The 112,431-nt window shown below is 49.3% G+C and overlaps 3 protein-coding genes across 8 annotated transcripts; all 3 read right to left on the reverse strand.

The window, feature by feature from the left end:
* Positions 1-1,911: 1,911 nt before the first annotated feature.
* On the reverse strand, positions 1,912-15,040 carry CYC1 (cytochrome c1). 2 transcript variants are annotated; one of them, XM_072151050.1, is made up of 7 exons: positions 15,019-15,040; positions 13,432-13,622; positions 13,076-13,202; positions 12,842-12,999; positions 12,483-12,643; positions 2,454-2,554; positions 1,912-2,342 (listed from the first exon to the last, which is right to left on the reverse strand). In XM_072151050.1, exons 2-7 carry the CDS (start codon positions 13,614-13,616, stop codon positions 2,238-2,240), a joined length of 837 nt encoding a protein of 278 aa, XP_072007151.1. In that variant the 5' UTR covers positions 13,617-13,622; positions 15,019-15,040; the 3' UTR covers positions 1,912-2,237. The 2 variants fall into 2 exon arrangements, with proteins under 2 accessions (XP_072007151.1, XP_072007150.1); XM_072151049.1 differs by lacking the exon at positions 15,019-15,040 and adding an exon at positions 14,851-15,009.
* Positions 15,041-21,916: 6,876 nt separating this feature from the next.
* LOC140132370 (cytochrome P450 2C20-like) lies at positions 21,917-82,305 on the reverse strand. Of its 5 annotated transcripts, none has more exons than XM_072151054.1 (10): positions 82,219-82,305; positions 47,865-48,046; positions 31,293-31,455; positions 30,550-30,690; positions 29,138-29,298; positions 28,294-28,467; positions 27,916-28,057; positions 26,795-26,982; positions 24,507-24,648; positions 21,917-22,720 (listed from the first exon to the last, which is right to left on the reverse strand). In XM_072151054.1, exons 2-10 carry the CDS (start codon positions 48,039-48,041, stop codon positions 22,527-22,529), a joined length of 1,482 nt encoding a protein of 493 aa, XP_072007155.1. In that variant the 5' UTR covers positions 48,042-48,046; positions 82,219-82,305; the 3' UTR covers positions 21,917-22,526. The 5 variants fall into 5 exon arrangements, with proteins under 5 accessions (XP_072007155.1, XP_072007156.1, XP_072007154.1 ...); XM_072151055.1 differs by lacking the exon at positions 82,219-82,305 and adding an exon at positions 58,043-58,199 and having other exon boundaries at positions 47,865-48,043; XM_072151053.1 differs by lacking the exon at positions 82,219-82,305 and adding an exon at positions 58,043-58,199.
* On the reverse strand, positions 80,566-110,647 carry LOC140132369 (uncharacterized). Its single transcript, XM_072151051.1, has 20 exons — positions 109,453-110,647; positions 108,789-108,846; positions 108,297-108,419; positions 107,666-107,806; positions 107,411-107,536; positions 107,089-107,211; positions 106,868-106,990; positions 105,863-105,985; positions 105,609-105,731; positions 105,252-105,374; positions 103,248-103,373; positions 102,941-103,069; positions 102,755-102,847; positions 99,733-99,828; positions 97,754-97,849; positions 85,521-85,616; positions 85,315-85,416; positions 83,106-83,211; positions 82,477-82,593; positions 80,566-82,159 (listed from the first exon to the last, which is right to left on the reverse strand). The coding sequence occupies exons 1-20, from the start codon at positions 109,723-109,725 to the stop codon at positions 82,081-82,083; spliced, it is 2,376 nt and encodes a 791-aa protein (XP_072007152.1). The 5' UTR covers positions 109,726-110,647; the 3' UTR covers positions 80,566-82,080.
* Between the last annotated feature and the right edge of the window lie 1,784 nt (positions 110,648-112,431).

A 112,431-nucleotide genomic window follows, 5' to 3' on the forward strand; every position in this document is an offset into this window, starting at 1 on the left:
TCCTGACACCTTTCTATCATAGCCAGCAGTGGTCAGGGGTCAGCATGGGTGCTCTGACCCCTCTGTGACTACACCCCCCATACACAGCGAGCTGCCATGTCCTGTGTGTCCTGACACCTTTTTATCATAGCCAGCAGTGGTCAGGGGTCAGCATGGGCGCTCTGACCCCTCTGACTACACCCCCATACACAGCGAGCTGCCATGTCCTGTGCCCTGACACCTTTCTATCATAGCCAGCAGTGGTCAGGGGTCAGCATGGGTGCTCTGACCCCCTCTGTGACTACACCCCCCATACACAGCGAGCTGCCATGTCCTGTGTGTCCTGACACCTTTCTATCCTAGCCAGCAGTGGTCAGGGGTCAGCATGGGCGCTCTGACCTCTCTGTGACTACACCCCCCATACACAGCGAGCTGCCATGTCCTGTGTGTCCTGACACCTTTCTATCATAGCCAGCAGTGGTCAGGGGTCAGCATGGGCGCTCTGACCTCTCTGTGACTACACCCCCCATACACAGCGAGCTGCCATGTCCTGTGTGACCTGACACCTTTCTATCATAGCCAGCAGTGGTCAGGGGTCAGCATGGGCGCTCTGACCCCTCTGTGACTACACCCCCCATACACAGCGAGCTGCCATGTCCTGTGTGTCCTGACACCTTTCTATCATAGCCAGCAGTGGTCAGGGGTCAGCATGGGCGTTCTGACCCCTCTGTGACTACACCCCCCATACACAGCGAGCTGCCATGTCCTGTGTGTCCTGACACCTTTCTATCATAGCCAGCAGTGGTCAGGGGTCAGCATGGGCGCTCTGACCTGTCTGTGACTACACCCCCTATACACAGTGAGCTGCCATGTCCTGTGTGTCCTGACACCTTTCTATCATAGCCAGCAGTGGTCAGCATGGGTGCTCTGCCCCCTCTGTGACTACACCCCCCATACACAGCGAGCTGCCATGTCCTGTGTCCTGACACCTTTCTATCATAGCCAGCAGTGGTTAGGGGTCAGCATGGGCGCTCTGACCCCTCTGTGACTACACCCCCCATACACAGCGAGCTGCCATGTCCTGTGTGTCCTGACACCTTTCTATCATAGCCAGCAGTGGTCAGGGGTCAGCATGGGTGCTCTGCCCCCTCTGTGACTACACCCCCCATACACAGCGAGCTGCCATGTCCTGTGTCCTGACACCTTTCTATCATAGCCAGCAGTGGTCAGGGGTCAGCATGGGTGCTCTGACCCCTCTGTGACTACACCCCCCATACACAGCGAGCTGCCATGTCCTGTGTCCTGACACCTTTCTATCATAGCCAGCAGTGGTCAGGGGTCAGCATGGGGGCTCTGACCTCTCTGTGACTACACCCCCATACACAGCGAGCTGCCATGTCCTGTGTCCTGACACCATTCTATCATAGCCAGCAGTGGTCAGGGGTCAGCATGGGCGCTCTGACCTCTCTGTGACTACACCCCCCATACACAGCGAGCTGCCATGTCCTGTGTGTCCTGACACCTTTCTATCATAGCCAGCAGTGGTCAGGGGTCAGCATGGGTGCTCTGACCCCTCTGTGACTACACCCCCCATACACAGCGAGCTGCCATGTCCTGTGTGTCCTGACACCTTTCTATCATAGCCAGCAGTGGTCAGGGGTCAGCATGGGGGCTCTGACCTCTCTGTGACTACACCCCCATACACAGGGAGCTGCCATGTTCTTTGTGTTCTGACACCTTTCCTGACAGACATAGATTTCCCCCTCCACACCAGTTTTCCTGTAGATAACTGTGTGTTGTGGTGCTGGCAGGGACAGGTGGAGCTGCGATAGCTTGGCCCACCAGATGCTCCACTGGTGGGGGGATGATTGCTGCAGCCAGTTGTCTCTCAGTCCTGGGAGTAACTTGAGATAAATGACCATCCACCCTCCATCAGTTTTAAAATATTTTTTTTTATTTAATTTATTAGCCTCCCCAGGAAGGGATGATAATGGACACCGAGTGTTTTTGTGATTCTCCCACAGTTCTGTCTCCTCTCAGATGGACGATACTGATTGACAAGCAAAAAGTAACCAAAAAATAATAAAGGAGCAAAATCCTGTGAGGACAGGAGCTCAAAAATATTACAATGGAGTTTTCTGTCCGAGTGCAGGCTCCAACGTCAGGAGGCAGAAGAGGGACTGATAGTGTGATCCAGATCTCACCGCAGAGGCCGCCAACATAGAGGAGGGGGGTCCGACACACGTACAATCATCCGCTTACTTTGGTGGTTTGTAGACCATCTTCCTGGACTTGAGCACAGTCCACCGGTGTCTCTTCATGTAGTAGAGAACAGCGGCGATAAAGGACGACATCAAGACAATCTGCAGACAGAGGGGAAGTCAGAGCAAAGCAATGAGCCAAGTCCTAGAGATGTGTAACTGCAGACACTATAATAATCCTATACCCCATCACTGAATTACTTGACAACTTACTTTAAGGCCCATGCGCTTGCGGTCATCGTGCTCCGGCTCGGAGGCCCACCGCAAGAACGTGCAGACATCTTTAGCTACTTGGGACATTGTAGCTGGGGTCCCTGGAGACAATAAAGTCCAGTTACTGCTTGTATACAGGACAAACTAAAAACTTTGCTTAATACTTCACATTATAGCTACTATTATATTGCAGAGCCGCACTCAATATTCTGTTGTACTGATCTAGAGTTACATCCGGATTTAAACTTGTGAAGTATTATAAATGCAGCTCTGGAGTATAATTATACTTCACAAGTGTAAATCCGGATGTAACTCAGGATCAGTACAGGATAAGTAATGTCATGTATGTACACAGTGACTGCACCAGCAGCAGAATAGTGAGTGCAGCTCTGGGGTATAATACAGGATGTAACTCAGGATCAGTACAGGATAAGTAATGTCATGTATGTACACAGTGACTGCACCAGCAGCAGAATAGTGAGTGCAGCTCTGGAGTATAATACAGGATGTAACTCAGGATCAGTACAGGATAAGTAATGTCATGTATGTACACAGTGACTGCACCAGCAGCAGAATAGTGAGTGCAGCTCTGGGGTAAAATACAGGATGTAACTCAGGATCAGTACAGGATAAGTAATGTCATGTATGTACACAGTGACTGCACCAGCAGCAGAATAGTGAGTGCATCTCTGGGGTATAATACAGGATGTAACTCAGGATCAGTACAGGATAAGTAATGTCATGTATGTACACAGTGACTGCACCAGCAGCAGAATAGTGAGTGCAGCTCTGGGGTAAAATACAGGATGTAACTCAGGATCAGTACAGGATAAGTAATGTCATGTATGTACACAGTGACTGCACCAGCAGCAGAATAGTGAGTGCATCTCTGGGGTATAATACAGGATGTAACTCAGGATCAGTACAGGATAAGTAATGTCATGTATGTACACAGTGACTGCACCAGCAGCAGAATAGTGAGTGCAGCTCTGGAGTATAATACAGGATGTAACTCAGGATCAGTACAGGATAAGTAATGTCATGTATGTACACAGTGACTGCACCAGCAGCAGAATAGTGAGTGCAGCTCTGGGGTAAAATACAGGATGTAACTCAGGATCAGTACAGGATAAGTAATGTCATGTATGTACACAGTGACTGCACCAGCAGCAGAATAGTGAGTGCAGCTCTGGGGTAAAATACAGGATGTAACTCAGGATCAGTACAGGATAAGTAATGTCATGTATGTACACAGTGACTGCACCAGCAGCAGAATAGTGAGTGCAGCTCTGGAGTATAATACAGGATGTAACTCAGGATCAGTACAGGATAAGTAATGTCATGTATGTACACAGTGACTGCACCAGCAGCAGAATAGTGAGTGCAGCTCTGGGGTAAAATACAGGATGTAACTCAGGATCAGTACAGGATAAGTAATGTCATGTATGTACACAGTGACTGCACCAGCAGCAGAATAGTGAGTGCAGCTCTGGGGTAAAATACAGGATGTAACTCAGGATCAGTACAGGATAAGTAATGTCATGTATGTACACAGTGACTGCACCAGCAGCAGAATAGTGAGTGCAGCTCTGGAGTATAATACAGGATGTAACTCAGGATCAGTACCGGATAAGTAATGTCATGTATGTACACAGTGACTGCACCAGCAGCAGAATAGTGAGTGCAGCTCTGGGGTATAATACAGGATGTAACTCAGGATCAGTACAGGATAAGTAATGTCATGTATGTACACAGTGACTGCACCAGCAGCAGATAGTGAGTGCATCTCTGGAGCTCGTTACATCGTTAGCTGTCTGTTGCTGTGAGAGGCTGTGTGCTGCTGCTGCTCTGAGCTCCAGGAATAATCCACCTCCACCTGGGGCCTGCTCTCTCCCTTCCCAGGGAGGGGGTGGGTTTCCAGGCATGAGCCAGAGCGGCAAGCCCCAGGCTCCTGCTTCCCGGGCCAGGCCGGTGGGGGGCAGGGGTAGCCAGGAACCGGCCGGCGCTATGGAGGACTCAGGGGTGAGACGTTCCACCAGGAGTCGTAGTAATACTGCTCCTGCTCCCCCTGGGTCCAGTGTAAAGAGGCAAACCCAGAAGCCGGACGTCCATGATGGTGCGGGTGAGAGCGGTCCTTCCGGGGCTGGAGCTATGAAGCGGAGTGCTCACAGAGGTAAGGCTGACCATGCGGGGGGAGGCTGGGCGGTGCAGGGGCCCCGGGAGTCTTTGTCCACCTATGCCTCCCGGGTCCAGAGCCACCTCTGTGAGTACGAAGAGGCGACTAAGACCATCAGGAGGCTCCGGGAGGAGCTGCGTTGTGCCCGCGCCAGGGCGAACACGGCGCAAAAGAAGCGCAAAATAGAAATTAATGGAGAAATTAACCACCTGAAGGCAGAGATTGCTAAGCTTGATAAAAGAAAAACTTTTATATTAGATAACAGCGGTCCGTTTAAAGAAAAACTTGTTAATGACGATAGATTTGCTCAAATGGCTGATACCAGAGAGCAAAGGCTGAAGGGGTTGCAGCCTGTGAGCCAGGTGGAGGAGGAGGATGATGATGATGATAACGAGCAGCAGTTCCCACCTGGCGGCCTGCAGGAAGATCAGCAGGCCTCGTGCAGTGGGCCCCCTGCAGGACAGCCAGCAGTAACACCTCGCTCGGGGGAGGACAGTGACACCGGCAGCCAGGGAGGGGCACTCATGGCAGAGATCCGGCTGCTCGAGTCCCCAGTGCACATGGAAAACTTTTCTTTTGGTGATGAACTCCCAGAGGAAGCCGCTGGGGGGAGCAGCCGGAGGAAGAGTAAGAAGACCAGGCCAAAGCAGCAAGAAGAGGTACGTTTCATCTTTACCCCCCTCCCTGTAAACCCCCCCGGGCAAAGCGCAGGGTCAGCTCACTGTGCAAGCCCTGCTACCCAAACCCCCCCGAGTTCTGCTGTGGACCCGGTGCAAAGGTGCAGGGAGATTACAGGTGTGACATCTGATGTGGCGATGGGCTCCGTCTCTGTTTGTGGTAACAGCGGGGGAGCAGGGGAGGCATCGGCCGCAAGGCCGGACAGTCAGGGCGGCTCGGATGTGGCGATAACATCAAAATCCAGTGCTGTGGTGCGTCCCCCGGTGGGAGGGGGGGATAGCCCAGCACTGGTGGCAGCTTCCGGTGCCTCTTCATGCTGTTGCCGCTGATCACTTGGTTATGGAGCGGCGGCAGTGTGGAGGGGTCGCTGAGGCTGAGGGCTCCGAACCTCCCAAACAAAAAGTATTATTTTGTGTCGGTGTTGGGGATAATGCACATTCTGTGGAGACTGGAGATCAGCGGCGCCTCACGCCGGCTAAAGAGCAGCGGCGAATGTTACCAAGCAACAGAAAAAGTAAAATAACATCTGCTACCGATGATGCGGAGGGCACAAGTGTGACAAGAGTTGTGGTCCCCTTTGGGCGATGCTCTGCGGGGGGACCCCCGTCCCTTGTGCCCGAAGATGCGGAGGTGGTCATGTCCCCTAATGTTGTTGCTGGTCCAGCCAGTGTGAATGGTGTCAGTAATGTTGTGGTGGATAATGTGAATGGTGTGAGTGGTGCAGAACCGTTACCAGTTATGGGAGTGAGTGATGGAGTGACTGGTGGTGTGGTTGGCGCGGCTGAGGTGGGTAGTGTTAATGAGGTGGGTGCAGGGGTTGGTCCGGTTGCTCCCCCAGTGGCGGCCCCTATTAAGAGCTATGCCAGTGTCGCTGCTGGGGGAAGTAGGGTTACGTCATCCTCGTCTCTGGGCTCTGGGGACGGCTTTTTGCAACGGCGCCTCCTGCAGGCCTTACAGAAGGGAGAAAGGACGATCAATGTAGCGGGGAAGGAGGTTGATTTGTCATTTTGGATAGAGAGGCACGGCCTGTCTGCCTTCCGAGAGCAAAGAGGCAGGGAGACATCATGGTCGCTCCCGACAACCGGGCCGGGTGCTAACCGTAGGAATGTGGTCCGTCTTCGGTGGCGTGGCAGTGATGTGTGTCCCCCTCGGGCACGGGTAGTTGAGCTGCTGCTGAAGATGGACTTCAAGGCGGCTGACATCTTTGCCTTGATCCATCCCTATGGTACATCTGAGTTTGATATCAGCTTTGTTCGGCCGGAGGGGCTTGAGCCCTTCTGGTCCAACTATGAGCTGAGATACAACGAGCCCGAGTGGCGGGACTTTGCTGTGCAAGCAGTGTCCCGCCAGAGCGAACTCAAGAAAGTGACCGTTCTTACCCGTAACGAATCACTATCTTGCTTTGACATCATGACCTGGATAAATCGTTATGGAGAGGTGCTAGGATTACTGGAAAAAAATCGTGACGAGTTTGGTATCTGGTCAGGGGCCTGGACCTTCATGGTGAAGTTGAGGCGTTCAGGTAACTCAGTCGCCCACATCCCTTCATCAGCCTTCCTGGGGAGGGATCGGATCCTGATCTTCTACCGGGGGCAGCCTAAGCTGTGTCACAGGTGTGGCGACCCCACACATTTCAGCGCAAACTGCACCGTGCAGAAGTGTGCGTTGTGTGGGGGTGTCGGCCATCTCGCTGCATCCTGTACAGGGCAGATTAGGTGTAACCTGTGTGGTGACCTCGGTCACCCGTACAGTCGTTGTCCTCTTTCCTTCGCTAATGCGGGCTCAGCCTCAGCGGATGAAAGCCATGAGGCTGAATCTGCTGGGGAGGGGACTAGCAGAGACGGAGGAATGGAGGGGCCAGGGAAGAAAGACAGGAAAAAGACGCCTGCCCAGCTAAGGCGTCTAGAGAAGCGTCAACAGGAGAGAGAGCGGGGGGAGTCTCGGGCTGCTGGGACGACCTCTGGCGCTGTCCTGGAGATCACACCTGTCGCTGAGGCCCCAGGGGATGATGTACTGGATGAGGAGGTCAGGAGGATCGAGAGAGAGGAAGGTGCCACGTCCTCAGACTCCTCCCATTATGAGAGTATGGACGAGGATAATAGGGCGTGGCTAGAGGAAAAGCGTAAGCGTGGCGCCAAAAAGAAGAAAAAGGGTAAAAAGAAGGGAGGTGTAAGATCTTCTCCCTCCCTGACTAAGGTACCCAAGGAAGGTGCAACCAACCCCCCGCTGGTCGAACTTTCAAATCGATTCTTGGCCCTGGATGGAGCCTCTCCTGCCGATGGAGGGGCTGAGGGTGAAGGGCCAGAGGTGGCGGAGCCTGCAGGAGGTGCCGAGTCTCCCCCTGGGGAGTCAGGGTCCTCAGGAGGGGAGACTGGCCCAGAGTCTGGAGACGAGGATGAGGGGGCAGGTCCTGGATCTGCCCCTGAAGCATCAGAGGTGCGGGAGATGGACACCACAATATGTCTAAAAAGGGGGTGTTCATTTCCCGAGGGTGGTGGTAAGATGGGTAAAAAGAAAGCCGTCTAACTCAATCACTCATGATGGCGGCACCCACTCCGTTGACGCTGGCGTCCATTAATGTCGCCAGCATTAAGTCTGATGCGGCTAGATTTGCGGCCTTTGATTTTCTCGGCCGTGTTGAAGCCGACATTTTATTTTTGCAGGAGACCAGGCTGCCAGATTTGGCGGCCGTGTTTAAAGCTAAGAGGGAATGGAGACACAGGCCTTCCTATTGGTCTCTTGCGGCCGAGCCGTATAGCGGAGTGGCGGTCCTTTTTACCGCACCGGTAGAATGCCGACGAGTTGTTGAGTTGGAAATGGGGAGGTGCCTGATCCTGGATATCCTCATGAAGGGACAAGAACTTCGCCTAATTAACATCTATGGTCCCCAGTCCAAGTGGGACAGGAAGTGTCTCTTTATGAGGATCAAGCCCTACCTTTTTACAAGTCAGCAGGTGGTCTTTGGAGGGGACTTCAATGCTGTCACGAGGTCCCAGGATAGGGGAGGTTCCAGAGACAAGCTGACTTATGATAGCGTCGCTCTTAATAGCATAGCCAGTGAGGCTCGCCTGGTGGATGTCCACATCCGGCACACCCCAGGTCACACGGGGTTCACCTATTATAGGGGTAGCTGCAGGTCTAGAATAGACAGGTTTTATTTAAAGGAGGAAGCCATTTCTTCAGCAGTGTCCGTTGTTGAGGTGGAGTTCTCCGACCACTGTCTAATTTTGTTTTCTCTGAATGTTACAGAGACCCCCCGGATGGGAAGAGGCTACTGGAAGCTCAATTAGTCTCTCCTGGAAGAAGCGGAGATCAGACAATCCTTTGAGGACTTTCTTCAGAGCCAGGTACCATTGCTGGGCCTTTGTAGCAGTAAGTCAGAGTGGTGGGAGATGCTCAAGAAAAGGGTGGCGAGATTCTTCCGCCAGCTCTCGAGCCTCAGGAGCCTGGACAGGTACCGCCTGTATCAGGGCCTGAGGAGGAAACTCCAGCATCTCGTCTCGACTAGAGGTAGTCGTGAGGACATCTCCAGAGTGAAATCCTTGCTGAAGAGGTGTCAGTACGATAGACACGCATCTTTGGTTTTTGAGAGGGATTACGGGAAATACCGCTCGCCCGACCCTTACAGAAACTGCAAGATGTCAGTGAATGGTAAAGTTGTCACAGGACTGGTTGACAGTACGGGATCCCTGAAAACGTCCAGATCAGGGATTCTGGAGGTCGTCAGATCCTTCTACTCGCACCTCTTGGGCAGGAAGGATCTAGATCGGGATGTGATGTCGGCTTTCCTGGCTGAAACTGTCCCTGAGCCAGGAGTAGACCCCTCTCTTGATGTTTTGACAGAGATGATCAGGGAAGAGGAAGTCAGCCGGGCGATTGAAGGGCTCGCCCTCAAGAAATCTCCAGGCCCGGATGGCTTAACATCTGAGTTTTATAAGACCTTTAAGGACGCCTTGGTTCCCCTCTTGACTGAGGTATTCAATGAGTGTCTTTCCTCGGGCGCTCTGCCGAAGTCAATGAGGAGGTCTGCCCTGATCATCCTGTCAAAGGGTAAGGACCGATCTCGTATTGAGAACTGGCGTCCCATAGCGCTTCTCAATACGGACAGAAAGGTTTTGGCAAAGGTGCTGTTTAATCGGCTGGTGCAGTTTGCGCCCCGGCTCCTTTCGGGGACCCAGCACTGCTCTGTTCCAGGCCGCAGTACATTTAGTGCTGTGCTTTGTGTTCGGGAGGCAGTGGAGCAGGGCAGGGCTGGTAACTGGAAGGGGTACTTGCTGTCCTTGGATCAGGCAAAAGCGTTTGATCGGGTTAACCACGAGTACCTCTGGTCTGTCCTTCTGAGGTATGGCCTGCCGGGGGAGTTTGTCAATTGGCTAAAGGTTTTGTACGCAGGGGCAAACAGTTTCCCGCTTGTGAACGGTTGGATTGGCCGCTCTTTTGAGGTCGGGTCTGGTGTTCGCCAGGGTTGTCCTCTGAGCCCACTACTGTATGTGTTCGCGATCGACCCATTCCTTAGGAGGGTTGATCGTGGGCCGTTGGTGGGAGTCGGGATGGATCGGGCAGCACCGGAAGCCACTCTGAGGGTGGTAGCGTATGCTGATGATGTCACCGTTTTCGTGTCCTCGGGAGGGGAGGCGCAATGGGTGATGTCAGAGGTTGACCGCTACTCAGAGGCTTCTGGGTCCAAGATCAACCGGGATAAGTGTGAGAGTCTCTGGCTGGGAGAGGGAGGTCCAGGCTTTGATCTCCCGGACACTCTGCCAAAGTTCTAGGCATCGAATTTGGCCAGGGGGATTACCCCATGCAAAACTGGGATGGCAGGCTTAAGATCGCCGCCCAGAAGGTGGACCAGTGGAAGGGTTGGTCTTTGACCCTCAGAGAAAGGGTTAACCTGATTAAAACTTACCTGCTTCCGTTACTGATTTATCTGGGCAGTGTGTGCATGTTGCCAGAACCCCTCTGGACTCGGGTCTACAGTCTGTTCTTCCAGCTGTTATGGGGGAATAGGCTGAACCTTATCAAGAGGGAGGTTACTTACCGCACGAGGAGACAAGGAGGGTTGTGTATGGTCAACCCTGTGGTGTTCCTAGTGAATAGCTTTCTTAAGATCAATGTAGCAAACCTCTGGAAAGAGAGGGCTCCTCCGTGGGTATACTCCTGCAGGGGATGGTTTCGGCCTTTCTTCCAGGAATGGGAGACAGGAGGACAAGTGAAGGATCTTCGTACACCACATGGGCATCTTCCGGCTTACGCTACCCCGGTTCTGAAGCTGATTCGCCGGTGGGGTCTGGGAATGTGGGAGATCAGGACCATGTCGAGGAAAGTCCTTGACAAGAGGGTTCTGTTGACCCATTTCCAGAAGCCTCTGGCCCTCAGGGATTGCCCAAGTCGGGATCTTGGGGTGGGTTTGAGTTTATTGAATTCCATCAGGATCCCCTTGAAGTTTTGGGACGTGACTTGGCGCTGCTTCCATGGAAAGCTGTGTGTGAGGGACAATCTGAAGTGTAGGAGCTCTGAGGAAAGGGGTTGTCCCCGGGAGGAGTGCGGTGGTCTGCTGGAGAGCATGGACCACTTCCTGCTTCAGTGCCCCTTTAACACAGAGGTGTACAACCGGGTGGGCGCTTCCATCCACTGGCCCGGGTTGGCCGGTCTCTCCTATGCGGAGTGGGCCTATGGAGCATTCAGAGGCCTGGGTGGCCGGGACCGCTGCACGTTATTCTTAGTCAGTCTAGTGGTCAGGTACCACACGTGGAACGCACGGTGCTTAGTTTCGACGCAGCGTAAAATCCTCCCGGTGGATGAGGTGGTTAGGAACATTCTGGGTGACCTGGCGAAGGTGCGCTCTCTGGAGTATGAGAGGCTGGGCACGGGGAGGGCCTCTCTCCTTTGGAGGGGGTTCTCCTTTAGTGTCCCTTAGTCTGTCATCTCCGCTCCTGGTGTTGGGCTGATGCTGCACTGTAGATTTTTGTTTTGTATCTGAGCATGTAGTGATGTAGGTGCTTGCAGGCGCCGAACCTGGGCTTTATGTGGTTTTGATTGATGTTGTTGAGATTTTATTTGTATTCTGTTTTCTTTATGTTATGTTGTAATTACTGTATATATTGTATATATTGTATATAGTGGGGTTTGGGACATAGTGTTAGGTTGGGAGGGGGGTGATGGTGGTGGGATTTACGAACTGACCTTGGGCACTGGTCTGGACTACTTAACGCAAACTTTGGACGTTAGACCAGTGTCTGGGGGGGAAGGGGAGGGTGCGGGCGAGGGATTTAGTTTAGTGTAGTGTTGTGTGTATTATGTATTATATATTTAAAAAAAAAAAAAAAATGGGTGTGGGATGTGATCTGTGTGGGGTGGTTTGTTATTAGAGGGTGTGGGGTGGGTTTATGTATATTTATAGTCATTTATGTTTTATTTGTGGGTGGGGCTTGTCTTATTGTTTATTGGTTTGGTTTAGGTTGTGATAATCGGTTGGGTGGGGGTTGTGGTATTTGGTGTTCATTCATTTCGGTGTATTTTCGGTGTATTTTAAGTTATTGTTTTTACTAGGGGTGAATGTGGCTGGACCAGCAAGTAAGATATTGTATATATTGTATGTTATGTTTTGTTTGTATTGTTATGTTTTTTACTTTTATATAAAATAAAAGATCTACAGGATGTAACTCAGGATCAGTACAGGATAAGTAATGTCATGTATGTACACAGTGACTGCACCAGCAGCAGAATAGTGAGTGCAGCTCTGGGGTATAATACAGGATGTAACTCAGGATCAGTACAGGATAAGTAATGTCATGTATGTACACAGTGACTGCACCAGCAGCAGAATAGTGAGTGCAGCTCTGGGGTATAATACAGGATGTAACTCAGGATCAGTACAGGATAAGTAATGTCATGTATGTACACAGTGACTGCACCAGAAGCAGAATAGTGAGTGCAGCTCTGGAGTATAATACAGGATGTAACTCAGGATCAGTACAGGATAAGTAAATGTCATGTATGTACACAGTGACTGCACCAGCAGCAGAATAGTGAGTGCAGCTCTGGAGTATAATACAGGATGTAACTCAGGATCAGTACAGGATAAGTAATGTCATGTATGTACACAGTGACTGCACCAGCAGCAGAATAGTGAGTCCAGCTCTCGAGTACAATACAGCATAAGTAATGACACCTACCATCACTGTACTCCAGAACCTCATCATAGATGGGAGGTGCCATAGCAATGGCCTGTCCCAGGAAGTATGGGTTGAAGTAGAGCCCTTCCCTCATGGTGACACCAGCTGGAGGGTCACAGTATCCAGTGAGCAGAGAAAAGATGTAATCCTCACCGCCATGCCTGAAAACAAATAAGGTCAGAAAAGCCAATTACTGCATCGCCCCTTAACATGAAGAAGAGCTCCGCACTCTGCTTCAGTGATGATCTATGGGTGAATAATTGAGCAATATCTTGTATCCGGAGCTGCTCCCCGTCATACAATACAAAGGATAAGGTATACGGGGTGTGACACATGACTAGGAGCTAGGGGTGCAGTACCTGGCATTGGCGATGTAGCTGAGGTCAGGGGGCAGAGCGCCGTTATTGGATGCTCTAGCTGCTTCTGGGTTGGGATACGGCTTTGGGAAGTGATCGGACAGCTTTCCGGGACGGGTGAACATCTCTCCGTTGTCATCTGGTCCATCCAGAATCTCAAACTGCAGGATAATTGAGTCAATAGAGAGGCTCATGTGCATTCAATGAATCAGACACTAGGGCTGGAGGGCCACTTACCTCCTCAGCGAGGGCCTTGGCTTCAGCCTCTGTGTGAGAAACACCCACCAGGTTCCTGAAGGCGATGTAATCCATACTGTGACAGGCGGCGCACACCTGCTTATACACCTCATAGCCGCGGCGGACACTGCAAGGGCAAGAAGGGCAATATATCACAACATGACATCGTCTGATCCCTGTACAGGTCACAGGGTGCAGAGGGGGCTCTGAGGGGTCCATAGTACCAGGCACATACATTAGACATGTCTTAGAACCACCTCATGGCTCTCTATAGTCAGCATTACTGAGATTCTGGTGCAGATGTTACATGACACACTGTGACGAGAGGCAGCTGTGCTCCAGCTGCAGGGCATTACCTGGCGTGATCCAGTGAGGAGAGGAAGCCGCCGTGGCTCCAGGGGTAGCTCGGAGCGTGAAGTTCTAGCTCAGTGGCTTTAACGGAATTGTGGAGAGCGAAAACCAACCCGGCTCCTCCGGCAGCGATGACCCCGATGGTGGAAAGCGCCAACCTCCTGCCCCGAGACAGAGAGGAGAACGACATGTTGGCCTGAAATGAGCAAAACAAAAGGTTAAACTAAAGAAAAAAAAAATCTAATTTCCTTCTACAATTTGCTGGGTCCTGGAGTCGAGAGCCGAGCACTGAAAATACTGGTTGTACGGTTCAAGAATCAGGGAGCTCAGGATGAACAGAATTACAGCCGACTGCAGGAGTACGGGAACTATGAGTGATGAGATGACCCTGGGACCACAGCCAGAGGTAATGCCGGTCGCTGGATGGGGGCACTTATCACGTCTCCCAAAAAATAAAGCTGAAGTCCTCTATAATCACATTAGATTTAGACAGTAACACCCCATTTCCCCATGAATTATACCCCATTACGACACTCAGCCGCAGATGGTCTCATTCTATAAACAATGACACTCCGGTGACAGAACGAGGGTCCGCAGCCCCCGCTGGAAACCGGGGATCCATCAGGAGGATGAAAAGATCCAGCGCCACCATTTATTAAAAAGCACCTAATAATAACATCTCCAGCGCGGAGCTGTGGTTACTACACGATACGTGGAATACGGACCACGAGGCGCCGTGTGATGTCACCGCTATACATCGCGCACTGCAGAGCGTTACACCCTCACACAGCTCCCAGCATGCCCTGGTGGGGTGCAGCGCCCCCCTCCTGACCATCCTGTGCATAAACGTCTTACATAACTGGGTGCAAAATATAATCTCCAGTGTGAACAGCGTCCTACAACCAGGAGCATCTCCCTGTAGTGTCCACACATCGCCACAGTCTATGGTGGAATCACAGGTCCGGTGATGTGCACCCACAAAACATCCGATATCCCCAAACCCAACATCAACGGAGTCTTCTTTTAAAGTGGACATTGCATTATGTCACAGCATCATGACAGGGGTTCTCATACTGCTCATCCTCTGCTCAGGGTCCTATATCCTGGGGTCCCATGTCCAGTATTTGGGAGAGGGGGGTGCTCTGCTGGCCCCTGTGCTCAGTACCCGGGGGGGCCCCTGCGTTGTTGCCCCAGGGCAAAGCCGCACATTACTAGAAGCAGACGCTGCGGTATTTGCTCCACATCCTCCCGGAGCCGATGACACATCCCCGGAAGCATCCCCGGTCCTCTCCCTGCAGGCCCCGGGCCCGGCCTCCCTCTCTCCCCCGGTGACCTTCATTCTCCTCCGGGTCACCAGCTCCTCTGTGCCCCCCGCCTCCTCCGGCCCCCGGTTTCCATCACACCCCCCTCCCTGTCCCGCTCACCTGAGGAGCCACCGGCCAGGCCGCCCGCCCTCCGAGCAGCTGTCCCGCCCGCAGCGACCTCCGTAGCACTAGACACGCCGCCGCCATCTTTCCCGGCTAGAAGGGAAGTCCCAGCTCAGGGCCCGCCTCTACTGACAGCTATGACGTCACTTCCCGCCACCATCTTACCGCTCCTCATCCGTGGAAGGACACCGTGTTGCGCTGGGTGTAGCAAGGCGGCCACTGCGTCCTTGGCTGTGCGCAGGCGCGGGACGTGCTGCGGGGCAGATGGAGGTGACCTGTGGACTGAAGCGGCTGCTGGTCACGTGATCCTGCTGGGCGGGAAACGCTTCTTTATCCAGCAAATTCCCAAACTCTGAGGAGATTTATTTTCCACATTTTTCCCCCATTTATTTGGCAGATAATAATAATTATTATTAGGTAGTGTCAGTCAGTGTCCTGCTACCATGTGTAACCCCAGACCCTCTGAAACAAGGACAAACTCAGATCAGCAAAATGTGACTGAAAATGTTGGGCTCCTAAGGGGCAGGTCGATCACTTGAATGAATTGTCACATATTTGGGAGAGGGGCTGCCTGGGGCCTGCTTCTTGTTATTTTTATTGCTTCATCCTAATTTTTGCATTTCAGTGGACAGAAGCCTCCAATCTGTCCCACAAAATGCGCCTCACAGTGGGCGGGGCTTGTACAAATTTCCGTAAAAGTGGCGATTGTGATTGTCTCAAAATGTTAATTTTGGGAGACATTTTACAAGTTTTTTTTTTTTTTAACACCGTTCACACATTTATTACATTTATTGTCTTAAGGTTGGTTAAAAAAACATCACTGTCCTCCTCCCAAATGCCTGGTCTTTTTTTTATTTTTCAGGTCTGTATGAGGGCTTGTTTTCTGTGGGACACATTGTACTTCTTGGCGGCACCATAATATACTCTGTGCCATGTACAGGGAAGCAGGAAGAAATTTCCATATGTGGCGGCTACTGATGAAAAAATGAAGTTGCCCCATTTTGGATTTGTTTTCTAGGGCTCTCACTGTGTGATCAAGATTACACCCCCGACTGTGACCAATTGCTGGTGCCATGGCTGATAGGGTCACCCCTTTGGAGGGGTGTTGGGATATATTCACATAGGACAAACACCATTTAGAAAGTTTTGTGTTGTATAACTTTGATACCTTCGTGTATATTGCGGGAGTCAGGGATCGGGGAATATTGAGGCATTGGCAGGGGAGATGAAATAAAAAGTAACATCACTTTCTCCGATCTTCTATTCTAAGGCTACATTCACACTGCGGTATGGGAGACGTATATATGGCCGACGTATGTACGCCGTATATTATGTCCGCCATAGACAGCAATGGGCGCGCGTTGCTGTACGGGATCAGCACCGTTCCGTAGCCGGGGAAAAGATAGGACATGTCCTGTCCTGCCCCGGAATACAGCGCCGTGCGCCATATGTTGCTATGGAGAAGGGCGGGGGTGAGCAGCGCTACTTTACGGCGGGCACATCGTCAGGTGAATGTAGCCTGATACAGGGCTCTAGGTTTGTGGTCGGGGCATTATTGTTGGGGATGTTATAAGAATTCTCCCTGGTGTCCATCTAACACGTCACACAGGCCCGGCGCCAGCACCCGGCCAACCCGTGCAAGTGCCGGGGCCCCGGGGTACTGGAGGGGCCCACTCGGGCCCCCGGATCAATTGTACCAGTGTCGCTATAAGACACTGGTACAATTGATCACCATCCGGATCGATCACTTTTCTGCCTCTATGCTGCGCTGGTCGGGAGCGCAGCATAGAGGCAGAATCTACAACTCACCTGTCCTGGTTCCCACGATGCAGCGCTCCGCAGGGTATGCGACGGCTTTGAAGCCGGCGCACATGATGACGTCATCGGGTCACGTGTGCCGGCTTCAGAGCCCGCGCGTACGGGAGGCCCAGGCCGAAGACAGCTGCAGGCGCTGCTCCGGGGGAACCAGGAAAGGTAAATTTTTTCTTTTCCGGAGGGGAGTCAGGGTGTCCGCGGGGGGCGGGGGGCTTTAGTGTGTCAGCAGGGGGGGTCATTGTGTCCACAGGGGGAGGGGGGGGGTTCAATGTGTCTGGAGGGGGTCATTGTGTCAGCAGGGGGGGTTCAGTGTGTCCGGGTTCAGTGTGTCCGCAGGGGAGGGGGGGGGGTTCAGTGTGTCCGCAGGGGAGGGGGGGGGTTCAGTGTGTCCGCAGGGGAGGGGGGGGGGGATTCAGTGTGTCTGGAGGGGGTCATTGTGTCAGCAGGGGGGGTTCAGTGTGTCCGGGTTCAGTGTGTCCGCAGGGGAGGGGGGGGGGGGGGTTCAGTGTGTCCGCAGGGGAGGGGGGGTTCAGTGTGTCGGGAGGGGAATCAGTGTGTCCCCAGGGTCAGTGTGTCCGCAGGGGAGGGGGGGGTTCAGTGTGTCGGGAGGGGGGGGGGATCAGTGTGTCCCCAGGGTCAGTGTGTCCGCAGGGGGAGGGGGCGCAGTGTGGCCACTGGAGGGCGGTCCAAGGAGGGGCCCACTAAGGCTCTGTCTCCCAGGGGCCCACTAGAACCTGGAGCCGGCCCTGACGTCACAGATACAACAGGCAGAGTCTGGGTGGGGGGTCCAATGACGCCTCCAGAGCTCATTTTAATATTTCTAAAAGCTTTTTTTTGGGGCAAATTACAAGAATAGAACAACATTTGTGGACAGCAGGACAGGAGACCCGCAGGTAAGTGTAACAGATTCTCATTTCCTTTAAATTTGCATGAATTTCTTTCAACACATTCATTACACATTGGGGCAGATTTACTTACGCGATCCCGGGGTGCGTTGTCCTACGTGGATTCGGGTCTGCCACAATTCACTAAAGTCGTTTGTCCAATTTCCTGCAGGTGTCGCTGCTGCGCCGAGGTCAGCCGGAGTTCACCTGGATCGTGACCGGACCGGGTAAGTAAATCTGCCCCATTGTGTTTCATGTTAGTTATAAAATTTAAGTGATGAGTTTTGCTTTTTGTTCTGAAAAAAAATGAAAATTTGGCAAAAGTTTGTAAAAATTCTTCATTTTCCAAGTTTGAAATGTTCTGCTTTCCAGACAGGAAGTAAAACTATCCTAAAAACTTGATAATTAACATTTATGGAATATCTGCTTTATGTTCAGATGATATTTTATGCATCCTCTCCTTTTTCTAGGATGTTATGAGGCGCAGAACTTTTTCTCATTTTCATCAAACTCACCAACACTCACATTTTGAGGGACAACTCAGCTTTCAAGCGACTTTGATAGGTCTGAATAATAGTAACACCCCATAAATTACCCCACTTTAAAAAGTTCACCCCTCAACGTATGTAACACAACTTCTATTAGGTCCATTAACCCTTTAAGTGTTTCACATGGGATAAAACAATATGGACCTGCCATTTAGAAACTTTCCAATTTTTTTGTAAAATACATTCATTTAGGCCAAAACTGACAGTCTCATAATGAATCAAATGATGAAACGCTCTGCAACGTTTGATGCCCAATTCCTCCCGAGTACCGATCCCCCATATGGGGTGGTGACTGCTGTATGGGGGGGCACGGCCGGGCATAGAAGGGAAGCAGCGCCATTCACAGCAGATTTGTATTGTCACAATGTACAGGCTATAAAATATGAGGCTTATTTTTTACGGGATGAGATACAATGTATAGATCGTTCATTTTGGGAGTCTAAAGCTTATTTATAAGATTTTATTAACTATTTCAGGGGGACACAAACAAAATCATCAATTTTTATTTTGGATTTTTAGCATTTTTTTTCCCCCGCTCACCGTAACGTAAAAATAACATTTTATCTTTATCCTCTGGTCACTACGATTACGGTGATACCTCATTTATATAGTTTTTCTTATCTTTGCTAAATTTTACAGAGCAAAACCAATATTGGTGGAAATCACATTATTTTTACTATCGACAACTTTTCAGGGCCATAACTTCAGTATTTTTCTGTTGTCAGATCTGGTTGAGGGCTTATTTTTTGTGAAAAGAATTGTTCTTTTCAGTCGTATCATATTAAAGTGTATTACTTTTTTTTAACACTTTTTAGAACATTTTTTGTGATGGTGTTTGATGAAAAACTGTATATTACGGGAAGTTTGTTGTGTTTTTTTTTTTTACGTCGCTCACTGAGCGGGTTCAATATTGATTTATATTTATTTTACAGTTTAATACGGACGCGGTGATAGCAAATATGTACATTTTTTGTGTTTTACATACTTTGTTTGCATTTTATGTGTAACTGGGGAGATTATGGAACTTTTTATTTATTTATTTAATTATTATTATAAAATGATTTTTCCTTTTTTTTTTTACACTGTTTACATATTCCATACTTGGGCTTGAACAAGCGTTCATCCGATCGTTTTTTCAATGCCTTACACTGCAATACACTGCGTATGCTCAGTTACATACAGCCGGGTCCTGCCAGGAGCTGGAACCCGTCGGGAAGAAGAGCCAGCAGCCAGGGGGCACTCGCCGGACCCCAGGGCTGCAGCAGGGGGGAACGGATCCCCCAGTAAGCTCACCGGGGGGGTCCGATCCATGTGGGACATACAGTTCATACACGAAGCGGTCATGCTTGTAAGGGGTTAAACACCCAGGATCGAGGTTTTCCGATCCTGGGTGTTAGTGCCGGGTCGGGGCTGCGACATCACAGCCCGACACCAGCGAGACTCTGTGCCCCGAAATCTCCTTTTGGCGCACTGCCGTAGAAAGGCGTCGCATCAGAAGAAGTATCCATAATGAACCATACAACAATGGAAGTAATAAAGGTATGCGATCCAGCGGCGCGTTCTCCGACGCTGATTCGGGTTCAGGTTCTGCCGGGATTCACTAAGGTCGTGCACCCGATGTCCACCAGGTGTCGCTGCTGCGCTGAAGTCCGCTGGAGTTCACCTCCTCCGTCTCGGTGTATGTGAGTGCTATTCTTGCGACACTAATTTTTGTTTTTAATTCAGTGTTTTTTCCGAATCCGTTGGGTTTTCCAATGGCCACGCTCCCCGATTTCTGTCACCTGAAAGCCGGCGCCGATGCACCACAATCCGATCGCGTGCGCCAAAATCTTGGGGCAATTCGGCGCAAATTGGAAGTATTCGGGAAACCCGATGGAAAAAAAGCGATTCGGACCCTTAGTAAATGTGCCCATAAGCGTCTAGGGCAATCACATAGCTAATCGAAGGACCTAAAACCCTTCTCCACCCCTGTATCTAAAAGAAACAATGAGAAGCTATGAGACGCAGCTTCCAAAATAAGCGAAGAAATGTCTGTAACTAAGGTTCTGAAACCCCCTGCCCATGATCAGAGACAAAGGACAAGACACACAGAGAAAAACAAGAAGAGAAGGGAAGACGATGTGATAAAGGAAGAACAAAGAAGTAAAAGGTAGGACTTCAAATGTTTAGGGAAAGCCGGGCAGCCGAGCCCCCATACAACCTCCAGAGAATCCTTAACCCCTTCGCTTTTTTCGTTCATTTTTTGCTCCCCACGTTCAAAAATCTATAACTCATGTAATTTTTCCGTGCACAGAGCCGTGTGAGGCTTATATTCTGTGTAACACATTTTACTATTTTACTGATGTTATTTATTATTCCATGTCTTGTACCGGGAAGCTGGAAAAATGCAAACTCCAAATGTGGTGAAATTGTCGAAAAATCTTAACTTGTGACTCAGTTTTTACAACTTTCACTTTGTGTCCCAAATACTAATGATAATCTTTATTTATATAGGACCATCACATTCCATAGCTTTACAGATTCTGGGGAACAGATACAAATATAATATTACATTACATAATAATAACAGTCATAGGAGGGAGGGGCCTGATCACAAGAGCTTACAGTCTATGAGGATGAGGGGTGACACAAGAGCTTACAGTCTATGAGGATGAGGGGATGACACAAGAGCTTACAGTCTATGAGGATGAGAGGGTGACACAAGAGCTTACAGTCTATGAGGATGAGGGGGTGACACAAGAGCTTACAGTCTATGAGGATGAGGGGTTGACACAAGAGCTTACAGTCTATGAGGATGAGGGGGTGACACAAGAGCTTACAGTCTATGAGGATGAGGGGGTGACACAAGAGCTTACAGTCTATGAGGATGAGGGGGACACAAAAGCTTACAGTCTATGAGGATGAGGGAGTGACACAAGAGCTTACAGTCTATGAGGATGAGGGAGTGACACAAGAGCTTACAGTCTATGAGGATGAGGGGGTGACACAAGAGCTTACAGTCTATGAGGATGAGGGGGTGACACAAGAGCTTACAGTCTATGAGGATGAGGGGGACACAAAAGCTTACAGTCTATGAGGATGAGGGAGTGACACAAGAGCTTACAGTCTATGAGGATGAGGGAGTGACACAAGAGCTTACAGTCTATGAGGATGAGGGGGTGACACAAGAGCTTACAGTCTATGAGGGTGGGGGAGGACACAAGAGCTTACAGTCTATGAGGATGAGGGGTTGACACAAGAGCTTACAGCCTATGAGGATGAGGGGGTGACACAAGAGCTTACAGTCTATGAGGATGAGGGGGTGACACAAGAGTTTACAGTCTATGAGGATGAGGGGGTGACACAAGAGCTTACAGTCTATGAGGATGAGGGGGTGACACAAGAGCTTACAGTCTATGAGGATGAGGGGATGACACAAGAGCTTACAGTCTATGAGGATGAGGGGGTGACACAAGAGCTTACAGTCTATGAGGATGAGGGGGTGACACAAGAGCTTACAGTCTATGACGATGAGGGGGTGACACAAGAGCTTACAGTCTATGACGATGAGGGGGTGACACAAGAGCTTACAGTCTATGAGGATGAGGGGGACACAAAAGCTTACAGTCTATGAGGATGAGGGGGTGACACAAGAGCTTACAGTCTATGAGGATGAGGGGATGACACAAGAGCTTACAGTCTATGAGGATGAGGGGATGACACAAGAGCTTACAGTCTATGAGGATGAGGGGGTGACACAAGAGCTTACAGTCTATGAGGATGAGGGGGGACACAAGAGCTTACAGTCTATGAGGATGAGGGGGGACACAAGAGCTTACAGTCTATGAGGATGAGGGGGTGACACAAGAGCTTACAGTCTATGAGGATGAGGGGGTGACACAAGAGCTTACAGTCTATGAGGATGAGGGGGTGACACAAGAGCTTACAGTCTATGAGGATGAGGGGGACACAAAAGCTTACAATCTATTAAAACATATTGATACCTATGAAAATTTGGTACAAAACACAGGCAGGAGAATGGTCCAGGCACAGATCCACGGCCATTCTTTATTGGTAAGTATAAAAACACATGACTGACATGAAGAACAGTGTTATCACCAACGCGTTTCGCCTAAAAAGCCTTTTTCATGGTCATGGTCTTATTCCTGGTAGACCATGAATAAGGCTTTTTATAGTCCTAATAGTATGTATGATGTATGGTGGGGGGCGCCGCAGACCCCAAACCTCATCTACCCTGGATCTCTCCAGTATACAGCTCCCTCCACTCTGATATACACAACATATAGATCCGCTCCCATAGTCACACGTCACCACATTTACGCTGCCATGTCCGTCATCACGTTTTATTTTTCTATCCTCATTTTACTATTTTTAAGATTTTCTCTCTTTTCGTCTTCATCCATGTTGTGTAGCTGGACATCGGAGGTCACTTAGACAAAACGCGAGGTACAGCGCAAATCTGGGCAGATGCAATGAGCTCCGTCTTGTTTAGGTTCAGATATTTCGAGCCCCGACGTTCGGTTCCTTTGGGGAGGGTGAAGGTGAACTTTTGGAGCAGAGCGGAGAAGAGCAGGAAGAGCTCCATGCGGGCCAGGTTCTCTCCAAGACAAACGCGCTTCCCTGGAAGGAGAAGAAGGCGACTACACGTTATAACTGCGACATTGTTATCTACCGGGGATTATCAGAGGAAAACGTAAGCTTCACCTGCAAACTAAGACCCACCTGAATGTCTCCAGATATTTCCAGCTGATATTAAAGGGACTGTCCACTTTATGTTAATATTTTATTATATTTTGGAAATGTTTTTAACCCATTAAGGACGCACCCAGTTTGTACGTAAAGCCTCAGCATTTTTTTTAAATCTGACCAGTGTCTCTTCCCGTGGTAATAACTGTTAACACTTTAACCTTTCCCTGTGATTTTGAGTTTGTTTTATCGTGACACATTGGGGCTTATTTACTAAGGATCCGCGGATCGCACTTTAGTCAGATTTTAGAAATTTTGTGCCGATGGGACAGGTATTTAACTGGGGATTGTGTCTCCGCGATCGGATTTTGGCGCAGCTGCGCTTCTTTCATGCGACAGAAGAGCGGGGGAAGGGCCATCGGACGGTCCGAGTGATTCGGACTGAGCGCAGGATTTAATATTAAAACTGTGTCGCAACCAACGCACTTATAATGCACCAGGAAGAAAGAAGGTGAACTCCGGGGACCTGAGCGGGGAAGCAACACATGCAGGATATCGGGCACACGATCTTAGTGACTCCCCGCACACCGCATTATACACGGACAATGCACTTACATGCACCAGGAAGAAGAAGGTGAACTCCGGGGACCTGAGCGGGGAAGCGACACATGCAGGATATCGGGTGCAGGATCTTAGTGACTCCCCGCACAGCGCATTATACACGGACAATGCACTTACATGCACCAGGAAGAAGAAGGTGAACTCCGGGGACCTGAGCGGGCAAGCGACACATGCAGGATATCAGGCGCAGGATCTTAGTGACTCCCTGCACAGCGCATTATACACAGACAATGCACTTACATGCACCGGAAAGAAGAAGGTGAACTCCAGGGACCTGAGCGGGGAAGCGACACATGCAGGATACTGGGCGCACAATCTTATTGAATCGCACCTGACTGCCTGATCGTCAGATACTCCGGACCTTGTGAACTCAAGCAGCCGGATGAGTAAATGTGCCCCATTATCTTCTCTGGTAATGGAGCAAGGCTAACTAGCAGGACGCCATTACTATCATGCCCAAATACTCCACCAAAAAGCTAAGGCATTAGGCAGGACAATGACCTTTGTAGGAACCTCTGAAAAGTCATCCTAGTGTGTGACATTTCAACGAGAGAAGTTGGATACACACTACAATACCCCCCCCCCCCCCTAGAAATCTTTCTTGCAGTAATGCAGACTGGAGTGTAAGGGGTCATTTATCCCTACTATCTTGCACAGTTTGCTGGCAACAACTCCAAAGGATATTTGTTGGGACTCTAGCTTTGTACAGCCCTAGTTTTCTTTGAAGATTATACAATAAACTATGTTTTTTTTTTTTTTTTCAAATTGTTCTCTCACACGGGCAAGCAAACCTGTACTCTCCTCGTTGGAGTGTAAGCTCCCATGACCCTCCATCTCCTGCCATCTTATGGACTGGAGCAGCGGAGGCATTTCTGAACTAGGGCTGAGGCTTCAGATTTCATGAAAATGGTGCAGAACTTTATGTGAGTATATATTGGTCGGGTTATTATAATATCATGTTATCATATAATATAGGTTATTATAATAGCATGTCCCCGATACATAAAAAATTTACATAAAGTGGCCAGCCCCTTTAAGTAATTACTAAAACTAGAATCCTTTCCTTCCCCTCTATCGGCAGGACATCTCCAGTACTTACCTGCTGAAAAGGGCATGAAGGCCACCCGGGTGCGGAACTGCCCCTCCTCATTCAGGAAATGCCCCGGGTTAAACTCTTCTGGAGTCTCCCACTGAGAGGGGTCTGTAAGGACGGATGATAGGAAGGGGATCACAGGCGTCCCCTAAAAACCCAAAAGGAGAGATGTGTCGGGTTTAGGAGGAATATTCATAATAATGACCTTTATTTATATGGCGACCACACATTGTACTGCGGCTTGCTACAATGTATACAGAGAAATGTATCAGACAGAATTCTAGCTCATAGAATCCTATGTATAATCTGCACATCAGTCATTTATCTCTACAACATCCCTGGGGCTTCCACCTGCCTGTGTGGTGCAATACGATTTTAGATTTTTATAATCCTGGTTTTATTTGTTCTTTTAAAGTGTGAAAACTGTCCCCAAACCCCTGGAGGCACAAGGGTTAAAGGGCTCATAAAGTTTCTTGTGTATAAAGTTCATTGTGCAGTAAAACTTCTGCCGCCAACCATCTGCCTGTGACCTGGATGTATCTTCATGGCTGCATAAAGTCAATGATAACATCCAAACACTTGATGGTTCTGCATCAATCCCCTGCCATAAAGTGAGGATGTGCCGAACAGAGGGGCAGAGCAGATGGTCTTATATAGTGTAGTATCAAAGAAAGGCAATAAACTTATGTTACTTTACAATATAAGACCATGGGAGGCCGCGCAACCTCCCAACTTTTGATGGAGACAAAGAGGGAATTCAATTTTTTACCTGTGCCTCCCCTTCTGCTCCGCCCTGTACTCTAGCCCCAAAAAGTATAATTCCCCATCTCTCCATATCCCCCTCACATTGTGTGCCCCCAGCTCCCTGTCACATTGCAGCCCTTATGATACTGTTCCCCCTTATAGTAAAGCCCCCTCTTATTGTGCCACCCCGGCAGGTCTGGTTACTTACTTTAAATGGTTAAAAATAGACACGGGTCAATCGAGTTCAACCAAGGAAGGGAAGGGATTGGAGGAGGAAGGGATTTAGGGGAAACAATTCCATGTGACATAACCATCAATGTTATTTCGGTGTAAACGGGGAGGAAGGTTTCATGGTACCTGGGGTAAGCCATGCACCAAGCTGTTCCCCACAACCTCATAGGTATCAATGTTCTGCTCAGTCCCCTCCATTCCTGATATATCTCCCTTTAAGAGTTTAGGACAAACATCTTCTTATTCTTATCTCTCCCAATTTATGACATAAAGGGAGTCAGGAGGTCTCCATACACAATAGACAGAACCCACACCCATTCTAGATTCAGTAGGACAGTTCTAGGTGGTGGATGGTAGGTCCTGACCACTGCAATTACCTCAATTTACCACTAGGTGGAGCTCGCTGTAAAGGAATTGTTAGAGTGCGGTCACACAGGGTTTGTATTGAATTCGCCTGGGGGGTATGTGTGTTTCCATCGAAACACATGCGATCGGTAATCAGCACCTAGTGCAAGACACCGCATTCTGGTTATTGATACGATAAGTTTTTTTCTCTGAAATTTTCCTATAGGGGGAATATAAAAAATTAGTTACCCTCCATGCACTTTAATAGGGTTGGTGATCTGTGCCTTTAAGACGGGCTCTCACCCTTCTTCTGTTGCTTACCACATGATGTCCTCCTTTCCAACAAGACGAGGGGTCTCTGTGGCTGCTCCTCCTCCCCTCTAGCTCTTTGTAGAGGCGCTCAAGCTGTCCCTTCCTCCCTTCCTCCCTCTCTCTCTATATTATTGAGTTTTTTTGTTTTCGTGATGTTTTTCCTTTGTATTTTAAAGTTCATTTCAAGTCCCAGCAGGAGGAATGGTGGAAGATGTGAGATGGTGGTTGCTCGGTTGGCTGACTTGCCAGCTGGGAGTCTAGCTGGGAATACAGCATCCAGGGCTCAGAATTGTGTTATAGTATCTCAAGTGGCCGATTTTCTGAATATTATGGGTTAATATATATATAAAAAATATAGCTGTTACCGAATTTTTCACCCACAGGAAGCCTCTGTCATTATTATAAGGTAACTTATACTGTTACTTTACTGATATTTGTGTTATCGGTAATTTATTGGTTTACATAAGGTGTTGTGTTGCCCTCCAGACTTTGTGTGAAAAACATGTCCACCAGCACAATGCTAAAAACCAAGTGTGAATGTGGCCTTAGTTCAGCTTATTGTTTACTGTCCACACTGACACATTGTAGCAATCCTTCAGTTGTATGATCGGGCCCAGGTGTACACAACATTAATCTCTGTGTAATGTAAGGAAATTCTGTACCTTTGGGATTATATAACCCCTGAACTTGATGTCTTCAGTGACTGCGTGGAAAAGTGCGGTTGGTGCCAGGTCCAGAACTCTCTGTATTTCATGGACAACAGCATTTGTGTACGAGAGCTGAGGCTTGTCCGTGATCTCAGGAGGACGCAGAGACTTTGTCACCTCATCAATCTCATGCTGCACTTTGGCTGTGAGACAAGATGAGATCAGGCAGGTGAATAGTGAGTGCAGCTCTGGGGTATAATACAGGATAAGTAATGTCATGTATGTACACAGTGTCTGCACCAGCAGCAGAATAGTGAGTGCAGCTCTGGGGTATAATACAGGATGTAACTCAGGATCAGTACAGGATAAGTAATGTCATGTATGTACACAGTGACTGCACCAGCAGCAGAATAGTGAGTGCAGCTCTGGAGTATAATACAGGATGTAACTCAGGATCAGTACAGGATAAGTAATGTCATGTATGTACACAGTGACTGCACCAGCAGCAGAATAGTGAGTGCAGCTCTGGAGTATAATACAGGATGTAACTCAGGATCAGTACAGGATAAGTAATGTCATGTATGTACACAGTGACTGCACCAGCAGAATAGTGAGTGCAGCTCTGGGGTATAATACAGGATGTAACTCAGGATCAGTACAGGATAAGTAATGTCATGTATGTACACAGTGACTGCACCAGCAGCAGAATAGTGAGTGCAGCTCTGGAGTATAATACAGGATGTAACTCAGGATCAGTACAGGATAAGTAATGTCATGTATGTACACAGTGACTGCACCAGCAGAATAGTGAGTGCAGCTCTGGGGTATAATACAGGATGTAACTCAGGATCAGTACAGGATAAGTAATGTCATGTATGTACACAGTGACTGCACCAGCAGCAGCATAGTGAGTGCAGCTCTGGAGTATAATACAGGATGTAACTCAGGATCAGTACAGGATAAGTAATGTCATGTATGTACACAGTGACTGCACCAGCAGCAGCATAGTGAGTGCAGCTCTGGAGTATAATACAGGATGTAACTCAGGATCAGTACAGGATAAGTAATGTCATGTATGTACACAGTGACTGCACCAGCAGCAGAATAGTGCGTGCAGCTCCGGGGTAGATTCCTACCTTGCACTTCTGGATAATGGGCCATGAACAGGAGGCTGAACTTTAGCGTTGAAGCTGTTGTCTCGGTTCCTGCTGCCAAAAGTCCTACAACGGACATGAGAAGACTGGTGTCACAGAAATCAGGATCTGCCTCATGTTCCACCTGAGGAAAAGCAGAATATTTGGTCAGGGGGGGTCATTATTACACGGCTCATGTCCTCATCATCACTAGGAACAGAACGGGGGGGAACCCTGGGGATGAGATGATGCCCCATAGAATTCAATGGACAATCTCTTGGGGGCATTAAGGAGGACTCGTGGTCCCAGTTATCAGACATCACCCCTTTGGTCCCAGATCACATAGGCTATGACTCTCCTGACCCTCCTGGATCCCATCACCTCCTTTATCTTCAGCAGGTTGTAGTCTATGAAGTCCCGCGGTGACTCCGCATTGAACGTCTCCTTGTGATGCTTTATGTACTTGGTCACAAACTCCTGGAGAAATTCACTTTCTTTAAAGACTTTATTTCTTATGAACGGGACCTTCAGAAAAATCGGGGCAACGTTGCAGAGCTGGAAAGAAGGGGAACAAGGAGACAAGACATTAGGGTGATCTCTATGAATGAAAGACCCAACAGGGAACCTTAAGACCTGGGAGACGGTAAGTAGGGCAAGTCGGGAATCCATTCAGCCTCAATAATGACTTCTCAGCTGGAGTTATTGAGATCTGGGCAGAAATTCCGTTAATAACAAAATTCTTGGTGGTTGTGGTAGATAATGATTAGAGATATAGAGAGCACAGAGCACAGCAGTGTGAGGACACACCCCAAGTGCACTTGGAGAAGCTGCAATCCTGGAATATAAAGCCATGTTTCACAGTCCTGCTGCTACTAACAACATACACAGAGGTCTGACCTCTCCAGGAACAATACATAGCACTGGCTGCAGTCTGTCTGGTCATTTCACTCCTGAAGGTTTAGGTCAGGGAATCAGTTAAAGTGGTTTCCAGTATGAAGATATAGGTAACTTATCTATAGGATATCACCAATACCGATCAATATAACTCAGGCCAGTGCTGAGACTAGAAGTCTCCCGGAGCAGAGCACTGAGCTAGAAGAACTGCTCCGCTGCCTGTATGGTGGCCAGTGCCATGTACTGCACAGTGGGATCACATCTTATTATGTGATACTATTTACAGACCTGCAATGCTTGGAGTTTACTGAAAAATATAATGATAGACAACCGTGCTTAGAGGAGCCACGATCCCTCTGATGTGCCTGGATGTGGACTGGAGGAGCTCCTGCAGCTGCTTGTCCTGGTAGTTGAAGTGTTCTCCAAACAGCACCGAGCTGATGATGTTCCCCACAGCGCTGGCCGTCAACATCACCGGGTTAAAAGGTTTTCCTGCAGAGAGAAAACAATAAGGTTGTAATGTGACCATCAGTCTCTCAATCACGGCCAGTCTCTCAGAGCCACGGCCAGTCCTGAAGACATAACCAGTCTCTGAGCCACCACCAGCTTCCGAGTCATGAACAGTTTCCAAGTCATCACCAGTCTATGAACCACAACTAGTGTCAGAGCCATCTCCAGTCTCTGAGTCACCACTAGTTTCCGAGTCACAAACAGTCTACAAATTACTTCAAGTCTCCAAGTCACCAGATGTCTCCTGTAGAGAGAGAACAATAAAGTTGTAAAGTGCCCACCAGCTTCTAAGTCTCAACTGGTTTCTGAGTCACCTCCAGTCTCCAAGTCACCACCAGTTACGGAGTCATCACCAGTCATAACCAGTCTCTGAAAACAACCAGTCATGGCCAGTCTCTTAGTCACCACCAGTTTCCAAGTCATCACCAGTCATAACCAGTCTCTGAATCACGGCCAGTCTCGGAGACATAACCAGTCTCTGAACCACCACCAGGTTCTGAGTCACAAACAGTTTCCAAACTGTCATCACCAGTCTACGAACCACAACTATTCTCAGAGTCTTCTCCAGTCTCTGAGTCACCACCTGTTTCCGAGTCACCACCAGTCTACTCATTACTTCTAGTCTCCAAGTCACCAGTTGTGTCCTGCAGAGAGAGAACAATAAAGTTGTGAAGTGACCATCAGCTTCTAAGTCGCCTCCAGTCTCCAGGTCACCTCCAGTCTCCAGGTGACCTCCAGTCTCCAGGTCACCTCCAGTCTCCAGGTCACCTCCAGTCTCCAGGTCACCTCCAGTCTCCAGGTCACCTCCAGTCTCCAGGTCACCTCCATTATTCAGGTCACCTCCATTATTCAGGTCACCTCCATTATTCAGGTCACCTCCAGTCTCCAGGTCACCTCCAGTTTCCTAGTTACCACCAGTATCTGAGTTACCACCAGTTTCCAAACTACCACCGGTCTCTGAGTTACCTCTAGTCTCCGAGTCACCACCAATCTATAAGCAAAACTAGTCTCTGAGCCACCCCCAATGTCACCACAAGTGTCCCAGTTACTACCAGTATCCGAGTCACTGCCCGTTTCTGAGTCCACACAAGTCTCAGAGTCACTTTACCTCCTTACGGTCAGATTGTGTCCTAAGGGACTAAATAAAAAAGCTCAGATGACTCATAAAAGGCGCCGGGTTCCTCATGGACTTCCACGGACAGGGAAACCCCTCTTGTTGGAGGTGACACCCACCTTCTGTCTGGGATACAGCCTCGATGAGGTACTTGGACTCTGCCAGGACTCGCGTCTCCATGGTTTTCTTCCCCATTCCAAAATTCCTGAGTGAAGTCATATTGAATCGGCGGATCGAGCGCCATCGTGGTCCATTTATACCTACAGACCAAAGAACATGGAAGTATTAACCATCAGGTACATGATATTAGTTGTGTTTTGGTGGCTCATGTCTCCCTTGATGATTACAAGATTGCTACTCCCAATGCAATGCCGAGAGCACAGAGCACAACAGTGTGAGGATACACCTGGAATAGACTACATTCCTGGAATATAAATTCAAATATCACAGTTCTGCTGCTACTAACAACAAACACAATGGTATGATAACACATCTCTCCAGGGACAATACATAACACTGGCCACAGAGAGTTTGAGGACTCTTTCCACAGATAATGCATACTACTGGTTACACAGAGCACAGCAGTGTGAGGACACTTGGTGAAGCTACAATCCTGGAATATACATCACAGTCCAGCTGCAACTCAAATTTCTGAAAAAGAGTCCTGCAGATTGTGGGATGTCCCAAGTCCTGGTGTGATGTCAGAGCTGTGCCGAGTGCTCCGACTAATCAGATGTCTCTCCTGTATTGGCCCTTGTTGCTCACCCATAGTCTGCAGCTCCATCCCCCTCCTCCCTCTCTGGCACAGTAATATTCTACACTGATACTTTGCACCGAGCTCGTGCACATTGTGTGGTCTCACCGTATCCCTTGGTGGAGTGGTAGAGCACAGGGATGATGGGGCGAGCGCTGAACTGCTCAGCGTGGTTCACCAGGGCGTCTTTCACCGTCTCGTAGCCGCACAGAACGACCACCGGATCTGACATCTTCCAGATGGTGAATATTGAGCCGTATTTCTGGCTGAGCTGGAGAGAAAGGAGACATAAATCACCAACAATAAGAGGAATAAAACTATTGATGGGAAAGACACCTACTCCATAGCTCCATGTCCCTGTAGTGGCCGGAAGTTGTAACCACATCCAATGTACAATTCACTTTCAATAGCGGATCATCAGGAGAACTATAGCGGATCATCAGGAGAACTATAGCGGATCATCAGGAGAACTATAGCGGATCATCAGGAGAACTATAGCGGATCATCAGGAGAACTATAACGGATCATCAGAAGAACTATAGCGGATCATCAGGAGAACTATAACGGATCATCAGGAGATCTATAACGGATCATCAGGAGAACTATAGCGGATCATCAGGAGAACTATAACGGATCATCAGGAGAACTATAGGGGATCATCAGGAGAACTATAACGGATCATCAGAAGAACTATAGCGGATCATCAGGAGAACTATAGCGGATCATCAGGAGATCTATAACAGATCATCAGGAGAACTATAGCGGATCATCAGAAGAACTATAGCGGATCATCAGAAGAACTATAGCGGATCATCAGAAGAACTATAGCGGATCATCAGAAGAACTATAGCGGATCATCAGAAGAACTATAGCGGATCATCAGGAGAACTATAGCGGATCATCAGGAGAACTATAGGGGATCATCAGGAGAACTATAGGGGATCATCAGGAGAACTATAGCGGATCATCAGGAGAACTATAGCGGATCATCAGGAGAACTATAGCGGATCATCAGGAGAACTATAGCGGATCATCAGAAGAACTATAGCGGATCATCAGGAGAACTATAGCGGATCATCAGGAGAACTATAGCGGATCATCAGGAGAACTATAGCGGATCATCAGAAGAACTATAACGGATCATCAGAAGAACTATAGCGGATCATCAGAAGAACTATAGCGGATCACAGGAGAACTATAGCGGATCATCAGGAGAACTATAGCGGATCATCAGGAGAACTATAGCGGATCATCAGGAGAACTATAGCGGATCATCAGAAGAACTATAGCGGATGATCAGAAGAACTATAGCGGATCATCAGAAGAACTATAGCGGATCATCAGGAGAACTATAGCGGATCATCAGGAGAACTATAGCGGATCATCAGAAGAACTATAGCGGATCATCAGGAGAACTAAAGCGGATCATCAGAAGAACTATAGCGGATCATCAGGAGAACTATAGCGGATCATCAGAAGAACTATAGCGGATCATCAGGAGAACTATAGCGGATCATCAGGAGAACTATAGCGGATCATCAGGAGAACTATAGCGGATCATCAGGAGAACTATAATGGATCATCAGAAGAACTATAGGGGATCATCAGGAGAACTATAGCGGATCATCAGAAGAACTATAGCGGATCATCAGAAGAACTATAGCGGATCATCAGGAGAACTATAGCGGATCATCAGAAGAACTATAGCGGATCATCAGAAGAACTATAGCGAATCAGAAGAACTATAGCGGATCATCAGAAGAACTATAGCGGATCATCAGGAGAACTATAGCGGATCACCAGGAGAACTATAGCGGATCATCAGAAGAACTATAGCGGATCATCAGAAGAACTATAGCGGATCATCAGAAGAACTATAGCGGATCATCAGGAGAACTATAGCGGATCACCAGGAGAACTATAGCGGATCATCAGAAGAACTATAGCGGATCATCAGAAGAACTATAGCGGATCATCAGAAGAACTATAGCGGATCATCAGGAGAACTATAGAGGATCATCAGAAGAACTATAGCGGATCATCAGGAGAACTATAACGGATCATCAGGAGATCTATAACGGATCATCAGGAGAACTATAGCGGATCATCAGGAGAACTATAACGGATCATCAGGAGATCTATAACGGATCATCAGGAGAACTATAGCGGATCATCAGGAGAACTATAGAAGATCATCAGAAGAACTATAGCGGATCATCAGGAGAACTATAGCGGATCATCAGGAGAACTATAGCGGATCATCAGAAGAACTATAGCGGATCATCAGAAGAACTATAGCGGATCATCAGAAGAACTATAGCGGATCATCAGGAGAACTATAGCGGATCATCAGGAGAACTATAGCGGATCATCAGGAGAACTATAATGGATCATCAGAAGAACTATAGGGGATCATCAGGAGAACTATAGCGGATCATCAGAAGAACTATAGCGGATCATCAGGAGAACTATAGCGGATCATCAGAAGAACTATAACGGATCATCAGAAGAACTATAGCGGATCATCAGAAGAACTATAGCGGATCACAGGAGAACTATAGCGGATCATCAGAATAACTATAGCGGATCATCAGAAGAACTATAGCGAATCAGAAGAACTATAGCGGATCATCAGAAGAACTATAATGGATCATCAGAAGAACTATAGGGGATCATCAGGAGAACTATAGCGGATCATCAGAAGAACTATAGCGGATCATCAGGAGAACTATAGCGGATCATCAGAAGAACTATAGAGGATCATCAGAAGAACTATAGCGGATCATCAGGAGAACTATAGCGGATCATCAGAAGAACTATAGCGGATCATCAGGAGAACTATAGCGGATCATCAGGAGAACAATAGCGGATCATCAGAAGAACTATAGAGGATCATCAGAAGAACTATAGCGGATCATCAGGAGAACTATAGCGGATCACCAGGAGAACTATAGCGGATCATCAGAAGAACTATAGCGGATCATCAGGAGAACTATAGCGGATCATCAGGAGAACTATAGCGGATCATCAGGAGAACTATAGCGGATCATCAGAAGAACTATAACGGATCATCAGAAGAACTATAGCGGATCATCAGAAGAACTATAGCGGATCACAGGAGAACTATAGCGGATCATCAGAAGAACTATAGCGGATCATCAGAAGAACTATAGCGAATCAGAAGAACTATAGCGGATCATCAGAAGAACTATAATGGATCATCAGAAGAACTATAGGGGATCATCAGGAGAACTATAGCGGATCATCAGAAGAACTATAGCGGATCATCAGGAGAACTATAGCGGATCACCAGGAGAACTATAGCGGATCATCAGAAGAACTATAGCGGATCATCAGAAGAACTATAGCGGATCATCAGAAGAACTATAGCGGATCATCAGGAGAACTATAGCGGATCATCAGAAGAACTATAGAGGATCATCAGAAGAACTATAGCGGATCATCAGGAGAACTATAGCGGATCATCAGAAGAACTATAGCGGATCATCAGGAGAACTATAGCGGATCATCAGGAGAACAATAGCGGATCATCAGAAGAACTATAGAGGATCATCAGAAGAACTATAGCGGATCATCAGGAGAACTATAGCGGATCACCAGGAGAACTATAGCGGATCATCAGAAGAACTATAGCGGATCATCAGAAGAACTATAGCGGATCATCAGGAGAACTATAGCGGATCATCAGGAGAACTATAGCGGATCACAGGAGAACTATAGCGGATCATCAGAAGAACTATAGCGGATCATCAGAAGAACTATAGCGGATCATCAGGAGAACTATAGCGGATCATCAGGAGAACTATAGCGGATCATCAGGGTAACTATAGCGGATCATCAGGAGAACTATAGCGGATCATCAGGAGAATTATAGCGGATCATCAGGGTAACTATAGCGGATCATCAGGAGAACTATAGCGGATCATCAGGAGAACTATAATGGATCATCAGAAGAACTATAGCGGATCATCAGGAGAACTATAGCGGATCATCAGAAGAACTATAGGGGATCATCAGGAGAACTATAGCGGATCATCAGAAGAACTATAGCGGATCATCAGGAGAACTATAGCGGATCATCAGAAGAACTATAGCGGATCATCAGAAGAACTATAGCGGATCATCAGTAGAACTATAGCGGATCATCAGAAGAACTATAGCGGATCATCAGAAGAACTATAGCGGATCATCAGTAGAACTATAGCGGATCATCAGGAGAACTATAGCGGATCATCAGAAGAACTATAGCGGATCATCAGAAGAACTATAGCGGATCATCAGGAGAACTATAGCGGATCATCAGGAGATCTATAACGGATCATCAGGAGAACTATAGCGGATCATCAGAAGAACTATAGCGGATCATCAGAAGAACTATAGCGGATCATCAGGAGAACTATAGCGGATCATCAGGAGAACTATAGCGGATCATCAGAAGAACTATAGCGGATCATCAGAAGAACTATAGCGGATCATCAGGAGAACTATAGCGGATCATCAGAAGAACTATAGCGGATCATCAGGAGAACTATAGCGGATCATCAGAAGAACTATAGCGGATCATCAGAAGAACTATAGCGGATCATCAGGAGAACTATAACGGATCATCAGAAGAACTATAGCGGATCATCAGGAGAACTATAACGGATCATCAGAAGAACTATAGCGGATCATCAGGAGAACTATAACGGATCATCAGGAGAACTATAACGGATCATCAGAAGAACTATAGCGGATCATCAGAAGAACTATAGCGGATCATCAGAAGAACTATAACGGATCATCAGAAGAACTATAGCGGATCATCAGAAGAACTATAGCGGATCATCAGGAGAACTATAACGGATCATCAGGAGAACTATAGCGGATCATCAGAAGAACTTTAGCAGATCACAGGAGAACTATAGCGGATCATCAGGAGAACTATAGCGGATCATCAGGAGAACTATAGCGGATCATCAGGAGAACTATAGCGGATCATCAGGAGAACTATAGCGGATCATCAGAAGAACTATAGCGGATCATCAGCTTATTTTTGCATCTCCATTAGAGATGAGCGAACACTAAAATGCTCGGGTACTCGTTATTCGAGACGAACTTTTCCCGATGCTCGAGTGCTCGTCTCGAATAACGAACCCCATTGAAGTCAATGGGAGACTCGAGCATTTTTCAAGGGGACCAAGGCTCTGCACAGGGAAGCTTGGCCAAACACCTGGGAACCTCAGAAAAGGATGGAAACACCACGGAAATGGACAGGAAACAGCAGGGGCAGCATGCATGGATGCCTCTGAGGCTGCATAATCGCACCATTATGCCAAAATTATGGGCAACAGCATGGCCATGACAGAGTGACAGAATGAGGCTGGATAGCATCTAAAACATCCAATAATTGACCCTGACACTATAGGGGACGGCATGCAGAGGCAGCGGCAGCAGCGGAAGGCTAGAGAGTGTCATGGCGACATACCCTAAATGGACTCAGGCTTCAAACCAATGGGTGGCAGAGAGGAACCAAAGGAGGTGAGCAAGAAGCGCTCAAATAATATCGGTACATGATAAAAGTTTGCCAGTATATTTTGTGGATTACACAGCAGGGTGGCGACAAAGTTAACATGGAAGCCATGAAAACAACCCAAAATTCTGCCTGACACAGCTCGTTTGATAAGGGGACCATGTATGGAGGCAGTGAACTAGTAGTAGATTAAAGGTGCTGCAGTTAAAACTATGTTAGTTGGTTCTTGGCATGGAGCTGGCGCTCCGCTGCCAGGCGAGCTTTCGCCAATCCAAGCCCCTGTCTATAGGCTACTCCCCAAACAGCACTTCTAAGAACCTTTTGTATAAGATCAAGTGTAGTAGCGTTCTTATAAGTTTAGGATATGGCGGGTGAGGGGAATGTAAACAGATGCGCAAGAAGCGCTGAAATAATATCCCTAAATGGTAAAAGTTTGCAAGTATATTTTGGGGATTACACAGCAGGGTGGCGACAAAGTTAACAACTTTGATGTGGAATGCCCTGTAATAGCTCTTGGGCGGTGTGCCTTTTATCGCCTAGGCTCAGCAGTTTCAGCACCGCCTGCTGTCGCTTAGCGACGGCACTGCTGCTGTGCCTAGAGCTACCGACTGATGGCGCCATGCCCACGGATGGTAATTCGGAGGAGGAGGAGGTGGAGGAGGGGTGGGAGGAGGTATAGTAGGCCTTTGAGACCTGGACCGAGGTAGGCCCCACAATTCTCTTCGTCGGCAGTATATGACCAGCCCCAGGGTCAGACTCGGTCCCAGCCTGCACCAAGTTAAGTGTAGTAGCGTTCTTATAAGTTTGGGATATGGCGGGTGAGGGGAATGTAAACAGATGCGCAAGAAGCGCATGATGCGCATGGAGCTGGCGCTCCGCTGCCAGGCGAGCTTTCGCCAATCCAAGCCCCTGTCTCTAGGCTACTCCCCAAACAGCACTTCTAAGAACCTTTTGTATAAGATCAAGTGTAGTAGCGTTCTTATAAGTTTAGGATATGCCGGGTGAGGGGAATGTAAACAGATGCGCAAGAAGCGCTGAAATAATATCCCTAAATGGTAAAAGTTTGCCAGTATATTTTGTGGATAACACAGCAGGGTGGCGACAAAGTTAACAACTTTGATGTGGAATCCATGAAAACAACCCAAATTTCTGCCTGACACACCTCGTTTGATAAAGGGACGATGTATGGAGGCAGCTATATGGACGACTTTTGGAGGTAGCAATGGAGACAACGTGTGGAGGCTGCTATGGAGACAATTTAATTTGGATAGTGCCTGTATGTGGCAGTCCCAAACATTTTTCAAACCAGAGGAGCAGGTAGGTGGCCCTCCAGTAAAATGGGATAGATTGAGTGCCTGTATGTGGCAGTCCCAAAAATGTTTCAAACCAGAGGAGCAGGTAGGTGGCCCTCCAGTAAAATGGAATAGATTGAGTGCCTGTATGTGGCAGTCCCAAAAATTGTTCAAACCAGAGGAGCAGGTAGGTGGCCCTGCAGTAAAATGGAATAGATTGAGTGCCTGTATGTGGCAGTCCCAAAAATTGTTCAAACCAGAGGAGCAGGTAGGTGGCCCTGCAGTAAAATGGAATAGATTGAGTGCCTGTATGTGGCAGTCCCAAAAATGTTTCAAACCAGAGGAGCAGGTAGGTGGCCCTCCAGTAAAATGGAATAGATTGAGTGCCTGTATGTGGCAGTCCCAAAAATTGTTCAAACCAGAGGAGCAGGTAGGTGGCCCTGCAGTAAAATGGAATAGATTGAGTGCCTGTATGTGGCAGTCCCAAAAATTTTTTAAAACAGAGGACCGGGTAGGTGGCCCTCCAGAAAAATGGAATAGATTGAGTGCCTGTATGTGGCAGTCCCAAAAATTGTTTCAAACAGAGGACCGGGTAGGTGGCCCTCCAGAAAAATTAAATGCATGAAGTACTATAGCAAGAGCCAGTGGGCCCTGTCAAAAAATAGCCATTTTCCTCTGCTTTACTGTACAAAGAGGAGGAGAAGGAGGAAAATGAGGAGGAGGAGGAGGAGTGGATCAATTATTCAGGTTGAGCTTCCTTCACCTGGTGGAGATTGGAAATTCTGAGAAATCCAGCCTTTATTCATTTTAATAAGCGTCAGCCTGTCAGCGCTGTCAGTCGACAGGCGCGTACGCTTATCGGTGATGATGCCACCAGCTGCACTGAAAACCCGCTCGGACTAGACGCTAGCGGCAGGGCAGGCAAGAACCTCCAAGGCGTACAGCGCCAGTTCGTGCCACATGTCCAGCTTTGAAACCCAGTAGTTGTAGGGAGCTGTGTGATCATTTAGGACGATGGTATGGTCAGCTACGTACTCCCTCACCATCTTTCTGTAAAGATCAGCCCTACTCTGCCGAGACTGGGGACAGGTGACAGTGTCTTGCTGGGGTGACATAAAGCTGGCAAAAGCCTTGTAAAGCGTACCCTTGCCAGTGCTGGACAAGCTGCCTGCTCGCCTACTCTCCCTCGCTACTTATCCCGCAGAACTACGCCCTCTGCCGCTAGCGCTGTCAGAAGGGAAAAACTGTTTCAGCTTGTGCACCAGGGCCTGCTGGTATTCATGCATTCTCACACTCCTTTCCTCTCCAGGGATGAGAGTGGGAAGATTTTGCTTGTACCGTGGGTCCAGGAGAGTGAACACCCAGTAATCGGTGCTGGAATAAATTCTTTGAACGCGAGGGTCACGGGATAGGCAGCCTAGCATGAAATCTGCCATATGCGCCAGAGTACCAACGCGTAAGAATTCACTCCCCTCACTGGCCTGACTGTCCATTTCCTCCTCCTCCAACTCCTCCAACTCCTCTTCTTCTGCCCATACACGCTGAACAGTGAAGGACTCAACAATGGTCCCCTCTTGTGTCTCGCCAACATTCTCCTCCTCTTCCTCCTCATCCTCCTCCACCTCCACCTCCTCCGATATGCGCTGAGAAACAGACCTCAGGGTGCTTTGGCTATCAACAAGGGAATATTCTTCCCCCGTCTCTTGTGACGAGCGCAAAGCTTCCGACTTCATGCTGACCAGAGAGTTTTTCAACAGGCCAAGCAGCGGGATGGTGAGGCTGATGATGGCGGCATCGCCACTGACCATCTGTGTTGACTCCTCAAAGTTACTCAGCACCTGACAGATATCAGACATCCACGTCCACTCCTCATTGTAGACTTGAGGAAGCTGACTGACCTGACTACCAGTTCTGGTGGAAGTTGACATCTGGCAGTCTACAATCGCTCTGCGCTGCTGGTAAACTCTGGATAACATGGTCAGTGTTGAATTCCACCTCGTGGGCACGTCGCACAACAGTCGGTGAGCGGGCAGTTGGAGGCGGCGCTGCGCTGCCCTGAGAGTGGCAGCATCTGGGCTGGACTTCCTGAAATGCGCACAGATGCGGCGCACCTTCGTGAGCAAATCAGACAGATTGGGGTATGTCTTGAGGAAACGCTGCACTATCAGATTTAACACATGGGCCAGGCATGGCACATGTGTCAGTCTGCCGAGTTGCAGAGCCGCCACCAGGTTACGGCCGTTGTCACACACAACCATTCCCGGCTTGAGGTTCAGCGGTGCCAGCCACAGATCAGTCTGCGCCGTGATGCCCTGTAATAGCTCTTGGGCGGTGTGCCTTTTGTCGCCTAGGCTCAGCAGTTTGAGCACCGCCTGCTGTCGCTTAGCGACGGCACTGCTGCTGTGCCTAGAGCTACCGACTGATGGCGCCGTGCCCACGGATGGTAGTTCGGAGGAGGAGGTGGAGGAGGGGTGGGAGGAGGAGGAGGCATAGTAGGCCTGAAACACCTGGACCGAGGTAGGCCCCGCAATCCTCGGCGTCGGCAGTATATGAGCAGCCCCAGGGTCAGACTCGGTCCCAGCCTCCACCAAGTTAACCCAATGTGCCGTCAGCGATATATAGTGGCCCTGCCCGGCAGCACTCGTCCACGTGTCTGTGGTCAGGTGGACCTTGTCAGAAACGGCGTTGGTCAGGGCACGGATGATGTTGTCTGACACGTGCTGGTGCAGGGCTGGGACGGCACATCGGGAAAAGTAGTGGCGGCTGGGGACCGAATACCGAGGGGCGGCCGCCGCCATGAGGTTGCGAAAGGCCTCGGTCTCTACTAGCCTATAGGGCAGCATCTCCAGGCTAAGCAATCTGGAGATGTGCACATTAAGGGCTTGGGCGTGCGGGTGGGTTGCACTATATTTGCGTTTCCGCTCCAGCGTCTGGGGTATGGAGAGCTGAACGCTGGTGGATGCTGTGGAGGATCGTGGAGGCGACGATGGGGTTTTTGTGCCAGGGTCCTGGGCAGGGGGCTGACTAGCAGCTGACACAGGGGAAGGAGCAGTGGTGTGCACGGCCGGAGGTGAACGGGCTTGTTGCCACTGAGTGGGGTGCTTAGCATTCATATGCCTGCGCATACTGGTGGTAGTTAAGCTAGTAGTGGTGGAACCCCTGCTGAGCCTGGTTTGGCAAATGTTGCACACCACAGTCCGTCGGTCATCCGGTGTTTCCTTAAAGAACCTCCACACTTCTGAAGATCTAGCCCTCGCCGCAAGAGCCCTCACCACGGGAGCTTCACTAGTTGACAGTGGCGCTGATGCACCAGCTCTGGCCCTGCCTCTCCGTCTGGCCCCACCACTGCCTCTTCCAACCTGTTCAGGTCGAGGACTCTCCTCCGTCTCAGAAGCACTGTGTTCACCCGGCCTCTCAACCCAGCTTGGGTCTGTCACCTCATCATCCTCCGATCCCTCAGTCTGCTCCCCCCTCGGACTTCCTGCCCTGACAACAACTTCCCCACTGTCTGACAACCGTGTCTCCTCATCGTCGGACACCTCTTTACACACTTCCACTACGTCAAGAAGGTCATCATCACCCACAGACTGTGACTGGTGGAAAACCTGGGCATCGGAAAATTGCTCAGCAGCAACCGGACAAGTGGTTTGTGACTGTGGGAAGGGTCCAGAAAACAGTTCCTCAGAGTATGCCGGTTCAAATGCCAAATTTTCCTGGGAGGGGGCAGACTGGGGGGGAGGAGGCTGAGGTGCAGGAGCTGGAGGAGTGGGGATTTCGGTGACATGGGTGGACTGCGTGGAAGACTGACTGGTGGTGGACAAATTGCTCGAAGCATTGTCAGCAATCCACGACATCACCTGTTCGCACTGTTCGCACTGGCCTCAACAGTGCTCTACCACGAGTCCCAGTAACTTCAGACATGAACCTAGGGAGTGTAGCTCTGCGGCGTTCCCCTGCTCCCTCATCAGCAGGTGGTGTCTCACCCCGCCCAGGACCACGGCCTCTGACCCCTGCAGTAGTTGGACGCCCACGTCCCCGCCCTCGTCCTCTACCCCTAGCCCTCGGGTTAAACATTTTTAAAATGAGAGTTATAACTTTTTTTTTTTTTTTACTTCTTTTTGTTTTTTTTGGTGTTTTTTTGTGTTTTTTTTTTTTTTTGTGTTTTTTGTTTTTTTTTGAGTTTTTAAAACCAAACAATCCTATCCTATTGCTATGGCTATTTTCTAGCCAAGTATCAAAGGAAGCACACTACTATGCCAGATGAGATGACACTGAGTTATTGCCTAATAGAAATCCAACCCCTACTGAATTTTGCCACTTCGGCCTTTGCTATGGATATGTGTGCCACTAAGAGCTAAACACAACGGTAGCAAGTCCCCCTGCTAATTCCTCACAAAATGGTAAAAGATGCAAATTAAAATAAAAAAAGTAGAACGTTATTGTAGCCCTAAGAAGGGCTGTTGGGTTCTTTGAGAATCACTCCTGCCTAACAGTAAGCTAATAGAACACCCTAACGCTTTCCCTGAGCAGCAGCAGCTCTCTCCCTAGCGGCATCCAGAGACAGAATGATCCGAGCAGCGCGGCCAGCGGCTAGTCTATCCCAGGGTCACCTGATCTGGCCAGCCAACCACTGCTATCGACGTGTAAGGGTACCACGTCATGCTGGGTGGAGTGCAGAGTCTCCTGGCTTGTGATTGGCTCTGTTTCTGGCCGCCAAAAAGCAAAACGGCGGGAGCTGCCATTTTCTCGAGCGGGCGAAGTATTCGTCCGAGTAACGAGCAGTTTCGAGTACCCTAATGCTCGACCGAGCATCAAGCTCGGACGAGCATGTTCGCTCATCTCTAATCTCCATTGCTCAGATCACTCACAGCCAATACATATTGGGGGGGGGGAATTCATTCTGCATTATACAATTATAGATCAATCACACTCCAATTGTAAGTAAAAGTTTCATCACATCTGTTTGCTGTTGGTGAATCAGAGCAATCAGGATTTGGAAACCCGTTTTGCTCTGGTTCTCCCAACTTGCACATAAAGGGGCGTCCCATGCAGAGTCGGACCGTGCACAACATTTATTCCTGCGATTCGCCAGGATTGTGTCACACGCTCTATGGGAAAAGTGCACCAAAAAAAGGTGCTACACACTTCCCGAGCAGCGCAGGAGGCGTCAGATTAATGAAGACCCGGCGCCATTTCTGATGGATCCTCTGCCATCCGGCACTATACACAGGACACTGCACATAGTACTGATGAATGTCCCCCAATGTGTGTTATGTGCTGTGGTGTGGTGACTGATGGTGACTTGTCTGGGTGAAAGGCAAACCCCATAGTTATCAGGTCTTCCCAACACACAAATCAAAGTCCAGACCCACAGAGGCGAAAGCACCAGACCCTTCCTGCAGGCACAATCCCTCCAGCTTTACTGAGGTGAAGACCAGTGTCAGGAGGCTGCCGGTAAAGCTTTACTGTAGACTGATGACATCACACAGTACATGGTCTTATAGTCTAATATAATCTGCCTAAAAGTATTCTCTGCTGGTTCAGGGTCTGCACAGATGTTCCTCATCTCTATTATAGAAAGTGGTACAACAAATCTCACCACCCCCGTTATTCTGAAAGCAATCATTTACTTGTAAAAAATTGTATCTATATTGGATAATACATCAGGCTTTAGTTTTAACTTTTTTTATACATATTTTTACATTTATTTTTTATAGATGTTTATTTTGGAATTTGTTAACATTTTTTTTGTCATTTTCAAAATGTCCAAAAACGGGAATAAAAATATCTTTAAAATATTTAATTTTTTACATTAGAAAGTGCCAGAGCAGATTTGGGCTTTTCTTTGTCTAGGATGAGGCTCAAAGCTGCGGTCAGCGTTATTGGTAATGCGGTTAGGCTGTTATAATCAGAAGACCATGATGATCATACAGGGCCGGTTCTAGACAAAGTGGGGCCCTGGGCAAAACTAAAAGTGGGGCCCCAAAATAAAACTATTTTATGACCAGTCACAGTCAGCAAGAGGCTCCCTTTAGTAAGGTAAAACAAACTGTAATATGGGAGAATTTTATAGGAGATGATAAATGATAGGGAGATTTATGGGCAGCACGGTGGCTCCGTGATTAGCACTACAGCCTTGCAGCGCTGGTCAACATCTGCAAAGATTTTGTATGTTCTCTCTGTGTCTGCGTGGGTTTCCTCCGGGTCCTCCGGTTTCCTCCCACACTCCAAAAAATTTGGGGAGGGGGACCGATATTTTCTGAAAGCAGACACTTGCCCCATTTTCAAAATTGCATCAAAGATTTTATAGACATCGGCGCCTTCATGCAATTTTGATTCAAATTGAAACATTTTATTAAAAATACTTAAAATTTGACTTTGATGGCAAAAAATTTGATCCAAACAGAAAATATTTACCTTCACATGTCCTAAATGTAATACATGGACATTTGTAGAGTTCACAAATGTGCCCTATTGATATGTTCACATAAATAAATCCACATAATATCACTATAAGGGTACATTCACACGCGGTATGCCCGCCGTGCGGGCATACCGCCGTGTGCTGGAGGTGAGGAGGGGGTGACCCCTCCTCCCTCCATAGGAAATAGCGGCACACGGCCGCACATCCGCCGAAAGATAGAGCTTGCTCTATCTTTTTGCGGTGTGCGGCCCGGATCGGTGCCACACATGTGTGGCACCGGATCCCCGCCGTGCCGCTATTGCCGTCTATGGGGACATACATGCGGCCGCAAATTTGCGGCCGCATGTACGGCCCCGCAGACGGCAGTGTGAATGAGCCCTAACTGTAATAACTAGATATCTGCTTTTCAGCTAGACATTTTTAGACAGTCACAACCTGCAAAATATATCAATAAAACAGAATAAAAAGTAAAGGCGCCATAAAACCTATAGAATTTTGAAAGCAGACAACCAGGCGATGCATTTGGCAATTAACATTCAAAATTTCCTCTAAAATATGTACAAATCCAGATACTTATATAAAGAAAATCTACTTTCCTAAACCAGTAAGATGTGAGGAGATCATACAGACCCCAGATGTGTATATTCACCAAAATATGCAGCAAAGGGAACTGCAGAAAATTCACACAGATGTATCACTGTCTGTTCCTTACACAATGGTCCCCCAAATAAATAACTATATATCCATAAACCTCTCTAATGAGATAATAAAAGTCACGTTTAGATGTCGCCAATGTATTATCACAATAACAGAGCCCTCCGTGCTTCATAAGAATGAGAGTGAGAACGTCATAACATCGGTGTAAATAATGGAGGATGATGGGAAATAAAAACTTTATTCTAGGACATGTGTGTGTTTGCTGTTACATATAACTTTATGGACATGTTCTGGTCGCGGTGTAGTCACATTAAGCGAAGAGGATTGAATGTTCATCGTATCAGTCAATTTTCCCAACAAAAAATAACTATCACAAAATAAAAGGGAATAAGAGAGAATGGGCCACATTTATCACTTTTGTGCGCATAGGTGTAGTAGTTGTGCCTAAATTCTGGTGCACTGTTTTCCAGAATTATCACAAGCTACAACCATCTGTGATAAGGTAATTTCCTGCCTCTTATTAATCACTTTACTTTAACACAGTTTAGGCGCAATTTTGGCGTAATGTTAGATTCGGGCACTTACATGTCATCCTGCTACAAGCTCCTCTCTGCTTCTCCCACAGCCCAGAATGCAGATAACACTCACAGCAGCACCCAGGTGTGTGACACCCTGCACCCAGTGACCTCCTCAGCAGCACCCAGGTGTGTGACACCCTGCACCCAGTGATCTCCTCAGCAGCACCCAGGTGTGTGACACCCTGCACCCAGTGACCTCCTCAGCAGGGGCTTCTCCTGGAGGGGATCCCCCAGTGCTGGTCTCCTGCTGCACCCCTGTAATTCTGCACAATATCCCCCTCAGACACACTGGTGATACTGTGCAGAATGACATGGGGGACACTTGTCTGTACTATGTGCAACATTCTGTAACGTTCTCTTCTCTCTTGCTTTGAGCTCAGGATTCTGCAGAATGTTTTGTAAATAGAAGGTGATGAACTGTAAATAGAGTCTGCAGCTCCTGTCTGCAGAGTATCTCATGTCTGTATTATCTGTACTAGTGTCTGCAGAGTATCTCATGTCTGTATGATCTGTTCTAGTGTCTGCAGTGTCTGGATGAGCTTTTCTGCTAGAAATGAGCTGTTCTGCAAAAGGGCTCAGTGCTTTCTTCTCAGTTAACACCAGCTCCGGGCTGGAGTGTTTTTGCGCCCGTTTTTGCGCCTAAATGAAAAGTCGCAAGTGATGAATATCATTAGGCGCATCAAAACATCTGGATTGCTAGGATAAATGAGGGAAAGCTGGTTATTTTTGCTGCACAGCTAGCATTTAGTCACATTTAGTCGCAAAAATGGCACAAAAAATGGTGCGCCTGAATGAAAAGGCGCAAAAACAACAGAAAAAAACGATTGATACATGTGGCCCAAAGTGTGTTCTTAGATTTGCATAGAGAAGGGTTAAAAACATGAATATTAGTTGATATTATCCCTTCTCAAAATGTAGTACTAGAAACATATAAAGTGAATATTTCCATTATCTGTGAGGTGCAGCAGCTCCTGAGTGCAGCAAATGCTCCCGCAGCCTGATGGCTAAGAATCTGGAGGGGGGGGGGTACACTTCAGGGGGCTGTATCTCTGGTTCTGTGACTCATAGAACCTCACTTCTTATTTCCTATGAAAGAAGAGAGTCTCCTCTTTTATATGAATCTAAATGTGTTTCTAAAATGCAGAAAAACGGAGATATTAACTGTTAAACTGCTGTCGGAAGTTATATTTATATATAAAAATGGCACCTGATATTCTCACTTTAAACCTGAATATCTCTGGATCCATAGCACCTAGAAACACAATTCAAGATTCATTTGAAAGAAGAGATTCTCCCCTTTCTCCCTGGGGGCCCTGGGCAATTGCCACCTTTGCCTACCCATAGCGCCGGCCCTGTGATCATAGAACCAGTCCAGTCCTTCCACACATTGGGGCTCATTTACTAAGGGGGTCATTTACTAAGGGTCAGTCGGATGCACTTTCGTAGGGTTTCCCGAATATTTCTCTTTTGCCCTGAATTGCCCCGGGTTTTTGGCGCACACGATTGAATTGTGGCGCATCAGCGCCGGCTTGCATGTGACAGAAATCAGGCGACACAGACGTCGGATAACCCGACTTATTTCGGACAAACTGCGGAATTTAAAAAAGGAAATGTGTCGCAAGATCAGCACTCACATGCACCAGGAAGAAGCAGGTGAACTCCGGTGGACCTTGGCGCAGCAACGACACATGCAGGAACTCGAACGTACGATCTTAGTGAATTGCGCCGGACCCGAATCCTTGTCGGACAACGCACCGCGGGATCGTGACTGGACCGGGTAAGTAAATGTGCCCCATTGGGCCACATTTATCAGAACCAGTGCAGTGTGTAGTAGGTGCAGTGTCCTGTGTAGTGTGCAGGGGGCGCCAGATTCAGGATTCACTGTGCATATTCTTCATGAATCTGGCGCCCCCTGCTGCTTGGGAAGTGCGCACTATTATTTTTGTTGCATCACTTTGTTGATGCTGAAGAATTGTGTCGCACGTCAGTAATAAATGTGGCGCAGGGTCCGGCTGAGCAGTAACAGACCCTTTAGCTGCGTGTTTCTCTCTTGTCGGACACAGAGCAGCCGCAACACAAAACTGGCGCAGACACTTTATAACTACATGTACAAGCAGCTTCCACGTTCTTTCTAGTGCAATGTGGCCCTATGACTCCGGTACCCAGCATGCACTGTGCCCACTGCAGGACACTTACCTCTGTTAAGTTCTTGGCGGCATGTCTTAAGTCCATGTACTTGGGGGTCCCCAGGATAGGGATCGGGGTGGGTCCCGGAGGCAGTGACTGGTTTCCATGCTGTTTGGACCATGAGAGGAGAATGTAGAAGGTGAGGAGGAAGATGAGGGATAGAGCGAGGATGGTGGACAGATCCATGGCTGCTGTGGATGGACACATACAGGAGATCACATGATCGCATTCCCTTCTGTACTAACACAAGTTATAGATCATCATGAAGTGTCACATAATTGTAACAGAGAAGTCACCAACACAGAAATGATTGATACATTGTCACAGATACAGAAGTGATACACAAATAATCCTCGTCCCCACTAAGAACAATCTGTAAGTATCTCCTGCTGGTGCCGTGTCTGCTCTGTGGGTGCAATGAGAGACACATCATCCCGGCAAAGCAATAATTCCTGTGCTCCGAGCTGAGACCAGAAACACCAAAAACTGCTCTAAACTGTTTACCAAGTGTGAACACGGCTCTACTGTGCCACTCACTTACCTCTGTCTCCTCCGCACTGCTGAGTTCTGATCGATCAGTGAGTCCAGTCCGGAATATATAGTTTACAATAAGCTAACGATTAACCCTTCGGTCTGCAGCCCAGATCCCACATTCCAGTCTGTGCTTACATAAATGACACCACATCCCCCCCCCCCTACTCACAGGTTACACCAGACTTTCTTGTTTTGTATGAATGTGTTGTTGTTGCAGGACACATATAGCTGGAGGACTCATATACACCTGCTGTATACAACGGCTCCGGACACTCTGGATAATGTATCGGGTCAGGACTGTGGCTGATCCATGGGGAGCTGCACCTGCACCAGCAATGTTGAGATGAGCCGGATTTTCACATGGAACTGAAAACATTGGGGCACATTTACTAAGAGTGTGGGAAACTGCGCCAAAAGTTCTCTGCCCGTATATAACTCACTTTCCCCTCCCTCTACCTGATGTAATCTGACACACTGGATGGGGAAAGTGCTCCTGCACAGTGTAACAGCCTGCAAACCTGTGGCACACAGGGGCATTGGTAACCCTTTAGGCTCATTTAGCATCATTTTAAAAGTTGATACTAGAAGGAAGGGGCCATGGATAACAAATTTAAGAAGATTCGCACAGTCCCGGTGCCTGGATCTACGAGTCCCTGGTGTATGAGGATGGATTGTGCTGGGAGATTCATCTCCAGACCCTGCACACAAGGGAAATGTATTACTGCCGGTATCTATAGGTTTGGGAGACCAAATGTCTATGAGATTCCCCAAATCTATTTAAAGAGCAGATCCGCTCCCTATAAAGATCCCTGCAGCGCTCTCTGACCTCCGCTCCAGGGAGTTCAGCCGAGTTCTTGCTGATCAATGTTTCCAGTCCAGAAGATGTTTTACATTAAGCTAATGATTAGCTCCTGGATGATTGATCTCTGATACGTTGTGGCGGCTGGAGAACAGTGTGATCTTATGGAGAAACATCCACAGCATCTTTTTCCAGCCGTCTCCTAAATCCCTGCATTAGTTCCACCTGTTCCTTCTCTGTATATTGGGGGCCCTAAGCTCCATCTATTTTACCAACCAGAAAAGGTGCAGCTTGTACTTAGGATAAAAAGCTGCAGAGGAGAAAATGGGCCTAACAGGGATGCACCAGCCATGAGCCAAGTTGAGCCTCTTGCCTCAGGCAGCACCACCTTCAACAAGATGGGGGCATCATCGGGGGCACAGTCTCCTGCTACAAAGCAGGACCTAGTATTGTATTGTAGTATGTAGCGGCCCACATTTACTAAGAACAGTACAGTGGGGGTCATTTACTAAGGGCCCGATTCGCGTTTTCCCAACGTGTTACCCAAATATTTCCGATTTGCGCCGATTTTCCCTGAATTGCGCATGCGATCGGATTGTGACGCATCGGCGCTGGCATGCACGCGACGGAAATCGGGGGGAGGGGGGCGTGGCCGAACGAAAACCCGTCGAATTCAGAAAAACCACCGCATTTAAAAAAAAAATTGGTCGCACGGGCCATACTCCCATGCACCAGGAAGAGATGAGTGAACTCCGACGCAACTCGGCGGACCTCGGCGCAGCAGCGACACCTGGTGGACATCGGGCGCAGGATCTTCATGAATCGCCGGAAGACCCAAACGCTCGTCAGAGAAGCCGCCACTGGAACGCAAATGGGCCGGGTAAGTAAATGTGCCCCAGTGTGTACTATGTGCAGTGTGTACTATGTGCAGTGTGTACTATGTGCGGGGGAGGGGGGGTACTATGTGTACTATGTGCAGGGGATGTACTATGTGCAGGGGGTGTACTATGTGCAGTGTCCTCTGTACTATGTGCAGGGGGTGTACTATGTGCAGTGTCCTCTGTACTATGTGCAGGGGGTGTACTATGTGCAGGGGGTGTGTACTATGTGCAGTGTCCTCTGTACTATGTGCAGGGGGTGTACTATGTGCAGGGGGTGTGTACTATGTGCAGTGTCCTCTGTACTATGTGCAGGGGGTGTGTACTATGTGCAGGGTGTGTACTATGTGCAGGGTGTGTACTATGTACAGGGGTGTACTATGTACAGGGGGTGTACTATGTGCAGTGTCCTCTGTACTATGTGCAGGGGGTGTGTACTATGTGCAGGGGGTGTGTACTATGTGCAGGGTGTGTACTATGTACAGGGGTGTACTATGTACAGGGGGTGTACTATGTGCAGTGTCCTCTGTACTATGTGCAGGGGGTGTACTATGTGCAGGGGGTGTACTATGTGCAGGGTGTGTACTATGTGCAGGTGGTGTACTATGTGCAGGGGGTGTGCTATGTGCAGGGTGTGTACTATGTGCAGGTGGTGTACTATGAGCAGGTGGTGTACTATGTGCAGGTGGTGTACTATGTGCAGGGTATACAATGTGCAGTGTGTGTACTATGTGCAGGGGGTGTACTATGTGCAGGGTGTGTACTATGTGCAGGTGGTGTACTATGTGCAGGTGGTGTACTATGTGCAGGGTATACAATGTGCAGTGTGTGTACTACGTGCAGGGGGTGTACTACGTGCAGGGGGTGTACTATGTGCAGTGTGTATTATGTGCAATGTGTACTATGTGCAGGGTGTACTATGTGCAGTGTTTACACTATGTGCAGGGGGTGTACTATGTGCAGTGTCGTCTGTACTATGTGCAGGGTGTATTATGTGCAGTGTGTACTATGTGCAGGGGGTGTGTACTATGTGCAGGGTGTGTACTATGTACAGGGGTGTACTATGTACAGGGGAGGGGTGTACTATGTACAGGGGGTGTACTATGTGCAGTGTCCTCTGTACTATGTGCAGGGGGTGTGTACTATGTGCAGGGTGTGTACTATGTGCAGGGTGTGTACTATGTACAGGGGGTGTACTATGTGCAGTGTCCTCTGTACTATGTGCAGGGGGTGTACTATGTGCAGGGGGTGTACTATGTGCAGGGTGTGTACTATGTGCAGGGGGTGTACTATGTGCAGGTGGTGTACTATGTGCAGGGGGTGTACTATGTGCAGGGGGTGTACTATGTGCAGGGGGTGTACTATGTGCAGTGTGTATTATGTGCAGGGTGTACTATGTGCAGTGTTTACACTATGTGCAGGGGGTGTACTATGTGCAGGGGGTGTACTATGTGCAGATTGTGTACTATGTGCAGTGTGTACTATGTGCAAAGTGTACTATGTGCAGTGTTTACACTATGTGCAGGGGGTGTACTATGTGCAGGTGGTGTACTATGTGCAGGTGGTGTACTATGTGCAGGGTGTACTATGTGCAGGGTGTACTATGTGCAGGGGGTGTACTATGTGCAGGGGGTGTACTAGGTGCAGTGTGTACTATGTGCAGGGGGTGTACTATGTGCAGAGGGGGTGTACTAGGTGCAGTGTGTACTATGTGCAGGGGGTGTACTATGTGCAGAGGGTGTGTACTATTTGCAGGGTGGGTACTATGTGCAGGGGGTGTACTATGTGCAGGGTGTACTATGTGCAGGGTGTATTATGTGCAGTGTGTATACTATGTGCAGGGTGTGTACTATGTGCAGTGTGTACTATGTGCAGGGTGTGTACTATGTGCAGGGGGTGTACTATGTGCAGGGGGTGTACTATGTGCAGGGGGTGTACTATGTGCAGGGTGTACTATGTGCAGGGTGTATTATGTGCAGTGTGTATACTATGTGCAGGGTGTGTACTATGTGCAGTGTGTACTATGTGCAGTGTGTACTATGTGCAGGGTGTACTATGTGCAGGGTGTACTATGTGCAGTGTGTACTATGTGCAGGGTGTGTGCTATGTGCAGTGTGTACTATGTGCAGGGTGTGTGTGCAATATCCCCCACCGGGGCCTAGCCTTTTCTTGGGGCCTGGAGACAGCCGGGGCCCGCAGTACCTGAGTGGCTGGCGGTTGCGGCCTAGGCACGCTAGTGTCACGGTGCTTGGTATGGGGAACCGAAGGGCTGTCCTACAGCCTGGCAGGTCTCCAGCAGGGTGGTGTTGGCAAGAAATGATGAGGGAGAGGCTGCTATAGCGGTTCTCCCTGGTCTGGACTATGAGTCTCTGTGTGGTGGATAGGGTTCCCGTGATGGTGACAGCCGTAGTAGTAGGGACCAGACTGAGGCAGACGTTGAACAAAAATAACTTACAGTTCTTTATTGGAACCAACAGGAACAGTAGCAACGTGCCTGGACAGAATGGTAGAATGCTGGAGATGTAGTTGGAGGGAGCCACAGGAGTAGATCCTCAGCCTGGATGCAAGGGCAGGCTGGGAGGCAGCTGTGTCCTAGTAGGATGCTTCAGCTTGTCCTGGGTTGCTTCAGATATCACCCTTGAAGGTAGGATGATACCACTTTCCTCTCACTAACTAACTCACTCCACTCAGACAGGGAGCTGAGCTCTCTAGCTATGGTCTGGTGTGCTGACTGCACTGACTTGCTTAGCTATACTGAGCTGTGTCAGCTCTAGCCTAAGACTAACTCTAGAACTTTCCTGACCAGGGGTTTTGTTACTCCCACTGGTCAGGTGGTGGTTACTCCTCCAATTGCATCCCAGCTTACAGATACAAGATATAACACATGTGATTGGTTGACACATATTACATCACATTTAATACTTAACTCTTGCCTTACCAGGCAGACTCTACCGCTGCAGTGTTCCCCTGTGTTATGCATTGACCTGCTGTGGGGTTGATCAGACCCTTCACAGGCTGCAAGCTACATGGTGGGACGTATTCGCAACAACCCCTCTGCCTTGCATCGGCAGGGGCAGTTGAAAGAGCCGCCCTCGGCTTGCCTACAGACTGGTTGGGGAGCAGAGGACCAACCGCTGGCCAGCAGCGGGGGACCTCCGGGGGGGCCCGTGTAAATAATGGCCGGTAGAGATAAGGGCACTTCTGTGAAGTGCAGGCTAGGCGATCTGTAGGGACAAGCTGCCAATGGTCCTGGAGACAGGCACCTGGGTTGGTGTCGGACTAAGACAAGACATGTGTATGCGAAGTGTGACAATTGGTCGCTGACGCCGTTAAACCAAACTGTACAGAAGGAAAGGTGTGGTGTCATGTATTGTAATCCACTCTTGCACCAAGGCCTGTATATTTGTTATATACACACTTCTTCCCTGGCGACAAATATATAGTGCAGATATGCATTACATTGGCATATGTGACACAATGGGGGTCATTTACTAAGGGCCCGATTTGCATTTTCCCGACATGTTACCCGAATATTTCCGATTTGTGCCGATTTTCCCTGTATTGCCCCGGGTTTTTGGCGCACGCGATCAGATTTTGGCGCATCGGCTCTGGCATGCACGCGACGGAAATCGGGGGGCGTGGCCGAACGAAATCCCAACGGATTCGGAAAAACCGCAGCAAGGAACAAGAAAAAAAATGTGGCTAACTAGTCTTGTAAGGAAAGCAATAAGCGAGAAAGATAAGGCGTTTAAGGTGCTAAAACGTGAAGGTAGCGATGAGGCATTACAGGATTATAGAGAGAAAAATAAATCCTGTAAAAAGCAGATAAAGGCTGCAAAAATAGAGACTGAGAGAAATATTGCCAGGGAGAGCAAAAATAATCCCAAATTATTTTTCAAGTATATAAATGATAAGAAACTAAAAACAGAGAGTGTGGGTCCCCTTAGAAATAACATGGGGGTCATGGTGGAAGGAGATGAGGAAAGGGCCAATCTACTGAATGTCGCCTTCTCAACTGTCTTTACCCAGGAAAATCCCCTGGTGGAAGACACAATGAGGAATAATGTAAATTCTTTTTATAATGTCAACAGTTTAACCCAGGAAGAGGTACGGCGCCGCCTCGCAACCACTAAGATAGATAAATCACCTGGGCCAGATGGCATACACCCCCGGGTTCTGCATGAATTATGTACAGTGATAGACAAACCGTTATTTTTAATATTTGAGGATTCACTGAGGACTGGTTATGTTCCACAGGAATGGCGCATAGCAAATGTGGTACCAATATACAAAAAAGGATCAAATAGCGATCCTGGAAACTACAGACCCGTAAGTCTAACTGCTGTGGTGGGGAAAATATTTGAGGGGTTTATTAGAGATGCTATCCTGGAGTATCTCACTGTGCACAACCTTATAACCCAGCGTCAGCATGGGTTTATGAGAGATCGGTCCTGTCAGACTAATCTGATTGGTTTCTACGAGGAGGTAAGTTCAAGACTGGATCTGGGGGACGCTGTGGATGTTGTATATATGGACTTTTAAAAGGCATTTGACACCGTGCCACATAAAAGGTTGGTATATAAAATGAGACTGCTGGGAATAGGAGAAAATCTGTGTATCTGGGTAAGTAATTGGCTTAGTGATAGAAAACAGAGGGTGGTCATTAATGGCACATTCTCAGATTGGGTTGATGTTACCAGTGAAGGCCACAGGGGTCAGTATTGGGGCCACTTCTTTTTAATATTTTTATTAATGACCTTGTAGTGGGTTTACACAGTCAAGTTTCAATATTTGCAGATGATACTAAGCTGTGTAAAGTAATAAATACTGAGGTCGATAGTTTAGCATTACAGAGGGATTTGTGGAAGCTTGAGGGATGGGCAGAGAAATGGTTGATGAGGTTTAATGTAGATAAATGTAAAGTTATGCACTTGGGCCATGGAAACAAAAAGTATAATTATGTTCTAAACGGTCAATTACTTAGTAAAACTGCAGCTGAAAAGGACTTGGGGTACTGGTGGATGGTAAACTTAATTTTAGTGACCAGAGCCAGGCGGCTGCTGCTAAAGCAAATAAAATAATGGGATGTATCAAGAGAGGAATAGAGTCTCATGATAAAGACATAGTTCTGCCCTTATACAAATCCCTGGTCAGACCACACATGGAATATTGTGTACAGTTTTGGGCACCAGTGTATAAAAAGGATATAGTAGAGCTGGAACGGGTGCAGAGGAGAGCAACCAGGATTATTAGGGGAATGGGGGGACTAGAATACAATGACAGATTACAAAATTTGGGATTATTCAGTTTAGAAAAAAGACGACTGAGGGATGACCTCATTACAATGTACAAATACCTGAACGGACAGTACAAGGATCTCTCCAAAGATCTTTTTATACCTAGGCCTGAGACCAGGACAAGGGGGCATCCTCTACGCCTAGAGGAGAGGAGGTTCTACCATCACCATAGACAGGGGGCATCCTCTACACCTAGAGGAGAGGTGGTTCTACCATCACCACAGACAGGGGACATCCTCTACACCTAGAGGAGAGGAGGTTCTACCATCACCATAGACAGGGGGCATCCTCTACACCTAGAGGAGAGGTGGTTCTACCATCACCATAGACAGGGGGACATCCTCTACACCTAGAGGAGAGGAGGTTCTACCATCACCATAGACAGGGGGCCTCCTCTACACCTAGAGGAGAGGCGATTCTACCATCACCATAGACAGGGGACATCCTCTACACCTAGAGGAGAGGAGGTTCTACCATCACCATAGACAGGAGGCATCCTCTACACCTAGAGGAGAGAAGGTTCTACCATCACCATAGACAGGGGACATCCTCTACACCTAGAGGAGAGGCGATTCTACCATCACCATAGACAGGGGGAAATCCTCTACACCTAGAGGAGAGGAGGTTCTACCATCACCATAGACAGGGGGACATCCTCTACACCTAGAGGAGAGGAGGTTCTACCATCACCATAGACAGGGGGCATCCTCTACACCTAGAGGAGAGAAGGTTCTACCATCACCATAGACAGGGGACATCTTCTACACCTAGAGGAGAGGCGATTCTACCATCACCATAGACAGGGGACATCCTCTACACCTAGAGGAGAGGATGTTCTACCATCACCATAAACAGGGGGCAACCTCTACACCTAGAGGATAGGAGGTTCTATCATCACCATAGAGAGGGGACATCCTCTACACCTACAGGAGAGGAGGTTCTACCATCACCATAGACAGGGGGCATCCTCTACACCTAGAGGAGAGGAGGTTCTACCATCACCATAGACAGGGGACATCCTCTACACCTAGAGGAGAGGAGGTTCTACCATCACCATAGACAGGGGACATCCTCTACACCTAGAGGAGAGGAGGTTCTACCATCACCATAGACAGGGGACATCCTCTACACCTACAGGAGAGGCGATTCTACCATCACCATAGACAGGGGACATCCTCTACACCTACAGGAGAGGCGATTCTACCATCACCATAGACAGGGGACATCCTCTACACCTAGAGGAGAGGAGGTTCTACCATCACCATAGACAGGGGACATCCTCTACACCTAGAGGAGAGGAGGTTCTACCATCACCATAGACAGGGGACATCCTCTACACCTAGAGGAGAGGAGGTTCTACCATCACCATAGACAGGGGACATCCTCTACACCTACAGGAGAGGCGATTCTACCATCACCATAGGCGGGGGGCATCCTCTACGCCTAGAGGAGAGGCGATTTTACCATCACCATAGACAAAGGTTCTTTACTGTAAGAGCAGTGAGACTATGGAACTCTCTGCCGCAGGAGGTTGTTATGGCCGACTCTATGTACATGTTCAAGAGAGGCCTGGATGACTTTCTGGAGAGAAAAAATATCACGGGTTATGGGGATAAAACATTTATTTAATTCTTAAAGGTTGGACTTGATGGACTTGCGTCTCCTTCCAGCCTTATATACTATGATACTATGATTTAAAAAACCGAAAGTGTCGTGGAGCTTGCACTTACCTTCATCCAGGATAGGCCGGTGTAATCCAGTGTGTTCCGATGATCTTCAGCGCAGCAGCGCCACCTGGTGGACGTCGGAGGAATTACCTTAATGAATCCCGGCCGGACCCGAATCCAGTGCAGAGAACGCGCCGCTGGATCGCGAATGGACCGGGTAAGTAAATCAGCCCCAATGAGACATTATACAATGTACAAGTACCTGCCGACTGACATTCTTACCCCTGAATGAGTGGTATCCGGCTGCTACATCTTTAGCACCCCCGGTCCCCTAAGGACCCGCAGTTTACGGACTACCCCCACTTACGAAGCTTCGGTTTGAGGCATAAGATAGCGGTCAGGGTTTACATAGAGATGGTCCGACACACCACACTACAATCTAGAAAGCCTATAAAAGGTTAGTGCAAACTACTGGCATAAACTGACAGTGTGCAAACATTTTGGTAAACTCTCATTGGCTTAGGAGCCCAATGGGTACACATCTTATAACATTAACATTGCAAACGTTACAGAGGTAACTTAGAGTAGTTATATAGCAAATGTCTCTTTACCTAGAAAGAAAAGGCATTAAGTGCAATATAAGAAGTCAATAAAGTAGCAACTTTTCCTTGTAGTATCTGGCAAAGTCTCTCAGAAGGTCTTTAATATCAAAGTCCATCTTCTGGGTACAGCCCTTGATGTGGGGAAAAGTGCAATAAAGGGATAAAGGGTATCCTCTATGTGTAGAGGGACAGAGTCCTTTGTAGGAATCTTTGCTGTGGCAGAGGAAGGGGTGCTATCATAGCACATGACAGGGGGCAGTTCAAGGTATGTCTCTTGACTGAGATAAGTAAATAGGGGTAGAGTCTCAGGAAAGTTTCTGGCTCTGTGGGATAGGTGGGTGTTCAGCCCAACTGGGATAGCAGCAGAAAATAAGCATATATACAATCAGTACAGTATATTTACACAGTACCTGGTAAGGCTTTCAGCCCATCAGGGGTTACTCAGTATCTTCTTTGGTGGTAAGTACTTCGGTGTCAGAAAAGCGTACCTGCCTCCTCCGTCTGTGTGACAACAGTTGGTACTCCTGCAGGTACGCAGGAGCTTTACCTTTTGTCTCCCTTTGAGACCTCCGAAGTTCCGGTTGGGAGAAGAAAACAACCTCCTCATCGTCCTCCTCTGAGTCAGGCGCTGGAGTCGGAGTCTCAGCTGCCTCTGATGCCTCAGGGGCTGCAGACTCTGGAGCCGGATCATCCTCCACAGGTAGCAGTATTGGAGACTGCGGTGGGGATGATGGTCTCTCCGGGGTACCTCTTACTGGGGTGGAAACAACAACACAGATTTGAGGCACAGTCACAAGTTCTAATAAACTGGGGGTAGGTGAACACAATGAGGTCTGTAAGTTGGGGCTCGAGGTGAGAGGTGTGGACATAGGGACAAAAGGACGAAGACATCTCTTCAGCCGGTTCCTATGTACCCGGAGTAGTGGACGGTCTCCTCTTGAAATCTTGTAGACTTCAGGGGAGAGACTGTCCCTAACTAGGTATGGCTCACGCTCCCAACGCCCATCTAGCTTACTGGTGGGATGGTTGTTGCGCAGCCACACTCGATCTCCTGGGGCAAGAGGCTCAGCGCAGGCATTACGATTGAAGTCCCTTTTTTGTTTCTCTCAGGCCTCTTCCAACCGCAGATCCACAACTTCTCTGGCATCCGCCAGACGCCTGTGGTGTGCGTGAACCCAGTCAGTCTGGGGGAGCAAAGACTGGGAATCAGGGGACTCCATGTCCCAGGTCATATCAGCAGGGAGATGGCCCTGTCTCCCGAACATCAGATAATACGGGGTGTATCCTGTGGAGCAATGAGTGGTATTGTTGTACAGGTACACTAATTCGGGCAACAGTTTTGGCCAGTCAGCCCTTTTTGCAGGGGTCAGAGTCCTTAGCATGTTGATTAGAGTCTGATTCATCTTCTCGCAAAGCCCGTTGCCTTGGGGATGATAGGCTGTGGTCCTCAGCTTTCTACAGCCATATAGAGTGCACAGTTCTTGAAAGACATGGGACTCAAATGCTGTTCCTTGGTCCGTAAGGATCTGGTCCGGACAGCCATAGGGGAGGATGAAGCTCTTCCACAGGGCCGCTGCGGTGGTCCTTGCAGATAGGTCTCTAACAGGTACTGCAACCACAAATTTGGTGTAGTGGTCGATGATCGTGAGAGCATAAGTGTGACCGGATCTGCTGGGCTCCAACTTCACATGATCCAATGCCAGGATCTCTAAGGGACGTTGGCCCACAATGGGATGTAGAGGGGCCTTTTGATTGTGTCGCTCTCCTCGAGCGATGGCGCAGGCTGGGCATTCCCGACACCAGGCTTCGAGTGCCAAAGTGTCCGGATCGGTCATGGTACATATCCAGTACTATCTTGGCGTCCTGGGAATCACAATCTGATACAGCCGGTCATAAGTGATAGGGTCCAGAGTTCTTCTCTTTAACAGGCCCTGATGCATGTTCAGAGTCTTTCTCTGGCGCCACAATTGAGACAATTCTCCATCAGCTCTTCTCCGATGGATTCTTTCAGGCACTCGCCCACTAGAGAGGTAGTCCATTACTTCTCCTATGGCGCGGCTATCAGCCTGAAGACTCATCCAGAGGTCCTTTTCCGCAGGGGGCTCTGACTCTTCTTGAGGAGTAGTTGGCGCTGCCTCTGACGGTAAGGAGTAAACTCTTTGGGCATCTTGGCGCACAAACCGGGCATATAATGCTGGCATCTCCACATCTTCCCACAGAGCATCCGTGGAGGGTCCCTCCCACTGGTCGGGGAGACGAGACAGAGCGTCAGCGTTGTCATTGGTCTTGCCAGCCCGATACTTGATGGTAAAGTTGAAGTTGGCAAGTCTGGAGGCACACCGTTGTTCCAGTGCTCCAAGACGAGCGGTGTTCAGATTTGCCAAGGGATTATTGTCTGTGAAAAAGGATGCAGCCAGGTAGTCCTTGAACTTCTCGGTCACAGCCCAGACTAACGCCAGAAACTCCAACTTGAAGGAACTGTAGTTCTGGTCGTTTTGCTCCGGTTCTCGGATGGAACGGCTGGCGTAGGCTATGACCCTTTCAGTTCCATTCTGGGGCTGGAATAGTACAGCCCCTAGGCCTTGCTTCCTGGAATCGGTGCATAGGATAAAAGGCAGATTGTAGTCTGGATATCCCAGCACCGGAGGCTCAGTCAACCGTTGCTTTAGGGTCTGGAAGGCAGCTTCTCGTTCTGCTGTCCATTCGATGGATGCTCGCGAACGTTGACCCTCTTTCGGCAGGCCCCTTAGAAGTTCTTGCAGGGGAGCCGCCAGCTGGGCAAACTTCGGGATAAAAGGCCTCTAATAACTGGCAAATCCCAGGAAGCTTTTGATGTCCCGTATGGTTGACGGGGTAGGCCAGTCATGGACAGCTGCAATCTTCTCTGGATCTGGCTCAATTCCGTGAGCGCTCACCACATGTCCCAGGTACTTGACGCTAGGTTGTAACAGGTGGCACTTGGATGGCTTGACCTTCAACCCATGTTGGGTCAGGATTTGGAAGACTTCAGCCAGATGGTGGAGGTGGTCTTCATAGGTCTTGGAGTAGATGATGATGTCGTCCAAGTATAGCAGGACGGTCTCAAAGTTTCGATGACCCAAACATCTCTCCATCAGCCGTTGAAACGTGCCTGGGGCGTTGCATAGCCCGAACGGCATGTTGTTGAACTCGAACAGGCCCATTGGGGTGGTGAAAGCCGTCTTCTCTCTGACTTCCAGCGCCATGGCCACTTGCCAGTAGCCACTGGTCAGATCCAGGGTGGAGAACTAGGCAGCTGACCCTAGGGCTGCGAGGGATTCCTCGATTCGAGGCAGCGGATAGGCATCCTTGTGGGTGATATTGTTGATCTTCCTATAGTCAACACAGAATCGAAGGGTTCCATCCTTCTTCTTCACAAGGACCAGTGGGGAAGCCCATGGGCTGTGACTCTCCCGGATAACTTGGCTGTCTTCATCTCTTGTACCAGCTTTTTCACCTCTTGGTAGCGGGCTGGAGGTATGGGCCGGTATTGCTCTTTGATAGGAGGATGAGAGCCAGTAGGGATGGTATGTTGGATCAGGGTAGTCTGCCCAAAATCCAGTGGGTGTTTGCTGAAGGCTTGGTGGTGCTTCATAACGACATCCAGGACACCTTGTACTTGGTCTGAAGGAGTAAAATCGGCGTCTCCAATATTGAGCTCAAGCCACCAGGTTGTTCGGCAGGCTCACCTTCAGCACTTTGCTTCACTTCCAACTGTTGGGAGGCAGACAGGGAGGTTTCCAATAAGTCTTCAGGATGGAAGCTGAAGGGAGTGGCTACAGCTTGGTATTTCCTCACATCTACTGGGGTGTCTCCCACATTTAGTAGTCGAATGGGTATTTGTCCTCGGGATACAGTGACTAGGCTCCTGGCGGCTAGAATGGGTAGGTCTTCGTCAGCTGGTAGAGGTTCTACTATAGCCTTGTAGTCTTGACCTTGGACGCCCATGCAGGCTCAGCACCATACTAACGTCTCAGTCCCAGGTTGAAGGCGGACAGGTTGTGGATCTTTGATCCGGGCTCTGCAGATTTCTCCATTAGGGCCAGCAAACTTCTGTTGCGCTGCCAGAACCTGCATAGTCTCCTGAATTACCTTCCGGGAACCGTTGGGCACTGTTGGCAGAGAGTCGTGGAGGGCCTTCAGCACTTCAGGAAAGCAGTTGCGGAGGACATTGGTACCCAGTACCAGGGAGAAGTTACCGTTTTCGGGTACTCGTGTCACCACTACGCCCTGTCTGGTTAACTCAGTGTCTCCAATGGTTAGTGTGGGCTCCCAGTAGCCGCGGATGAGTACGGTTTATCCGTTCGTAGCAATAATATTCAAGTAAGCCTTGGGAGGCTGGATTAAGGATGCCCCTCTTCGGCATCTCTCGAAGGTAGCACTCCGAAGGGTGGTCACTTGAGAGCCGGTATCAATTAAGGCCGGTAGGGTAACTACGTTGATGGTTACATGAACCATGGGGCGAGTCCCCACGAACCTGGGCATCCAGTTGGCATCTCGGGGACTTAGAGGTTCTTCCCTTGGGGGTCATCCCTTAGTTCCAAGGGTTTGTCGTTTAACTGACGACATCCATCCTCTTCATGCCCGTATCAGTTCCTTCTGACTCCAGGTGTTTAAAGACTTCGCCTCCCTTGGGCGCGGTTTGGCCGGGGAGTCACGAGGGGTAGCTGACTGTACAGAGTCCTTTGGAGGTTTCTTCCTCATAGAGGAGACGGTCACTTCCAGTTGGGTCAGCCGATCGAGTATTTTACTCAGGGTGTCTGTCAGATTAGTGACCTGTCCTGCTAAGCCAGCAGCTTCCGCAGGAGTAGGTGATGTCGGCTGCATTGGATGGCCAGCTAGAGCAGAGTCCTCCATTTCCATGGATTCAGGATCTTTCTGTGGTCCAGTAGGCGGTCGGTCCCCTAATATGTCAATGGCAATTTTCTTTAAACTCAAGAAAGGAGGCCTGGGCATGTTGAGAAGAGATGATCTTTAGTTGACACCTTTGATTTCTATCAACAAGTCCATTAATGAATTGCAGCCTCTTTGGGATCGAGACAGGTTATGGCCTTCCATTTCTCCTGTAGGGAGAGGGCAAAGTCCCTGAGGGACTCTTGAGGCTTCTGCCTTTTCCCGAAGAATTTCTGCTTCAACTCTGAGGCAGTACATTTGTCAAAGGTGTTGCGCTGCCTATTGAGAATTTGGACCACATTCTGGCGCTGTTCTCGGGGCCAAGACTTGACTTCCCGGAGAGCGGGTCCTTTCAACTGCCCGGTTAGAATGCCCACCTTCTGTTCCTCTGTGAGGGGATACAAGGCTAAGGTAGCTAACAACTTGGCTCTGAATTCAGGGAGAGTGTGCAATTCTCCTTCGTAGTGGGGTAACCAGGGGGCCCCCAAATAGTATGGCATAGTCAGAGGTATAACTGTGGGAGTCCCGGGGACACTGGCTGTAGCAGGGCTGAAGGGACTCTCTGGCGGGCTTAACATGCTCCGGTACCCTAAGGAGGGACCAGGGGACGGGACCTGCTCCAGTCCCGTATCTTCGTTCTGGGCGGACGTGACTGGCCTAGCTGAGGGAAGTCTGCAGAGTTAGGCAATATCTGTTGCTATGGGCGATGGCTAGAATGGGACATGAGCACCTTAAGACACAGTCACTATTCCCTGGGAGGTGAGCCAATAACCTAGCGTCGGAAACAATCTCTACCCCCTTTAACTTCCCCAGCGGTACTCACTCAGGATCAGCCGCGGTGACAGGACAGCTCCGGTGCATGAAGGACTCCATTCCCGATGTCCGGCTGGCAGCAGGGGCTCGGTGATGCTCAGCGGTGCTCTCCTCCAGGCGCAGGACACATGCGCCGGGACTCCGGATGAGGCGCACGCTGCTGACAGGTTTCAGGCGCGGCCTGCGTCGAAATCCAAGATGACCGATTAACCCTCTTCGTTCCTGGCTGCACACACTCCAGCTCCTCCTCTACGGTCCTTCGCGCCTCACGCGCAAGGGGTGGAGCCTGGTGACGACTCTGGAGTTCCCGCCAGTGAGGATTTGGCGGGCTGGAATTCCGTGTTGCGCCGCACTCCTCTGAGGTAAATGCTTCAGGCGCGGCAGCGCCGGATGTAGCAGAGCTGACAAAGTTCTTTGCAGGGTTTAACCTCTTGAGTGCTGGCAGCAGTAATACAGTTCAATGCAGAAACGCACACAATCATTTGAGCCTAAACCCAAATGGCAGCAGGGTTAGGCAGCACAGTCTTTGTAATAAAGGACAGTCTACAGTGCCAGAATAAGGCACAGAAGTATAAATCCTGTTCGTGACGCCACTTGCAACATCCCCCACCGGGGCCTAGCCTTTTCTTGGGGCCTGGAGACAGCCGGGGCCCGCAGTACCTGAGTGGCTGGCGGTTGCGGCCTAGGCACGCTAGTGTCACGGTGCTTGGTATGGGGAACCGAAGGGCTGTCCTACAGCCTGGCAGGTCTCCAGCAGGGTGGTGTTGGCAAGAAATGTTGAGGGAGAGGCTGCTATAGTGGTTCTCCCTGGGGCAACCCTTTAGTGTCTGGAGTATGAGTCTCTGTGTGGTGGATAGGGTGCCCGTGATGGTGACAGCCGTAGTAGCAGGGACCAGACGGAGGCAGACGTTGAACAAAAATAACTTACAGTTCTTTATTGGAACCGACAGGAACAGTAGCAATGTGCCTTGACAAATGGTAGAATGCTGGGGCTGCAGTTGGAGGGAGCCACAGGAGTAGATCACCAGCCTGGATGCAATGGCAGGCTGGGAGATAGCTGTGTCCTAGTAGGATGCTTCAGCTTGTCCTGGGTTGCTTCAGATATCACCCTTGGAGGTAGGATGATACCCCTTTCCTCAATAACTAACTCACTCCACTCAGACAGGGAGCTGAGCTGTCTTGCTCTGGTCTGGTGTGCTGACTGCACTGACTTGCTTAGCTATACTGAGCTCTAGTCTAGTCAGCTCTAGTCTAAGACTAACTCTAGAACTTTCCTGACCAGGGCTTTTGTTACTCCCACTGGTCAGGTGGTGGTTACTCCTCCAATTGCATCCCAGCTTACAGATACAAGATATAACACATGTGATTGGTTGACACATATTACATCACATTTAATACTTAACTCTTGCCTTCCCAGGCAGACTCTACCGCTGCAGTGTTCCCCTGTGTTATGTAGTGACCTGCTGTGGGGTTGATCAGACCCTTCACAGGCTGCAAGCTACATGGTGGGACGTATTCACAACAACCCCTCTGCCTTGCATCGGCAGGGGTGTTGCATGTAGAGATGAGCGAGCACTAAAATGCTTGGGTGCTCGTTATTCGAGACAAACTTTTCCCGATGCTCGAGTGCTCGTCTCGAATAACGAGCCCCATTGTAGTCAATGGGAGACTCGAGCATTTTTCAAGGGGACCAAGTCTCTGCACAGGGAAGCTTGGCCAAACACCTGGGAACCTCAGAAAAGGATGGAAACACCACGGAAATGGACAGGAAACAGCAGGGGCAGCATGCATGGATGCCTCTGAGGCTGCTTAATTGCACCATTATGCCAAAATTATGGGCAACAGCATGGCCATGACAGAGTGACCGAATGAGGCTGGATAGCATCTAAAACATCCAATAATTGACCCTGACACTATAGGGGACGGCATGCAGAGGCAGCGGCAGCAGCGGCAGGCTAGAGAGTGGCATGGCGACATTCCCCAAATGGACTCAGGCTTCAAACCAATTTAAAAAATTCCTTTTGGCGAGGATAGCGTGTAGCACTGTATGTAGCAGTATTTTGCCTGGTTAAGGCGGCAGAGAGGAACCAAAGGAGGTGAGCAAGAAATGATTTCCTATGTGAACAAAAGGTTGACGGTATATTTAGTCGATAACACAGCATGGTGGTGACATAGTGACCAAGTTCCATAACGTATCTGGTGAAACACCCGAAAAATTAGCCTGACACAGCTCTTTTGATAAAGGGACGACATGGGGAGGCAGCCATGGAGACGACTTCCATGATTAAGAGTGACTACTGGGGCATCCATATTGCGCTGCTATGATTGAAACTTCAGGTCTCCAGCATGGCGGCGACAGATGGGCCGAGTTCCACTATGTATCTGGTGAAACACCTGAAAATTCTGCCTGACACAGCTCGTTTGATAAGGGGACCATGTATGGAGGCAGTGAACTAGTAGTAGTAGTAGTATGTCTTGAGGAAACGCTGAACTATGAGATTTAACACATGGGCCAGGCATGGCACATGTGTCAGTCTGCCGAGTTGCAGAGCCGCCACCAGGTTACGGCCGTTGTCACACACAACCATGCCTGGCTTCAGGTTCAGCGGTGCCAGCCACAGATCAGTCTGCGCCGTGATGCCCTGTAATAGCTCTTGGGCGGTGTGCCTTTTATCGCCTAGGCTCAGCAATTTGAGCACCGCCTGCTGTTGCTTAGCGACGGCACTGCTGCTGTGCCTAGAGCTACCAACTGATGGCGCCATGCCCACGGATGGTAATTCGGAGGAGGAGGTGGAGGAAGGGTGGGAGGAGGAGGAGGCATAATAGGCCTGAGAGACCTGGACCGAGGTAGGCCCCGCAATCCTCGGCGTCGGCAGTATATGACCAGCCCCAGGGTCAGACTCGGTCCCAGCCTCCATTAAGTTAACCCAATGTGCCGTCAGCGATACATAGTGGCCCTGCCCGGCAGCACTCGTCCACGTGTCTGTGGTCAGGTGGACCTTGTCAGAAACGGCGTTGGTCAGGGCACGGATGATGTTGTCTGACACATGCTGGTGCAGGGCTGGGGCGGCACATTGGGAAAAATAGTGGCGGCTGGGGACCGAATACCGAGGGGCGGTCGCCGCCATGAGGTTGCTAAAGGCCTCAGTCTCTACCAGCCTATAGGGCAGCATCTCCAGGCTAAGTAATCTGGAGATGTGGACGTTGAGGACTTGGGCGTGTGGGTGGGTTGCACTATACTTCCTTTTGCGCTCCAGTGTCTGGGGTATGGAGAGCTGAACGCTGCGAATGGAGACATTGGTGGATACTGTGGAGGATTGTGGAGGCGAAGATGTGGTTTTTTCATATGCCTGCGCATACTGGTGGTGGTTAAGCTAGTAGTGGTGGAACCCCTGCTGATCCTGGTGTGGCACAGGTTGCACACCACAGTCCGTCGGTCATCCGGTGTTTCTTTAAAGAACCTCCAGACTTCTGAAAATCTAGCCCTCGCCGCGGGAGCCCTCGCCACGGGAGCTTCACTACGTGAAACATTTGGCGCTGATGCACCAGCTCTGGCCCTGCCTCTCCGTCTGGCCCCACCACTGCCTCTTCCAACCTGTTCTGGTTGAGGACTCTCCTCCGTCTCAGAAGCACTGTGTTCACCCGGCCTCTCAACCCAGCTTGGGTCTGTCACCTCATCATCCTCCGATCCCTCAGTCTGCTCCCCCCTCGGACTTCCTGCCCTGACAACAACTTCCCCACTGTCTGACAACCGTGTCTCCTCATCGTCGGACACCTCTTTACACACTTCTTCCACTACGTCAATAATGTCATCATCACCCACAGACTGCGACCAGTGGAAAACCTGGGCATCGGAAAATTGCTCAGCAGCAACCGGACAAGTGGTTTGTGACTGTGGGAAGGGTCCAGAAAACAGTTCCTCAGAGTATGCCGGTTCAAATGCCAAATTTTGCTGGGAGGGGGCAGACTGGGGGGGAGGAGGCTGAGGTGCAAGAGCTGGAGGAGTGCTGATTTCGGTGACATGGGTGGACTGCGTGGAAGACTGACTGGTGGACAAATAGCTAGAAGCATTGTCCGCAATCCACGACATCACCTGTTCGCACTGTTCTGGCCTCAACAGTGCTCTACCACGAGTCCCAGTAACTTTAGACATGAACCTAGGGAGTGTAGCTCTGCGGCGTTCCCCTGCTCCCTCATCAGCAGGTGGTGTCTCACCCCGCCCAGGACCACGGCCTCTGACCCCTGCAGTAGTTGGACGCCCACGTCCCCGCCCTCGTCCTCTACCCCTAGCCCTCGGGTTCAACATTTTCAAAATTAAAGTGTAAACTAAATTCTTTGGGATTTGTTTAGTTTTTTTTTTTTTGTTTTTTTTGTGTTTTTTTACAAAACAATGCTATCCTATTGCTATGGCTAGTTTCTAACCTACACTGACAGCACACAACTGGATTTTGTGCTGTGCCTGATGACTTTGAGTTATAAAAAAAAATAAAAGTAAAAAAAAATAAATCAGCAGACTCTGCCTAATTCAATCAAACCCCTAATAAATTGTCCCACTTCGGTGTTTGAGGTGGATATGTGTGTCACTAAGAGCTAAACACAACGGTCATAAGTCTCCCTGCAAATTCCTCACAATATGGTACTAGCTGCACTACTAGTGCCAGCAAGCCCAGCCACAAGCAAAGAAAAAACAAAATAAAATATAACGCTATTCTAGCCCTAACAAGGGCTTTTGGGTTCTTGTAGAATCACTCCTGCCTAACACTATTCTAATAGAACAGCCTAACGCTTTCCCTGAGCAGCAGCAGCTCTCTCCCTAGCGGCATCCAGACACAGAATGATCCGAGCAGCGCGGCCAGCGGCTAGTCTATCCCAGGGTCACCTGATCTGGCCAGCCAACCACTGCTATCGACGTGTAATGGTACCACGTCATGCTGGGTGGAGTGCAGAGTCTCCTGGCTTGTGATTGGCTCTGTTTCTGGCCGCCAAAAATCAAAACGGCGGGAGATGCCATTTTCTCGAGCTGGCGAAATACTCATCCGAGCAACGAGCAGTTTCGAGTACGCTAATGCTCGAACGAGTGTGTTCGCTCATCTCTAGTTGCATGTGCTATGTGCAGGGTGTGTACTATGTGCAGGGTGTGTACTATGTGCAGGGTGTGTACTATGTGCAGGGTGTGTACTATGTGCAGGGTGTGTACTATGTGCAGGGTGAGTACTATGTGCAGGGTGAGTACTATGTGCAGGGTGAGTACTATGTGCAGGGTGTGTACCATGTGCAGGGTGTGTACTATGTGCAGGGTGTGTACTATGTGCAGGGTGTGTACTATGTGCAGGGTGTGTACTATGTGCAGGGTGAGTACTATGTGCAGGGTGAGTACTATGTGCAGGGTGAGTACTATGTGCAGGGTGAGTACTATGTGCAGGGTGTGTACCATGTGCAGGGTGTGTACCATGTGCAGGGTGTGTACTATGTGCAGGGTGTGTACTATGTGCAGGGTGTGTACTATGTGCAGTGCGTACTATGGGCAGTGTGTACTATGTGCAGGGGATGTATTATGTGCAGTGTGTACTATGTGCAGGGTGTGTATTATGTGCAGGGTGTGTACTATGTGCAGGGTGTGTTCTATGTGCAGGGTGTGTGCTATGTGCAGGGGGCGTGCTATGTGCAGGGGGTGTACTATGTGCAGTGTGTGTACTATGTGCAGGGTGTGTACTATGTGCAGGGTGTGTACTATGTGCAGGGTGTGTACTATGTGCAGTGTGTATTATGAGCAGGGTGTGTGCTATGCGCAGGGTGTGTGCTATGCGCAGGGTGTACTATGTGCAGGGTGTGTACCATGTGCAGTGTACTATGTGCAGGGGGTGTACTATGTGCAGTGTGTACTATGTGTAGGGTGTGTACTATGTGCAGGGGGTGTACTATGTGCAGGGGGTGTACTATGTGCAGGGTGTACTATGTGCAGGATGTGTACTATGTGCAGGATGTGTACTATGTGCAGGATGTGTACTATGTGCAGGATGTGTACTATGTGCAGGGTGTACGATGTGCAGGGTGTGTACTATGTGCAGGGTGTGTACTATGTGCAGGGTGTGTACTATGTGCATGGGTTGTACTATGTGCAGGGTGTACTATGTGCAGGGTGTGTATTATGTGCAGGGGGTGTACTATGTGCAGGGGGTGTACTATGTGCAGTATCCTGTGTACTATGTGCAGGGTGTGTACTGTGTGTTGGGTGTGTACTATGTGCAGGGTGTGTATTATATGAAGGGTGTGTACTATGTGCAGGGTGTGTACTATGTGCAGGGGGTGTACTACGTGCAGTATCCTGTGTACTATTTGCAGGGTGTGTACTATGTGCTGAGTGTGTACTATGTGCAGGGTGTGTATTATGTGCAGGGTGTGTACTATGTGCAGGGGGTGTACTATGTGCAGGGGGTTTACTATGTGCAGGGGGTTTACTATGTGCAGTATCCTGTGTACTATGTGCAGGGTGTGTACTGTGTGTAGTGTGTGCTATGTGCAGTGTGTACTATGTGCAGGGGGTGTACTATTTGCAGTGTGTAATATGTTCAGTGGGTGTACTATGTGCAGGGTGTGTACTATGTGCAGTGTTCTGTGTACTATGTGCAGGGGGTGTACTATGTGCAGGGAGTTTACTATGTGCACGGGGTGTACTATATGCAGGGTGTGTATTTTGTGCAGGGGGTGTACTATGTGCAGGGTGTGTACTGTGTGTAGTGTGTGCTATGTGCAGTGTGTACTATGTGCAGGGTGTGTACTATGTGCAGGGTGTGTACTATGTACAGGGTGTGTACTATGTGCAGGGTGTGTATTATGTGCAGGGTGTGTACTATGTGCAGGGTGTGTGCTATGTGCACGGGGTGTACTATGTGCAGTGTGTATTATGAGCAGGGTGTGTGCTATGCGCAGGGTGTGTGCTATGCGCAGGGTGTACTATGTGCAGGGTGTGTACCATGTGCAGTGTACTATGTGCAGGGGATGTACTATGTGCAGTGTGTACTATGTGTAGGGTGTGTACTATGTGCAGGGGGTGTACTATGTGCAGGGTGTACTATGTGCAGGGGGTGTACTATGTGCAGGGGGTGTACTATGTGCAGGGTGTACTATGTGCAGGATGTGTACTATGTGCAGGATGTGTACTATGTGCAGGATGTGTACGATGTGCAGGGTGTACGATGTGCAGGGTGTGTACTATGTGCAGGGTGTGTACTATGTGCAGGGTGTGTACTATGTGCAGGGTGTGTACTATGTGCAGGGTGTACTATGTGCAGGGTGTGTATTATGTGCAGGGTGTGTATTATGTGCATGGGGTGTACTATGTGCAGTGTGTACTATGTGCAGGGGGTGTACTATGTGCAGTATCCTGTGTACTATGTGCAGGGTGTGTACTGTGTGTTGGGTGTGTACTATGTGCAGGGTGTGTATTATATGAAGGGTGTGTACTATGTGCAGGGTGTGTACTATGTGCAGGGGGTGTACTATGTGCAGGGGGTGTACTACGTGCAGTATCCGGTGTACTATTTGCAGGGTGTGTACTATGTGCTGGGTGTGTACTATGTGCAGGGTGTGTATTATGTGCAGGGTGTGTATTATGTGCAGGGTGTGTACTATGTGCAGGGGGTGTACTATGTGCAGGGGGTTTACTATGTGCAGTATCCTGTGTACTATGTGCAGGGTGTGTACTGTGTGTAGTGTGTGCTATGTGCAGTGTGTACTATGTGCAGGGGGTGTACTATTTGCAGTGTGTAATATGTTCAGTGGGTGTACTATGTGCAAGGTGTACTATGTGCAGGGTGTGTACTATGTGCAGTGTTCTGTGTACTATGTGCAGGGGGTGTACTATGTGCAGGGAGTTTACTATGTGCACGGGGTGTACTATATGCAGGGTGTGTATTTTGTGCAGGGGGTGTACTATGTGCAGGGTGTGTACTATGTGCAGGGTGTGTATTATGTGCAGTGTGTACTATGTGCAGGGTGTGTACTATGTGCTGGGTGTGTAGTATGTGCAGGGGGTGTACTATGTGCAGGGGGTGTACTATGTGCAGGGTCCTGTGTACTATGTGCAGGGGGTGTACTATGTGCAGGACGTTTACTATGTGCAGGGTGTGTACTATGTGCAGGGTGTGTACTATGTTCAGTGTGTACACTATGGGGCACATTTACTTACCCGGTCCAGTCGCGATCCAGCGGCGGGTTCTCCGGCGCTGATTCGGGTCCGGCCGGGATTCACTAAGGTCCGTGCGCCGATATTCACAAGGTGTCGCTGCTGCGCTGAGGTCCGTCGGAGTTCACCTTCTTTTTTCTGGTGTATGTGAGTGCTTGATCTTGCGACACAAATGGCTTTTTAAATTCTGCGTTTTTTCCAAATCCTTCGGATGTCCGGTGGCCACGCCCCCGATTTCTGTCGCGCGAAAGTCGGCCAAAAATCGATCGCGTGCGCCACAATCCCGTGAAATACAGCGCGAAGCAGAAATATTCGGGAAAAACCCGACGGATTCGCGGCTGCGGACCCTTAGTAAATGTGCCCCTATGTGTAGTGTGTACTATATGCAGGGTGTGTACTATGTGCAGGGGGTGTACTATGTGCATGGTGTACTATGTGCAGTGTGTACTATGTGCATGGTGTGTACTATGTGCAGGGTGTGTACCATGTGCAGTGTACTATGTGCAGTGTACTATGTGCAGGGGATGTACTATGTGCAGGGTGTGTACTATGTGCAGGGTGTGTACTATGTGCAGGGTGTGTACTATGTGCAGGGTGTGTACTATGTGCAGGGGGTGTACTATGTGCAGGGGGTGTACTATGTGCAGGGGGTGTACTATGTGCAGGGGGTGTACTATGTGCAGGGGTTGTACTATGTGCAGTGTGTACTATGTGCAGGGGATGTACTATGTGCAGGGTGTACTGTGTGCAGGGGGTGTACTGTGTGCAGGGGGTGTACTATGTGCAGGGGATGTACTATGTGCAGGGGATGTACTATGTGCAGGGTGTACTGTGTGCAGGGGGGTGTACTATGTGCAGGGTGTGTGCTATTTGCAGGGTGTTTGCTATGTGCAGGGGGTGTACTATGTGCAGCGTGTGTACTATGTGCAGGATGTGTACTATGTGCAGGGTGTGTACTATGTGCAGGGTGTGTACTATGTGCAGGGTGTGTAGTATGTGCAGGGGGTGTACTATGTGCAGGGGGTGTACTATGTGCAGGGTCCTGTGTACTATGTGCAGGGGGTGTACTATGTGCAGGACGTTTACTATGTGCAGGGTGTGTACTATGTGCAGGGTGTGTACTATGTTCAGTGTGTACACTATGGGGCACATTTACTTACCCGGTCCAGTCGCGATCCAGCGGCGGGTTCTCCGGCGCTGATTCGGGTCCGGCCGGGATTCACTAAGGTCCGTGCGCCGATATTCACAAGGTGTCGCTGCTGCGCTGAGGTCCGTCGGAGTTCACCTTCTTTTTTCTGGTGTATGTGAGTGCTTGATCTTGCGACACAAATGGCTTTTTAAATTCTGCGTTTTTTCCAAATCCTTCGGATGTCCGGTGGCCACGCCCCCGATTTCTGTCGCGCGAAAGTCGGCCAAAAATCGATCGCGTGCGCCACAATCCCGTGAAATACAGCGCGAAGCAGAAATATTCGGGAAAAACCCGACGGATTCGCGGCTGCGGACCCTTAGTAAATGTGCCCCTATGTGTAGTGTGTACTATATGCAGGGTGTGTACTATGTGCAGGGGGTGTACTATGTGCATGGTGTACTATGTGCAGTGTGTACTATGTGCATGGTGTGTACTATGTGCAGGGTGTGTACCATGTGCAGTGTACTATGTGCAGTGTACTATGTGCAGGGGATGTACTATGTGCAGGGTGTGTACTATGTGCAGGGTGTGTACTATGTGCAGGGTGTGTACTATGTGCAGGGTGTGTACTATGTGCAGGGGGTGTACTATGTGCAGGGGGTGTACTATGTGCAGGGGGTGTACTATGTGCAGGGGTTGTACTATGTGCAGTGTGTACTATGTGCAGGGGATGTACTATGTGCAGGGTGTACTGTGTGCAGGGGGTGTACTGTGTGCAGGGGGTGTACTATGTGCAGGGGATGTACTATGTGCAGGGGATGTACTATGTGCAGGGTGTACTGTGTGCAGGGGGGTGTACTATGTGCAGGGTGTGTGCTATTTGCAGGGTGTTTGCTATGTGCAGGGGGTGTACTATGTGCAGCGTGTGTACTATGTGCAGGATGTGTACTATGTGCAGGGTGTGTACTATGTGCAGGGTGTGTACTATGTGCAGTGTGTACTATGTGCAGGGGATGTACTATGTCCTGGGGGTGTACTATGTGCAGGGGGTGTACTATGTGCAGGGGGTGTACTATGTGCAGGGTGTACTATGTGCAGGGGGTGTACTATGTGCAGGGTGTGTACTATGTGCAGGGTGTGTACTATGTGCAGGGTGTGTACTATGTGCAGAGTGTGTACTATGTGCAGCGTGTGCAATGTGCAGTGTGTACTATGTGCAGGGTGTGTACTATGTGCAATGTGTACTATGTGCAGGGTGTACTATGTGCAGTGTGTACTATGTGCAGGGGGTGTACTATGTGCAGGGTGTCTACTATGTGCAGGGTGTACTATTTACAGTGTGTACTATGTGCAGGTGGTGTACTATGTGCAGGTTGTGTACTATGGGGGTCATTTACTAAAGGCCCGATTCGCGTTTTCCCGACGTGTTACCAGAATATTTCCGATTTGCGCCGATTGTACCTGAATTGCCCCGGGATTGTGGTGCACGCGATCGGATTCTGGCGCATCGGCGCCGGCATGCGCGCGACGGAAATCGGGGGGTGTGGCCGAACGAAAACCCGACGTATTCGGAAAAACCGCCGCATTTAAAAACCGAAAAAGTGTCGCTTGGGGAGCGCTTACCTTCACCTGGTCCGAGGTGGTGCATTCCGGCGCGATGAGATGACTTTCAGCGCAGCAGCGCCACCTGGTGGACGGCGGAAGAACTACATTCATAAATCCCGGACGGACCCGAATGCAGAGCAGAGAACGCGCCGCTGGATCGCGACTGGACCGGGTAAGTAAATGTGCCCCTATGTGCTGCATGTACTATGTTCAGGAGGTGTACAACGTGCAGTGTGTACTATGTGCAGGGTGTGTACTATGTGCAGGGGGTGTACTATGTGCAGGGGGTGTACTATGTGCAGGGGGTGTACTATGTGCAGGGGGTGTACTATGTGCAGGGGGTGTACTATGTGCAGGGTGTACTATGTGTAGCGTGTACTATGTGCATGGTGTGTACTATGTGCAGGGTGTGCTATGTGCTGGGGTTGTACTATGTGCAGGGTGTGTACTATTTGCATGGTGTGTACTATGTGCAGGGTGTACTATGTGCTGTGTGTACTATGTACAGGGTGTGTACTATGTGCAGGGTGTGTACTATGTGCAGGGTGTGTACTTTGTGCAGGGGGTGTACTATGTGCAGGGGGTGTACTATGTGCAGGGGGTGTACTATGTGCAGTGTGTGTACTATGTGCAGTGTGTACCATGTGCAGTGTGTACCATGTGCAGTCTGTACTTTGTGCAGGGTGTACTATGTGCAGGGGGTGTACTATGTTCAGGGGGTGTACTATGTGCAGGGGATGTACTATGTGCAGGGTGTACTGTGTGCAGGGGGTGTACTATGTGCCGGGTGTGTACTATGTGCAGGGTGTGTACATTGTGCAGGGGGTTTACTATGTGCAGGGGGTTTACTATGTGCAGTGTGTGTACTATGTGCAGTGTGTGTACTATGTGCAGTGTGTACCATGTGCAGTGTGTACCATGTGCAGTCTGTACTTTGTGCAGGGTGTACTATGTGCAGGGGGTGTACTATGTTCAGGGGGTGTACTATGTGCAGGGGATGTACTATGTGCAGGGTGTACTGTGTGCAGGGGGTGTACTATGTGCCGGGTGTGTACTATGTGCAGGGTGTGTACATTGTGCAGGGGGTTTACTATGTGCAGGGGGTTTACTATGTGCAGTGTGTGTACTATGTGCAGTGTGTACCATGTGCATGGGGTTTACTATGTGCAGTGTGTGTACTTTGTGCAGGGTGTGTACTATGTGCAGGGGGTGTACTATGTGCAGGGGATGTACTATGTGCAGGGTGTACTGTGTGCAGGGGGTGTACTATGTGCAGGGTGTGTACTATGTGCAGGGGATGTACTATATGCAGGGGGTGTACTATGTGCAGGGTGTACTATGTGCAGGGTGTGTACTATGTGCAGGGTGTGTACTATGTGCAGGGGGTGTACTATGTGCAGGGGGTGTACTATGTGCAGGGTGTACTATGTGCAGTGTGTGCTATGTGCAGGTGTGTACTATGTGCAGTGTGTACTATGTGCAGTGTGTACTATGTGCAGGCTGTGTACTATGTGCAGGGTGTGTACTATGTGCAGGGTGTGTACTATGTGCAGGGTGTGTACTATGTGCAGGGTGTACTTTGTGCAGTGTGTGAACTATGTGCAGGGCGTTTACTATCTGCAGGGTGTACTATGTGCAGGGTGTACTATGTGCAGCGTGTGCTATGTGCAGTGTGTACAATGTGCAGGGTGTGTACTATGTGCAGTGTGTTTACTATGTGCAGGGTGTTTACTATCTGCAGGGTGTTTACTATCTGCAGTGTGTACTATGTACCCTGTGTTCTATGTGCAGGGGGTGTACTATGTGCAGGGGGTGTACTATGTGCAGGGTGTGTATTATGTGCAGCATGTACTATGTGCAGGGGGTTAACTACGTGCAGTGTGTGTACTATGTGCAGGGGGTGTACTATGTGCAGTGTGTACTATGTGCAGGGTGTTTATTATGTGCAGTGTGTTCTATGTGCAGGGTGTGTACTCCCCCGAGCACGTCCTCGAGTTCCTGCTTAGATGCGCATTCGCCGGCACAGAAACTATAATGTCAGCAGGCGGCGACGTTGCCCCATCATAGTTTCTCTGCCTGCAGATCACATAGACATGCACCTGCCGGCCCGGCCGGTAACCCAAAAGAGGTGCTGCAGGGAGAAGCACTATCGGCAAATGTGGAGGAATAGTTGCTTTTGGCATAGTTTGGGGGCCCTGTGACTATTGGCATAGCGACGGGGCACTGATACAATGGGCTAGTGGTTGACTTGATTATTTGCTACTGTAGGGGCTCATACTTGCCACAACGCTCTCACTGGTTATTGAACAATACATTCAGCTTTGTGGTTGCCCTGAAAAGGCTGATTATAATAGTAACACTGTATAAATGTAACTACTGAGCAGCATGAGATACACTTATACAGTACTAAAATGACATTCGGCCCCTTTAATGCAACATCCTTGATATAGTATATTATCTATTCTATAATAACAGCAAAGTAATAACCAAATAATCTGATAAACCTTTATAAACAGATAATATATTGCCACAAGTCCAAGAGATTCCACTGAAGCCAAACTAATAAATATCTAATCCAATGTCTGAGGAAACTGAGCGGAACAAGAGACGGACATCATGATGAGACGCGCCGCTCCGTTCACAGAACTTGGATGAGATTCTCATTGATTCTTGGAATAAGAAAACATTACTGTACATTAACACCAACAATATTGAGAACATCCAGACCCAACCGACCCCTATCCCTAACCTTGGGGAGAACATTGTATAAAAAAGAAAGCACAGGTACAAACCAAGTGCATTTTATTTTACAGGGTCAGAAGATTCATCTCATTATCATTACAACAATGTAAGCAGCTCCCCCCCTAATTGTTACCAAGTCATGTGTAGTGTGTGGAGATGTGCTAAGGCTAATAAATGACAAGCCATATATGATCTGTGAATAACAAGAAAATGCAGCTGGCACCGTCGATAATATCTGGAAATATGGTATATAGCAATTTATTCAGAAAACTTTACATTTGTCACAGTTCAAAGCCATACATGGAGCTACATCCACAGTACACAGCCATACATGGAGCTACAGTCACAGTACACAGCCATACATGGAGCTACAGCCACAGTACACAGCCATACATGGAGCTACATCCACAGTACAGCCATACATGGAGCTACAGCCGCAGTACACAGCCATACATGGAGCTACAGCCACAGTACACAGCCATACATGGAGCTACAGTCACAGTACACAGCCATACATGGAGCTACAGTCACAGTACACAGCCATACATGGAGCTACAGTCACAGTACACAGCCATACATGGAGCTACAGTCACAGTACACAGCCATACATGGAGCTACAGCCGCAGTACACAGCCACACATGGAGCTACAGCCGCAGTACACAGCCATACATGGAGCTACAGTCACAGTACACAGCCATACATGGAGCTACAGTCACAGTACACAGCCATACATGGAGCTACAGCCGCAGTACACAGCCACACATGGAGCTACAGCCGCAGTACACAGCCATACATGGCGCTACAGCCGCAGTACACAGCCATACATGGAGCTACAGCCACAGTACACAGCCATACATGGAGCTACAGCCACAGTACACAGCCATACATGGAGCTACAGCCACAGTACACAGCCATACATGGAGCTACAGCCACAGTACACAGCCATACATGGAGCTACAGCCACAGTACACAGCCATACATGGAGCTACAGTCACAGTATACAGCCATACATGGAGCTACAGTCACAGTACACAGCCATACATGGAGCTACAGCCGCAGTACACAGCCACACATGGAGCTACAGCCGCAGTACACAGCCATACATGGAGCTACAGTCACAGTACACAGCCATACATGGAGCTACAGTCACAGTACACAGCCATACATGGAGCTACAGCCGCAGTACACAGCCACACATGGAGCTACAGCCGCAGTACACAGCCATACATGGCGCTACAGCCGCAGTACACAGCCATACATGGAGCTACAGCCACAGTACACAGCCATACATGGAGCTACAGCCACAGTACACAGCCATACATGGAGCTACAGCCACAGTACACAGCCATACATGGAGCTACAGCCACAGTACACAGCCATACATGGAGCTACAGTCACAGTACACAGCCACACATGGAGCTACAGCCGCAGTACACAGCCACACATGGAGCTACAGCCGCAGTACACAGCCATACATGGCGCTACAGCCGCAGTACACAGCCATACATGGAGCTACATCCACAGTACACAGCCATACATGGAGCTACAGTCACAGTACACAGCCATACATGGAGCTACAGTCACAGTACACAGCCATACATGGAGCTACAGCCGCAGTACACAGCCACACATGGAGCTACAGCCGCAGTACACAGCCATACATGGAGCTACAGTCACAGTACACAGCCATACATGGAGCTACAGTCACAGTACACAGCCATACATGGAGCTACAGTCACAGTACACAGCCATACATGGAGCTACAGCCGCAGTACACAGCCACACATGGAGCTACAGCAGCAGTACACAGCTATACATGGAGCTACAGCCACAGTACACAGCCATACATGGAGCTACAGCCACAGTACACAGCTATACATGGAGCTACAGGAGCAGTACACAGCTATACATGGAGCTACAGCCACAGTACACAGCCATACATGGAGCTACAGCCACAGTACACAGCCATACATGGAGCTACAGCCACAGTACACAGCTATACATAGAGCTACAGCCACAGTACACAGCCATACATGGAGCTACAGCCACAGTACACAGCCATACATGGCGCTACAGCCACAGTACACAGCTATACATGGAGCTACAGCAGCAGTACACATCCATACATGGAGCTACAGCCTCAGTTCACAGCCATACATGGAGCTACAGCTGCAGTACACAGCCATACATGGCGCTACAGCCGCAGTACACAGCCATACATGGCGCTACAGCCGCAGTACACAGCCATACATGGTGCTACAGCAGCAGTACACAGCTATACATGGAGCTACAGCCACAGTACACAGCCATACATGGAGATACAGCCGCAGTACACAGTCCTACATGGAGCTACAGCCACAGTACACAGCCATACATGAAGCTACAGCCACAGTACACAGCCATACATGGAGCTACAGCAGCAGTACACAGCCATACATGGAGCTACAGCTGCAGTACACAGCTATACATGGAGCTACAGCAGCAGTACACAGCCATACATGGAGTTACAGCCACAGTACACAGCCATACATGGAGCTACAGCCACAGTACAGCCATACATGGAGCTACAGCCGCAGTACACAGCCATACATGGAGCTACAGCCACAGTACAGCCATACATGGAGCTACAGCCGCAGTACACAGCCATACATGGAGCTACAGCAGCAGTACACAGCTATACATGGAGCTACAGCCACAGTACACAGCCATACATGGAGCTACAGCAGCAGTACACAGCTATACATGGAGCTACAGCCACAGTACACAGCCATACATGGAGCTACAGCCACAGTACACAGCCATACATGGCGCTACAGCCACAGTACACAGCCATACATGGAGCTACAGCAGCAGTACACATCCATACATGGAGCTACAGCCTCAGTTCACAGCCATACATGGAGCTACAGCTGCAGTACACAGCCATACATGTCGCTACAGCCGCAGTACACAGCCATACATGGCGCTACAGCCGCAGTACACAGCCATACATGGAGCTACAGCAGCAGTACACAGCTATACATGGAGCTACAGCCACAGTACACAGCCATACATGGAGCTACAGCCACAGTACACAGCCATACATGGAGATACAGCCGCAGTACACAGTCCTACATGGAGCTACAGCCACAGTACACAGCCATACATGGAGCTACAGCTGCAGTACACAGCTATACATGGAGCTACAGCAGCAGTACACAGCCATACATGGAGTTACAGCCACAGTACACAGCCATACATGGAGCTACAGTCGCAGTACACAGCCATACATGGAGCTACAGCCACAGTACACAGCCATACATGGAGCTACAGCCACAGTACAGCCATACATGGAACTACAGCCACAGTACACAGCCATACATGGAGCTACAGCAGCAGTACACAACCATACATGGAGCTACAGCCACAGTACACAGCCATACATGGAGCTACAGCCACAGTACACAGCCATACATGGAGCTACAGCCACAGTACACAGCCATACATGGAGCTACAGCCGCAGTACACAGCCATACATGGAGCTACAGCCGCAGTACACAGCCATACATTGAGCTACAGCCACAGTACAGCCATACATGAAGCTACAGCCGCAGTACACAACTATACATGGAGCTACAGCCACAGTACACTAGTGCTCCGTTAATTACTTAGTTGTGGTGCTTTATATATTTACTGAGTTCTAAGTTTTGTACTGAGCTGATTTCTGGTGCTGTATTTATTTACTTATCTTGGTGCTGGTGCTGTATCTATGTACAGAGCTTAGTTTTGGCGCTGTATTTATGTGTAGGACTTGGTTCGGGTGCCATATTTATGAATACATCTTGGTCCTGGTGTTATATGTTGCAACTTCTGGATCTATGCAGTTGACACAAAATTTGTGTATTTATGGGGTTCTAAAGGGGCAGCGTTTGTCTATAAATTAGAGCCTATAGATCCATAACTAAATTGTCTGTACAGGGAGTTATGGGAATACATTTATTGATAGCCAAATATTTATGTAAAATTTTAGGCTTGAAGGCTATGAAGTCGAAAAAATGTAAATTAAATCACTTTTAGATACAAAAAGGTGGATTTAAATATTGGGGCAGATTTAGTTACCCGGTCCATTCGCGATCCAGTTCCTCCGACGTCCACCAGTTGGCGCTGCTGAGCTGAAGAGCATCGGAACGCACTCAAGTTCACCGGCCTATTCCTAGTGAAGGTAAGCGCGAGTCCCGCGACACTTTTTTTTACAAATGCGGCGTTTTTTCCGAATCCGTCGGGTTTTCGCTCGGCCACGCCCCCCGATTTCCGTCGCGTGCATGCCAGCGCTGATGCGCCACAATCCGATCACGTGCGCCAAAATCCTGGGGCAATTCAGGGAAAATCGGCGCAAATCGGAAATATTCGGGTAACACGTCGGGAAAACGCGAATCGGGCCCTTAGTAAATGACCCCCATTATGTTAATATAAATTGTAGATTAAACATTGTAAATGAAGTAGATACACAACAGACTTCTCACTCCTAAAGTAGGGATCCTGTTCAAAATTTGAAATGCACCCCTGTACATAACCAAGCTGAGAGCGCCCCCTGTGGTGGAAAATATCAATACTTCAATATCAATAAATTTATAGAGAAATATAAAACATAAAATCAAATCCTGAAAACAAACAATTCACCTTCTGTGAGAGATGAAAATTTATCATATGCAATAGCAAGGATCCAAATAAGGGACAGGACCAACCGGGCCTGGGGACAGGACTGACAAAAGCAAGGATAGGACGGATGGGGGCAATGATATAGACTATATTGGGTCAGTACTAATGAGGAAGTAAACAGGACTTATGGGGCCCAGACAGAACGGGAGGAGGCGAGGGTAGGACTGGTGGGCCACAGGGGCAGATTGAAGGAAGCGAGGGTAGGACTGGTGGGCCACAGGGGCAGATTGAAGGAAGCGAGGGTAGGACTGGTGGGCCACAGGGGCAGATTGAAGGAAGCGAGGGTAGGACTGGTGGACCACAGGGGCAGTTGCTGTGATGAGTGACTGCTCCTTGGGTACTTTTGGGTCTTCTCTCGGCCTCTTCATTGCCGGCTCTTGGTGGGACACTGGATCTTGTATCCAACCACATAGGCCTGGACGTAGACCCTCACCTGGTTTATTCTGTTAGGGGGGGGGAAACAAATGAAAGATATCGAAATTAAGTCCAGCGCTCGTCTCACCTGTTACTAATATTAGATCCTGGTGCACGGACAACCACCCCAAAGTTCAGGGCTGCGCATAGGAAAAGCAGGGAAATTCTCCAGAACCAGGCCGCCACATTGTATGTTAACAACTATTTGGATCAATAAAGTTTTCTAAGACATTTTTATATGTACTGGATCAATAAAGTTTTTCTGATATTTAAATTAGGACTTCATCCTCCACCACAAGTGGCAGCAGTGCGGGGGTGACCCTGGTCCCAGTAATTTTTACACTACCTGTACTTGGTGCAGAGCTGAGCCCCCAGAGGGCCGCAGCGCTCCACGTAGCTCTCCCTCACCCCCTGCCGGGTGGCTCGCGCTTTGCTCAGCCTGGTTGTTACAATGGGACAAGTCCTGCAAGAAATAAGAGGAGGTCATGACCCATCACATGGAGCAGGACATCAGCCCTGGGGCGGCAGAAGGTCCATGCAGGGGCAAGGGGCGCCATTTGTTTACCATTCATTATGTGACAAAATGAATTTAGTGATCACAACATTTTTACATTGGGCACAGAATTAATAGTTGTCATCACAAAATCAATTTTATTCTCACAAATGTAGTTTTTGTCCACTCAGAATAACATCACACAAATCATCTTCACAAAATAATTCTGTGATGCCGTTTATACCCGGTGTACAAAATGACTTCTGAGTCACAAATTATCATTTTTTTACAGCAAAATGTCATTTTCGCACAAAATTAAAATTTTTGTTAATTTTGTACAAAAATTATTTGTCACCCAAATTCATTAAAGTCACAAAATGCATTTTTGTAACACAGAATTCATTTTGTCATTTTTCATCTCGTCACGAAAAAGTTTAGTTCAGAAGTTATGATGCCCCAGAGCCCCTCCCCTTGGCACTTACAGCTTCTCGCAGCGATGCCCGGCCGTGCCCTCCGCACACTCACACTTATTGAAGGGCTTGCAGGAGGCTCCGTGTTGGCAGGGGGGGACACACGGCTCCGTCACCACTGGAAGAGACCACCAGACAAATGGATTATATCTAAGTATAACATCCTGACACATTGGGGGTCATTTACTAAGGGCCCGATTCGCGTTTTCCCGACGTGTTACCCGAATATTTCCGATTTGCACCGATTTTCCCTGAATTGCCCCGGGATTTTGGCGCACGCGATCGGATTGTGGCGCATCAGCATGCACGCGATGGAAATCGGGGGGCGTGGCCGAACGAAAACCCGACGGATTCGGAAAAACCGCCGCATTTAAAAAACCGAAAGTGTCGCAGAGCTTGCACTTACCATCATCCAGGATAGGCCGGTGTATTTGAGTGCGTTCCGATGCTCTTCAGCGCAGCAGCGCCATCTGGTGGACGTCGGAGGAACTACCTTAATGAATCCCGGCCGGACCCGAATCCAGCGCAGAGAACGCGCCGCTGGATCGCGAACGGACCGGGTAAGTAAATCTGCCCCATTGTTACGATGCTCCTGTAGCTTCAGTGTCCAGAGTTACAGTTGGCCCTGATTTGGTATTTCTGGAGCCCCCAAGAAAAATACCCCTTTCTCCGCACTGGTGTCTCTTTGGCCCCAAGTGATCGTTTTTTGTTATTTATGGGAGCTACGTAGCAACAGCCCATACGGGGAGGTCTCCCGTCCAGGGGTAAGACCCTCTTAGCCGACACAGTTTCCTTCTTTCAAACCCTTTTCAATCCACAATATTCAAATTGAAGCTTAGAGAACAGACCCCCCCCCCATCCCAACCTCATCTAACCAATACCCCTCCCTATGTGGGTTATATAAACCCAAAACATCTGTATCTCTTGTAAGTTTTATAGTTACTGTCACAGTTTCACACTGTGTAATCTGCTCCATGTCCCGGAGGCTTTCTCCCTATGTCTCCCTCTTGTGTTACTCCCTTTCTGATGTTTTTGCTGGAAACACGTAGAACAAATGTTATGGGATAAAATGTTCTGATTCTTGGTTTCTGGACTCAATTAAAACAGTTACAAATAAACAAACATTATGGGAAAATCCAAGGATCTAAACTTCCCTCAAATGTAAACAATGGTGATACATTGTAGCAAAGCAGCAGAGAGCAGATCATGGAGCATTGTCACTGGCGGGCACCGTGCCAGTCACTACCAGTCCCAGTCCCCACACCAGTCCCAGGTGCCTGACAGTTCTCTCCTCCTCTCATAGATCAGGCCGAGTGATCGGTGAGTAACTAAACCTAACGCTGATTCTCTAGGACTTGACTGCCAACCAGTGTTAGGCTCTGATGGGGGGATCGGGTCACTCTGCAGCACGGGTGGGATGGACGGGCACATTCTCACTGACAGAGCCAAAGAGTCACTGTCACAGCTTGGTGGGGGCCCCTTATGAGTAAAATGGTGGGGCCCTGGGGTGTGCACCCCTGGAGCCCTCCCTATAACTTGGCCCTGGGTATTATGTAAAAGGGAAAGGCTTTACATAATCAACACCTTGTCCTGAGCCTTATAGCAGCAGCCGCCCCCTCAGTGCCGGACCCCTCAGTGCCGGACCCCTGAGGTGCCGGACCCCTGAGTGCCGGACACCTGAGTGCTGGACCCCTGAGGTGCTGGACCCCTGAGGTGCCGGACCCCTGGGTGCCGGACCCCTGAGTGCCGGACCCCTGAGTGCTGGACTCCTGAGGAGCCGGACCACTGAGTGCTGGACTCCTGAGGAGCCGGACCCCTGAGTGCTGGACCCCTGAGGTGCCGGTGGGGTGCTGGACTCCTGAGGTGGAGTGCTGGACTCCTGAAGAGCCGGAACCCTGAGGTGCCGGACCCCTGAGTGCCGGATCCCTGAGTGCTGGACTCCTGAAGAGCCGGAACCCTGAGGTGCCGGACCCCTGAGTGCCGGATCCCTGAGTGCTGGACTCCTGAAGAGCCGGAACCCTGAGGTGCCGGACCCCTGAGTGCCGGATCCCTGAGTGCCGGATCCCTGAGTGCCGGATCCCTGAGTGCCGGATCCCTGAGTGCTGGACCCCTGAGTGCTGGACCCCTGAGTGCCGGATCCCTGAGTGCTGGACCCCTAAGTGCTGGACCCCTGAGGTGCTGGACCCCTGAGTGCTGGACCAGGCGCTGATGTGCTCCTCACCTGCTTCACACTGCAGACCCAGGAATCCTGCAGGACAGCGACACACGTTATATCCGGCACAGCGGCCGCTATTCTGACACGGCTTATCACAGCGCACAGGCTCTGGGGGAGAGGAAGAGGGAGACAATGAGCTGCTACACAGAGCACAGGGCTCCACCCATATGTCTACCTGCTGACCAATAACAACACAATTCCACAATCCTCACCTATCTGACAGCGGGCACCAAGCCACCCACTGGGGCACACACACCTATTCACATCAATGCACTTTCCCCCATTCAGGCAGGAGGGCGAGCACAGGGCTAAGAAGGAAGAGAGAGAAGATGGTGGTGTTACATAGGACTGCAGTACACATCTACTACATGATCTGTACTCAGAGATATCACTGTGTTATCTGTGGTGTTACATGGGACTGCAGGACACATCTACTACATGATCTGTACTCAGAGATATCACTGTGTTATCTGTGGTGTTACATGGGACTGCAGGACACATCTACTACATGATCTGTACTCAGAGATATCACTGTGTTATCTGTGGTGTTACATAGGACTGCAGGTCACATCTACTACATGATCTGTACTCAGAGATATCACTGTGTTATCTGTGGTGTTACATAGGACTGCAGGACACATCTACTACATGATCTGTACTCAGAGATATCACTGTGTTATCTGTGGTGTTACATGGGACTGCAGGACACATCTACTACATGATCTGTACTCAGAGATATCACTGTGTTATCTGTGGTGTTACATGGGACTGCAGGACACATCTACTACATGATCTGTACTCAGAGATATCACTGTGTTATCTGTGGTGTTACATAGGACTGCAGGTCACATCTACTACATGATCTGTACTCAGAGATATCACTGTGTTATCTGTGGTGTTACATAGGACTGCAGGACACATCTACTACATGATCTGTACTCAGAGATATCACTGTGTTATCTGTGGTGTTACATAGGACTGCAGGACACATCTACTACATGATCTGTACTCAGAGATATCACTGTGTTATCTGTGGTGTTACATAGGACTGCAGGACACATCTACTACATGATCTGTACTCAGAGAGATATCACTGTGTTATCTGTGGTGTTACATAGGACTGCAGGACACATCTACTACATGATCTGTACTCAGAGATATCACTGTGTTATCTGTGGTGTTACATGGGACTGCAGGACACATCTACTACATGATCTGTACTCAGAGGGATATCACTGTGTTATCTGTGGTGTTACATAGGACTGCAGGACACATCTACTACATGATCTGTACTCAGAGATATCACTGTGTTATCTGTGGTGTTACATTATGGGGCGCCATTTGTTCACAGTGCATTTTGTGACACAGAATCCATTTTGTAAGCACAGAATAATTTTGTGTTCACAAAATATTCTGCTTGAAGACAAAATACATTACACTTGCACAAAACTACACATCTACTTTTAGTGAACACCAAATTTATTTTGTGCATACATATTAGATTATGTGAACAAAAAAATTATTTTGTGTTTACAGAATAATTTTTTGTGACACAGAATTAAATTTTGTAGACACAAAACTTGTCCTGTGACACAGATTTTTTATTTTGTGGCACAGAATAATTCTTTTTAACAAAATGACTTTTGTATAAGAGTCTTTTCAAAATTTCATTTCTGTACTACAAAATGCCATTCTGTGAGACAAAACTCTTATTGTGTACAACAAAAACTATTTCTGTGATACAAAATATAATTTTGTGTAACAGAATTCTACTTCTGTACTACAAAATACCATTCTGTGTGACAGAATTTTACTTCTGTACTACAAAATGACATTCTGTGTGACAGAATTCTTATTCTGTGTGACAGAATTCTACTTTTGTACTACAAAATACCATTCTGTTTGACAAAATTCTTCTTCTGTACTACAAAATACTATTCTGTGCGACAGAATTCTACTTCCGTACTACAAAATGCCATTCTGTGCAACAGAATTCTACTTCCGTACTACAAAATGCCATTCTGTGCGACAGAATTCTACTTCTGTACTACAAAATGCCATTCTGTGCGACAGAATTCTACTTCCGTACTACAAAATGCCATTCTGTGCGACAGAATTCTACTTCTGTACTACAAAATGCCATTCTGTGCGACAGAATTCTACTTCTGTGTTACAAAATACTATTCTGTGCGACAGAATTCTACTTCTGTACTACAAAATGGCATTATGTGCAACAGAATTCTACTTCTGTACTACAAAATACTATTCTGTGCGACAGAATTCTCCTTCTGTACTACAAAATACTATTCTGTGCGACAGATTTTTACTTCTGTACTACAAAACACCATTCTCTGCCACAGAATTCTACTTCTGTACTACAAAATGGCATTATGTGCGACAGAATTCTACTTCTGCACTACAAAATACTATTCTGTGCGACAGAATTCTACTTCTCTACTACAAAATACTATTCTGTGCAACAGATTTTTACTTCTGTACTACAAAATACCATTCTCTGCCACAGAATTCTACTTCTGTACTACAAAATGGCATTATGTGCAACAGAATTCTACTTCTGTACTACAAAATACTATTCTGTGCGACAGAATTCTACTTCTGTACTACAAAATACCATTCTGCGAAACAGAATTCTTATTCTGTGCTGATCTCCTGCACATTGTACTGTATATACACAGGAAAGTGTCTGCTCTGAGAAGTTACTGTACATGATATTTCCTCGTGGTGTAAAGGACCTTTGATGACGTCATCGCCACGTGACTTGTGTGGGAGGAGCAACTCTAGCGTTACACAGGAACCATGGAGATCCCTGGTAGAAGTTGCAGTCCTGAGCAATAGAGGAGGTGGGGTGCAGGGAGAGGAGGAGGTGGAGTGCAGGGAGAGAAGGAGGTGGGGAGCAGGGAGAGGAGGAGGAGGAGGTGGGGTGCAGGGAGAAGAGGAGGTGGGGTGCAGGGAGAGGAGGAGGTGGGGTGCAGGGAGAGGAGGAGGTGGGGAGCAGGTAGAGGAGGAGGTGGGGAACAGGGAGAGGAGAAGGTGGGAGGCAGGGAGAGGAGAAGGTGGGGAGTCAGGGAGAGGAGGAGGTGGGGAGCAGGGAGAGGAGGAGGAGGAGGTGGGGAGCAGGGAGAGGAGAAGATGGGGTGCAGGGAGAAGAGGAGGTGGGGTGCAGGGAGAGGAGGAGGTGGGGAGCAGGGAGAGGAGGAGGTGGGGAACAGGGAGAGGAGAAGGTGGGAGGCAGGGAGAGGAGAAGGTGGGGAGTCAGGGAGAGGAGGAGGTGGGGAGCAGGGAGAGGAGAAGGTGGGGTACAGGGAGAGGAGAAGGTGGGGTACAGGGAGAGGAGAAGGTGGGGTGCAGGGAGAGGAGGAGGTGGGGAGCACGGACAGGAGGAGGTGGGGTGCAGGGAGAGGAGGAGGTGGGGAGCAGGGAGAGGAGGAGGTGGGAAGCACGGACAGGAGGAGGTGGGGTACAGGGAGAGGAGAAGGTGGGGTGCAGGGAGAGGAGGAGGTGGGAAGTCAGGGAGAGGAGAAGGTGGGGAGTCAGGGAGAGGAAAAGGTGGGGAGCATAGAGAGGAGGAGAAGGTGGGGAGCAGGGAGAGGAGAAGGTGGGGTGCAGGGAGAGGAGAAGGTGGGGTGCAGGGAGAGGAGGAGGTGGAGTGCAGGCAGAGGAGGAGGTAGAGTAAAGGCAGCGGAGAAGATGGGGAGCAGGGAGAGGAGGAGGTGGGGAGCAGGGAGAGGGGTGCAGAGTGACATGGATGTAATGTGGGGTGCAGGGGGACATGGATGTAATGTGGGGTGCAGTGTGACATGGATGTAATGTGGGTGCAGGGTGACATGGATGTAATGTGGGGTGCAGGGTGACATGTATGTAATGCGGGGTGCAGGGTGACATGGATGTAATGTGGGGTGCAGGGTGACATGGATGTAATGTGGGGAACAGGGTGACATGTATGTAATGTGGGGTGCAGGGTGACATGGGTGTAATATGGTGTGCAGGGTGACATGGGTGTAATATGGGGTGCAGGGTGACATGGATGTAATGTGGAGGTGCAGGGTGACATGGATGTAATGTGGAGGTGCAGGGTGACATGGATGTAATGTGGTGTGCAGGGTGACATGGATGTAATGTGGGGGTGCAGGGTGACATGGATGTAATGTGGGGGTGCAGGGTGACATGGATGTAATGTGGGGGTGCAGGGTGACATGGGTGTAATATGGTGTGCAGGGTGACATGGGTGTAATATGGGGTGCAGGGTGACATGGATGTAATGTGGAGGTGCAGGGTGACATGGATGTAATGTGGAGGTGCAGGGTGACATGGATGTAATGTGGTGTGCAGGGTGACATGGATGTAATGTGGGGGTGCAGGGTGACATGGATGTAATGTGGGGGTGCAGGGTGACATGGATGTAATGTGTGGGTGCAGGGTGACATGGATGTAATGTGAGGTGCAGGGTGACATGGGTGTAATATGGGGGTGCAGGGTGACATGGATGTAATGTGGGGTGCAGGGTGACATGGATGTAATGTGGGGGTGCAGGGTGACATGGATGTAATGTGGGGAGCAGGGTGACATGGATGTAATGTGGGGGTGCAGGGTGACATGGATGTAATATGGGGTGCAGGGTGACATGGATGTAATGTGGAGGTGCAGGGTGACATGGATGTAATGTGGGGTGCAGGGTGACATGGATGTAATGTGGGGTGCAGGGGGACATGGATGTAATGTGGGGTGCAGTGTGACATGGATGCAATGTGGGGTACAGGGGGACATGGATGTAATGTGGGGTGCAGGGTGAGATGGATGTAATATGGGGGTGCAGGGTGACATGGATGTAATGTGGGGGTGCAGGGTGACATGGATGTAATGTGGGGTGCAGGGTGACATGGATGTAACGTGGGGTGCAGGGGGACATGGATGTAATGTGGGGTGCAGTATGACATGGATGCAATGTGGGGTACAGGGTGACATGGATGTAATGTGGGGTGCAGGGTGAGATGGATGTAATATGGGGGTGCAGGGTGACATGGATGTAATGTGGGGGTGCAGGGTGACATGGATGTAATGTGGGGTGCAGGGTGACATGGATGTTATGTGGGGGGTGCAGGGTGACATGGATGTAATGTGGGGTGCAGGGTGACATGGATGTAATGTGGGGTGCAGGGTGATATGGATGTAATGTGGGGTGCAGGGTGACATGGATGTAATGTGGGGTTCAGTGTGACATGGATGCAATGTGGGGTACAGGGTGACATGGATGTAATGTGGGGGTGCAGGGTGACATGGATGTAATGTGGGGAGCAGGGTGACATGGATGTAATGTGGGGGTGCAGGGTGACATGGATGTAATGTGGGGTGCAGGGGGACATGGATGTAATGTGGGGGTGCAGGGTGACATGGATGTAATGTGGGGGTGCAGGGTGACATGGATGTAATGTGGGGAGCAGGGTGACATGTATGTAATGTGGGGTGCAGGGTGACATGGGTGTAATATGGGGTGCAGGGTGACATGGGTGTAATATGGGGTGCAGGGTGACATGGATGTAATGTGGGGGTGCATGGTGACATGGATGTAATGTGTGGGTGCAGGGTGACATGGATGTAATGTGAGGTGCAGGGTGACATGGGTGTAATATGGGGGTGCAGGGTGACATGGATGTAATGTGGGGTGCAGGGTGACATGGATGTAATGTGGGGGTGCAGGGTGACATGGATGTAATGTGGGGTGCAGGGTGACATGGATGTAATGTGGAGGTACAGGGTGACATGGATGTAATATGGGGTGCAGGGTGACATGGATGTAATGTGGGGTGCAGGGTGACATGTATGTAATGTGGGGAGCAGGGTGACATGGATGTTATGTGGGGGGTGCAGGGTGACATGGGTGTAATGTGGGGGTGCAGGGTGATATGGATGTAATGTGGGGGTGCAGTGTGACATGGATGTAATGTGGGGTGCAGGGTGACATGGATGTAATGTGGGGAGCAGTGTGACATGGATGTAATGTGGGGTATAGGGTGACATGGATGTAATGTGGGGTGCAGGGTGACATGGATGTAATGTGGGGTGCAGGGTGACATGGATGTAATGTGGGGTGCAGTGTGACATGTATGTAATGTGCGGTGCAGGGTGACATGGATGTAATGTGGGGGTGCAGGGTGACATGGATGTAATGTGGGGGAGCAGGGTGACATGGATGTAATGCGGGGTGCAGGGTGACATGTATGTAATGCGGGGGTGCAGGGTGACATGGATGTAATGCGGGGGTGCAGGGTGACATGTATAATGTGGGGGTACAGGGTGACATGGATGTAATATGGGGGTGCAGGGTGACATGGGTGTAATGTGGGGGTGCAGGGTGACATGGGTGTAATGTGGGGTACAGGGTGACATGGATGTTATGTGGGGGTGCAGGGTGACATGGGTGTAATGTGGGGTACAGGGTGACATGGCAGTTATGTGGGGGGTGCAGGGTGACATGGGTGTAATGCGGGGTTCAGGGTGACATGGATGTAATGTGGGGGTGTAGATCAGTCTCTACATTGAGGATCAGGATTTTCCCCATCAGGAATAGCAGGTCCTGGGGGATAGGGGGAGCCGCTTCTTTAGCCCATTAGGATTTAGCATCCTTTATATAAAGCAAACTAAATGCTGGATGGCAAAACCGGGTCCCTGAGCCCACAAGGTTTTGGGTAGTAAGAGATCTCCTTAAAGGGGTTTTCCCATGAAATAAAGTTCTCACATTTCAATTTTTACACAATAAAGATCATTTTAACCCCTTACTGTACAATGTTACTCAGTGTTATTGGTGTTTTAGCTCCTATCACTCAGTGATGGTCGGTGTAAGACTCCAGAGTGTGAGTGGGGTCTCTCTGAGCAGACACTTCATGATCCCTCGGTGCTGTGAGGGGGGACTCTCTGAGCAGACACTTCATGATCCCTCTGTGCTGTGAGCGGGGACTCTCTGAGCAGACACTTCATGATCCCTCTGTGCTGTGAGCGGGGACTCTCTGAGCAGCCACTTCATGATCCCTCTGTGCTGTGAGCGGGGACTCTCTGAGCAGACACTTCATGATTTCTCTGTGCTGTGAGCGGGGACTCTCTGAGCAGACACTTCATGATCCCTCTGTGCTGTGAGCGGGGACTCTGAGCAGACACTTCATGATCCCTCTGTGCTGTGAGCGGGGACTCTCTGAGCAGACACTTCATGATCCCTCTGTGCTGTGAGCGGGGGCTCTCTGAGCAGACACTTCATGATCCCTCTGTGCTGTGAGCGGGGACTCTCTGAGCAGACACTTCATGATCCCTCTGTGCTGTGAGTGGGGACTCGCTAACAGACACTTCATGAGTCCTCTGTGCTGTGAGCGGGCACTCTCTGAGCAGACACTTCATGAGTCCTCTGTGCTGTGAGCGGGGACTCTCTGAGCAGACACTTCATGAGCCCCTGTGCTGTGAGCGGGGACTCTCTGAGCAGACACTTCATGATCCCTCTAGTGCTGTGATGGGGAATCTCTGAGCAGATACTTCATGAGTCCTCTGTGCTGTGAGTTCCTGTGAGCTCACAATGTGCTTAGATTATAAGGGTACAGGGTTTATCTACACTTTCATTTACCTTCTGAACATTCACTAGTTTCTGAGACATAGAAAGAGATGAGACAGATCAGAGATGATGAGATCCATGAGATGCCTATTACACACAATGAGGCAGATTTATCAAGCTGTCTAAAAGTCAGAATATTCCAAGTTGCCCATGGCAACCAATTATAGCTCAGTTTTAATTTCACCAGTGCTCATGAATATTTTAAAGGGGAGCTGTGATAGGAATATTCTGACTGCTCGATAAATCTTCCCCAATGACACTCTCAGCTCTGCTACATCTCACACACAGAGTCAGCTCTGCTATATGCCTCCCCTCCCCTTGATAAAGATCTTTTTAGGTAGATCTATTATGGTAGGTTTCCTTTAACGAATGTCAGATAGCATACGGCTGCCGTGAGGCGATTGAAATGTATGGGGAACGTATATATGTGCCGTATATACATCGGCTGTATATACGTCCTCCATACCTTCCAGTGAATGTAGCCTTAAACCATTCCTAGAAAGGTTATAACAAATATGCATTTCCCTTTCCCCCCTAGAGTTTACATTGTTTATATTATAAGGATTGTGATTGGTCAGAATTGAATTTGCATTGTACCAGGGACTCGTCTATGCTCACACGTTTGGTGGGGGTATATGCCTGGGCAAACTTGGCACTAAAATGATCTAATATGGGCCTGACCTTAAATAACCGATCATAACTGGGGTCACCTCTGGGTGGGCACTGTGTGTTGTCAGTGTAGTGCAAAAACTTATGGATGGCTTCAAAGCAAAACCTGCTCATCGCCGTGCGGAACATCGAAATGTGGTATCTGTGCAACAGTAGTCCCTGATCGATGGCTTCTTTACAATCCCCATAAGGAGTATTATGCCCCAATACTTCTGCATCTCTGCTGCAGTGAAAGGGGTTCACCTGTAGGGCTGTGCATAAAATGATGAGGGGTTTTGGGCAATGTATTGTGCAGCGTAGAGATTGGTCTGGACTACAATTAAATTCAACAGCTCCTCATCAAAAAGAAAACTTTAAAAAGTCCAGAGCTCTGAGCCCTGCCGTGTCAAATATAATTCCAGGTTGGCCCAAACAGTCGGGGATAACAGTGAGGGGTATAATTATCTGGGGCTACCCATGTGGGGTCAGTGGAAGCCGCAGACACGTCAATCACAGAAGTCCCAGGCACAGGAACCCTATGGCGCCTTCTCGGAGGTCCTTCCAGGTCACTGGAAGATAAGCAGGAGGATGATGATCAGTAAAAGGGGACATCACCCCCACTAGCTGACTCGGTGTCAGAGGCCGTCATGTTGTATGTCTCCAGCACGGTGTACACCTTCTGAGACATTGCACACAAATAAATAAGTGTGCACCAGAAAAAAACTAGAGAACGTACACGGACAAGCCGCACAGATGGCACACACAAAAAATAGCTAAGTGCACCCAACTACAGGTACACCTACGGCGCTCCGGAAAAAAATAATACCAGGCACCAAAAAAAACCTATGTGCACGGCGCAAAATGGCGCTTCAGATGCACCTAACTGGCCTAAGACAACCTAACTACCGCTAAAGATACCGCTATTCACACAGCGCACTGAAAAGTGCGTCCAGTGCAGAACAACGCTAACACAGCGCACTGAAAAGTGCGTTTGGGTTCAGAAGGGACAGACAGGAGATGGGAAAAATGGAGGACAAGTGTGATCACGCATGGTGATCACACAGGGAACACACAGGACGCAGGAGGGAACAGATAGGGATCAATAGAGATAAGATAGGAAAAATGTGTTTTGGTGCACACAGTAACGCTCTGCTCATCTCTCCAGCGGTACCAAACCAAAATGGTGCCGCTAGAGGAAGGAGCTAAAAACACGCTGCAATCAGCGATCAGCGGGCGGGACTGATCCGATTGGTTGGGTGACGTTGGCTGGAGGTTCTCCTGCCTCAGTCACCTGCATCCCATCGTGATGTCACCACATCACGTGACTTGGTGGCACGGGATAGCCCCGGTGCACTTGCGCCATACTAGAACAGTGCTGAGCGCTAATCCCCGGGAGCCAGCGCCGTATTAGCAAGGGGTTAATTACTTCATTTATTTGGTAATTTTGTATTTACTAACTTTTTGATGCAACAAAAAATTTCACAGTGACAGAATGCATTTTGTGAGACAGAATGAATTCCGTGTGACAGAATACATTTTGTGAATTTTGTATGACAAAATGCATTTTGTCTGACAAAATTAATTTCGTGTGACAGAATGTATTTTGTGAATTTTGTATGACAAAATGCATTTTGTGTGACAAAATTAATTCTGGGTTACAGAATACATTTTGTGAATTTTGTATGACAAAATGCATTTTGTGTGACAGAATGCATTTTGTGAGACAAAATTAATTCTGTGTTACAGAATACATTTTGTGAATTTTGTATGACAAAATGCATTTTGTGTGACAGAATGCATTTTGTAAGACAAAATTAATTCTGTGTTGCAGAATAAATTTTGTGAATTTTGTATGACAAAATGCATTTTGTGTGACAGAATGCATTTTGTGTGACAGAATGCATTTTGTGAGACAAAATTAATTCTGTGTGACAGAATACATTTTGTGAATTTTGTATGACAAAATGCATTTTGTGAGACAGAATTAATTCCTTGTGACAGAATACATTTTGTGAATTTTGTATGACAAAATGCATTTTGTCTGACAAAATTAATTCTGTGTGACAGAATGTATTTTGTGAATTTTGTATGACAAAATGCATTTTGTGTGACAAAATTAATTCTGTGTTACAGAATACATTTTGGGAATATTGTATGACAAAATGCATTTTGTGTAACAAAATTAATTCTGTGTGACAAAAAAATATTGTGTGTGACACAGAATCGTATTTTGTGCGACAAAATGGCATTTTGTAGTCAAACAATTATATTTTGTGACACAAAATACATTCTGTTCACACAAAATAAACTGCATCACAAAATTATTTTTGTGCATTCTGTGAAAGTCTAATTGATTTTGTGCACACAATAATGATTTTTGTAATGACAAAAGGCAATTTGGGTTGATAAATATTACTTTTGTAAGCACAAAACAGATTTTGTGATGACAACATTGAATTCTGTGTCCATAGTATGAATTCTGTGATCACAAAATTAATTTTGTGCCACTGAACACATTTTGTTGCACAGAATACATTCTGCACAAACGGCGCCCCATATTACATAGGACTGCAGGACACATCTACTACATGACCTGTACTCAGAGATATCACTGTGTTATCTGTGGTGTTACATAGGACTGCAGGACACATCTACTACATGATCTGTACTCAGAGATATCACTGTGTTATCTGTGCTGTTACATAGGACTGCAGGACACATCTACTACATGATCTGTACTCAGAGATATCACTGTGTTATCTGTGCTGTTACATAGGACTGCAGGACACATCTACTACATGATCTGTACTCAGAGATATCACTGTGTTATCTGTGCTGTTACATAGGACTGCAGGACACATCTACTACATGATCTGTACTCAGAGATATCACTGTGTTATCTGTGGTGTTACATAGGACTGCAGGACACATCTACTACATGATCTGTACTCAGAGATATCACTGTGTTATCTGTGGTGTTACATAGGACTGCAGGACACATCTACTACATGATCTGTACTCAGAGATATCACTGTGTTATCTGTGGTGTTACATAGGACTGCAGGACACATCTACTACATGATCTGTACTCAGAGATCACTGTGTTATCTGTGGTGTTACATAGGACTGCAGGTGACATCTACTACATGATCTGTACTCAGAGATATCACTGTGTTATCTGTGGTGTTACATAGGACTGCAGGACACATCTACTACATGATCTGTACTCAGAGATATCACTGTGTTATCTGTGGTGTTACATAGGACTGCAGGACACATCTACTACATGATCTGTACTCAGAGATATCACTGTGTTATATGTGGTGTTACATAGGACTGCAGGACACATCTACTACATGATCTGTACTCAGAGATATCACTGTGTTATCTGTGGTGTTACATAGGACTGCAGGGCACATCTACTACATGATCTGTACTCAGAGATATCACTGTGTTATCTGTGGTGTTACATAGGACTGCAGGACACATCTACTACATGACCTGTACTCAGAGAGATATCACTGTGTTATCTGTGGTGTTACATAGGACTGCAGGACACATCTACTACATGATCTGTACTCAGAGATATCACTGTGTTATCTGTGGTGTTACATAGGACTGCAGGACACATCTACTACATGATCTGTACTCAGAGATATCACTGTGTTATCTGTGCTGTTACATAGGACTGCAGGACACATCTACTACATGATCTGTACTCAGAGATATCACTGTGTTATCTGTGGTGTTACATAGGACTGCAGGAGACATCTACTACATGATCTGTACTCAGAGATATCACTGTGTTATCTGTGGTGTTACATAGGACTGCAGGACACATCTACTACATGATCTGTACTCAGAGATATCACTGTGTTATCTGTGGTGTTACATAGGACTGCAGGTACCATCTACTACATGATCTGTACTCAGAGATATCACTGTGTTATCTGTGCTGTTACATAGGACTGCAGGACACATCTACTACATGATCTGTACTCAGAGATATCACTGTGTTATCTGTGGTGTTACATAGGACTGCAGGACACATCTACTACATGATCTGTACTCAGAGATATCACTGTGTTATCTGTGCTGTTACATAGGACTGCAGGACACATCTACTACATGATATATACTCAGAGAGATCACTGTGTTACATGGGACTGCGTCTTGTGTACATACGTGTCAGGCATTGCTCTCCGCTGTATCCTGACGGGCACTGGCAGGTATCTGGGGCCACACATCGTCCTCCGTTAGCGCAGGGCAACTCACAAACAGCTACAAGAGAGAAGTTATCAGCCGTGACCCTACAGATGTGCAGGGTGTGTACTATGTGCAGTGTGTGTACTATGTGCAGGGTGTGTACTATGTGCAGGGTGTGTACTATGTGCAGGGTGTGTACTATGTGCAGGGTGTGTACCATGTGCAGTGGGTGTGTACCATGTGCAGTGGGTGTGTACCATGTGCAGTGGGTGTGTACCATGTGCAGGGGGTGTGTACCATGTGCAGGGGGTGTGTACCATGTGCAGGCGGTGTACCATGTGCAGGGGGTGTGTACTATGTGCAGGGCGTGTGTACTATGTGCAGGGCGTGTGTACTATGTGCAGTGTGTACTATGTGCAGGGTGTGTACTATGTGCAGGGTGTGTACTATGTGCAGTGTGTACCATGTGCAGGCGGTGTACCATGTGCAGTGGGTGTGTACCATGTGCAGTGGGTGTGTACCATGTGCAGGGGGTGTGTACCATGTGCAGGGGGTGTGTACCATGTGCAGGGGGTGTGTACCATGTGCAGGGGGTGTGTACTATGTGCAGGCGGTGTACCATGTGCAGGGCGTGTGTACTATGTGCAGGGGGTGTGTACTATGTGCAGGGTGTGTACTATGTGCAGTGTGTACTATGTGCAGGGGTGTACTATGTGCAGTGTGTACTATGTGCAGTGTGTACACTATGGGGGTCATTTACTAAGGGCCCGATTCGCGTTTTCCCGACGTGTTACCCGAATATTTCCGATTTGCGCCGATTGTACCTGAATTGCCCCGGGTTTTTGGCGCACGCGATCGGAATTTGGCGCATCGGCGCCGGTATGCACGCGACGGAAATCGGGGGGCGTGGCCGAACGAAAACCCGACGTATTCGGAAAAACCGCCGCATTTAAAAAAAAATTTGTGTCGCGAAAATTTCACTCATCTTCATCTTGGATAGGCCGGTGTATTTCGAGGCATTCCAGCGGACTTCAGCGCAGCAGCGCCACCTGGTGGACGTCAGAGGAACTGCTTTGATGAATCCCGGCCGGACCCGAATCCAGTGCAGAGAACGCGCCGCTGGATCGCGAACGGACCGGGTAAGTAAATGTGCCCCTATGTGCAGGGGGTATTATGTGCAGGGGGTATTATGTGCAGTGTGTACTATGTGCAGGGGGTATTATGTGCAGGGGGTATTATGTGCAGGGGGTATTATGTGCAGGGGGTACTATGTGCAGTGTGTACTATGTGCAGTGTGTACTATGTGTAGTGTGTACTATGTGCAGGGGCGGCAGATTACTGAATACTGAGATCCAGTCTCCATTATCCGGCCCCCCGCTCTGCTCAGAAGTGTCACCATTTTTTTTCGCGCTTCTTTACAATAGAGAGTGCGACACAATTCTGTTGAGTTGCAGTCAATGGGGCAGATTTACTTACCCGGTCCATTTGCGATCCAGCGTCCTCTGCGGTGGATTCGGGTCCGGCCGGGATTCATCAAGGCAGTTCCTCCGCCGTCCACCAGGTGGCGCTGCTGCGCTGAAAAGCTTCCGAATGCCCTGAAATTCACCGAGCCGGACCAAATGAAGGTAAGCGCGTCCCAAGCGACACTTTTATTGTTTTAAATGCGGCGGTTTTTCCGAATCCGTCGGGTTTTCGCTCAGCCACGCCCCCGATTTCCGTCGCGTGCATGCCAGTGCCGATGCGCCACAATCCGATCGTGTGCGCCAAAAACCGGGGCAATACAGGGAAAATCGGCGCAAATCGAAAATATTCGGGTAACACGTCGGGAAAACGCGAATCGGGCCTTTAGTAAATGACCCCCAATGTGTCCCAAACTCCAACTAAGCAGTAACAGCCGCTTCAGGCGGCGACATAGAACTGGTGCAGACACTGTCATACATTCCGGGCAGTGCTCCTACCTGTCTGGCACCCGGGCCCGGTCCATCCTGGGAGGCAGGAACAGGTGTTATGTCGCATGCAGGTTCCTCCATGGGCACAAGGTGGGGAGCACATGGCTGAGAAGAGAGAGACAAGATGTCACCGGACAGCGCCCCCTACATGCCGTATACTAAGCAGATGTGTAATACACGTATATAATGCTGTGCAGTTATGATATACTGTGATGGGCGCCCCTAGAGGTCACAGGTAGTTTTACAGCTTCTACCCCTACTCTAATCCTCCTCTGTCCTCCTCCTCCAGACTCCTCTGTCCTCCTCCTCCTCCAGACTCCTCTGTCCTCCTCCTCCTCCTCCAGACTCCTCTGTCCTCCTCCTCCTCCTCCAGACTCCTCTGTCCCCCTCCTCCTCCTCCAGACTCCTCTGTCCCCCTCCTCCTCCAGACTCCTCTGTCCTCCTCCTCCTCCTCCAGACTCCTCTGTCCTCCTCCTCCAGACTCCTCTGTCCTCCTCCTCCAGACTCCTCTGTCCCCCTCCTCCTCCAGACTCCTCTGTCCCCCTCCTCCTCCAGACTCCTCTGTCCCCCTCCTCCTCCAGACTCCTCTGTCCCCCTCCTCCTCCAGACTCCTCTGTCCTCCTCCTCCAGACTCCTCTGTCCTCCTCCTCCAGACTCCTCTGTCCTCCTCCTCCTCCAGACTCCTCTGTCCTCCTCCTCCTCCAGACTCCTCTGTCCTCCTCCTCCTCCAGACTCCTCTGTCCTCCTCCTCCTCCAGACTCCTCTGTCCTCCTCCTCCTCCAGACTCCTCTGTCCTCCTCCAGACTCCTCTGTCCTCCTCCTCCTCCAGACTCCTCTGTCCTCCTCCTCCTCCAGACTCCTCTGTCCTCCTCCTCCACCAGACTCCTCTGTCCTCCTCCTCCCCAGACTCCTCTGTCCTCCTCCTCCTCCCCAGACTCCTCTGTCCTCCTCCTCCTCCCCAGACTCCTCTGTCCTCCTCCTCCCCAGACTCCTCTGTCCTCCTCCTCCTCCCCAGACTCCTCTGTCCTCCTCCTCCTCCCCAGACTCCTCTGTCCTCCTCCTCCCCAGACTCCTCTGTCCTCCTCCTCCTCCCCAGACTCCTCTGTCCTCCTCCTCCTCCCCAGACTCCTCTGTCCTCCTCCTCCTCCCCAGACTCCTCTGTCCTCCTCCTCCTCCCACAGACTTCTCTGTCCTCCTCCTCCTCCCACAGACTCCTTTGTTCTCCTCCTCCAGACCCCTCTGTCCTCCTCCTCCAGACTCCTCTGTCCTCCTCCTCCAGACCCCTCTGACCTCCTCCTCATCCAGACCCTTCTGTCCTCCTCCTCCTCCAGACCCTTCTGTCCTCCTCCTCCTCCAGACCCTTCTGTCCTCCTCCTCCTCCAGACCCTTCTGTCCTCCTCCTCCAGACCCCTCTGTCCTCCTCCAGACCCCTCTGTCCTCCTCCAGACCCCTCTGTCCTCCTCCAGACCCCTCTGTCCTCCTCCTCCTCCAGACCCCTCTGACATCTTCCTCCAGACTCCTCTGTCCTCCTCCTCCTCTGTCCTCCTCCTCCTCCAGACTCCTCTGTCCTCCTCCAGAATCCTCTGTCCTCCTCCTCCAGACTCCTCTGTCCTCCTCCTCCAGACTCCTCCAGACTCCTCTGTCCTCCTCCTCCAGACTCCTCTGTCCTCCTCCTCCCCCAGACTTCTCTGTCCTCTTCCTCCCCCAGACTTCTCTGTCCTCCTCCTCCCCCAGACTCCTCTGTCCTCCTCCTCCCCCAGACTCCTCTGTCCTCCTCCTCCCCCAGACTCCTCTGTCCTCCTCCTCCAGACCCCTCTGTCCTCCTCCAGACTCCTCTGTCCTCCTCCAGACCCCTCTGTCCTCCTCCAGACCCCTCTGACATCTTCCTCCTCCAGACCCCTCTGACATCTTCCTCCTCCAGACCCCTCTGACATCTTCCTCCTCCAGACCCCTCTGCAGGAGGAGGAGGACAGAGGAGGGAGATGTCAGACTCCTCTGTCCTCCTCCTCCAGACTCCTCTGTCCTCCTCCTATAGACCCCTCTGTCCTTCTCCTCCAGACTCCTCTGTCCTCCTCCTCCAGACTCCTCTGTCCTCCTCCTCCAGAATCCTCCTCCAGACCCTTCTGTCCTCCTCCTCCAGACCCCTCTGTCCTCCTCCTCCTCCTCCAGACTCCTCTGTCCTCCTCCTCCTCCAGACTCCTCTGTCCTCCTCCTCCTCCAGACTCCTCTGTCCTCCTCCTCCTCCAGACTCCTCTGTCCTCCTCCTCCTCCAGACTCCTCTGTCCTCCTCCTCCTCCAGACTCCTCTGTCCTCCTCCTCCTCCAGACTCCTCTGTCCTCCTCCTCCTCCAGACTCCTCTGTCCTCCTCCTCCTCCAGACTCCTCTGTCCTCCTCCTCTCCCAGACTCCTCTGTCCTCCTCCTCTCCCAGACTCCTCTGTCCTCCTCCTCTCCCAGACTCCTCTGTCCTCCTCCTCCTCTGTCCTCCTCCTCCTCTGTCCTCCTCCTCCTCTGTCCTCCTCCTCCTCTGTCCTCCTCCTCCTCTGTCCTCCTCCTCCTCTGTCCTCCTCCTCCTCTGTCCTCCTCCTCCTCTGTCCTCCTCCTCCTCTGTCCTCCTCCTCCTCTGTCCTTCTCCTCCTCCAGACTCCTCTGTCCTCCTCCTCCTCTGTCCTCCTCCTCCTCTGTCCTCCTTCTCCTCTGTCCTCCTCCTCCTCCTCTGTCCTCCTCCTCCTCCTCTGTCCTCCTCCTCCTCCTCTGTCCTCCTCCTCCTCCTCTGTCCTCCTCCTCTGTCCTTCTCCTCCTCCTCTGTCCTCCTCCTCTGTCCTCCTCCTCCTCCAGACTCCTCTTTCCTCCTCCATCTCCAGGCCCCTCTGTCGTCGTCCTCCTCCTGTGTCCTCCTCTAGACCATGTCTCTTTCCACCATCTAATGACATTTTCCCCGTATCCAGTTGAAATTGTTGGGTTTCATCGTCATTCCCTGCGTTAAGCACTTGTCCTTCTATAACAGATGTCACATGACCTGGGGCAGCCTACCTGAGCAGCCGGGCCCCGGATAGCCTGCGGGGCAGTCACACGTGTCGGGGGCCACACACACACCATAGTTCTGGCAGGGTGGATTACACACAGCTAAAAACACAGTACAAATACATGGTTAGAGTTATGGCCAGCTGCTCGCCAAACTGAGGTCTTAGGAGACCACAAGCAGCTGAGACCCCTTACGCTGGCACTTGGTCTGGTCATCGGAGCGGATGGTGAACCCCTTGTAGCAGCTGCAGTTATAGGAGCCCAAAAAGTTCTCACAGGTCTGCTGACACCCGCCACGGGTGAAGTCTGCACATTCATCCACATCTGAGGAGACAGAGAAGACATAACGGAGGACGACTACCACCCTGAGCCACTCCGCGGGCAGTGAGGGGCAACTACCAACAACCAGACACCTCCAAATACAAGGTGCACCATATGGTGTGATCACTACTGTATAACCATACTATGGTGTCACCTTCCTGGTCAATTGCCCATCACTCACCATCACACGTCCTTCCATCGCTGCTCAGGGTATAACCAGCCCTACAGCTGCACTCAAAGCCGCCCTCCAGCCGGTCACTACATCGCTGCTCACAGCCGCCATTATTCACCTCACATGATGTAATATCTATCAACATAAGATCGGGAAGACAATGAATAATCACACAGGGTATGGCAGAAGGCTGGTGGTCTAATACTGGGTGATGGCACAGGGTATGGAGGGGCTGGTGGTGTAATACTGGATGATGGCACAGGGTATGGAGGGGCTGGTGGTCTAATACTGGATGATGGCACAGGGTATGGAGGGGCTGGTGGTGTAATACTGGATGATGGCACAGGGTATGGAGGGGCTGGTGGTCTAATACTGGATGATGGCACAGGGTATGGAGGGGCTGGTGGTCTAATACTGGGTGATGGCACAGGGTATGGAGGGGCTGGTGGTGTAATACTGGATGATGGCACAGGGTATGGAGGGGCTGGTGGTGTAATACTGGATGATGGCACATGGTATGGAGGGGCTGGTGGTCTAATACTGGGTGATGGCACAGGGTATGGAGGGGCTGGTGGTGTAATACTGGATGATGGCACATGGTATGGAGGGGCTGGTGGTGTAATACTGGATGATGGCACATGGTATGGAGGGGCTGGTGGTATAATACTGGATGATGGCACAGGATATGGAGGGGCTGGTGGTCTAATACTGGATGATGGCACAGGGTATGGAGGGGCTGGTGGTATAATACTGGATGATGGCACAGGGTATGGAGGGGCTGGTGGTCTAATACTGGATGATGGCACAGGGTATGGAGGGGCTGGTGGTGTAATACTGGATGATGGCACAGGGTATGGAGGGGCTGGTGGTGTAATACTGGATGATGGCACAGGGTATGGAGGGGCTGGTGGTGTAATACTGGATGATGGCACAGGGTATGGAGGGGCTGGTGGTGTAATACTGGATGATGGCACAGGGTATGGAGGGGCTGGTGGTGTAATACTGGATGATGGCAAAGGGTATGGAGGGGCTGGTGGTGTAATACTGGATGATGGCACAGGGTATGGAGGGACTGGTGGTGTAATACTGGATGATGGCACAGGGCATGGAGGGGCTGGTGGTGTAATACTGGATGATGGCACAGGATATGGAGGGGCTGGTGGTCTAATACTGGATGATGGCACAGGGTATGGAGGGGCTGATGGTCTAATACTGGATGATGGCACAGGGTATGGAGGGGCTGGTGGTGTAATACTGGATGATGGCACAGGGTATGGAGGGGCTGGTGGTCTAATACTGGATGATGGCACAGGGTATGGAGGGGCTGGTGGTGTAATACTGGATGATGGCACAGGGTATGGAGGGGCTGGTGGTCTAATACTGGATGATGGCACAGGGTATGGAGGGGCTGGTGGTCTAATACTGGATGATGGCACAGGATATGGAGGGGCTGGTGGTCTAATACTGGATGATGGCACAGGGTATGGAGGGACTGGTGGTATAATACTGGATGATGGCCCAGGGTATGGAGGGACTGGTGGTCTAATACTGGATGATGGCACAGGGTATGGCAGAGGGCTGGTGGTATAATACTGGATGATGGCACAGGGTATGGAGGGGCTGGTGGTTTAATACTGGATGATGGTACAGGGTATGGAGGGGCTGGTGGTCTAATACTGGATGATGGCACAGGGTATGGAGGGGCCTGTGGTCTAATACTGGATGATGGCATAGGGTATGGAGGGGCTGGTGGTCTAATACTGGATGATGGCCCAGGGTATGGAGGGGCTGGTGGTCTAATACTGGATGATGGCACAGGGTATGGAGGGGCTGATGGTCTAATACTGGATGATGGCACAGGGTATGGAGGGGCTGGTGGTCTAATACTGGATGATGGCCCAGGGTATGGAGGGGCTGGTGGTCTAATACTGGATGATGGCCCAGGGTATGGAGGGGCTGGTGGTCTAATACTGGATGATGGCCCAGGGTATGAAGGGGATTTTCCATACTCACTAATACAGGTTTGCTGATCTTTGGCCAGGGCCTGGTGAGGGGGGCACAGGCAGACGAATCCTCCCTCAGTGTTATTACAGGAGTGGGAGCAGCCTCCGCTATCGATCTTACACTCATCAATATCTGGGAAGAATTAAGTGATAGAACATAAGACGCTGAGGATGGCCGCCATCACACGGCATAACAAGCATGACTGATGGTTGTTAGGATTCAGCAGTAACCTACCTCCCAGACCACTGACCCTGTACACTCAGAGGGTCCATACAGAAGTTGGTTACAATATATCCCTATGAGACACTTTGTTGCCATGGTCAGAGTATAATTGGACCTTCACCTTTCTATGAGACCCTTTCTTACCCACACACTGGCGCTGGTCCACATGTAACTGGAAACCCTTCCGGCACAGACATTGATACGATCCTTCCATGTTTCTACATATCTGCTGGCAATTCCCATTCACAATCTGACATTCATCAATATCTAAGAGTAAGACCAAAGATAGGTGTGAGCTCTGTGACAAAAACCAGGGGGTGACTGCAATTCTACTCAAAACAAATCACAAATGCTGAGGATGATTTTGTTAGGACCATCGTTCATCCCTCGGCCATTACCTGTACAGTTCTTTCCATTCTGCAGGAGATGATATCCCTGGTGGCACTGACACTGGAAGCTGCCGTCCTTGTTCACACACAACTGCTCACAGCCGCCGTTATCCAGAGAACATTCATCAATATCTGATCCGTAAAGGAAGAGGCACAAGTCAGGGAACAAGATGGTAACAACATCTCAGACTCAACTTAACGAGAGATTGACCCATGAGATGACAAGACCAAAAATTATCGAGAGGGAAGTCATGACACAAGGCGTCAGAAGGTGAGGACAGCAAATCACCAGAGAGGGTTCCTCTAGTGTGGAAATGGAAGACCCAGGACCTGGTCTGGAAACTGGAGGTCCAGAAAGGGTGGTCAAGCTTTAGTTTGGAGATATTTAGAAAACAAGTTTTGGATCAGGAGATGGTCAGGAGAGCAGTTGGATCAATCAGGTGAGATGGATGTGACCTTCATAGGTTCCCAGATGGAGAGGAGGGACAAGGACAAGTCTATGTTATTGTGAGGAACAAGTTCCGATTCTGTGTTTCGATATGTATAGGAGGTAAAGACTTATATTGTATATATAGGTGGAGATGACTCCGGCTCAATGTCTAGTAGAATATTTTCTGTAGGGTGTAAGGAAAGTCCTTTACATCTGAGCGGGAGCTTAATTGTCAACTGAAAGGACTAGGGTATAAGACTGTGGAATCCCCAGGGGTCAGTTAACCAGTAGCTGCCAACCAAAGCCTAAGCCAATGTCCGGTCTATGGAGCAGATGTGGTACATGGTACGGTCTATGGGGCCATAGCTGTGGTTGTAGGGGTTAAGAATATGACCAAATAAAATGAATCTCTTGAAAAAAGTGGACTGAAGCCTAAATATGCCTCAGGGTATTAAGAAGAAGAACTTGGTCAAACATGGTCATCAGTTATCGTATTACATAGCGGGGAGGGTGGGGATGATGAGACATAATGGAGGACAACGCTACCCAACAATCACAGGGTACACTGGGAGATCCTTGCTCACCAAAGCAGTTGTATCCATCCCCATTAAATCCTTGGTGGCACTGGCAGAAGTAAGATCCGATGACATTTCCGCAGTGGGCGTTGGTGTCACAGCCGTGTCTCCCTGAGGCGCACTCGTTCTCATCTGTATAAAAAGCAGAATGATGGAGGCAGAGTGTGTGGATCCATAGCACACATCCCTCATCATGGAGGTGACGAGAGATTGTATCTGAAGACACTTACCTTCACAATGGGTTCCATTGCCACGAAAACCAGCCCGGCAACCACAGCGGTAACTTCCCACCACATTCTCACAAACTCCAATCCCAGAGCAGATATCAGGGCTCTTCTCACATTCGTCCACATCTGAGGGAAAGGTACAGATCCTGAACCAGGATACAGGACCACCACCGAAAGTTATATCTAGTGGTCAACACAGCTGTGGAAGGACTGGGATTGAGATTATGGATAAGAGTATTGGGATGGCCACAATTTGACCATATGAAGCCCTGATCCGTAGACGATGGTCCCTGTGTTACCTCCCCGTTATCCATCTATCACTCACCGGTGCAGGAGAGACCCGACTCCTGGAAACCTGCCCCACAGTGGCAGCGATAACTCCCCTCAGTGTTCACACAAAGGTTCCCCAACTCACGGCGACAGCGGTCCTCAAAAGCGCACTCGTCCACATCTGTCCAACAAAAACACAAAGTGAGCAGGACACATCCTTCATGGCGGATCCTGGTCACCTGCTGCTCTTTACGAGCCTCAGACTCATCTGATCATCTTAGGATGTGGGGCCAATGAGCCCAATACTCACCAACACAATGTTTCCCATCCAACCCAAAGACAAAGCCTTGGTCACAGCTGCAGGAGAAGGACCCCAGGGTGTTATGGCAGGTGGAGTGTGGGGGGCAGGCCTGGAGCCCCGTTATCTCAGCCACGTGACATTCATCCACATCTGTAAGGAGTGAATTATACTCAGAGCATTCACCAACGATTACATAGCGACTACAGATTGTCCCACTACCTGCCGCTGCCTGATCCCTACCATCCAATGCTCAGTGCCAGCAGATCCCAACATATATACTCCATTTTACTCCCTCCCCCCAGGATCCACCTTCACCCAGAATGCTCCATCTCTCCTCCCCCTCTCCTGGGCGCTGCCTCCTCTGGCCCCACCCCTGCTTAAGGGAGTTCCATTACAGCCAATCGGGGACAAATACGCTATTCTAACCAATGATCTACTTCTATTAGGCAATACTGATAATACTACATATGTATAACCTTGGACTGCGTGTGAGCAGTGTTAGGTGTACGGCATCTTTATAACTGAAGACTTTAAATGTCCAATGTACGTAGAGAGAAGAGGTACAGTATGGGACAGTAACTCTATAATAAATAAATATACTAAATAATAAATATATATATAATACTCCATTCCTTCTCACCCTCACATCCACTGGGACCTTTAAGGAACCCTCGAAGGCAGCGACAGGTAAAGGAGCCGATTGTGTTGGTGCAGTTAGCGTTCGGTCCACAAGGGGAATCCAGAGCAGCACATTCATCAACATCTAGAGATAAAGGAGCAGAAGTTAGAGAAGTTAGTGGGATCCTAGGGGCCCATGTGAAGGGCCACAGATCATCATCACTGTATAAGGGAGGAATCGGCACCCATGGAGTCATTTAGCCCTGTGCATTATGGGGGCAGCATTTGCCTTTGTTTACAGGGGGAGCCGGCTCGACGTATAACCGGTGCTATAATAGAACAAAATAAATCACATTATGTACAGGAAAGGTCACTCAAAGCTAGTATCACATCCTGGTTCTAATTAGTAAATGCTACATGGGTGACACATTCCCTTTAAGGAGAACTTCTGCAGATCATGTTGTAACTTGCTTGTTTTATTGTCTATAAACTTAAGCTCCAGATGTGAACTCACCTCCAGGGGGATTGTGTGTGCTCTGCCCGGGGCGGCTGGTACCAAGGTCACCGGAGATCTGCAAGAAATGTGCCATCAGTACAAGTCTGGCTTAGGGGCCCCTTAGAAACCCCACAGAGGTATAGAGAACCCATAGTAATGTAAAGACCCCGTACAGGCGTAGAGACCCCATAGAAGTGTAAAGACCCTATATAAACCCCATAGAAGTGTAGCGACCCCATAAAATTGTAGAGACCCCACAGAGGCGCAGAAATTCCATAGAGGTATAGAGACCCCATACAGGTGTAAAGACCCCATTGAGGTTTAGAGACCCCATACAGGAGTATAGACCCCGTAGAAGTGTAGAGACCCCCGCAGAGGTTGCGGATAATCAGATGCTATCATATATACACTGTATCCAGATGCTGTCACTCCTGACTGTCTTCTATAAGAGTGAATGAAGCCTCATATGTGAGGACCCCCATTACACTGCCCCCTAATAGACTGAGCCATATATCAGGGGGTTTGCACCACAGAATCCACCTGAATTTCGGAAACATGACTTGTATTTGTAGATGCGCTTCCCATATAAGACAATGGTGGTAATACATAAATCCATATTTCCCCATTTCAGCCGCCGTTGTCTTCTATGAGGACACTTGTCGCCCGCTCTGGATCCACTCACCAGTCGCCCGTCACTGATGGTCCTGGTCTCTGTCGCCCTCAGGGTGGGTGGTCGGCCGCTGGGCTGAATGTCCGGCTCCTGGATGCCATGGTGGGTCAGCGCTCCTGCAGACCCCAGATCACCCCCCTGAGCACTGTAAGATCCCCCGTTTATAGTAGATTCTCCTGGTAGGATCTGTTCCTTGAGAGCGGCCAGAGGATCACTACAGGCAGAAGATACAAAGAGGAGAAGCAGCAGCAGCGGCCGTGGTGTCATTGTCCTGTCGGGTCTCATCCTGTCCTGTCAGATGGGATCAGGAGATCACTGGATCCATAACAGTCTTTACCATAACAGCAGAGAGCGGATCGCACAGAGGATTCCTACAGGATTCAGGGGAAGATCCAGACAGGACACAGCGCAGGCAGGAGGGTCCCAGGTGACACAGCCGGGTATGGAGGGTCCCAGGGGACCAGCAGATCCAGGGGTCCTAGGTGACACAGCCGGGTATGGAGGGTCCCAGGTGACACAGCCGGGTATGGAGGGTCCCAGGTGACACAGCCGGGTATGGAGGGTCCCAGGTGACACAGCCGGGTATGGAGGGTCCCAGGTGACACAGCCGGGTATGGAGGGTCCCAGGTGACACAGCCGGGTATGGAGGGTCCCAGGGGACCAGCAGATCCAGGGGTCCTAGGTGACACAGCCGGGTATGGAGGGTCCCAGGTAACCAGCAGATCCAGGGGTCCTAGGTGACACAGCCGGGTATGGAGGGTCTCAGGGGACCAGCAGATCCAGGGGTCCTAGGTGACACAGCCGGGTATGGAGGGTCCCAGGTGACACACCCGGATATGGAGGGTCCCAGGGGACCAGCAGATCCAGGGGTCCTAGGAGACACAGTCGGGTATGGGGGGGGGGGGTCCCAGATGACTAGCAGATCCAGGGGTCCTAGGTGACACAGCCGGGTATGGAGGGTCCCAGGTGACACAGCAGATCCAGGGGTCCTAGGAGACACAGTCGGGTATGGAGGGTCCCAGGTGACACATCCGGATATGGAGGGTCCCAGGGGACCAGCAGATCCAGGGGTCCTAGGTGACACAGCCGGGTATGGAGGGTCCAGGGAAGACAATATCCAGGACTGAGATATCCAGAGATCCTGCAGCTTGTAGACAGCAAGGGCCCAGCTTGGGGGCCCCAGGATCTCAAGCCCCAACACTCCCTCTACTCCAAGACGTTTCCCAAAGCTTCTTCCCAGGGAATACAGCAATTCCTCAGGGGGGAGGGGGCAGAGTCTGTAATTAGGGGCTGGGATGAAATGTTTCCTGATGTGAGCGGCACAGGAGATGTAGCAGAGCCGAGGACAGTATATCCTATAGATAATGTATAGGGCCGTTATCTGTATTATTACATATGAGACCATTACACATAACATGGGACTCCCCAATTATTATTCTTATTATTGGGGCCCCATTACTGCTATTCCAGAACTATCTCAGGATTGTGGCCCCAGGGTAAATGTGGAGCCTTCAGGATAGAGATTCCTACCTAAATGTTGTCTCTTTACAGATCTAAAGACCCCCGAGCCCCTCACCCATATCCCAGCAAATTGCACAGTTGTGCGGGAACTGCGAGTGATGTGGATGATGGGAGTGGTTAATACTCAGACACCTACCTGCACCATGACTTATCTCCTCCACAAGGAACACAAGGACTCTCACATCCCAGATCCAGATTACATCATCACCCCCATCGTCCTCATAATTATTCTCAGCCTCCTCCGTATCTCTTGTGTATCATACATGTGTCCTCCAGCTGGGAATTCTTCCCTCATCCAACCTCCTCTGATCCCAGAGATGTGATATACTAATTATAACTACACCAATAACCACAGAGGAATGTAAACTACAAGAGATGGGAGCAAACACATTGGGCGCCATTTACTAAGGGCCCGATTTGCGGTTTCCCGACGTGTTACCTGAATATTTCCGATTTGCGCCGATTTTCCCTGTATTGCCCTGAGATCTTGGGGCACGCGATCGGTTTGTGGCGTATCGGCGCCGGCATGCACGCGACGGAAATCGGGGGGCGTGGCCGAACGGTAACACGACGGATTCGGAAAAACCGGAAAAAAAAATTGGTCGCATGGGCCACACTCACATGCACCACGATGAAGACGATGAACTCCGGAGCACCACGGCGGACTTTGGCGCAGCAGCGACACCTGGTGGACATCGGGCGCAGGACCTTCATGAATCGCCGGAAGACCCGAACGCTCGTCAGAGAAGCCGCCGCTAGAACGCGAATGGACCGGGTAAGTAAATGTGCCCCATAATGTCCATAATATTAAGAAACTGATAAATATAACTACTATAATACTGCCCCCTATGTACAAGAATATAACTACTATAATACTGCCCCCTATGTACAGGAATATAACTACTATAATACTGCCCCCTATGTACAAGAATATAACTACTATAATACTGCCCCCTATGTACAGGAATATAACTACTATAATACTGCCCCCTATGTACAAGAATATAACTACTATAATACTGCTCCCTATGTACAAGAATATAACTACTATAATACTGCCCCCTATGTAGAGGAATATAACTACTATAATACTGCCCCCTATGTACAAGAATATAACTACTATAATACTGCCCCCTATGTACAAGAATATAACTACTATAATACTGCCCCCTATGTACAGGAATATAACTACTATAATACTGCCCCCTATGTACAGGAGTATAACTACTATAATACTGCCCCCTATGTACAAGAATATAACTACTATAATACTGCCCCCTATGTACAAGAATATAACTACTATAATACTGCCCCCTATGTACAAGAATATAACTACTATAATACTCCCCCTATGTACAGGAATATAACTACTATAATACTGCCCCTATGTACAGGAATATAACTACTATAATACTACCCCCTATGTACAGGAATATAACTACTATAATACTTCCCCTATGTACAGGAATA

This window comes from Engystomops pustulosus, chromosome 5 (genome assembly GCF_040894005.1).
Source record: "Engystomops pustulosus chromosome 5, aEngPut4.maternal, whole genome shotgun sequence".
Classification (NCBI taxonomy): domain Eukaryota; kingdom Metazoa; phylum Chordata; class Amphibia; order Anura; family Leptodactylidae; genus Engystomops; species Engystomops pustulosus.

What these genes read in the sequence shown, in the direction of transcription:
- LOC140132369 (XM_072151051.1), bottom strand. Translation starts at nt 109,725, where the DNA reads ATGAGACCCGACAGGACAATGACACCACGGCCGCTGCTGCTGCTTCTC. An exon ending in GGGTCTGCAGTGTGAAGCAG is followed by an intron (nt 83,212 to 85,314) that starts GTGAGGAGCACA and finishes GGTCTCTTCCAG; the next exon opens with TGGTGACGGAGCCGTGTGTC. An exon ending in CAGCTCTGCACCAAGTACAG is followed by an intron (nt 82,160 to 82,476) that starts GTAGTGTAAAAA and finishes CCCCCCTAACAG; the next exon opens with AATAAACCAGGTGAGGGTCT.
- CYC1 (XM_072151049.1), bottom strand. Translation starts at nt 14,937, where the DNA reads ATGGCGGCGGCGTGTCTAGTGCTACGGAGGTCGCTGCGGGCGGGACAG. An exon ending in AGCTACATCGCCAATGCCAG is followed by an intron (nt 12,644 to 12,841) that starts GTACTGCACCCC and finishes ATTTGTTTTCAG; the next exon opens with GCATGGCGGTGAGGATTACA. An exon ending in GCAAGCGCATGGGCCTTAAA is followed by an intron (nt 2,343 to 2,453) that starts GTAAGTTGTCAA and finishes CTCTGTCTGCAG; the next exon opens with ATTGTCTTGATGTCGTCCTT.
- LOC140132370 (XM_072151054.1), bottom strand. Translation starts at nt 48,041, where the DNA reads ATGGATCTGTCCACCATCCTCGCTCTATCCCTCATCTTCCTCCTCACC. An exon ending in CCACTCCACCAAGGGATACG is followed by an intron (nt 30,691 to 31,292) that starts GTGAGACCACAC and finishes TTTGGTCTGTAG; the next exon opens with GTATAAATGGACCACGATGG. An exon ending in CCATTATCCAGAAGTGCAAG is followed by an intron (nt 26,983 to 27,915) that starts GTAGGAATCTAC and finishes CTTGTCTCACAG; the next exon opens with CCAAAGTGCAGCATGAGATT.